Below are 144,179 nucleotides of genomic sequence, written 5' to 3' on the forward strand. Positions count from 1 at the left end.
CCATCGTAAAGAAAACTCCCTTAAAATATGAACGATAACAAACCTGCTAAATTCCTTCCAGAATCTCTGTGTAAAAGAACAGTACCAAAAAAGATGTGTCACAGTTTCTGGATGATCCCCACAGAAAGTACACTTAGTATTTATGTCCCTTTTAAATTTTACCATGTAGTGACTGGCTGGATAACATTTATGTAGAATTTTAAATGAGACTTCTTTCACCTTATTTACAATCAAATATTTATGGGGGATCATCCAGACTGTCTTCCACTTGATATCTGGAACATATCGGTTCCAATAAGATATTATATATGGGAGAGAGACGATATCTTCTTGGAATAAACTACGTATTCTCTTATTGCTGTTACCAAGTTCCTGTGAAAAGCAGATTTTTCCTATTGGTGACTCAGCTGGATCAGGGAGAGTGACTGAGGTAGATATTGAGCTGTCAGTGTTTTTATATAACATTAAAGTCCCTGAGGGTATGGCACCAAGCACCATTGAGAATTCCTGAACACTGATTGGAAAATTATATAGTGCAATAAAGTCGTTGTAAGTAAGTAGTTGTCCCTCTTTATTAACCAGCTGAGCCACCAATAGGATCCCATTTTGGACCCAAGTTTCCAGGAAAAGTGATTTATTTTTATATAAAATATCTCTGTTGTTCCAGATAAGGTATTTGTGAGGTGAGAAGTTGTGTTTATAAATGAGGGTCCACGCTAAGAGGACCTGCTTATGGAAGGATGAAAGCTTTACAGGAAGTTTCTCAACATTGTAATTACAATTTAAAATAAAATTAAAGCCACCAAAACGAGAGAAAATATGATATGGTATAAAGTTCCAGATAGAGGTAGGGTGATCCTGAGTTTGTTTTGCAAGATCTCGCAAAAGTTTTGCAAGATCCCGAGTTAGTTTTGCGAGATCTCGCAAAAGTCCGTCTTAATTTTTTTTTCTCCCATGTCCCCTGCGGGGCTCCGTAAGACCTACTACAGCCGGTAGGAACACCGCTTTCCCGGCACATCGTGCCTCGACCTCCCGGTCTGCTTTGAGCCAGCGTCCGAAGAATGTGGCTAAAACGTTTGCGAGATCCCGAGTTTGTTTTGCGAGATCCCGCAAAAGTCCGTCTTAATTTTTTTTTCTCCCATGTCCCCTGCGGGGTTCCGTAAAAAACAGATAAGGAAGGTGCCTGTCTAACATGTAAAGGCAACTCATTCCTCAATTTTGGTGCTGCCACAGCAAACGCCCGATCCCCTCTGAGCTTACGATTAGTCCCGGGCACACTCAGGAGGAGCTGGTCTGCCGACCTGAGGGACCGGGAAGGTATGTATGGATGAAGAAGCTCAGAGAGGTGCAGAGGGGCAGCATTGGACAAACATTTAAAAACAAATAAAAGCAGCTTAAAATGGATCCTAAAATGCACAGGCAGCCAATGAAGTGAATATAAAACTGGGGTGATATGCTCGTATCTACGAGTGCCAGTTAAAAGACGTGCAGCAGCATTCTGGACTAACTGCAGTCGAAAAACAGAAAATCGACCCCAAAATAAAGAGAATTACAGTAATCCAGCCGAACGGTTACAAAAGCGTGGATTACTGTTTCAAATTGCTGTCTCGTAAGAAAGTGCTTAATTTTGGCCAGTTGCCTCAGATGAAAGAAACTGCATGGTGCACAGGTGAGTCTAATGCATCTCATTAGACTCACCTGTGGCTGAATGCCTGTTAATTCGAATTTTGTAGTCTTAATTGCGGCTTTTCTCCTAAGACTATAATTGGGGTGTACTCATTTTTGCGGCATGGGCTTGAATGAATTTGTTAGGAAAATCACTTTTTTGTGTGCGCAAATTAACAAATCTTATTTGCAATCAATGGCCCACGTTTGTGGGAGTATTTTGTGGTATAGTATCTCATAGAAAATGTTGATTCTGACAAATGAAGTGGGGTGTACTCATTTATGCTGAGCACTGTATGTACATTTGTATATACAAACCATGGTTTTATGTCCTGTCTCTTTAGTTCAAATTCTTTGTGTTTTTCTTTCCATCTTAACTTCCTGTATTGTTCATTTCGATTTCTGCATTGATGCACTTTGTAGGTTTAACCATTACCTGGTAATTTGCTTCACTCTATTTATTCTCAGCACCCTAAATACTGTGTGATTAGTGTTGATGTGCAACAATGAACATAATAATATAACATTTCCATTACCTCAACCCCCCCCCCAAAAAAAAAAAAAAAAAATCAATAATGTATCAAGGAAATGAATCTCAGTTGCTTCCTAGTTAAATAAACGTTAAAGTAAATTAAAATGAGATTAAAGGACGAGTTGGGAGGCGATCAGTAGAAACCGCCTTCCTGTGGAACAACGCTGACCCCAGCTGGTGGGGAGTATCCTCTGTTTAAAGGTCTCAGACGCCAGCAGTTACTGAATCGTCTGTGTATCCACAACACGATGTAGCGCTGTCGTCCCTCTAATCAAAAATTACTACATATATTTCCCTGAGCCATGATTCATTGTGAAAAATCCAGTTAGAGGCGATCTGAGCACCAGTTGCCACAGAGCGAGCATTATCACTGGAACTGTAACTACATTCATCTGATTCCCATTGTAGCCCGGTTAGTGTTTTAACAGATAAACAAGCTTAAAGATAAAAAAATTAATAAATTATTTTATTAAATGTGGGACTTTGCACTTTGCACCTCAGACCATCTGGTATTTTATATTAGATGGTTCACAGGTGGAACTCATAATGTTAACAGTGGGGTTGTTCAGTATGACAACGACAGTGAGTTTCTAAACATATCAGGGGCTGAAACTGGTTCATCTCCAGTAAGCAGAGAGTAGTTATCTTTATTTGTATTCACTGATATCTGTGTGTTAAAAAAGCCTGTGTATTAAAACGAATGATGTTTTTAAAATAATGGCTGCGCCGCCCACCATGATTAAATAAGAGCCACGTTATAAAGAGTATTTCCTCACATCAAATAATTTATTTCACTCCTGTTGCAAAAGGTATCAGCTTTTTTGAAGCAGTTTGAGGTAAACGAGATCTTCATTTTTAATTCCTCTGTCTGAAACTATAATTATTCAGAATTTAGTAAAAAGTAGTAAAAATTCACGAGCGACTCGGCTCCCACACAGTCATGTGAAAACCTGGCTAAGCAGTCCACGATGTTTTTATTTTTACATGTTTGTTTCTTAAACTTGGAAAACTAATAAACTTTTGGTAAACTCCACAAGGTTTACAAGAAACTACTGATGGGTCATAATCAGTGTTGGGGAGTAATGGAATACATGTACCGCCGTTATGTATTTAAAATACAAAATATGAGTAACTGTATTTAATTTGTATTTGTTTAAAAAGGTGGTATTTAGAATACAGTTACTTTGTTGAAATAAATGGATTACACGGCGGTACTTCCCTGTTTCATATTGTGGCGGGTCAGGACTGTTTGGGTTTTGTTTGACAGCTACGTTCTGTTGTTCCAGGCGGCAGCGTTAGGTTGCCATGGTTACAGGGTGACGCTCTCTCTCTGCGTGTTTCCTGGGTGAGAGAGGCCTTTTTGTTGTTGTTGTGCTAAGCTAACAGGCAGAATGCTACAGGTATAGCTCTAAAGAATGTAGCATCATAGGCAGTGTAGTCCGTGCTGCAGGGAGAATGGACTGCCATACACGTTATGTGTCTGTGAGCGAGGGAGGGAGAAAAAGGAAAAGTAGGAGCTGTCATCGAGCAAAAACGGGAGCTGGAAGCATGTAAATATAATAATAACCACTGCAGCCAAGAAGAGAGCCTGACGAGCCCAGTTGTAAGTAAGCTATTAAGACTCGACTGTACACCGTGTTTCTGTTTTCCTCCAAAAACAATAAGTCCCGTTGGAGCAGCCTTTCAACGCCTCTCTCTGTCTCTGCTAGCAAAGTTGACCCAGACAACAAAGTAAAGCTAGTTTTCGGCTACGAGCCGACACAGAACCCACCGTATTAGCCAGAGGTCCCTTTACTACGGTTCGGAGCCGCGGACCTTCAGTAACAGTAATAAATCACAGCAATAGTACATTCATGTAGTTGTAAACAGCATGATAATATATTAAGTAATCCAAAGTATTCAGAATATGTTACTGTCATTGAGTAACGTAACGGAATACGTTACAGAATACATTTTGGGGCATGTATTCTGTATTCTGTAATGAAATACATTTTAAAAGTAACATTCCCAACACTGGTCATAATCTACGCTATGTTATCACCACAGGTTAAAGGTGGGAAAGTCACCAGCATCACTAAGAGATCAAATTTGATTGGCTGACTGTCCAGGTTGAAAATGTTGATAACTTGCCAAGAATCGTGCTCTTCTGGTGTGACGTTTCTGCATTCTTGAGAGATTTTGCAGAAATTCTTGAGGAAATTTCTGCAAAATCTGAATTTTGCCCCAAAAGCCTGGCAGAGTGAGAATAGTTAAAACTTCCTTCACTGAACAATGAGAAAGAAGTTGCTGAGAGAAACAATGAGAAACTGGACACTGTCGAAGGAGCTTGGAAAGAAAAGCGTCTGGACTTCTTTAAGTTTCTTGAAGACGTTTCGCCTCTCACCTCTTAGACCAGTGGTTCCCAAACTTTTTTTGCTGGGCCCCCCTTGTTTTACAAGAAAAATGTTCGCGCCCCCCCTCGCGCGCGCACGCACGAACACATCCTCCAACCACACACGCCCATATTTTGCTCCATTGTGGTTTATTTCACACCTCAATCATTTAGTAAACAATTAAGCAAATACAAGTAATCTGCAATAAATGACAGGTAGTAAGAAAATAAACTACTAAGTCTTTTACGCTACGTCCACACCTACACGGGTATTTTTGAAAACGCAGCTGTTTCGTCCACACGTAAACGGCGTTTCGAATCACCGAGAACAGATTTTTTAAAACTCCTTTTTTGCGTTTACGTGTGGACGAGGAATACAGAGTTCGTCACGCAATGTCAAAGGTATGTGCCTTTTTTCACCTCACGCTGTGTGCACGTTATTGTTTACATGAGATGAATTGCAGAATGACAGACAGAGACGAAATACTGTTAATCTGACTGTCTGCAGGTTTTACACGCTTACATACCCACGCAGTTACTGTCCCTCCATTTAGAAAGGCAGTGGTGTAATTATTTTACATGTAGTCAAAGGAGCTTGCAAAGAAAAGCGTCTGGACTTCTTTAGGTTACTTGAAGACGTTTCACCTTCATCCGAGAGGCTTCTTCAGTTCTAAGGTCAAATGGTGGAGAGTCCCAGATATAACCCTGGTGGGAGTGTCCCCCACAGAGGGACAAAAGGACCCCCTGATTATCCTCTAATCGCCTGAGCCAAGGTGTGGAACTGGGTGTGGGTCCCAATCAGCCAGAGTTTCGTGTGAGTTCATTGTGAAACCTGGCCCCACCTTATCATGCGAATTCCTGAGGTCAGATGGCCCAGGGTGTGAGTGGGCGTTAAGGCGTCTTGGAAGGGATCTCAAAACTGGATTATAGATGGCAGAGAGTTGGTGTCGTAAACCACCGCCTCTGTTCAAAGATGGTCGCTCACAGTGGACATAGATGGCTTCTTTCACTCCTCTTTCAAACCATCTGTCCTCTCTGTCCAAAATGTGAACATTGGCATCCTCGAAAGAGTGACCTTTATCCTTAAGATGCAGATGGACAGCTGAATCTTGTCCTGTGGAGGTGGCTCTTCTGTGTTGTGCCATGCGCTTGTGAAGTGGCTGTTTGGTCTCTCCAATGTAGAGGTCTGGGCATTCCTCGCTGCACTGTACGGCATACACCACATTGTTAAGTCTGTGTTTTGGCGTTTTGTCTTTCGGGTGAACCAGTTTTTGTCTGAGTGTGTTGCTGGGTCTGAAGTACACCGGGATGTCATGCTTGGAGAAAACCCTCCTGAGTTTCTCTGATACACCGGCTACATACCGACCGGCCGGTAGCCGGTGTACATCTCTGATACACCGGCTACCGGCTACATATTTTACATGTAGTTGTTTTTTTTTTCCTGTGTAATAATATTCATCATTGCTATCAATACATTTTTAAAAAAATCCCTCTGCAAAATGGGTTCAAAAACATAAACAACTGTTGGATGCTGTTTGTCCGTGATTTGAACCGGGGAACAAATTGTGGCAGGATGAGCCTGTTATTTGTATCCCACTGTAACTTTACTGTATAAAGAGCTAACATCTCCAAAATGTCAGGAGTAGTTAGTCATTACAACAAGTGTTTATGAACTACAAATCAAGAATGTGGGATCCTGTTTGTCCGTGATTTAAACAGCCCAGTGCTGCTCCCAACGAAGGGAAAACCAATCCTGCAGGGAGACCTACCTCGGCACTTGTGCAGGTGAAACCAAAGGGAAGATTTGCTTCACCATAGAATGAAGTTGGTTTGGAAACATATTCAGCGATGCTTCATCTCCTGCTTTGCGTTCGTGTGGGCGCCCGTGCTAGCAGTGTCCAAGCGTTGTTTTGTTTTTTTTTTTCCCTTTTCATGCCGCGCCCCCCCTGCAATGGCTCTGCGCCCCCCCTAGGGGGCGGGCCCCACACTTTGGGAACGTCTGTCTTAGACTATGATGACCTGGATGACTGAGAACCTTCACAGATTAACTGGACACTGCAGTTTGGGCTTTTGAACCTCGAGCTTCAGAAAATGTCCAGGGGCATCTGGGTCCAAATTGTCTGGGAGTGGTTTTTGCGAAAGCCTCGTTAGAGGAACTAGCCCACATATTTTAGCAAATTTTCCCCTGACTTCCTTTTTCAGCCTGGAGGTTGATGCTTGGTGTCCATGTGCTCTACTTTGCCCTCTTAAAGTTACTGCATTTCTCTGCTAATGCAAACTCAACACTTACAGTCATCTCTCCAAATGAAAGATTGTAGTGTTTTAGTAGACAGAAATTCTTTGTCAAACAGTTGGATTAAACTAAAGAAATGATGTGATCTGTACTGGATAGCTGTACTAAAAAGCCAGGCTTTCTTTGAGTTAGCTGGTGTAACAAAAATTAAATCTCAGTCGGAGACAACAGCTATCCTTGGTAGTCCAAGCTTTCTGCTTTAGGTCATTTGATTCCTCTTCTTCACAAACTGAACCTACAAAGACATGTTGAGCAAATTATCACCAAGCATCCATCCATCTTCATCCGCTTTATCCGAGGCCGGGTCGCGGGGGCAGCAGCCTAAGCAGAGAGGCCCAGACCTCCCTCTCCCCAGCCACCTCCTCCAGCTTATCCGGGAGAACACCAAGGCGTTCCCAGGCCAGCCGAGAGATATAATCTCTCCAGCGTGTCCTGGGTCTGCCCCGGGGCCTCCTCCCGGTGGGACATGCCCGGAACATCTCACCCAGGAGGCGCCCAGGAGGCATCCTTGTCAGATGCCCGAACCACCTCAACTGGCTCCTTTCGATGTGGAGCAGCAGCGGCTCTACTCTGAGCCCCTCCCGGATGGCCGAACTTCTCACCCTATCTCTAAGGGAGAGGCCAGCCACCCTTCGGAGGAAGCTCATTTCTGCTGCTTGTATCCGCGATCTTGTTCTTTCGGTCACTACCCACAGCTCGTGGCCATAGGTGAGGGTAGGGACGTAGATCGACCGGTAAATTGAGAGCTTCGCTTTTACACTCAGCTCCCTCTTCACCACGACGGACCGGTGCAGCGTCCGCATTACTGCAGCTGCAGCCCCAATCCGTCTGTCGATCTCCGGCTCCCTTCTCCCATCACTCGCGAGCAAGACCCTGAGATACTTGAACTCCTCCACTTGGGGCAGGAACTCATCCCCGACCCGGAGTGGGCATTCCACCCTTTTCCGCCTGAGAACCATGGCCTCAGATTTGGAGCCCATCATCCACCGGGAACGAGTCCGACTTATTGCCGGCAATGCGAACCAAGCTCTTGCAACGGTTGTATAGGGATCGAATGGCCCGTAGCAATGGGCCAGAAACCCCATACTCCTGCAACACCTCCCACAGGACACCCCGAGGGACACGGTCGAATGCCTTCTCCAAGTCCACAAAACACATGTATACTGATTGGGCAAACTCCCATGCACCCTCAAGTATCCTTGAGAGGATAAAGAGCTGGTCCAGTGTTCTGCGACCAGGACGAAAACCGCATTGTTCCTCCTGTATCCGAGGTTCGACTAGCGGACGAACTCTCCTTTCCAGCACCCTGGTATAGACTTTCCCAGGGAGGCTGAGGAGTGTGATCCCCCTGTAGTTGGAACACACCCTCCGGTCCCCCTTCTTAAAGATGGGGACCACCACATTATCACCAAGCATAAAAACATATTTATGCATTTTCTACATACCCAGGTGAATGCATGCAAATTGACACGACAATGTGACACAGTTTGCACAACTTACTTTACTGCACAACTTCATTAGGTGGCATTATCGACACACAACAGGTTGCAGGTATAAAACGTAATTTAGAACATGTCATCAGGACAGAATGAGTCAGTAGTACGGTGCCTCGAGACACCAAAACTATTTTATATTTTTTATATTCTAGGCTTTTAGCCATTTATATAAAAAAAATAGTAATAATGTATAAACAAATAAATAAAACTACCCAGTGCTTGATTTAAGTAGCAGACTGCATGATACAGATTGTTTTTACTGGATTACTTTGTGCACACAGGTAAAAGTGTGTGTAAGTGAGTATTCAGCAACATCCAGCTGACTACTGTAACCGGTCATGCATCAATTTATGTGAAAAAAAAGATGCATGTGAGCGTGTCCTGGCTGCAGTGCTGCCCTGAAGTGTTAGCCACGGGTCACATAATAGGAGTCAGAAGATAGGTCAGTGCTGATGAAGATATTGACATTGCCTCTGGGCTGTAACTGTTGACCCTGCTGACAGAGAGAGCACTAAACAAAGAGCCTTCACCACATCATTGCTCGATGAACCCGAGGTGATTTGTGTTCAGTGTCTGTTCTATTTTCTCCTGTGACATAACTCGGTTTATGTGGTTGGCCAAACCACTCATTTTGACTGCGTTGATGGCGTTTTCAGACCTGATGCCCTTAGGCTGCAGAAGGCTGGGAAATGAATATAAAAATAGATTCTTAATATGATCTAATTGAGATGAATGATTCTTTCCCGATGTGGGTCAGTCAGTGATGACAGACGCATAATGTGTGACATAAAACCAGAGCATGGAGTCAGATTTAAGCTCTTGCGGAGCTGCTGGTGCAGTGGGGGGGAATGACTCAGCTTAAAATAACTGCTGAATGATTTTGTGCTGTGACCTCCAGGTTTCTCTTTGCACGCTGGTTGCGATCAGCTCACCTGCGTCGCTGCGGCTCTGTGCTTTACTGCTCTTTGTAGAAGTGCGAGTTTTGATATATGAGCAGATGTTAAATGAGCCGTCATGGCTGCTTTCCAACCTTGTGGAGGGGGTGGAGTTTGGTCAGTGCAAATCAAGAGCATCATCAGCTTGAATGTCAGGCTGTACCAGTCCAAAATAGTCCATCACTGTAACCTGAACCACAATAATAACAGCAGCACATCATGTACATTAAGACATGACATTTATTCTCCTTCTTTTAGCTGCTCCTATTAGGGCTGGCCTTGGCAGATTATCACACCATATCCCAGCATGCTCCTCTGTCACACCAAACCTCTGAATTCCCTTCTTCACCACATCTATGAATCTTCTCTGTGGTCTTCCTTTTTTCTTCCTGCCTGGAAGCATGCTTTGTGCAGTTTATCCACCTTTCTCACTCACTATGTGTTAACCTTAAAAACCTCTCTGCATTGAATCGTACCTGCTATTAATCTCCGTCTCTCTTCCACAGCATGTCTTTATCCTGTCTTCCTTCTCTCACCCCAACCGGTCGCAGCAGATGGCCCCGCCCCTCCATGAGCCTGGTTCTGCCGGAGGTTTCTTCCTGTTAAAAGGGAGTTTTTCCTTCCCACTGTCGCCAAAGTGCTTGCTCATAGGGGGTCATTTGATTGTTGGGTTTTTCTCTGTATCTATTATTGTAGGATCTATTGTACAATATAAAGCGCCTTGAGGCGACTATTGTTGTGATTTTTTCACTATATAAATAAAATTAGATTGAATTGAATTGAATCATAGGAGGTCTTACTGCCATCTTGTAAACCTTCCCTTTCATTCTTGCTGCCCTTGCTGATCCCAGGTATTTAAATTTATCTAACTTCGCTACCTCTGATCTTTGCAGGTTTACTGTCACACCTGTCTAGGGATGGGTATCGTTTAGGTTTTATCCGATACCGGTGCCAAACCGGTACTTTTGAAATGGTGCCGGTGCTTAAACGGTGCTCGAACCGGTGCTTAAAGAATGGAGAACACAAACTTTGTCCAAAAACCTCTTATGTTTTTATTTTTAGAAGTCTTTTTTTTCCTGCAAAATGATAACCAAGTTAGTCTTTTCTGTTGATACAACATACCTCCTTTGGTTGGAACCGGTGCTTAAAGAATGGAAAACACAAACTTTGTCCTAAAACCTCTCATGTTTAGCTGTTTTTTTTTGTAAAGAGATAACAATGTTAGCCTTTTTTTTTGCAGCTATAGGGCATGGGACTCTCCTCTTCGGGTTCTTGGGGGATGTTGCTAACTACGGGTCTGATTACAGGCACCACACCCGCAGTAGATGTGCTCGGTGTGAGGTCTTGCAGCAAGCTATCAAATACGGCGCATTTCTCGGCTTTTAAAAAAAACGAAATGCATCGCCAGGTGTTTCATTGGATTCGAGGTGTTACCTCCTTTGCACAGTATCACAGTATCAGCTTAAAGCACTTGTTGCAGCTGCTGAGTTTGCATCTTTTGCTGTGAAGTACAGCCAGACTTTTGACTGCTTCGCCTTGGGCATTTTTAATCTGTAGCTCTGCTCTAAAAGAACGTACGTACCTGGACCCGCCTACTATCCCCGGAAACGTAAAGTGATTGGCTAGAATCTAAAGTGTATCACAGCTCAGGGAAAAAAAGCACCGAAATAAAGCACCGAAATATGCGCTGCTTTTCGGTCTGGTTACTACCGTTTATGTCAGAACCCGGTACCCATCCCTACACCTGTCTCCCTCTCATTCACAAACATCTACTCTGTGTTCCTTCCACTGATTTTCATTCCTCTTCTCCCTAGTGCATACTTCCACTTCTCCACGGTCTTGTCACAAACATGTTGTGTGCAAACATCATAGTCCACAGAGTGACCCACCTGACCTCAGCGCTTTCTCATGTAAACCTTCCCCCAACTTGAACCAATTATCCCAACAAACTGTCTTTATTTTTTTTATTAATCCTTTATTTATCCAGGTAAAAAATCTCATTGAGATTAAAAATCTCATTTCCAAGAGAGACCTGGCATCATGGCAACAAAAGTCACATACCACATAGGTATATAACATTTAAAACAAATACAATATCCCATACCAACATATTTGTTATGACATTAGTTTGTTTGTTGTATTTCAGAACCCCACCCACCCCATTTTTGTTTTTCCTCCACTTGAAAAGCTGGCATATCTGAGCCTTTACCAAGTGTTTTTCTTGTTTCCTCTCCTGAGAAGTGGTTCATAGATTTTAGCCACCCTCTGAGACCACCACAGGAAAGCCTTCTATTCTCAGGATTTTCCCTGATTGGAGTCCTGTGTTCTGCATTTAGTTAACTCTGTGCCTGATGAAGTTGCTATTCTATCTTACAGCAAAACAAAACTGGATGTATTGATCCTCTGTTGATGTCCTTACTTTTGCTCAGCCTGATGGTGCTTTGGGAAAAAGTGACCCAGTTTCCACAGTGCTTTAGAGCGCTATGTACTCCCCCCTTAGCAACCTTCAGTGTAGCCATGATTTGGCAGTGAGAAAAATCCTTTCTCTTTGCTCACTAGGTACACTGCCCACAGTCATTAAAAAAAGGCAGCTTGCTCTTTGGTGATGGATCTGTTATTGGCTCACTTCTGTTAAGCATCTACTTAGTGTTACTAAAACTGCTTCAAAACAACAGAACTCAGAGCCTAAAATCTTCCCTGCATAACATCAAAGAGAATTTTGTTTTAATACTTTCAATAATTTCTCACTTCTTAACCAAATTTCTGCTCCTATTAAAGCACTGAAACTGCACTCAAAAATTTAAAGTGACTGAATAATGATTCATGGATCTAACAGTATTGGTGAGTTACTACTAGATAAATAGGATAATCGGGTCAGCCTCTTGGGAATTGTCATGAGGTGAAGGCTCTGTGGGTTATTTTGAATCCAAACAAACTGTTATGATGTGCGGAGTCCCACAAGGATTAGCCCTTGTGCCCCTCCTGTTCAAAGTTATGTTACCAAAGACTATAGAGCTCCTGCTTTTAACTCTTTCATTGAATTCTAGACCCACCAGTAGGTGAACCCAGGGCTCTATAGCAGTTTTAGCACCTGTCAACTGCTCAGGGAGGTGAGTTATAGTTGCACCTAATGAAGCGGAATTTTCTGGACAAAAGTTTTACAGTAAGTCTAATAAACTTCCACAAAGCTTATTTTCAACATGGCTTCCCTTCATTGGCTTCCTGTTAAATTGAATTGAATTCAAAATCCTGGTCCTCACATACAAGGTCTTAAATAATCAGGCCCCATCTTATCTTAATGACCTTGTAGTACCATATCACCCTATTAGAGCACTTCGCTCTCACACTGCAGGCCTACTTGTTGTTCCTAGAGTATTTAAAAGTAGAATGGGAGGCAGAGCCTTCAGTTTTCAGGCCCCTCTTCTGTTGAACCAGCTTCCAGTTTGGATTCAGGAGACAGACACTATCTCTACTTTTAAGATTAGGCTTAAAACTTTCCTTTTTGCTAAAGCATATAGTTAGGGCTGGACCAGGTGACCCTGAATCCTCCCTTAGTTATGCTGATATAGGTGTAGGCTGCCGGGGGATTCCCATGATGCATTGAGTATTTCTTCTTCATTCACTATGTGTTAATAGACCTCTCTGCATTGAATCATACTTGTTATTAACCTCTGTCTCTCTTCCACAGCATGTCTTTATCCTGTCTTCCTTCTTCCACCCTAACCGGTCGCAGCAGATGGCCCCGCCCCTCCCTGAGCCTGGTTCTGCTGGAGGTTTCTTCCTGTTAAAAGGGAGTTTTTCCTTCCCACTGTCGCCAAAGTGCTTGTTCATAGGGGGTCATATGATTGTTGGGTTTTTCTCTGTATGTTTATTGTAGGGTCTACCTTACAATATAAAGCACCTTGAGGCGACTGTTGTTGTGATTTGGTGCTGTGTAAATAAAACTGACTTGATTTGAATCTAAATGCTCATTGAAAAACCCCCCTCACCAGGGCTGGACTACGACAAAAAGTCAGCCCTGGAATTTTTGGTCCAGCATGCCCACCGTGATCACTAAAATACATATGTATACATATTTTGTATGTATACCATTTATTTGACCTGAATCTTTGAATCGCTCCCTCCCTAAATATGTCCTGCCATCTAAGCACAGAATTCTTTATGTTGATGCATGTGGCTCTTGTGGTTCTCCATATCTATACTTTAATTTCATCCTTTTCTACAGTTATCACTTCACAATCACAAAACTTTTTCTGCAAGCTGCGTTAGTAGACATCGAAGGTAAGGGAGGGGCTGGACGCCTTAAGAGATTTTATTGGGTAATCCAGTGTTAGTAATGAAAATGAAAGAATGAGTTGCTGTCAGAGCTTTTATGGCCAGTATGCCAGATTACCAGTCCAGCTCTGCCACTCAAGTTCTGTTTAGAGAATCAGACCAGTGCTAACTTCTGGATGGTCCCTCTGGTTTGCCAAGCTCCAACCTTATGTTTTAATTTATCTGAATGAATCATTATGATACTGACTGCCACTACCTCTATTGATAATGCCATGTTGTTTTTAGGCAGCAAATGAAGACGTTGGCAGGTTAGCTTAAGAGGGAATAACTATCCCATTCTAAATTTTTGCCAATGCAAATGATAAGTGTGTGAAATAAGTGTGACCACAGCCACCTGAAACCCCTCCACTCAGTTAATTTGAAACATCTAAATTCCCATTAATTAATTAATCACCAGCACATAAAAACTGCATGTGCAGACTCAGTCTGCTATCATAAAAATCACAGTTTCGGTAACTTTTTCAGTCTAAAGTTCGTGATGAGAAATGCAAGCAGGCTTACTGTCTGATTGATTTTGTGTGAAATTAGATCCATCACAAGCCTTTCAATACATCTGTCTGTGCATCCTGTTGGGCAGTCTCAGCCAAAGATTTGGCTGAAGCAAAGGACAGACTGAATGGGAGCGTCCAGCAAGCTGACATACAAGACACTAATGCTGCCTCTGGCCTCTGTCTAAGTTAAGGGCCTCTGACATTTGGTATTTGTTGGAAAGCTATTTCTATAAAATGCTGAGAGGAGCCCAAGGCTTAATCTCTCTCTCTCTGTGTCGTGACCTCTCTCACTCTGCTTGTCTCTTATTTTCTACACATGAGTACATAAATTGTTGTGGCATCACTATTCTATTGTCATTTTACCACTGTCACTTCGATCAGACTTACAAGTAATATAATCACATAATACATATCACAGGTTGTATTACAATTATCCATCCATCCGTCCATCCATCCATCCATCCATCCATTATCTTCTTTGGCTTATCTAATTCACAACTTATGAACATAACTCCTGTGATTTTACTCTAGCTGTGATTCTCTGTAGCTCACATGAAAACATTGTAAAGCTGCTGATTCCTGATCAGCCACTGATTTCTGGTTCCTGCTGTAAAGAGCTTCCAGAGGGACACGTCTCTGGGATCTGTGGTTTCTTTGCTCGTTAAAAAGAAAAAGTCCATTTTATTTTGTCTATTAGCCAGATCAGTTTCTGCCATTGTGAAGTGACAAGATAGTGTATAACCATGGAGACATCAACTTACGTAATAGATCCAGCCCCCAAGGAAGTGCTGGACAGTGAGGCCGAGAGTCTACAATTACAGCTGCAGGTGGTCAGTTACCCGCCTCTCATCCATCCAGCTGTCCATCCATCCGTCCGTCCGTTCATCCATCCATCCGTCCGTCCGTCCGTCCGTCCGTCCGTCCGTCCATCCATCCGTCCATCCGTCCGTCCATCTGTCCGTCCGTCCATCCATCCATCCGTCCGTCCATCCGTCAGTCCGTCCGTCCATCCATCCGTCCATCCATCCGTCCGTCCATCCATCCGTCCGTCCGTCCGTCCGTCCGTCCGTCCATCCATCCGTCCATCCATCCGTCCGTCCATCCGTTCGTCCATCCATCCGTCCATCCGTCCGTCCATCCATCCGTCAGTCCGTCCATCCATCCGTCCATCCATCCGTCCGTCCGTCCATCCATTCATCCGTCCATCCATCCGTCCGTCCATCCGTTCGTCCATCTGTCCGTCCGTCCATCCATCCATCCATCCATCCATCCATCCATCCATCCATTTTCTCAACTGCTTTTCCAGCAGTTGATTTTGGAAATAAGTTGATTTTTATGATTTTTTATGATTACTTTTTAGTGCTCCTTATTACTGCAGCCATCAGTCACCAGCTTACTGGGATCGATCTGATTTTTATCTTTACCTAAAAGAGCCCTGAGATAACTGTCCTTGTGAATCGCTGCTGCATAAATAAAACCAACTGAACTGAAATGTAAGTAAACCAAAGTGAATGCATGAATATAAAACAGACCTGTTCCACCCCTGAGTTTGCCTGAGCTGACTTTTTTATTTATGCATTCCAACACAACACATTTACACCTGCTGTTGCCATTTCTTTCTGTAAAGTCTGGTCTTCACCTTTTGCAAAACAGATAATGCAGATTCACATAGTCAGACACATACGTATATCAGCAGCTACCAAATAGCTTCCTATTTTTTCCCCTCGGCTGCTGGCCACCTGCTACAGATAATGAAATGAGGCCTACAGTGTGCTGGACTCCCTTCCACTCCCAGCCCGGACAACATGGCATTGTATGAGCTGTTGCTCTTGTGCCAGCTTGGGATGGGGGGTGGGCGGGTGAGGAGGATATAATACTCATTTGGAGAGCATTGCTAGGGCGTTGCTTCAGATACAGCTAATCCTCACACCTCATCACAGGGATGTGGGGGGCTGCTGCAGCATTTCTTTACCCTTGGCTTTTTTTCCTCCTCTCTTCACACATAAGCCCTCTCCCACTGTGTTTTTTCATCTCTAAGCCCTTTTCACATTTTCCCTTTCCTCTCCTGCATCATTTATCCTCTTTTCTGAGGCATAAGGGGTAAAAAGGCAGTAGAAAGAAGGAGGTAATAGAGGATTTAGTACTAGACAAGACTGGCTGAAAAGAGCTGAGGACAGAGCACAGCAGGGATCAAAGCATAAAGTAGACTCTGCATTTGGTTCTGAGCTCCATTAAATGTTAAAAGTGTAATCATAAAATCCCAAGAATCTACCATAGTTTTAGTGCTCATAATAAATCTTATAATAAACAACCTTTCAAGCTGTTTAAGCATGCCCACAGTTACTACACATATACAAGCCACTTTGCAACCCACCTCCACCACAGCTATTCCTTTCATGCGTTACCTAATTTAACCACTGTTGTGTTGTAGTCATTCACAACTGCTCTGTTCTGTGCTGACATTTTTCTCTATCTAATCACATGCTCACAGAAAGTTGTCTGTGACGAGGCAGAACACAACTATGCCACTAAACATAAACCTGGCCAACTTCCCACAGCTTCATAAATATATTCAATATGCACAAAATGTTGGTCCACACCTCTTAATCTTTGAATTCATGTTTTTTCAGTCCCATTGCCATGGGTTTATAAACTAGCCGAGGCATGGTGTCTGTCTGTTTCCCTCTGTGATATTCAGCTGTAAGTGGTATTACTGCAAAGGGAAAGTGTGTAGGAACCACAGCAAATCAGCCCCAAAGTAGCAGACCATATAAAGTCACAGAGGGAAAAGTCACCAACAATCTGCCGACTCAAAAACTCCAATAGTTCCAAACCTCCTCTGGCAATAACATCAGCACAGAAACTGTGTGCTGGAAGCTTCATGACATGGAGCACTATTTTTGGTAGCGCATGCTAGCGGGCCGTCGTTATTACCGTGTATTTTGGAAAATACGGCACACTTAAAATCAATCCTTTGATTTTTCTGAAAATCGACAGTGCCCCTTATAATCAGGGGTGCACATAAGTGGTCCGCAGGTGCGCATTCTTTAACGTGCGGCGGAGATGAAGCCAGCCGCGGAGGTGTGCAGGTGGATAGCGAATGAGCAACAGCTTCTGACTTTCCAAAAAGTACTCATTTATTTACAATATCAAAAATAAAAGTGCTACCTCTACCACACATTACTAAAGAGCACACTAGTCCGCGTACACACGGGAGCATCCATTACAGGAGGAGTGCGAAGAAGAACAAAAAAGGGGGTGACACACCAGTCATGAGACAGGAGGCGCCACCATGTGGTGATACACTGCATTACAATAGCAACTGTGGCAATTCGCTGTCAAAATAAAAAACGTGCACCAGATAAGAAGTTGCAACGCGCGTTACACTAGTAGTAGCACAGCAACAGAGCCGGAGGGAAAGAGAGAGAAAGAGACACAACAGACAACAAATACATTGATTTTTTTTTTGCACTAATAAAGTTGTGGAGTTGTAAAGTATTTTGTCTAGTGTCAATTATATCGTCAGTTATATCGTTATCACAAATTTTCAAATGTACATCATGATAAATATTTTTGGTCATATCGCCCTGCTCTACTGCCCACACCCGCTTCTGATTGTTTAAATGAAATTAAAGTCATTCCTTCCCTTCAGGTTTAGACTCTGGGTGTCATCCTCGACAGCGCTCTTGTCCTTCATGGCAGAATTCAGCTGACAACATTATATCCAGAACCAGAACGTATAACACCTGGAGTAAAGTGGCTCCATTGGGTTCCAGTTCACCTAAGCATTAACTTCAAGACCCTCCTTCACATTTTCAAACCTCTTTATAACCTTGATTCTCCACACTGTCTGTTCTCCTGCATACATGCTCGCCCTCTTTGACACTTCAGTCCTCTTCAGCTTCTCTTTTCTTTACTGCAGCTGCTCACACGACTACAGTGTCAGAGCGTTTAGTCCATCTTTTGACCTCTCTCTCTCTCTCTCTCTCTCTCTCTTTAGCAAAATTGGTAGAGCGTATTTAAACTCTTTCGCACAAACCAGGCTTTATAAGTAATGTCCACTAATTTTTAATATTGTTGAGGGCTTTAGGCAATTTTATACCTTTTATTTTAAAGGTATAAACGATGAGCTTCACACAGCTGAGATATTCAAATCACAGTGGTAAGGTAAATCTACAAACTGCGAGTTTGTATTCATACATTGTTTTGGTTAATCAAGATAATCAGCTGATGATAAAACTTTCTGCCCATCACTGTTTCTGTGTGTTAAAAAAGTATATCATCTTTTCAGGTTGCCTTGTTTATTAATTAAAAAAAGGAACTAAATTTGAAGTATGTAATGACCATCTGAGATCATTAAACACAGCAGTAATAGGTTATAACACAATAATTTATGTTGCAGTTGTACCTAACACCATCACTTTAAAATAATCCTCTGAAAGGATGTCTCGGGTTGTTAAATGTTCTCAGCTCGTCTCTCCTCGTGTCCCGAACTCGCCTCCTTGGCTCACATTTCTGCTGGGAATCAGAAGAAATTAGAAAGGTGTGATATGTGCACGCAGAGCAGATGAACAATCGAACAGGTGAACCTACTGAAAGCAGCACAGATAGCATGAAAGGAGGGAAAACACCAGACATGCACAAGTTAACTTTACAAACTAGACCAGAAAGCAAGTGGAAAATCAAAGAAAAGCACAAAAGGCACGAAACAAATAATGCCGGATAAAATGAAAGTTACAAAAGAGACAGTTGTACAAAGTACCACAACCTTGTTGGGTGGTTGTTATAGTTGGTTGTGACCCAAATTAAAAACTGAATAAATAATAAGAAAAGAACACATTTATGTTATATGCCATGGGCATTCAAAGCCATTTCCTGCATCTGTGGCTGACTACAGAACGCCTGGCTCTTTCTCTTTTGTAAACTTCACAACAGTTACTAGAAGCAGTTGATGCCTGTAATGACCCCATACTGCACAGAAACACGTTGGCATACATATCTTTGGAGGCCAATTTGCAGCATAACAGGCAGATGAGTCACAATAATTAAAACAGCAGCTCACTTCTCTCAGAGGTCGGTCAGTCTGTTGGCAGCAGACGCTGTTTGGGCTTCTGTGACGTTCGTGCACAGAAAAAGTGCTTTTTAGACTGGATCAATAAGACCGGACATCTGGGACAGGCATGCCAGGGGATTAGCTTTGGGACTCATGCTTCGTTTTAATTTCCTGTCTGTGTTTGAACAGTTGTGCTTCCTAACTGTATGTCTTAAAGAGCAATTTAAAGGCAGTTTAAAGGCACTGGGAAGTAGAGATGGCACGATACCACTTTTTTATGTCCGATACCGATTCCGATATCATACATTTGGATATCTGTCGATACCAATATGGATCCGATATAGCGTATTTTGTAATCAACAAAACTGTTTTTTTTTAAATATCTTGCATTTTGTATAAGTTCATACTCAAGTTTTAAAAAAACAAGAGACTGAAGCTGTTCAGTTATACCTGTATGCAAAAAATACACTCCACCCAAAACATTTTATAGTTCAGCAACACTGATCAATCTAATAAATTTAAACCTACATCATCCTCCCGTTTCTGGTATTTTAAAGAGTACTAACTAATATGGTTGCCAACTCCCAGCAAAAATATTAGGGAACCACCCCCCGCCCTTAATCGATGTAATCAACTTTAATTTAATGCAAGTGTAAAACAAATGCACAGAAATCAATTATTTTTCTACAATAATTAAATAGATTCAACATCTTTCTTCAACAGAAATACTCTGCAAACATTCAGGTATGAACTTACACACTTGCTTTACTTCTCTGGGATAGTTTTCGCTGAGATGAAACGCCGCGGTTAGGAAGCATGTAGCGAGGCTCCAAATGCCCCAACAGACCACCGACAGCTCTCGCAGACAACAGCCTCACTATCACGTGACACATACTGCTCCGATGCGCCGAGCTAGGTTACACCAAGTAACGCATTTTGTGAGGTGATTTTGTGATACTCGGATTACATTTTTTTATTTCTCTCCGATATCCGATCCAGTAATTTAGGTCAGTATCGGACCGATACCGATACTAATATCGGATCGGTCCATCTCTACTGGGAAGGTGGGTGAAACAAAGATTTTGGTGTTTCCGTTCATATATTTGGCAAGAGAAGAAAAAGCTAATTTAACAGACCCGGTACAAACAATCTGTAACAGATTGACAGCCATGCCCACCACAGCTCTGTGAAGCTGTGATGCACTTCAGTACTAATATCAGCTTTCATGTTTTTGACATGTGTTAAATGATGATGAAGGAACTAGATAAGCAGTTTTTTTGATTAGAAATGTCATAATTTATATTGTTTCATTTTATAGCAATCCATCCAACAGTTGCGGAGACATTCAAAACCACAAGCCAAACCTCATCATAGAAATAAAGGAAAATTTAAATGAAATGAGGACTGACTGTATGGGAAAAACTGTGTAATAATTAATAGCAGATCAAGGTGCTAGTTTAAGGTCACCAAAACCATGTAAATGACTCTTCTGGAGAGGTTGCTGGCTATCACTGACTCCACACACCAAGTTTCACCAGGATCAGACCAAAATTCACTGAATGAGCCGGAAAAGAAGACCACAAAAACACACAGCGGCGCAAATGCGCTAAGACAGAAATTGGCTTACTGTCCCGATTTCCTCCTGGTAGCCGGTAGCCACGTGACTAACAGTAGTTACCATGCCTACCTAGCCGCATCAGAGCAGTTTTCCGTCAACAACCTCCATTTTAGACCCACCTACAGACACGTGACTGAACAGACGCCACATGCAGTATATTTGGGCCCACGTGGGTTTTGGCATCACAACGTCTGATTGGTTGAAGTGACGTGAACGTGGCATCATTACTATGAATCTATTGGCTCAAACGATTAAAAAGAGGTGTCAATCACGCAAATTGACCAAAAGAAACCAAAGTTACAGCCCCTCGGAGTTTAAAGGGCCAGAGGCCAATCAAACGCTCTATGCGCAAAGGCCATTACCATGTAAATGTGTGGTTAATTCTTCAACCATATATTTAAAAAAAAGCATGTTTAGGCCTGTTAATAAAATTAATTAATTTCTGCTCTTTAATACCTAAAAAAATCAACTGGCATGGTGTCCAATTGTGTGCCAAAATTGGACATTTTTGTACAACGTCTGGATATTCATGTATTGACAGGGCTGTAATTTTTCACTGTCTCACTTTAGAAACATGAGTCTTTGCACAGATGATGTTTATATGTTGGTTACTGAATTTCTGGAACCAAATGTGATCTGAGGCATATTTTTCAGGGTTATATGCTAAAAATTAAAAAAAATAATTAGGCGATGATAAAAATCTACTTACTTTTTCTGTGTTCCAGTCTCAGTAACTTTGACACAGTAATATCTGATTGAATATTTACACCTCTGATGAAATTTCCCAAGTGTTAGCTTTATTTTGATACCAAGATTGTAAGGACAGAGTTTGTAGTTGCAGAGAAATAATCAATTAAATTTGGGCATTACATTTTCGAGCAGGAAGCTCAGAAACCCCCTTGGGGCTTAAGAGGTTAATTATCGACACACAATCGAGTCCCAGTTTATGTATATGTATATACATAGTTTCTTGGCTGCAGGTTCCAGCTACTGATGTCCGACTATGTTCATAGTCAGACATAGAAGTATAGTTTATTTATAGCTATAGTTACAACTAACACTTCTCATTATTGCTGGAAATTCCACCGTTGTGTGACAAGCTCATTGTCAGGTTAATATCACAAAGCCTTGATATTTGTGTATGTGTTGATTATAGAGGATTCGTTTTCCCAGTGGATTCACTGATGCAGCTTATATTCTTTTGCTCCCCATAAGAGGGAAAAACCAGCAATGCAAGCACCTTCTATAAAAGGTCCTCCAAAAGTGCCACCAGGTGCATTTCTGTTCATCTGTTGTTGTTTTTTTTCTTTTTCAGCACATTTTGAAAAGATGAAAAATTAAAACTGGAATCCTAAAGATATTAATGTGGGCAATAAACCACAGGCAGAATCATTAAACACAATATATATGCTGTTACTTTCAAACAAAGATGAATGTAAGGGTTAGAGGAAATGATTAATTCCAGCTCTACAGTGTGGGAACGGTTCCCTAATACATGAAAGCATCAGCCTGTATTGCTCTATTAATCTGTTATTAACCTCTGTCTCTCTTCCACAGCATGTCTTTTATCCTGTCTTCCTTCTCTCACCCCAACCAATCACAGCAGATGGCCCCGCCCCTCCCTGAGCCTGGTTCTGCCGGAGGTTTCTTCCTGTTAAAAGGGAGTTTTTCCTTCCCACTGTCGCCAAAGTGCTGCTCATAGGGGGTCATATGATTGTTGGGTTTTTCTCTGTATCTATGAAGCGCCTTGAGGCGACATTTGTTGTGATTTGGCGCTATATAAATAAAATTGAATTGAAATGAATTGAATATTATTATGAGATTATTAAAGTCAGTATTAAAAAAAAAAATTCAAATACACAGATGTTACCATTATATTGCTAGCGTACTGTTACCAAACTACAGGTTTACTAACTGGTTTTGCTTTGGCACATTTCTACCTCCAGTTTCTGGCCCTTATTCCCCAGTTACATACATTTCAGCGTAACATTACTCAGATATAACATTGTTGATATAAAGATATAACTTGGCCATTACTTGGATATTACTTTGGTTATTTAGAGGTAATAGCTTCCATATTATTACATTCTTGTTTTCATATTATTACCTCAGTATTACAGCATTATTACCAAGCTGGAATAGACACTTACACTGATGAGCTCTTTGAAAGGTTATTCCTCCATCCTCACTGTTTGTGTGCTTCTAAATAAGATTTTGTAAACTAATGCATCTATTTTCTATTTTAATAAGAATGGCAAATGGCCTGTATTTATATAGCACTTTACTTAGTCCCTATGGATCCCAAAGCACTTTACACTACATTCAGTCATCCACACATTCACACACTGGTGCTACAAGCTACATTGTAGCCACAGCTGCCCTGGGGCGCACTGACAGAGGCGCCACTGTGTCTCGCCCAAGGACACAACGGCCGAGACTGTCGGAGCCGGGGCTTGAACCGGCAACCTTCCGATTACAAGACAAACAGCCAACTCTTGAGCCACGTTAGCCCAAAACCTCTTAATAAAATGGAAAATAGAGTTAAATTGAAAAATCTAAATTTAAAAGAACAGCAATGAACATCCCAAAAAAAACACTTAAGCACTTAATTAATTAGCCATAAGAACATAAAATTAGTGAATATTGTGACCTGTTATAAAAATGTGTCATTTATTTCATGCCTTTAACGGCTCTTTCAGTGTCATTCTGTTTATCTTCATGATTCTGAAACTGTGAACACAAACATGATAAAAAAAAATGCTGCACAGACCAACTGAACAGATGAAATTCAATTTAAAAAAAAACCTTTAACTATTAAGACAGCGCTATTTCTTTGGTGTGCTCTCCACACAATCCATGCATAGTTTTAACCCTGTGATGCCAAATTGCACAGTACAAAAAATGCCAGATGTAAACAAAAAGAGTGCAAATAAAAACTCATATATGCAAATTTCTATTTAATTTCCTTTAAAAAAAAAATGACAACACACTCAAACACTCAAAAAATTACAATCACACTTAGACTGAACATGTTACATACCTCAGTAAATTGCAGTGTTATGTATTCAGCGGTGTGTTAATGATCTTCAAATTGATGTTATGCAACTGTCACATTTAATCCCCGGGACTGACTCTGACTGCAGTGGCAAAGTCGGCTGCAGTTCGACGTGTGGTTAAAACAACCTTCGAAGGGAAGTCTGAGTTTGCTCGGCAGCGAACGGAACAATTTTCAGGTTGCAGTCTAAAAGCTTCCGACACGTGTCAACAGATATCAAGTAACTCCACATGACACAAATGTGTCAGGAAAAGCTGCTGCTGGCTGTCACAGGCTTGATGAAGAAATCTCATCTGTTCTTTACATTTCCTTTTTTCCTCCTGAGGAAAGTTGTCACATAGCGGTGCTCAACTCTCTTTTACTAAAAAACATTGAATCTTTAATTTTAAAGTTCGTGCACTCGGCTGGCATCTCAGCGCCGAGGGATTTGGAGTAAGCTGATGGGATCTAAGTTTTTTTGCTCTAGGATGTTTTTGCTGGATTCATGACTGTTGATGGACACACTGGGAGATTGCAGAGATTGAGCCTGTGGCGGTCTAGTTAGAGAACAGTGAAGGTCTCCAGCCTTGCTGTAGGGTGCTGACTGGTGTTGTGGTTGCTAGAGTCGTAATGAGATTAGCCTTTTGGCTTATGCCTCAAAATCGTTATGCAGCATTCAGTCAGTGAATACAAATTATGTAAATATATATAGAAAAATTGCTAAAGTATTCAAATATTTATCACCATTTTCCATTACATCACTGACTAAAATGTTTCTTTGTTCTTCAGCAGTAAGTAAGACTGCAAATACACTTATTTGTCAGCTGCTGATAAGCTGTGGTTTTTATAATAAACAGTTTCTTAATGTAAATACTTCAAGGGCTACACTGAAAACAGCACTGTTCTCGTGATAGGAGAAAAAAAGGACAGTTACTGGTTAATAAGCCTACTTATTAACCAGTATTTATATTTATATAAAGGTGTATTTATATTTATACACCACATTTATACACATATATTTATACACCACAAGCGACAACCTCCAAAGCTAAAAGATGACGGCAGAGCGGAAATCTTCAAAAAGTTGTGAACCACAATGAAATTATGTTCACAGCTGGTACAAAACTGGCCTATATGAACAGTTTCTCCCTTAAAAACAACTTGGTGATTTTTTTTTAGTGGTTTACTCAAAACCAATGATGTCATATGAACTGGGTACACCTTTTAAACGTCGTCTATAACCCAAAGTGTTTCCACTCTACAGCTGGTGCCAGAAAAACAACCAAAGAAATTATGATTACTAAAGATTTGTGTTGATAAAGGAACACAGTTTGTGGACAAAGTACATTTAAAACTTAAAGTCATCTGATGATAATTGTGATTAATATCATAGAGTCTAATGCCCAAACACATTTGCAGACATATCAACTATCTAATAACAAAATATATCTGATCTGTAAGGCAGTGGGATAAAGTGATCACATAACAAACTGTTGTGCATTTTGTTATTGCTGTGAACTCTGTATGAGAGGGCAGGCCGATTATTAATACAGTAATTACTCCCATTTGCAAAACCTTCTTTATACTGTCCTGCCAAATAGATGTTTTTTGAAAAACAGGCCTGAGTTGCCCACCCCCCTCCTCGCTCCCTCCTCCTCCTCAAATATGACTCATCTGTGTGAAATCTTAATTCATCCTCAGGTGGCACTAAAACGAATGAAGGTAACTTGGTGGGGGTAATTTGTTGAAGTGTATTGTTGATGAATTGTGCAATGTATCAAATAGTGCAGAAAGGCTGTATTTACCTTACAACTTAATAATAATAACCGCTTATATGATGCTGAATTGTTCCATCTCTTTGATTTGTGATTCTGGGCTATTAAAATAAAACTGAGCTGACTTTTGTGGCAAATAAAATCACTGCAATTAAAATGTCTCAACTTATTAGCGGCATTATTGTAAATGCTCTGCACTGCAGCAGCACTAAAGGAAGCAGGTATGAGAGAAAAGTGGCTTCTATCGCTGTCTGAGGTCTGCAAGAAAGGAGAATCTCATCACAAGCATCATATGGATGCCAAATCGGCCAAATGCTCTAAATTTGCATGTGATGACGTAAATTGTAAACTTTACTGAATGGCACAGCATAGCGTTACATAATGACGGTCTGAGTCATGCATCCCTTTAAACTGAATACATTAAATTTAAATTGGACTCAGAGGAATTCTTAAATGCTGCTCGATCAAGATGAGTTGCGAGCGTGCGTTGGCAAGCTCGCCATCAGTTTGGACGTGCTGTGCAATGGGTCAGCTCAGGCTCTGCTACATAGGTTAGACTGTCTGTGACAACAATACGATTCTCATCTTGCCCCGATACATCAGATGATCCTTATCCTTTAGTTGCTTCCTTTTTAAATTTTCTAACCAGTTATTTACAATCCAACAGTGAAGACGACGATCCTACAGCCTAGTAACAACAAACATTTGATGACAGCGCTCTGACAGCAAGGTTATGGGAGCTGCCTGGAGACACAGATGCTTGTGATTAGATCATAAATGTCAAGTGTTTCAAGCAAAATGTGATATGTTCGTATTTTCTGTTATTATCTAATGTTTTCTATTAAGAATGATATCATGTTAAGCAGCCACACGGTTTTGGTAACAAGACCAGACCACTCATTTTATCATCTAATATATGTGTACATGGAGTATGATGATATTAATGTTACGTTTTATGGTACTGTCAGTATTTATAAATATACATTCATTATGTGTCTTATTATGTCTTTCAGCAAATTGATACATTCTCATAGATACTAAAAATGAACAAAAATAATAAATCATAATTCTATTAATTAAAAACTACACAAGATAAGGCTGGTTTGTTGAATTCAGTGGTCGAATACAGTCGTATGCACGTGGCCAGACACAAATGCAGAACACTGGAAGAAGCTGGAGAAGAAGGGGACTCGTAGGCATGTGTGTGCCGTGGAGACATATTTTATTTTGTGTCTGCACCTTCAGATTCAAGTTATGCAGGACCATACCTATATTTTATCATCTGAGATAAAACGCGAGGAAAGAGACGACGCCACCAGCACCCGAATACCACGTGATCCTCTTCCTCCTCACCTCATCTTCTGAACTGAAGTCAGGGCTTTATCAAAAACATTATTTATTAATTGTTCCCAGTGTTGGGGAGTAACGGAATACATGTACCGCCGTTACGTATTTAAAATACAAAATATGAGTAACTGTATTCCGTTACACTTACAGTTTAAAAAGGTGGTATTTAGAATACAGTTACTTTGTTGAAATAAATGGATTACACGGCGGTACTTCCCTGTTTCATATTGTGGCGGGTCAGGACTGTTTGGGTTTTGTTTGACAGCTACGTTCTGTTGTTGCAGGCGGCAGCGTTATGGTTGCCATGGTTACAGGGTTACGCTCTCTCTCTGTGTGTTTCCTGGGCGAGAGAGGCCTTTTTGTTGTTGTTGTGCTAAGCTAACAGGCAGAATGCTACAGGTATAGCTCTAAAGAATGTAGCATCATGGGCAGTGTAGTCCGTGCTGCAGGGAGAATGGACTGCCATACACGTTATGTGTCTGTGAGCGAGGGAGGGAGAAAAAGGAAAAGTACGAGCTGTCATCGAGCAGAAACGGGAGCTGGAAGCATGTAAATATAATAATAACCACTGCAGCCAAGAAGAGAGCCTGACGAGCCCAGTTGTAAGTAAGCTATTAAGACTCGACTGTACACCGTGTTCGTGTTTTCCTCCAAAAACAATAAGTTCTGTTGGAGCAGCCTTTCAACGCCTCTCTCTGTCTCTCGCAAGCAAAGTTGACCCAGACAACAAAGTAAAGCTAGTTTTTAGCTACGAGCCCGACACAGAACCCACCGTATTAGTCAGAGGTCCCTTTACTACGGTTCGGAGTCGCGGACCTTCAGTAACAGTAATAAATCACAGCAATAGTACATTCATGTAGTTGTAAACAGCATGATAATATATTAAGTAATCCAAAGTATTCAGAATACGTTACTCTCATTGAGTAACGGAATACGTTACAGAATACATTTTGGGGCATGTATTCTGTATTCTGTAATGGAATACATTTTAAAAGTAACCTTCTCAACACTGATTATTCCTGATCTTGTCGCAATTACTTATTGTCAGCAAATTAGCCATACAACCGTCCTGTAAGAAAACAGGATTCCCTTGACTGAAATCTGTAATGCACTGACATCTAGTGGTGAGATTTTATGCACTGTAACTTTAACAGATTAATCCTAATAAAGTATGAGAAGAGACTCTACCTTTAAGTGTAACGATTTAGTGCATATCAAGTTGATATTTGCAGCATTTCCTTTATCATGCAACCAGCAGCAGGCATGTTAATTCTCCCACAGAGGGACGGCTTCTGCCAAACTAAAAGTTCAGCCATTGCTGGAACGCTGGCATCATTCTCCTCCTCAGTTTTCTTCAAGTGTTGTGGGCGCTGTGATCCTCGTGCAGGTGCTTCTTCGTAATCTCATTAGGGCTCTTAATGCACACGCCAGACGTACGAGCACTGTGCCTTAAATCTACTTTCTTGCTAATGGCCAACAGATGGTGTTTGGGTGTAAAAGAAAATTACTCGTTGGCTCTAACTTGCTCCGTGACCCGGCGTTTGTCATCTCATTGAATGAAACGTGCTTTTCATTTAGCCTATTACGGTCGGGAACCTCGGGCCACGCCAAATGCCAAAAACATGGAACCAAAAGGAACAGCGAATGGTATCTAAAAGTAAAGAAACAGTAAAAATGAAGTGGGAAACTAATGCTTAATGTTACTAGTTTGAACAAAAAGTAATTGGAGAGCTATGATGAGTTTCTTTTCATTGCCCCATCACTCACACTGCTGCTTGCTTCATCTGTGATTGTCTCTAATGTTTAGGTACATCAGATGTCAGGAAACAGGTCGGAGCTACCCAAATCTTTAAACAATATCAAGCTCTGTTTATTCTCGGGCTGGCAGCGATGTAAGGTGCCCAAAAAAGGGGATTATGTGACCGTCCCATATGCTCTCCAATCCTGTAAACAACACACTCCCATCTCTGGAACACGGGGTTAGAGATGGAAGGTGGACAAGTTTAAATTGCAGGCCTAAACTTCTAATCTTTTCTTATAAACAAGTCTTACTGTATTCAAAGCAGAGCTGAAGTCAGTGCTCTGCCAGAGACACATGGATGATGCCGCTATCAGTGCCCCTATCACTTCATGCCCCAGTTGCCCAAACATGGTAAGCTCCTCTGACGCTTGCTTCGCCCAGACAAAATAGCTCTTCTGTTTGCCTGTGGGCTGTTGGGTTGAGTGTGTGTGCGTTTGTGCGCGTCTGTGGGCGTGAAGACGTCTGAGAGCCGTGTCAGAAAAGATTTGGACGGACGTATTTTCGTTGCCTGGTTTCAAAATCACGAGTAAATTCAAAGCTTGCCAGCTCAGGGCTGCAGAACGGCACCGGTGCAGAGCCTGGCTGGTTTTATAGGTACAACTTACACGTGTGTCACATGTAGGCAAAGAAAAACTAAACAATTACACATTTACAGACTCTTCTCTCGAGAACCACTAATCGAAACAACATGAATTAAATCATTAATCACAGAACATTAAAGCCAGGAAACAGATCGTGTTGAGTAAAGACTTTACAGCTTTATCTTCACGAGGCTGAGATTTACAGTTAGAATAATGTTTGGCACTTATTTAAACTTAATGTCAATGAATGTCCTTCAAACACGCTTGTGTTTATATAAGCCCCTCCCCCTGCACACAGACACTATAGTCATCCTTATGACCTCCGACTCTGCACTGCACCTACTCGTGTGACCTGCAACACACCTGGTGAGTTTGAAGCAGATCAGGTGACCTGTTGTTGAAACTGGCAGAAAAAAAAAAGATTTCTGGATTTTCGTACGACGAACAAGATCGTTCCCACGCTTTCCTTCTAACCAGACTCACTTTGTTATATTTTTACCAGCGTCTTTCTCCTTCATCCGTCGCTGCTGCATCATTGGTGAAGCCACGTGCTCTGTGTTTATCATCAGGAAGGGGAGGGAGATAGAGGGAGGGAGAGAGAGAGCTGTTTCTCTCTCATTTCTAGTGCGACCACAGGAAGACACACACACACATTCACGCACAAACACTCCGAGACGTACGCTCAGCCAGTCTGTAGCAGCCTGAGGGACGGACACAGAAAACACAGCTACACCAGACTTTGCAGCCACAGAAGCTCTGAACAACACCACAGGTACCGTAAAGCTTGTGATATTTATTCAATAGTTTCTACCTGAGTGGCGAACAGTCATTTGCAGGTGAACTCTTTGAGAAGCTTCGTGTTTTGACTCTACTCAGATTTGAGCTCGGATGCAGCGAGCCTGCTTTGTGTTTGAGGACTAGAGGAGGATGTTAAAATGAGGACAGGAATTTTGGCACGGTGTGTGTGAATGCTGCTGCTGGAGCTTTGTGCTTTTTACTTTTCCTCTCTCTCACACACACACACACACACATATATACACACCCCTGTTTCCAGCCTCCGCATTGGCGAGAACAGGATGTCAAGAGGTTGAATTTATTGACCCCACAGGAACAAAAGTGCGACATTTAGAAAACCAGACGGGATTATTATTATGTATTAAACCCAAAGCCTTTGCATTTATATTGTATTTCCCTGGGTTTACAGTTGGATTATAAAGTTGTAGTTTAAAAAAAGTCTTGACGCTTTTAATAATCATCTTATTCTGATGTGTCTGGCTTTGGCAAGGGCAGGGGAGGGATGCGTGCTAAAGAAAACAATGCTGGATTTGAAGGAGACTGAGTCAGCTGGATGATGAATCGACAGTAGGTGGAAGTCATAAAAGTTGATTGAATTTGGTGCAGGCTTGTGTTAGTGGTGCCCTGAATGTGCCTGCTTTTGTCTCAGTGGTCTTGGCAGGACCAGACAGATTAGAAGCATCAAGCGTCGGGGCATCGTGGTCAAAATGAAGTGGCTGGGTGATCGCGTTTAAAAACTAAAGAACCATATAAGACAACATTAATGTATATGCAGATTTTATCAGAACTCGGTGAGGTTTGTAGCGTCACAATGAACAGACGAACAGATTAAAGTGCATTTTTCATATCCTTGAAAAAGCAACAGTGTTGATGTCTCATTTTTATTTGGACCTCTTACATAATTTCTCTATCAGATCAGCAAATGCACTTCCCTTATCATTTTCTTGCAGTGCATGTTCAGATTTCAAGCTACCACGAAACTTATTGACTCGTATTCTTCCTGCCGCTTCCTGAGAACACGAAACAGCCGCCGAAGCCGAGCCGGCCTCCCCTTCGGGAGCGGGTCTGTTTCTCAGCTCGCGGTTTATAAATAGATTTACAAAGAGCAATACGCTCCTGCTCTTGTTCATCACGAGCCACACAGCAATGCTAGCTCACACCTTATCGCCAATCCAGTTAGTCCATATTTGGCCAGAGGGGATTTTTGGGGATATAGATTTATCACATTATTCCACAATTTTCTACAAGTATGAACAACATGAGTTAAAATCTTGCTTAATTTCCAGTGGAAGAGATGCAGTTTTGGGTTTTTCTTATAAATCATGTCACCTCCTGCTACTATGCGCCGATTAACAGCTCATAATTATCCGCAATTTTACTGCTCCCTACATCCAACTCACTATGTATTGCACTACAACTCAAAGTAAAAAGGTCACCAACCCTTATAAAAAGCACAATAAGGGTTACTTTGTGTCCAAAATGGCAATAAGATACGAGCGATCCTGCTTCCATGTTTCACCTGCTGGTTCTAACCAAGTTCAAGCTCTGACTTTACATCTTATGGACTTCATGAAAATCAAAGGTATTGGGAAATTTCACAGCCATGGATCTGTGCAGATGAAAAATTTGAGACAACCTGTCAGATCAACAAAGCATATGAAGTAGTAGGAAGGTCCCAATACCAAGCCCCAAGTCAGAGTTAAAAGCTAGCAAGGAGCTACTGCTTAGGAAGCTAAATGTAATTAGCACAGTTCTGACAGTTACATAGCAAACATACAACTGCACATGCATAAAGCACAGATATGAATCATTAAGGACTTAACACTGACCAGCCCATCCAGGGTTAGACTTAGTGTTGTTGATGTTATTTTTTACTTACATGCTAAATGGGAAAAATCCTTTATAAACTACAAGATGATAAATAGATAGAAGTCAGATAAAAAATGGACATTGCAGTCACATGACTCTTAATCTTTTCTATTTCTTCACCTTGAATTCACGATCAAGGTAGGAGGTGAAGTTTTCTGCACGATCTGATATCCTCATGTTGGTGTTGTTCCCAGATCATCATACTAAAGGTTGTTCCAGGATCAACATTGCAAGTGACCAATCAGAATGTTGTGATGTCATACTTTTGCGACTTTGGGAAAAACCGGCGTAAAACAAAAATCTGTACTTAAGCTGCGAGAAACTGCCTTTGTCCGCCGATCAACGGACCCTAACCCTGACCCTTTAATAAACGCTAAGCAGAATTGATATTGTCCTTGCAACATTGGAATTTCATAAATGCACGAATGGGTTGGTGCGCAAAAGAATAACGTCACAATAATGTGATTGGTCACTTGCAATGTTGAACCTGGAACAACATTTTCATGATGATCTGGGAACAACACCAACACGACGATATCAGATCATCCGAAGTTTTCTAACAATCTTATGAAAACCCTAAATAGGAAAAGATCTCACGTAGAATTTTCCAATTTATTTCAAACGTGCATCTACTGGGAGGCACGTTTGAAATAGCACTGGTGATATTTTTGCTATTGTCAGCATAAACTTCAAGAGTTTTCACACCTTAAAGACCTTTTAGCCACAAGTTGATCTTCATAAAGCTCCGACTAGTTCAAATCACTTTAGTTTGGTCACAAGTAAATTGCTTGAAACAAAGCAAAGAGAAAAGTTTGACTTTTGGATGGGGATTACTTTATTACTTTGAATTAACAGATAAGAAATAGAGAGCTGAAGTCAGAGGCTACATGTTGTGAGATTTGACAGTGTGGTTACGTGGTGATCTCCTCTCTAAAATACAAGACAAACATGAAATCACTGTACTGTTGAAATGATGCTTCTAGAACATTCAACTATGTAGTAAGGAAGGCTGAATGGCTAATTCCCCAACTTTAACCTCTGAGCAGAACTTAAGCTGACTGTGAGGTGCTTAGCAGTCACATCAGCCTTGAAACCTAAATTTCAGATGGGGGTAACAAAACTGTGCCTTAGAAGAGATGTCGGGTATGTGAAGCTTTCATTGCTCGCTTTCTCGTTCCTTCTGTTTGGAAACAACTCTTCTTGCTCTTTGGCTTCTTTGCACCACTCCACAGCCCCCATCTCCCTCCCCCCAGTGGCATTTTCAATAGCTAGACAATGAGGCTGGCACTGAGAGCGAGCCACTGCCAAAGCAAAACTGTTATTACCGTGTTTTGCATGCTGATACATTTCCCCTTTGCTAGACATTTGTGTTGGATCTTTGCTCTAACCCAGTAGCATCCTCGTGTCTCCTGGAAACTATATTTATAGAAATTATAAAGGGTTGTTGCATGTCTTTCTGGCCACTATTAGAGGCCAGTAAAAGTCAGTTGATGTTTTATTAGAAACCCCATGGCTTTTTTATTGATTTGAAAATCTTACTAATTAAATATCACTCACCTAATAACAGAAAAGTCCTTTTCTATAATTTAACCTTTACATTTTTCTCCCTAATTTTTTTATGACCTCTGTCGCCTGTCTTATTATTCCTTCTGTCTGTTCTCTGTAGCTTTGCTGCATGATCTTTCCTCTTATAACCTGTGAATTTTATTATTGCCTTTGCACCTGCAATGCACCAACGCTAGTACAGTAGTTCTTGTCTCTTGTATTTTTATACCTGCTGCTAGATGGGGCCTGGATTGTTTTGGAACTTCCCTCCCAAGGCTGGCTGCACGGTTCCACAAAGCCTCCTGCAGACCATGTACGTAGGATCGTAAAGCCACTGTACCTACCTACCTACATAACCTACCATACTGTACCACATAGGTCTCTCCTTTATCCAACCCGAGTGGATATATATCTATGGCATTCTCTGTCCATTCGCCCCATTCTGTCAATCAGTCAGACCAGTCAAGCATTCATTCTGCAGCAGCCAGCAAATGCCCATAAATCCAATCAAAAATCATAATTCTGTTGTTAAACAAACATGCATTTGACAGGAGCAGTCCATCTGCCATTCTATATATATACATATATATTTTTTTTTTAAAAAAGGAAAAAAACACACAACAGATCCTGGAACAGATACTAGGAATTAGGCCGGGAATAGCGCCAGACTCTTGAATTGAAAATTCTCTCTACAACCATTGGCAAAAACCTCATCCAGGTGACACGCCACGTGGTATGAGCCTATTGCAGCGTGTGCAGTTTGCTCATCCTTCAGACTCTTCATCGCTTTAATATGCATATTTTTAAATGCATCACTCTATTTAATTCTGACTGTACAGAAAACACCTGAAGAGTTTAAATTCAACCTGTACAGCTGGGCTTTTCCTAAGCTTACAGGATGCTAATACTACTGTTTTAAATGACAGTGAATGATTTCATATATACCATTATTTGTTATCTTACCACTGAATTCCCATACTGTTTTACATCCCATATTATTGTATCCTAGTTCTTATATGTAGGCTTGATATTTGGATTATATCATCAATTATTATAAATAAAAAATCATAAATCAGTACAGAGATGTACGCAGGAATGCACTAATAGTTATGAACTTATTCTTAAAGGCAGGGCTGGACTGGGACAAAAAATCGGCCCGGGCATTTTGACTAGAGACCGGCCCACCAAAAATGTGACGTCATTCAGGGGTAAAACCGCAAAGGATTGGCAAGCGGTACTAGCTCATGCAGGCTTTCAATTGAACTCAGTTACACAGCGATAAAAAGAAACACAAAAAATGGCAAGAAGCTGTTGTATTATTAACTGCAATAGTGCCAAAAAGTGATTGTCTGCCAAAAACTGATTGCTCGTATTTAAATTGCTATAAGTAACTTGTTGGGCTATAATATGTGAAACATATGTCAAATGCATCCCTCGTGGATGACATAAAGTCATATTGAGCTACAAACAACATTAGTGTAACAAGATAGAAGCCGCAATCAGTCTTTGGCAGTGACTTTTATATAACCTTTATTTATGCCTTAAAAAAAAAGTCTAATTAATGTTAAAAATGTCTTTTGTAAGAAGTAGTTGGACAGCAGAAATGGCTCAAATATTACAATAGTTCTGTAAAAATATTTAAAGTGGGGATAAAGGACCGGATTGGTTATAATGTAAGTACAATAACACAGAGCTGTAAAGATACTTGAAAAAACAGATAATTTTTTAATCCCATATATAGCCCCTTTGTAAACGCCGAAGTCTATTTACCAACATAGATATTACACATAAAAAATACACGCAAACATTGGAAATCACTTTTTGGCAGGCAATCACTTTTTGGCACAACACCTGTTGCATGACAGCCACGGGAAGCCGACGGGTAAAGAGATCGGTTGTTATCGGATTACGTCGTGGAAATTGTTTAAGCCATGTTTCCAAAGTAACAAAGAGCTGATGGATGGCCTATAAGATTGCTAAACAAGGGGGAGGGTGCATCCGACCTCCTCGGCTGTAATTGGTCCAGCCCAGAGTCGATCATGACCAATTGGCCAATCCAACACCTTTCATTATTTATACCCTTCAAAAAAAAAAAAAAAAATCGATCGGCCCATAAAAACAAAAAATCGCCAGCGGCCCACCGGGCAAATGCCTGGTATGCCCGATGGCCAGTCCAGCTATGCTTAAAGGATGCTGTTGTTTAAGGATTGTAGTTTAACAGATTAGCAACTTTTAGAAAACTTGGGTTGTACGTATTAACATTTATTTATTTTGATGCTTGATAAGGAATCTTGGCTCTAAATAAATACACAAAATGTGGTGAAAAAACAATCAAACACACAAACAAAATGCTGGATTTCACCTTTCATAACATCAGCTGAAACGTTGCTTGTACAGCTGATCCCGGCCTGGTCACTTTTATCTTGTGTTTGGGCCTAACTGATTCAGTTTAATGTGTTTAAATCCTCCCGTCAGTTTTGTTGGTTCACACAACAATCCTTTGCACATTCATATTTCTGTAAAGTTTCAGTTCCATGTTGGAGTCTATGAGGCCTGACTGGAGATGAATCTTTCTCCAAACTGCTAATGTTACTAAAGCATATCAGCATGCCCCGTCATCGCACACATTGTTTTGTTTTTTCCCCTCGGCGTGTGCGTTATGTATTGCTGTCACCCATTAATTTTGAAATGCCAGCCTTGGTGCTGACTATCCTGTGTGACTGACTCATTGTTGATGGAACTGCATGTTCCACACATCTCTGCATGCATATTAATGCCTCTTTGTTGCAGAGCTTCACCGTGCGCTCAAAATATAGTTTGCAAACAAAACCGAGTATGCTTCTAAGGAATGTCCCTTTAATGTCAAATGATTCAAAGCTGTATCACCTCACGGTAACTGCAGGATTAGTTGAGTATTCTGTCTTGTGAACAACTGAAAAACTTTTTATTGAGAATATAGTACAAGGAGAAGCTCCATACAGTGAAAGTAAGAACGTCTACATACAGCTAGAAACCTGTGGACTTGAATGAAGTACACTTGTAGGAACAATAATAGCACTTTTTCAACATAACAATCAGAATAAAATGAGTAAATGTTATGATTTATCTTTTTTTTAAATCTATTTTGCTGATATTTTTTATTCAAGAGCTACAATCATTAACCTCCTAAGACCCGAACTCTTCCACAGCATGCATTTTTAATTTCTCTTTGATATTTGGGCTGATTGGGACCCGATGAATGTAAAAACAAAGATTTACCAGATTTTCTTTTTTTTTTTTACCTGATTTTTGTTTCTAAGAAAAATGCGAGCCACATGTGAGGATATTCGTTTAAAATTTCGATAGAACAGCAGCAGTATAATGTCCTCGTAAGTGGATATCAGGCCCCTGTAGAGCAAAATTGAGTATTTTGGTCTAAATAACGAGCCCGTTCTCACTCCCGAGGCGTAACATGCCGACGTTTTGTCACGTCCCCCGGCGTTCCTGAGGAACGCAAAAGGAGGCCTTCGGCGTTCTTATGGTACGCGGCGGGTTATGGGCGAAATCCAGTGCAATGACGCTCCCGCGGTAATAGACGTTCCAGCCCTGTATTCCAGCCCTAAACCTAACCTTATCCCTAGCCCTAACCATAACCTTTTTCCTGACCTTATCCATGACTGTAATGATATTAAATAGCGTGTTTCTAAGCTATTTGAAGAAAAAGAGCGAACATGTGTAGATAGAGTCCATACGGTTCTCATATTTCCTCATTTTTCCAAGGTCGTCATTTAGAAACGTGGTGGGTAGCCGAAAACGTAATATGTTGACGATTTGTCACCTAGCCTAAAATGTTACACTTTGGGAGTGAGAACGTGTTGAAATAACCCAAAATGTGATGTCCACATATGGTCCTAGGAGGTTAAATTAGCTAATGTATCTCATCGAACTATACTTCTCATTAATAGATTTTATTAGCTCAAAAATACATACGGATGAACACTGGTGGACTAAAAATGAATGGAAAAACAGCAGATGTATAGAATATGTTTTCATCTTTTAAGCCCTGAAAATTTGATGCATGTCCTTAAGATGTTAAGAGGGCTCAAGCATGTTCGTAAAGTATCTAATTTCCCATGTATTTCTGGAAAATATTGGAAAATATTTATAGAACGGTACAATTTTCAGTTGAATTTATTAAATATACCAGAAGTATTATACAAAAAAAATAAAAAATCAGCTGATTCCGAGAAGTGCAGGAGGAGGCACTGACGAGTGCTTTTCATGGAGTGTAAGAGTGATAATATGAGGCTGCATTGCTGGAAATGGTGCTAACCATTTATAGACTGTGTCAAAAGTGCCTGTGGCTATATTGAAAAACTGGCTGACAAGATGAATCCCAGCGTCCAGAAGCTTGACAGCAGAGGAATATTCCAGCATGAGAGGAAACCCAAGAAAAAAGAGTTTTCTAAAGAAGCAAAAGTGACGACTGTGAGCTGTCTGAGCGTGTTTTATTTACCGAAGAAAGGAAGAATTCCTACTGTGTGACCTTTAATGTCACATAAGAACAAACACCAGAGACATTAAATTAGACAGACATGCCTCTCAATGCACCATGAATTCAAATCTATGGCAGAACTCTGTAACAGCAAACATGTTGTTAGAAAAATAAGTTCCGGAGGAAAAATGTGCCTTTTTAATGCCATGATTCATGATTCTATGCATGTAGTCTTTATGTTCCTTTGAAATGAATTAAAATAATTGTCATTTATTTTATTTGTAATCACTGCCCAAATACTCAAAGAGATCCTTCAAAATAGAGCTGAGATTTGCTTCTAGAAGGATTTCTTCTTGGAGGCAAGCAGTTACTGTGACAAGTTTGAAACATTTGATACCAAAGCAACATCACTCACGTTTCCTCCTGACTGTAAGTCATCTTTTGTAAAGAGCAAAATTTGTGGTGTTTACGCTGCAGTATAAAACACAGAATGTTCATGGTGTATTAGAGTAAAAGTGATCCGATCGATAAGAGAATGCCGCCGCTTACATACTGGTTATTGAATGCCAGCTCTGTGCTACTCTGTGGTCACTAATGGAGGGCATATATTAAAAATGGAGGCTGGCACAGCACAAGCAACAGCTTCATATAATATGCAGAAACATGACTTTGCCCTCAGGTTCAGATGTAAATCAGTAGAAAACTGGACACACTGTCCGGAAATAGCGATGTGATCATTTCTTGATTACTGATTAAGCGTTAAGTGTTGGGTTATTTGTCTAGAATAAAAATAGCATCCTGACATATCAGGAAAATAATCCATCAAGCTAAAAATAAAACGTGCCGTGTTTCTCTTGCACCTCCTCATATTTCCCTCAAATGGCTGTCAAGCAGCAACAAGAGGACAATTCAGTCTTCAGTTATTAACGCTACGATGTTACAGAACGAAAACGTGAGTGTAGAAATATATTATTGAAGATGCAACCTTTTTGTCATTAAAAATATGAGAAATGCATTGTTTAAATATATTTCTGTGAATCTGGACCAGAGCATCACTGAGCTCCTGAACACTTTCAGGTGCAACCTGGAATGATTGGATCAAAAGATGGACTGAACCATAATGTCCCACTGGTGTTCGACTGGCTTTAGGTCAGGCGAGCGTCGGGGGAGGTCAGTGGTATCAGTTCCTTCACCCTCCAGGAGCTGCCTCATACTCTGGCAACATGAGGCTGGGATTGTCATGCACCCAGAGTAACTCAGCACCCTCTGTGCCAGCGTAGGGTCTGACACTGGCTCCAGTGATTTCATCTTGATATCTACCTGGCCTCTAGGGGCCTGTGCGTCCCTCTGTGGACTGTCTACAGGAATCTCCTCTGTGCTCTCGAAACTCTGCAGACCTGAATCAAATGATTAGTTCATTACCAGGCCTCGAGGGCCGGTGTCCTGCAGGTTTTAGATGTGTCCTTGATCCAACACAGCTGATTTAAATGGCTCAACATGTCTTGAAGTTCTCCAGAGGCCTGGTAATGAACTAATTGGACAGCCCTGCCCTAACTAAATACAAGACCAGTGAAACAACAGTCAGACAAGATGAGGAGGTAAACATGTTAGTGGCCTCCACCTGTAAATTTCATGTTTTTGCTGGTTGTCTCGTTGCTGCCCCTCAGTTCACCTGTTTTTATTTCATTTAAGATCAAAACAGCTGAACATGATTAACAACCCTCTCTGTTATGTAACTGATAGGATCAATACCTCAGAGGCTTCACTGACTTGATGCTGTAGCCTAAAAAGTATTCGTTTAATTTTTTGAGCAGTGTATTTAGTCCAGTATCAGTGGGCGTATGGTTCTACAATCGGTCTAAAGCAGGACCGGTCAGCTTAATGAGCGACAAATCGACACAACACAGACAAATGACGACACATCAGAGCATTAAGTCCACACAACAACACGTGCATTAGGGCAATCGTGGCTTAAAGAGTTGGCAGTTCATCTTGTAACCGGAAGGTTGCCGATTCGAGCCCCGGCTCGGTCAGTCTCGGTCATTGCGTTCTTGGGCAAGACACTTCACCTACTGGTGATGGCGGTAGGCCGATGGCACGATATGGCAGCCTCGCTTCTGTCAATCTGCCCCAGGGCAGCTGTGGCTACAACTGTAGCTGCCTCCACCAGTGTGTGAGAGTGAATGAATAGTGGCATTGTAAAGCGCTATATAAATGCAACCCATTAAATTGTTAGTGTTACCCAAGTCTTTAAATAATAGGAAAGTACATCACTTCTAAGACTTTTATGTTTATGTAACTCTAAAATGATCTAAAAATCAGAACATTAAATCGATTTAAATGTGACAAATATTGACAATTTAGCTCAAAATTTCCATCTCAATGCCTGTTTGGTTTAAGGATGATCTTCATCATGAAAATGTTGTTCCAGGTTCAACATTGCAAGTGACCAATCACATTATTGTGACGTTATTCTTTTGCGCACCAACCCATTCGTGCATTTATGAAATTCCAATGTTGCAAGGACAATATCAATTCTGCTTAGCGTTTATTAAAGGGTCAGGGTTAGGGTCCGTTGATCGGCGGACAAAGGCGGTTTCTCGCAGCTTAAGTACAGTTTTTTGTTTTACGCCGGTTTTTCCCGAAGTCGCAAAAGTATGACATCACAACATTCTGATTGGTCACTTGCAATGTTGATCCTGGAACAACCTTTAGTTTGATGATCTGGGAACAACACCAACACGAGGATATCAGATCGTGCTTGGTTTAACACCTCCAGTCTCAGTGAGGTATAAAATGCAGGGTCAGTCCCTGCTGTTGGGGTTGTGGGTTGTGGCCTGTCTTGCAGTGGTAGTGGCATTAAACCCACGCGTCTGTGGAGGAAGTGACTGCGGCTTGCTCAGGAAACCATTCATCCCTTCGCCGTGGGTCACTGGGCTTCGCTTCTTGACATCTGGTTCTCCGTTCGGTTCAGGAAAGAATCCACCGACCGCTCCCCTCCCCCATCAGTGTACTGCTGGTGACCACACGCTGTCTCCCCGTCTGTCCTGCTGGCGCTCGTCCTACAGCGCCGTGGGCGGACCATAGAAACACAATCACTAGAAGGGACATTTGGTTGCATTTTTCAGCGCCGCTGCCGGACGATCCAACTGTGCCATTCAGCATGAGCCAAATAAATTCAAGTCATGACGCGTGAATGTCGGTGACTAAAATACAGTGGACGATGATAGTGCTGGGCTGTTAGCAGGTTCTAAAAGTTCAGTTCTGCAGCATCATGACATAACTGCGAGGAGGATGAGACGCTTGCAATGTGAAGGAAATATTTTTTAGAAGAAGCCCAAGAAGACAAACGATGACTGAAAACCTTGAATCACTTCAGTCTCTTCATATAAGTTACACAAACAACTCTGGCAGCATTTTACAAGTCCTAGAACCTTTCTGTTTGGGGGAATTGTCACGCTGGAAAAGGAGAGGATTTTTTTTATCCAACACCGAAAGAACACAATGAAAAACAGCCCGGGGCCTTTATTCCTCATTCACCGTGAACACCTGCCGCTGTGCATTCACGTAAAACTCTCGAGGCAGTGTCCCATCATCAGTGTCCATCAAAGTTTGCAGGGAAAGAAAGCAACGCATCACTGTCTGGGGAAATGTTTCCATAGCCTGCAGCGGATGGCTCAGCAGTAACGCAGAAAACTCTCGTCTTGATGCATGCTGAGTCATCCCGGTATGAAAATCCCAGAAAGCTCCCTTCATCACACTGTAGCATTTTTATTGGGAGAAATAAAAAGTGACCAAATGTTCCTCCCACTGAAAATGCCACGTCCAGGTGAACAGAGAAGGTAATTATAGACCACAGGACAAATTATTAAATCTAGGAAGTTCACAGATGTTCTACTGATGTTTTTCCTTTTTAATTCAATTTTATTTATATAAAAACACAGTCCTTCATGCATGTTCTCCTCAGCCTCTGACTTTGCAAAGACATGAAAACAGCAAAATCAGCAAACACTGAGAAGCGAGCTGTAAGACTTTAGCATTCAACGCCTACGAGTTTTGGCTCAGTGTGAAGAGCTGCTCGCCCTGGGCTGTTGTCCCATTGGGAGTCTTTGTTTAAAACTTGTAGCAGTATAATGTTATTATTTAGGTCATGATTTTACACAGTGGTGGAGAATAACAGCTACAGGCGGCCGTATGTGTTGCCTCAGCTTTTCTTTTTATTGCAGCTGTTCGACATCAGTTCAAGTTATCTTATTCAACTTTCTGCAAACTTGCTGAGTAAAGTTGCAGCTGTGAACGCACCCCTGTGTGTGTGAAACAAGGTGATGATCAAAAAGAAAATGTTTACTCAGCCAAAACTGCTGGAAGGAAAAGCTGAAGAGGACCCGGTACAGTGCCTCTGAACATGTCGTCGGTTCCATTAAAGGGGAATTAATGAGGTGAATAACTGTATGTGCTTTGGGACTCAAGTGGGCTTCACTTTAATCACTTATCACACCAGTGCCAACTCCTCATCCACCCAAGAAACTCCTTCAAAGCTGGGATCACATCAGAATGTACATCAGTGTGGCATTTACTTAAGTTATGCGTAAAAATGATGGCATGCAGACAAAGTCAAAGTCTATGAATAATAATGTCAGCTCTTAGATTGAGATGAATCAGAGATAAAGCTCATTCTCCTTCCCAGGCTGTGAAATCTCATCACTTTCAATTCAATTCAATTCAATTCAATTTTATTTATATAGCGCCAAATCACAACAAAAGTCGCCTCAAGGCGCTTCATAGATACAGAGAAAAACCCAACAATCATATGACCCCCTATGAGCAAGCACTTTGGCGACAGTGGGAAGGAAAAACTCCCTTTTAACAGGAAGAAACCTCCGGCAGAACCAGGCTCAGGGAAGGGCGGAGCCATCTGCTGTGATTGGTTGGGGTGAGAGAAGGAAGACAAGATAAAAGACATGCTGTGGAAGAGAGACAGAGGTTAATAACAGATATGATTCAATGCAGAGAGGTCTGTTAATACATAGTGAGTGAGAAAGGTGACTGGAAAGGAAAAACTCAATGCATCATGGGAATCCCCCGGCAGCCTACGTCTATTGCAGCATAACTAAGGGAGGATTCAGGGTCACCTGGTCCAGCCCTAACTATACGCTTTAGCAAAAAGGAAAGTTTGAAGCCTAATCTTAAAAGTAGAGATAGTGTCTGTCTCCTGAATCCAAACTGGAAGCTGGTTCCACAGAAGAGGGGCCTCTTCCTGCAAATAGAAACTGAGAATTAATGGGTAAACATCCTGAATGGTGATTGCTGGAGGAGTTGAAACAGCAGGCAGGGATGCAGGGCAGCAACAGCGCAGACATGTCACAGGGACGTGGTCACCAAAGTAGGAGGCTGAGTTCAGTATATGACCTGAAAAGAGTGAAGCATGACGCGGTGCAGCTTGAGTTGCCCGTGCAAATGTACTGAGACATTCACCAGGGGGAAAAACAACTCTGGTGTGAGCTGAAGATACTTTAAAGACGCTTAAATTTGTCTTCAGAAACCTGCCAATAACCGGAGTGTTTCGTCCTCTTTGCAAATCTAAACTAATGTCACTGCTGCGGTAAGTCCAGCTCTCGGGAGCATGACCCTCTCACACCCTGACTCTGACGTTCCCGCTGAGAGATGAGGTGAAAATAGCGAATGCGCTGTCAAACGTGTGAGCTCGCCACTGTGCGACCAGACCCTCCTTACATCCTCTATGCTGGTTTTCCATTTTAAACTCACCCTGTCTGATTCAGGTCACATTACGTTCTGAATATCCTGAGTATGAATGCACTTTACTTATTGTCTCTAAGCTGCCTTTCTGTCTCCAGAGTGAAGCATTTTTCACAGACACAAAGCTTTCATCAGATTTCTCTGACGGGGAAACTTTTTCTGCCAGAACAGAAAGTGCCGCTGGGTGTTTGTCTGGAGCCGATAGCTGATATTTAATATTTAATCTTCCACTCCTACATTGATATCTTGGCTCTGAGGTAGCTTCTCAGCCATCTCCAGACATTCAGCAGCTATAAATATTTAAAAGTCTCATTTCAAATAGTGGAAATAGCTCTGTTACTAATTGTCAGTTAAAAACAGTTTTAAGAAGTGTTGAGATATTTTTTTTCTTTGCATTAAAAAGGAAGAACATGCATGTGAAGGTGTGTTTGTCCACCCACAAGCCAACAGCATAGGTAATGGAGATGAAAGAGATGTTGTGAGTTGTAGGAGTGAATGCTGGGTTGTGTCAGCCAGCATTAACATCTGCTGGAAGCTCCTTTAGGAATTGCATCTACTTAGCTCAATATCACAAAAAAGACAAGATCAAGTGAACAAGGCAGCAGATAAAGGACGAGATAGATGGCTGTTCGGGGACTGGGCTGCTGTTTAACATTTTAAGTGGCTTTATTTCAAAATCTGAGACATGTTTAAGCATTTTGATAAATGACATACCAGTTAATCTGCCCCAGAGAGGTTTTTGGAATCAGGTAGTGAAGCAGTCGACAGTGTACTAAGGCTCACATTCACTGAAGAACAAGGGATGCAAGATCCGGTGGAGCAAAGCTCAGTGAAGGTGACTTAAAGCAGAACACCAGGAACGAGACTTTTATTGATTCTAAGCTTAAAACAACTTGTTTTGTATCAGGACTGAAACACAGCTATACCATCTTTTTCTTCTTAAGCAGGCTGCCATGCTCGATGCTCCCACAGGCTCCTGATAGCTAGTTCATGCAAAAGTGTACACAAGCCTGTTTTATATCAGGCTTTAAAATGCTTTTTAATGTTTTCATTTTAACATTTTAACAAACTGAACTGCAAATTAATCTACTGACATATGAAAAATTATTTTCTCCTAACTTTTTTCTGCAAAAATGGACCACAAAGCCTCGTTTTTAGCACTGCTAGCAAAATCTCCAGTCCTCATTACTTTTAAAATGTTCAGTATAGAATATAAAACAGATGAAAATCCAGAGAATTTCATTAAATTCAAGCATAAATGGCTAACCAGCAATGTTCAGTAACACCCTGTGACTTCTTATATCCTCAAAAAGTTTAAATATGCCACAAAACCCAAATTTAAACCTTGGCTGACATGGTTTAAACTAGGGATGCACCGATACCGATACTGGTATCGGGTATCGGGGCCGATACTGTAAAATGTGTGTGTACTCATACTCGTAAAAGTTAACCAATACCATGAACCGATACTAACTTATTTCATTAATCAGAGGGTGGCTTGTCATTTCTGTTGTAGTTTTTTAGATTGGCCACTAGGGGGACATCCCGCGCTAAACAGAAAGCTCGAGACAGTGCCAATAGTTCAGTGATATTTTGTTAAATTACAATGTGGAGACTCTGCAATAATTTAACAGAAGTGCTTATTTTTCACTTGAAATTTTTTTGTGGTCATTTTTATTAAGATTTTATTTTTTATCGGCAGGGAATAAAATAAAACCTGTCTTCCAATTCATTGCATATGTGTGTGTGTGTGTGGTAGAAGTATCGGTTTTTGTACTCGGTATCGGCAAGTACTCAGATCCAAGCATCGGTTTGAAAAAATTGGTATCGTTGCATCCCTAGTTTAAATTTAAGGCAGTCAAAGTTAAACTGACTGTGTTTTAAACTGTGTTTGAGAGCAAGGAAGCTAAAGTCTATTCAGTTCATCATTAATTCCAGAGATACTTGTCAAATGTAAATAAATTCATAAATATTGGGCAGATTTGAAGTTTTACAGATCTAAAAGTGAATAAATTCATCCTTGAGTCTAAGTGAAAGTTTGTGCCAATCGAAGTCCTTTGGGAGTCCTAGAGATATTTCTTTCACAAGAATGGGATATTTGGCAGAGTCAAAATGCAGCAGCTAGTTATGAAGCTCAGTGTGCTCATATTGAGGCTCGACAGGAAGCGGAACATCAGTTCTGTGAGGGTTCTTGTTGGCAGTTACAGAATCACAGCAGAGCTTTTGGACATATTTCATCCCTGACTTCCACCTTTGTGACTGAGCGTCCTTATTTATAAGCAAACATTTTTTCTTCAAACTATTTAAATTTTTCCTCCTATATCTATCTGTCTATAGATAGATGTGTGAGATCACAGTGAAAAAGGAGAAGGGTTAGAGACAGAGAAAAAACCCACATCCATATCCTTTGGTGGGCTGTTGTCGTCTTTCAATTCAATTCAATTTTATTTATATAGCGCCAAATCACAACAAAAGTCGCCTCAAGGCGCTTCATAGATACAGAGAAAAACCCAACAATCATATGACCCCCTATGAGCAGCACTTTGGCGACAGTGGGAAGGAAAAACTCCCTTTTAACAGGAAGAAACCTCCGGCAGAACCAGGCTCAGGGAGGGGCGGGGCCATCTGCTGTGATTGGTTGGGGTGAGAGAAGGAAGACAGGATAAAGACATGCTGTGGAAGAGAGACAGAGGTTAATAACAGATATGATTCAATGCAGAGAGGTCTGTTAATACATAGTGAGTGAGAAAGGTGACTGGAAAGGACTTTAAAGTGTGGCAGCCATGTGTCTAACTAATACACTCGAGCAGAGTCGGTAACCTTGTATCCTGCGTGCAGGAGAGGAAGCCAAGCCTCAGCACTTTTGCTCAAAGTGTTGGAATCAGTGACCGAAAAGCCTTTCGGGCACGTTGAGCAAAATATAGCAATACAAGGCGGGAAGTACATATAATGTGACACTTGCACATCACACCAGTGTTTCTGCCTCAGTGCTTTTTATTAAAGTTGCTTCTGCTGGTTTATGTTGGCCTTGTAAACATTTAAACATGGTTTTTGTGACACTATGTCGTCATATTTGTCCCTCTGCTGTCCCACTTTCCAAGCATTGATTGAGCGAGTGTCCATCAGATCAGATGGTTCCCCTCCACATGGCAGTGCAATTGATTTCCTGACAGGAAGCGTCACTCTTAGCCTCTATACTGTAACTGCATCCACCTAAAGTGCTTCACTGTCACTGAATGACTGGACCTGCGACACGGTTTCCAACCTTCCCCTCAGAGTCGCATAACTAACACAGATACAGGAAATCCGTGTATAGCTTTACTCTCATGACGGTTTGTTCCAACTGTAGCAGCAAAATGTCCAGTACCTGACAAACTTAAACTTAAACTGAGTTTTTAGCTGCCTCAGGCCTCATTCAGATGAGATTCACAAGGGTTTTATTGTTATGTTCTCTGATCACTTTCTATAAATATCAACGGCCAAGATTGACTCCTGGTTTTCTGTTCATGTAGTTTTTATCCCACCTATTTTCTGTCTTTTACCTACATTATATTAGTGTATCAATGCAGACAGTTTTCTCCAAGTTGAAAAACCACTATTACCACTGACGTCCAGTGTTGGGAAGGTTACTTTTAAAATGTATTCCATTACAGAATACATGCCCCAAAATGTATTCTGTAACGTATTCCGTTACGTTACTCAATGAGAGTAACGTATTCTGAATACTTTGGATTACTTAATATATTTTCATGCTGTTTACAACTACATGAATGTACTATTGCTGTGATTTATTACTATTACTGAACGTCCGCGGCTCCGAACCGTAGTAAGGGGACCTCTGGCTAATACGGTGGGTTCTGTGTCGGCTCGTAGCCGAAAACTAGCTTTACTTTGTTGTCTGGGTCAACTTTGCTAGCGAGAGACAGAGAGAGGCGTTGAAAGGCTGCTCCAACAGAACTTATTGTTTTTGGAGGAAAACACGAACACGGTGTACAGTCGAGTCTTAATAGCTTACTTACAACTGGGCTCGTCAGGCTCTCTTCTTGGCTGCAGTGGTTATTATTATATTTACATGCTTCCAGCTCCTGTTTTTGCTCGATGACAGCTCGTACTTTTCCTTTTTCTCCCTCCCTCGCTCACAGACACATAACGAGTATGGCAGTCCATTCTCCCTGCAGCACGGACTACACTGCCTATGATGCTACATTCTTTAGAGCTATACCTGTAGCATTCTGCCTATTAGCTTAGCACAACAACAACAAAAAGGCCTCTCTCACCCAGGAAACACGCAGAGAGAGAGACTGTTGCCCTGTAACCATGGCAACCGTAACGCTGCCGCCTGGAGCAACAGAACGTAGCTGTCAAACAAAACCCAAACAGTCCTGACCCGCCACAATATGAAACAGGGAAGTACCGCCGTGTAATCCATTTATTTCAACAAAGTAACTGTATTCTAAATACCACCTTTTTAAACGGTAACTGTAACGGAATACAGTTACTCATATTTTGTATTTTAAATACGTAACAGCGGTACATGTACTCCGTTACTCCCCAACACTGCTGACGTCTAACCCAGACTTAGGAAATGATATGACAGGCGAAAGAAATAAAAGTTATCAAGAGAGCAAAAATAATTCCGAATGTTTGAAAATTAACAAAGTTAATTCATATACAAAATATCGGGGAAATGCTGTACTTTGTGTAATACAAATTTGTACCAAAAGGTGTTGCAATAAATCATTGTAGCCTGTATTTGAATTATGGATTAACAACACATTTTAATTACAACGGAGGCCTTCGCCTCGAGGAAATGTTGTAGAGGTAAAAAGAAGCAAAAAAACCCCATCAGAGCATAAAGGTACAGCAGCACACAGCATTGCATGTGGACTGTGCGTACTTCTGATGTGCACCAATATTTCCTATAATTCATAGAACATCTTATTTTATAAAGACTTATTAAAATCCTTCCACTAGTTCTCTAATCTGCCCTGAGTTCACCTGAACAGACACACAGCAACAATCCAAAGTGATACAAATGGTTTCATAACCCTACACAAATGAGCAGGGACAAGAAAGCAGTGTGAGAAAGGGTTACCATGGTGCGACACTGAGATGTGTAATTTGGCAAGAGGTCCTCGTGAATGAAGAACAAAAGAGGGCATTATGTGTAATTTTAAAGCAGGGCTAGGAGTGAGAGTGATAATAGAGTTAATACGATGATGGAATTCGTGCCACTATTTGCCTTCCTGGGAATCGTTCTGTCAGTAATATTTAATTCAGGTCAGCTTTATTTATATCATACCAAATCACAACAACAGTGCTTTTGATTATAAGGTAAAAACCCTACAATAATAGAGACAAATATGTGTAACATTACTCATGAAGTCGTGTGCAGATTGCAAGGAAAGTGACAGTTTCCTGTCACACCTGTATAATGTAAAATGATACCAGTTTTTAACCAAAGTCTTCCAGCTTTTCACTCACTGTTTCGTGTTGTTTTGTGTGTCAGGTTTTCCCTTCCAGCACATATTTTCCATAGAAAACACCCGACCATAATTCCACCGAATATTTTTGCACCGACCAGATTTTGTACAAAAAAGTTTCACTTTCACCTTTGAACTTTAGCATATTTTGTTCCTGTTTCCTGTTTCTAGGTCGATGACTACACTAATTCAAATTAGAGTCCTAATTCAGCTCTGCGACTGATTAATAAAGCAGTGAGGTGAAGTAAACAAACAAATATAAAGAAAAAAAGAGAAGTCAAAAGAACAAAGACGAAGCTTTCATCAAAGCAGTAAACATTTAAAACGTAGAAAATGTGCAAATTTGCTTGTTTAGGATTCATTAAAATAAGAAAATAAATGTTTAAAAGCAAAAAAGGTGAGCCATGCCTGGTGGGACTGAGCTTGGTTGTCATGGCAACCATTCCTAGGCAGCACTAAAGAGAGAAAGAGAAGCATCGGAGGCAGAGAAAAGAAAGGAGGACAGGTCCATTTTGTTCTCAACAAACTGCTGTAGAGACTGACTGTTTCTCCCCAAACTCGAAAAGCTCACAGAAGGAAAAAAAAGCTCTTTTTTTGTTGCTGTTTTCTGGGCAGCATTCCTCAGTGAAAGGGAACACTGAAAACAGGTCTGTAAATAACTTCTCACCCACTGACACTTTGGCTGCCTGACCACAGTTAGTTAAGAGGATGAAGAGAGGCTTTGAAGTTGGGCCCTCCTCTGTGGCGAGTTGACTGTGATACCCACATGCCTCACTGGTCATCTCAGTAGCTTTGCCGACAGCGCTGTTTACCAGATACTTCACACTGCTGAAGGAGAACTCAGCAGATACGCGAGGGGTGGGGAAACAGGAATTTATTGCGTAGTAGAAAACCTGTACCAACTACAGTGATAATTATGAATTGGGTAGAGGTTCTCTGTGAAGACACAAAACAGCAGCAATAAGAAATAATACAAAAGACAAAAGAGGCGCAACTACAACACCAAGACACAAAAACACAAAGAGACTCGAACTTACAAGAACAGAGATTAAAAATAGAACAGACTCAGATCAACGCCAAAACAACCGCAAAGAGATGCACAACATTCACAGAGAGGGCCAAAGCAATGACACATACACAAAATATCTACGGAGACGCAAAGCAAGCAAAAAAAAAAAAAAGATACTAAACTAGCACAAAGAAATTCAACCACAAAACGAGCTCAAAGAATATATCATGCGAAAGATTAAAAACCCTGGCTCTTTCGCATGACATTTGAGAAATTGTTGTTAATATAAGGACCTAACAGTGTTTTACAAAAGCCCTGGTACATCTTTAATAAGCTAATAATTCATTCTAGAAGATCCTAAAGCTTCCACGTTGCAGAGGAAATATGCTGACCTAATAACTTGCTTATGGGTTACGTCCAACTGTGTCCTAAACAGAGATGTAACGCGTTACTGTAATCTGATTACTTTTTTAAAGTAACGAGTAAAGTAAGGGATTACTATTGCAAAAACGTAATTAGATTACTGTTACTTTCCCGTAGGAACGCTGCGTTACTGCGTTACTAAAACCGTGATTTTTTTGCGAGAATGTCTCATGACAGTGACGTAAGCGAGTGCGACATTCGTGACAACAGCTGTGTGCAGATCAACAATGGATCATATATCGAGTGCAGAGAGAGTATGAGCGTGCAGCGTTTAAAGCGTGGAAGTACTGACCTTACTTTGAGTTTGATTCCATAAAAAGTGACAAAAACATTAGTGTCCGTTGTGCGTGGGAAGAAAACTTCTTTTTACAGCGAAAAAAACCCCTAAACTTCCGAGCAAGCACCGAGTAGCTACGACGTAATGGGAAATTCACAGAGAAACTCGCGGATTCTTCCACTGACCGCGGCACACCTGCACCAGGGTAAACCTCCGCCTACCCCACTCCTGCTTTACAGGTGAAAATAGAGCAACAGCACCGCTAGTCTTTGACTTTATTTATTTTCTGCTGTGTTTTACTTGCATCTATTTGAAAGAGTGAGTGTAAACACAAAAAATATTTTATTTTATGTGCTGGAATGTGCAGAAAATAGGTTTAAATGTTAAACTAATTTCTTCAAGTCAGAGAATGTTGCATATAATTTAATTTTTACTTGATGCATAAAGTTAAAAGATTAAAACTAATAAAACAAGTTTTAAAAAGAGACTTTTCCATTTGATTACATTTTGTATGATGATTATGTAGAAAAAGTAGAATTGGGCTGAAAGATCTATCACTTTATCACCTATTCAGGTTGTAAATCGTGTTTTTAAAAAGTAACTAAGTAATTAATTACTTTTGAAAATAAGTAATCAGTAAAGTAACGGGATTACTTTTGGGGGAAGCTATCAGTAATTAGTTACTGATTACTTTTTTCAAGTAACTTGACCAACACTGGTCCTAAACTATCTTAGAAAACATTTCTTGGGGCAATGTCGACACCAAATCCTACACACATCTAATGGAAAAAACCTTCTCAATAGAAATTTAAAAATCATCCACAGATGATCCACAGTTACACACCACACAGACTTCATAGCAGACGATAATGGTATCTTTCCACTAGTAGCAATGGCGTCACGAGGACAAATATAGCCGATGTAATGCAACGGTAATTGATTTCACAACCAGCTGTCTTACATAAGCACGACAAAGTGAATAATAGAGGTGGTGAGAAAGAGCCTGGAAAAAGGCAGAGACGAGGGGATGAGACAACGGCGTGAAAGAAAGAAAAAAGGTTAAAGAGATGGGGGAGGGGTTCAACCACAGACATATGCAAGAGTGGCAAGAAGAGAATGAATGTGTCAAGTCTGTTTAGAAGAATGGACGGAAAACTAAGAGACAGAAAACTGTCAAACAGCTGTGACAAATCTTAAATTCAGAGAAACAAAAATATGCAGAGACAAAGAACACCACACAGACAGCTGCAGCCAGTGCTGGGAACATCACATTTATACTCAGACCCACAACAAACAACAAACTGTTAACTAAAACCAAATATTCAAAGTTTAAAAGTCCACAATGTTTAACTCTTTTTAAGTTGAGCTAACACGTCTGAAAAAGGGATTCCTCTTTATGATTCTAGTCTACTTGAATGAAAGAGATTGTTTAAGTTATTTCAAATACATTACATTACACGTTACATTAATTTAAATGCAACTAAAATCAAAAAACTCTACATTTCTGGAAATGTCTGAAAGAAAGACGATACTCTGCTAAGCCACACTATTTGTTGCAGTTATTTTCCCCCTGTAAGATTTTATTTTTCAATTATCAGTGGGCCAAAAATATAAAATTAGCTTTAACCAAAGCTAAGATCTAACCTTAATGAGCCTCATATGACTGGCTTTAGGTTTTTTTTTCTCTGTATTCTGGGTCCAGTTAAACTTGAATTTGAATCTCCATAATGATACATTTTTAAGCTAAGTTTTTGCCATCTTGACATTTTCAAATCAATAGTAACCATATTTAGATGAAAGAGTGAAGATGGTGAGTGACACTTGCTCACACCTACTTTGAATGCTCTGTTCTACTCATGTTGGACCTCACATCAGCTTTCGACACAGTTGAGCATCACATTCTCATTGAAAGGCTGAAAAATTGGGTTGGTGTATCTGGAACTGCATTAGAGTGGTTCTCCTCTTATCTCCATCACCGATCTTTTTCTGTGGCAGTCTCCGATTTTAGGTCATCCTCTACCTCCCTTACTTATGGTGTCCCTCAAGGGTCAGTTTTGGGGCCTTTAATGTTTTTAATATATCTTCTCCCCCTCCAGCATATAATAGGCTCTTTTGAGGACATTTCTTATCACTGTTATGCTGATGATATTCAGTTGTACGTTTCTTTTATGCTCGAGGATTTCTCTAAGCTTCAGCGTCTGAATGATTGCTTAGATTTGATCAAACGTTGGATGGCTGCAAATTTCCTCCAACTCAACGAGGGGAAAACCGAAGTCCTCGTATGCGTCCCTGATAGGTTCCTATCGCAGATAGTGAAAGCCCTTGGTCCTCTCTCACTTTATGTTAAATCCTCTATCAGGAATTTAGGTGTCACCTTTGACTCGAGTCTCACATTGGATGGGCATGTGAAATCTCTGGTTCGGTCTTGTTTTTACCATTTAAGAGATGTGGCTAGGCTAAGCCCGGTTTTATCTCGCTCTGAACTGGAGATTGCTACATGCTTTTATTTTGTCACGCTTGGATTATTGTAATTCGCTGTTTATGTGTCTAAGCAAAGGTTCTCTGGATCGTCTGCAGGTTGTGCAAAACGCTGCAGCTAGGCTTTTGACAAAATCCTCCAAGTACTCACATGTGACACCGTTATTATCTCAGTTACACTGGCTTCCTGTTAAATTTAGAGTTGATTTTAAGATTCTGGTCTTGACCTACAGAGCTGTGCACGGACTGGCACCAGCCTACATCTTTGATCTGCTACAGCCTGATGTCCCTAGCAGGTCTTTGAGGTCATCTGATCAGGGCTTACTTGCTATAAAAAATACTAAGAGGAGGACTAAGGGTGACAGAGCTTTTGCCACTGTGGCCCCGAGACTGAGGACTCTCTCCCCCAAGCATTAAGAACTGTGGACTCAGTAGCTGTTTTTAAAAAACAACTCAAAACTCACCTTTTTAAAACTGCTTTTGGTTAATTTTATGCCTGTTTTATTTTCTCTTTTTAAATCTTTTTATTAGGGATGCACCAATACCGATACTGGTATCGGGTATCGGGGCCGATACTGTAAAATGTGTGTGTACTCATACTCAGAAAAGTTAACCGATACCATGAACCGATACCAACTTATTTCATTAATCAGAGGGTGGCTTGCCATTTCTGTTGTAGGTTTTAGATTGGCCACTAGGGGGACATCCCGCGCTAAACAGAAAGCTCGAGACAGTGCCAATAGTTCAGTGATATTTTGTTAAATTACAATGTGGAGACTCTGCAATAATTAGCAGAAGTGCTTATTTTTCACTTGAAATTTTTTTGTGGTCATTTTTATTAAGATATTATTTATTATTGGCAGAGAATAAAATAAAACCTGTCTTCCAATTCATTGTATTTGTGTGTGTGTGTGTGTGGTAGAAGTATCGGTTTTTGTACTCGGTATCGGCAAGTACTCAGATCCAAGTATCGGTATCGTATCGGTTTGAAAAAATTGGTATCGTTGCATCCCTACTTTTTATGACTTGTAATCTTATGTGCAGCACTTTGTGATTCTGTCTTGGAAGGTGTTATATTAATAAAAATGTATTTATTTATTTATTTATATCAACTAGGGGTGCCAGTAATCTCAAAATAAAGAGTGACTTTAGCTACCTGAGAAAATAACATAGATTTTTCAATCAGAGCCCAGCAAACAGAAATATTTTGGATATTGGACTATAAGCTATCCTTATATCTCATATAGATGATTGTCAGTTTGTGAAGATTTGTCAGTTTTATAGATAATATATTTTAAAAAAAATAAAGCAAATATATTATGATGGCCCTGGAGGCAGGACTGCAACACTTTCTATGCAGACAAATGAGAAATCCATTGCAAGGATTTATTGAGGTGAAATCAGGATAAAGTGCTAATCCTTGAAGATTTCTTTTTATCCGTTACATCTTTAAGGCTCAGAGCTCACAGATACTCTAAACACGTGCATAGTGTGGGTAAAGTTGTCATTTTCACTGGATTATTGGTCAGTGATGTTCGTGTCTCTGTATTAGGGTTTGTCTGTTCAGACATTGGACGGCTCACACATTCTGCGCGATACGAGTTGATCTCCACCAGACTGTGTTGGAGTCTGAAGACCCACAAAAGTGCATTCCCAGTTGACATAAGAATTTATAGTTTTATTCTTAGATTACATTGAGCTGCAGTATCTGTGTCACATCCAAGCAGCTCTGCTATCGTCTGTGACTCAATGCAATCTCTCAAGCATTTCTTAACCAGTCACTTCCTTTGTTACTTTAATATGAAGGTAACATAAAGTAATCTATTACATATTACTGGTTATTTACTTAATGATACATTGTTTCCATGTTACTCCATAACATGGGTAAACTGTTGCATAATTACCAATTAAAAATATAAACAAACTACAGCAGTGCTTCTCAATTATTTTCTCTTACGTCCCCTTTAGGAAGAAGAAAACATTTTGCACCCCCCTCTCCCCTACAAACAGTATCATTTGTCTATAAAATTGTTATTATAAATACATCTTTAGATAAAATAACAAGAAAACAAAACACACCGGTCTTTCCTCGTCTCCCACCGTAGTCACACATATCTCCCCGTCTTAAAATGCTGTTATGGACACTTTCCAGTCTGGTTTTTGTAAATTGCATTCCACTGAAGCGGCCTTACTTAGAGTATCTAGTGATATCTTGATGGTAGCAGACTCTGGAGAGTACACAGTGCTGGTCCTGTTGGATCTCAGCTCTACTTTTGACACTGTAGATCACAGGATCATGATAAACAGACTCAAGACCTTGTTTGGGATTACTGGTGTTGTTTTAAAATGGTTTATATCATATCTGTCTGAGAGATCTTTTACTGTTTGCATGAATCATGTCACATCAGAATCAACAGTTTTGCCGTGTGGGCAGAGATGGGCAGTAATGCGTTACTGTAATCCGATTACTTTTTTCAAGTAACGAGTAAAGTAAGGGATTACTATTGCAAAAACGGTAATTAGATTACCGTTACTTTCCCGTAGGAACGCTGCGTTACTGCGTTACTAAAACCGTAATTTTTTTGCGAGAATGTCTCATGACAGTGACGTAAGCGAGTGCGACGTTCGTGACAACAGCTGTGTGCAGATCAACAATGGATAATATATCAAGTGCGGAGAGAGTATGAGCGTGCAGTGTTTAAAGCGTGGAAGTACTGACCTTACTTTGAGTTTGATTCCATAAAAAGTGACAAAAACATTAGTGTCCGTTGTGCGTGGGAAGAAAACTTCTTTTTACAGCGAAAAAACCCTAAACTTCCAAGCAAGCTCCGAGTAGCTATGACGTAATGGGAAACTCACAGAGAAACTCGCGGATTCTTCCACTGACCGCTGCGGCACACCTGCACCAGGGTAAACCTCCGCCTACCCCACTCCTGCTTTACAGGTGAAAATAGAGCAAAAGGACCACTAGTCTTTGACTTTATTTATTTTCTGCTGTGTTTTACTTGCATCTATTTGAAAGACTGAGTGTAAACACACACACAAAAAAAGAAAATTATGTGCTGGAATGTGCAGAAAATAGGTTTAAATATTAAACAAATTTCTTCCAGTCAGACAATGTTGCTTGATGCATAAAGTTAAAAGATTAAAAATAATAAAACAAGTTTTAAAAAGAGACTTTTCCATTTGATTACATTTTGTATGATGGATTATGCAGAAAAAGTATAATTGGGCTAAAAGATCGATTGTTTTATCACCTATTCAGGTTGTAAATCGTGTTTTTAAAAAGTAACTAAGTAACTAATTACTTTTGAAAATAAGTAATCAGTAAAGTATCTGGATTACTTTTTTGGGGAAGTAATCAGTAATTAGTAACTGATTACTTTTTTCAAGTAACTTGACCAACACTGTGTGTGGGGTACCTCAGGGATCTGTCCTGGGTCCAATTCTCTTTTTACTTTATGTATTTTCCCTATTCCAAATTATTAAGCGCTATAAATATATCTCCTATCATCTCTATGCTGACGACATCCAACTATACTGTTCCTTCAAAATGTCTAAGTTTTATAAATTGTCTAATTTAAGTAATTGCCTGACAGAAATCAACAAATGGTTATATGACAATTTTCTCCAACTAAACTCTGATAAAACAGAAACTCTAATTATTGCTCCAGACCACATGGTCCCAGAAATTAGAAAGCATATCAGCTTCTTAGACCCTTATGTAAAATCAAGCCTTAGAAACCTCGGTGTCATATTTGACAGCTCGATGTCGCTCGAGCAGCAGGTCCGAAACTGTTTTTATCATTTACGGAATATCTCTAAACTCAGACTAATGGTGTCAAAGCTTGAACTTGAGATGATTATTCATGCTTTTATTTCTTCTCGTTTAGACTATTGTAATGGCCTTTTTACTTGTTTTAACAAATCAGCCTTAAATCGTCTTTAGACTGTGCAGAATGCTGCAGCACGTCTCTTAACATTTTAGTTCTAACCTTTAGGGCCCTACGTGGTCAGGCTCCTCAATATTTATCTGACCTGCTGAAACCACATACATCTTCTCGGGCTTTAAGGTCATTAGATCAGAGACTGCTGGTGGTACCGCGCACTCGTTTTAAAACTCGTGGTGATCGGGCCTTTCAGATGGTGGCACCACGGTTGTGGTGTCTCTTCGCTGCACGGACTCCATTGATTCTTTTAAGAAACAGCTGAAGACATTTTTATTTAGAAAAGCATTTGATTAATTTCTTCTTATGCTGTTTTTATAGTTTTATTGTTTTACATTGTTTTATTTACTGTTATATTGTTTTTATATTCCCATTTCCTGTGTTGTAAAGCACTTTGTGATTTTTATCTGTGAAAAGCGCTATATAAATAAATTTTACTTACTTACTTACTTTTACTTATCTTTCCAGAGACTTTCGTTTGTCTCATTATTTCCATTTCTCTCCGCCTTTGTTTTTGTCACTGTCAAATATTTTTTCGATTTTTCTTGAGGGTTTGTTTACTGCACTTCATGTCTCCTGCTGTGTGCTGTGTGTGTGCACATGCTCAGTGCAAAAAAAAAAAACCCTGCCACCTACTGTAGTGGATGTGCAATTGCACTTTATTCTAGTATTTATTCTAGCACGGCAGAAAAAGCATGTTCCCTGGGGTCACATTATTACATTAGTCCAAGAAGGACTAGACTACAGTCCATGGTGGAACAAATCCCGGTCCTATGAGGACAAACATGTGACCTTTCTGTTAGTGTTTATGTTCAAATGCAAAGCCCACTACACGACAATTAATTGGATATCATATAACTACTGAGATTACGTTTTTTTTTTTTTTTTTTTTTGCTTGTCCCATTTGGTTCTTTAGCCGTCAGAATTGTTGTCTGAAGACCAATAAGGATACCCAGTGGATTTATTTTGCCAAATGGATCATCATGGCATTGCCGTATTGGTCCATTTGATCGACCTTTGTTTTTATTATTTATTTTATTTTATTTTCAGTTGTTACAGACGGGACAGACATGAGTGAGGGATAGGAAAGGGAGAAAGAAAGAGGAAGGAAAAGAAAAACAGAAGGGGAGAGGGACAGTGAGAAAGGGGGGGAAAAAATATCTCCGGGATCACCTGTTGAGAGAAAAAGAATAGAAAACAAGCAAAAAAAACCAAAACAAAGCAACATACTAAACAACACCATCGCATTAATCTAGCTAAGTGTAAACAGCAGTAAATACTAAATATTGAATGTTTTTGTGCAGCACGCAGGACAGACAGCGCACAATGTGCTTTGAAGTAGCAGCCAAGAAAGGTGTGATTTAAGTCTACGAACAGTGAACACCCGTGTGCACCTGTGTGGATCGGTGCGCTTGTATTCAAATGGTTTCCCCATGTAACGGTCTGCTAGAGGATGTAGAGAGCCATAGCCCTGCCCCCCAGGGCATGAAGCAGGCATGGAGGAGATCCAGGCCCCAGACATCCAGAGGCCCCAGAGTGCAAGAGCCCAAGGAGGACCACCGGAGGGGCATCCGTGCCACCTTCGTGGGAAGGGCTGAGGATCCCCAGACGAGGGGTCACCCAGTAGCCACCGGGCAGAAGTTAGAGGGGGCTGCACCGGCGTGCCCGCCGGCTCCGCCGGCAGCCAGCTGTGCTAGAGTGAACCGAGCCGCAGGCACAGAGGCCGGAGGCCCGAGGGCCCTCCGCGCCCCGGAAGAGGCCTGACCGAGCAACAGGCGCCAGGCCCCGCCAAGTAGCCACCGGGAGTGAGCTGGTACATACCTGAGCGCCCAGCCCCAGACACCAAGAACCAACAATGCACCGACCCCTGAGGACATCAGTCACCGGCAGGGAGTGTGGTGAGGGGAGATAGGCCTCAGATTGAGATTACGCTTTTCAACAGGCAAACAAAAGCCTTCATATGAAACGGACAAAAAAGGCATAAAAAATACTGGATTCCTTTGAAAAAAAGAGACCCTGAAATGTAGAAACAGATGAATAGTTTTAACAGCTTTCAAAACATCCAGTTTGATGTTATTGAGTGGTCATACAGGGGTTTCCAGTGAGCGATCTAAAAAGAAAGCATTAAAGGGGAGATTAGCTAAATTTAAACAGTTTTCGTTTCTATGGACTTCGCTTTAATCACACCCTGTACAGCAAAACAATTTTCATGATTTTTTAACTTCACTTCACAATTTATATAAACAAAAACACCTCGGTCATGGTCAGTGTTTGTTATACTATGAGCTCTGACATTTTATCAGCAAGACAGCTTAAGTACCTCTGAAGTGCAGCATTGATGAAAAATAACTACGATTACAGTTTTTGTCTAATTCTGGTATTCATAGTGACAAATATGCCACCATTATTGTATTAACTGCATATAGCTCAAACCCATTTTGACATATTTCCTCTTAGTTTAACAAACTGGAAAACTAAGTGTTGCTTTTCTATAAAGATGAAGGATGATGAAGATGAAATGGTGATAATGAGGCAAAGTGATTACGGAGAAAAAAGGAAGACAGGCAGCTATTCGGTGAGGAAGCAGGACGAAGGGAGGTGTTGTTGTCTGGTCTCTGTTCTCATATTAATGCCCCTCATGGCTCTGTTCCAGTGGCTCCAGAAAGGTCACATTCAGCCATTTAATAAACTAGACAGGAGGGGAAGGAGACAGGGAGGGAAGAGGTAAACAGACATGTGGTCTGGAAGAAGGCTTGACTGACGGTTGTGTGAATGTTGTTTTAAAAGAACTCAGTTTTAATGTGAAGACAAGTAGTCAGAGATTCTTCTTCTGTTTTCTTTCCTCAGCGCTAATAACACCAAGCAACATGTAACTTTAATGAGCATAAACTCTTCGATATTGCTATTAAAGCCCAAGCTAACGAAACAAAGAAGAGTCTGGGTCTGTGTCCACTAAGGGGACGTTTTATTCTTTTGCCTTTAAGCACTAATGACCTAATTTTCAAAGTGTTCCTCTCGAGCACTTGCTAATGCTAGGTTACAAAAGACTTTCCTTCAGGACGCGACGAGTGTAGCTATGATCGAAAAGTTTAACTTCAGCTGAGAGTCCTGTGGCACAGTGGAAAATAACCTCATTCTGATTTGTCCTTGTCTTCCTCTTTAACTCATATTAGTTGGACTGAGGGCAAGTGAAAAACCGTCCTGTGCCCTGACCCTTCTAAAAGCTGAAATTGGATGCCGTGTCCTACAGCCTAAAGAGACAGTGCACACACACTCTAGCTAGCTCAGAATACAGCACCTTAGCATCTTATTGGTTTTAGCAGATACAATCACTGTCTTTGTCACTCATTTCTTGAAAAAAACTATAGGCTATATGTTTTATTCTCAATTCCAAACTTTATAATGAAGTGATATTTTTTTACTGCTGGTTTTGTTTCTATTGATCTAAACTAAAGAAAACATTGGGGTGAACTATGCTGCACATTTTGTAGTCCGCCTTAGTGATATTGTAGTTTCAATGCGGGACTATCACATTGTTAAGGTGTCCACTGTTAGTGCAGTCGTGGATCATGAGTTTATTATCTACACCTGCTTTCAGTTTGAGGTTCATGTTAAATCTTTTTCCATTGTGATTTTTTTTAAAAATTTCAGCCTTTTACTAATTAACTTATATTTGAGCTTTCTATTTGAATAGTCATCGATTGAATATGACGGCTTGCAAGTTTGGCGTAGAACGTGTTGGGAATGCTCTGTTTAAACCCCTTTGAATGCTGGTGGTCTGAGTACACCTACAGACCGAAGTCTGTTGAGCGGCAGCTGCCTGAAGCCCGGCTTGTCTGTCTGTGGTCCCCTCCGTTCCCTGCTTTTGGTCGCACTGGAGGGCCAGAGTCTCTGTACCAAGAGTGATAGCCAGCTTCACGGTGTCAACGCAGGCCCCCCAACGGGTCAGCAGATCAAGGCTGATGATGCACTGGTCTTGGATGTCAGTAAGCCAGAAGTCATGCACCAGCTCCAGATCCTTCACTCGGATCCGCAATGGTTTCTTCCCCCGCATGTCAGTCCTCTCCCCCGTCACCGTCATCAGCTGGGTGTCGGTGGGTGACCAACCCATCACAAGCGGCCCGGACGTCCCAGGTAGCACTCCAGGTCGTATTAGGGAAATAGTAGACCCCATATCCACCGGGGCCCGGCAGGGCTGGTCCTCAACACAGCAGCTCAGGTAGAATCCCTTGATATGCCCGACTCGGCCCACCACCGTGCATTGTTCTTGGAGGGGGGCAGGAAGCTGGAGCGGTGGTCCCCTCACTACACTGCTCCCCCTCTTGTTTCCCTGAGGCCGCATAGTTCTGGTCTTCGGGGCGGGCGCAAGGCAGTCGCGTGCCACATGGCCAGGCTCATCGCACCGGTAGCAACGGTCGGTCCGTTAACAGGGACGCCCGAGTTCAAGGCATGGCCAGGCGGACGTGTTGGCGCAGTCGCTCTGGAAAGAGTCCTCGCAGAAAAGCATGCAGGCTAAGCTCCTCACGGGCTGCTGCTGGGAAATCCGGGTAGCCACGACGAGCATACAGCTCCTTCCAATGCTAGCGCTAGGTGCGTAGCAGCCTCTTTGTCGCTACAGCCACTATGCCTCGCTGCTAGCTGGACTTGTGAGAGGTAGGGCTCCAGTGGGGTTAGCCCGTTGTATTTCGGTACCTTAGCTGGCGTTGTAGGCATTACTGCTGGCTGTTGGGGGCTCGGCGTGTTGGTCGACAGAGGCAGCCCATGAAGCATTGTCCTAGCGTCTGTCGCGACAGGCCGCTGCCACGGTGCAGTCGTGCCGTCGGGACCTGTCAGGGACTTACATGGCCAGTCACTTCCTCTCTCTTCAATCGCCAGCTCCGCAAGCAGTGAATGCTCTCCTCGACGGCTTGCTCCAGCCTCTGAATGTCTCTCTCCATTCCGGCGAGGGTGAGCTATCCCACTTCTGACATCAATGTGGCGAGCTCAGACAAGGAGGAGACAGAGGTGTCCTTTGGTCTTGCTTCCCGCAAGTTAGCCAGGGAGCAACAACAAAAAGGCCCTCTCTCCACACAGAAACACCAGGGAACACAGCTGTAACTAATCAGGAAAACTAGACAGGGAAGGTAAAACTAAATACCAAACATACAAGAAAGGGCTTACCAAAATAAAACAGGAAATAAGTAAACTGGGGAAATCACTGATCGAGACTTTTACAATGGAAGGGTGACAGAAGGGAGGAAGGGTAAACTGAAAGAAGGAATACCAAAAACATAAACCAGCAATCAGCAGGACTTAGAAGTTCAGCACACAAAATACAAATACAAATACAAAATAGACGTAGGCATTCAGCTCTGGAGAATTTAGTTGAGCACCAGACACAAAGGCTGCAGTCTACTCTGTGCTCAGAAAGTCACCTTCTGTCACTGCCACTAGCACAGACAGAGCAAGTCATATATTTGTTTTGACTGGTGAGGCTTTGCTTAAAAAAACGCTGCTGCGATGATGTGTTTTATTTCCTAGGGTGGAAGATTCTTTCCATGTTAAGTAGTAGTTCTGACATTGTAAGGTCACACACACCCACACAAACACACACTTCATCAGCATCCGGGAGCAAGTGTAAGTGGCATCTGGGCTTTGTCTCTTTAAGGGTGTTGGATAAAACGCAGAGATTATGCTGCATGACTGCCAGAGAGAGGGGAGAGGCTGCAGTAGAGGACAAAAGAGGCTGGAGAGAACGAAAAATGAGACAGATCAGATCAGACGCAGAGATGATGATGTCACGGTCAGGGTGGTGCTGAAGGGGATTTATCCAAATCTCATTAAACATTTTGGATATTTCATATAGTTTTGGTTTTATGTTATATTTTCAGTATCTATTGCTTTGATATTTAATCGATTCATGTAACTGAAATTTGAGAAAATTTGAAAAGGAAAATGTCAGATAACACCTGCTGCACATTTATTACTTAAATATTAGGAGTTGGTTTGACAAGGCAGTTAGCTGGTGACCAATACCTGCAGCTTTGTAGGGTCATATACAGAATCCATACATGCTTCACCAAAGCCTGAAAGTGGTTAGCATTTATAGATAGCAACACAGTGACAATGTAATTACAGTGATCAAATCCTGGCTGGGGCCTTTCCTTTTTTGCTCTTTGCCTGCGTGGGCTTCCTCCGGGTGCTCTGGCTTTCTACTGCAGTCCAAAGATGAGCATGTTAGCCTAATTGGTGATGAAACTGGCCATAAATGTGAGGCAGAGAAAGTCCTTAAAGTGTATAGAGTGAAGTACTTTTTTGAAATCAAACTCTGTAACACAATTCTGTCAGCCGTGCATGCAGCTGATTTGGGCTGATGGTTACCAGTGAAGGGCATTGCATCTCCTCAGTTTGTCTTGATAGTGCAATTTAATGTAAAATAAATGCAACAAAGCCTGCCAGTGCTGAGGCCTGCAGTCTCAGCTAAATTAGCCCTGAGCCCTTTGAGCGTGGGCATGTTCATGCTCCTCTGTGTTTCACTGTTGGTGGACTGATGTCAACATCTAGCACTGTTAATCTTCTGATGCTGGCTGAGCCCACTCGCAGGGTGTGTTCAAGTGTCAGTGTCTGTTGGCTTCCTTGTAACTATGTGCTGTGGCCGTGTTGTAAAGCACAATAAGCCTGCTTGATCAGACCTTCACGTAGCCCCGTTTTTCTTGCAGCGTGTGCACTCCCAAGCTCCACTTTTAAAAGAGGAATCGCGGTCAGTAAGCATCCATGTCCACTCCAATTGTGAATGCGTTTTTGTTACTTTGCAAAGTATGATCATTACAGTGATGATCATACTTTTCCTCTTTATTCCTCTCCACTTTGGTTTACTCCTCGGGGACTGACATATAGAGTTTAGAATTGTGCAGAACCACACACTATGTAAAAGATGGACACAGTGTCTGTGCTTTCGCCCATATTTTTATAGTGTGTGCATTTTAAGCCTCAGTGTTAGTATTTTGGCTACAGCCACGTTTTTGGAGCCAGCATTAGCCATATTTGAACAAGAGCATGGAGCGCTATCATACCTGCTAACTAGCTCATTTGCTAATTCTTGGATGGTCTGTACCACAAAGGGAAATCAAACTGAAAGATAATCTCATTAAAAATCTAGTGAAAGCACCAAACTTGTTAGAGACCAGTTGGCATGTGTTTGGCTGCTGCAACATTTTCTAGTATTTACATGTTTACAGTAGCGTTTAAATACAGCATGTTTTTTTTATATAAAAAGTGGGCGTAATCATAGCAACATCACTCACGGGTTTTGAAGAAAGAAGCTTTAACATTAGCATTTTGGTTGCTAGCATATTGTGCTTTCGAAGCCAGAAGTCACATTATATGGATGGAAGGGTGAAGTTATAAGTTACCAGCTAACGATAGCTAGCTTGGTTAGCTGGCTGCATTCAGAAAACATACATGTAAATTGCAGAGACACACATATTGTGTAATCAGTGCTAAATAAAGAGCTAACAAAATACTAGAATTAAACTCAAAATTGGAGCATAAGGGTTTTGAACAAGAAGCTTTAACATTAGCATTTTGGTTGCTAGCATATTGTGCTTTCGAAGCCAGAAATCACATTATATGGATGGAAGGGTGAAGTTATAAGTTACCAGCTAATGATAGCTAGCTTGGTTAGCTAGCTGCATTCAGAAAACATACATGTAAATTGCAGAGACACACATATTGTGTAATCAGTGCTAAATAAAGAGCTAACAAAATACTAGAATTAAACTCAAAATTGGAGCACAAGCTTTTTGGACAGTATGTACTGCATAACAGACCATAATATTAGTAGCTAGTCCAGCGGTCTCCAACCCCCGGGCCGAGTCGTTTGGTACTGAGCCACGAGGGTTGAGGGCTCGGGTGTGAAATTTATGGATAAAGTCACGGCAGAATACCCCGAGATTGCCACAACAGCACTAAAAACCCTGTTGCCATTTCTGACATCATGTGTGGAGCGGGGCTTTCTGCAGTTACAGCTACCAAAACAAAATTGCGGAGTCATTGTCCCCCATTACGCCCAGGTGGGACCATCTCGTTGCAGAGAAACAAGCACAGGGCACTCATTGATTTAGCGTTATGGTGAATTACATATTTTCCTGTACTTTATATTCGTTTTGTAGTTGTGTGTCTTATTTTGAAAGAAATATTTATGCGTTCAGAGAGCATGAAGGGGCAGAGAGGAGGATGTTACTCTCAGTGTTGTTGGTGCATTTCAGGAGGACGCTGCTAATAAAGTTACACAATTACACAGTGAATTTGCGTTTATTATTTTATTTAAAAAATACCACAGTTTTTGTCTTGGTCGTATCATTTTATTTTATTGTATTTATCCGCGACACCTTAAAGGCCGTGGAAATATTGTCTGACATTAAACCAAACAAGGTTGGGGACCGCTAAGCTAGTCTATGAAACATGCTCCAAAAGCTACCAAGAAGCATTTACAGAAGTGTACAATGATGTTTAAGAAAAAGCATCACTTTAAATTTAGGGCTCAGGTTTAACATGAAATGCATTCATGGAGTCATTTTTTGTTTAATTGTGCTCTTGAATTAATTTTTGGATAAAACTGCCATGTTTTACTCTTTTGTTACAACCAATATCACAAAAAGAGAAGGCAAAAATATGCATGTACAAATGTCCTAAATGCCTCCAGTGGATCGACTGACTCACTGTGGGGGATTTCACATGTCCTTACCTTTGCTCTTAGACATTTCTCCCAGGCTTTTTAAAATTCTGGTCATTACTGTGCTCTAGATTCTCTCCCCCACTGTATATGTAAATTTTGTCTCTATTTCCAAAAAGTGATAGAAATACATTTTCATTGCTGTTAAATTTTTCAAAGGATGGCAGCAGGTTTGTAGCAAAGCTGTTTTGCATCATGACTCCGTCTCTGTTTCCAATCAGCTCCTCATCTGTGAGCAGCTCTGTTTATTCCAGGTCAGCAGAAACATTTTCAGCGATCCGATTCCTCCCAGATTTCTGAAATCATCCGGTGAAGGACGTCACCGCTGCCGTCATCTCACAGAGATGCGAATGATTCTTTTATTTTAACTGTTGTTTTAAGGTCAGCTCCACAGCGTGCTCTGTGTGATGAAATGCGAGCGTAACCTTAGATGTGTCTTTTTCTGCGTGTTGCCATGGTGATTGCAGGTTGCTGTCCAGGATGGCGGGGATGAAGGAGCAGCAGTTCACGGAGGAGAAGCCCCTGCTGCCGGAGCAGAGAGGAGTGGACTCAGACATGGTTAGTCGACCTGTTTATTTTACCGTGCGTTCTCTTTGTTGCCATTAACCTTCCTGTCATGTAGCTGATTAGCGCTCGCAGGACGACGTCCTCAGAAACTCTTGGCATTTTATAACGGAGATGTTTGTGCTCATTAGCTGTGATGACTTATAATTAGACGATGAGCTTGTTTACCAGTGGAGGAGGAAATTAATGATCTCCATCCAACCATGACTCTTTGATAGCAGCACCGTGAGAAGATGAAAGCTCATTTAAGAGGAGGGAAAGCGACAGAGAGGGAGCGGTGCAGGACATAGAGGGAAAAACAGCGAATAGACAGTAGGCGGTTACATAAGAGCCACTTATTCCAGTCCACTTATCCATTAAATAAGCAACAGGTACAAGTTGTGGCTGAGTCAGGGGCTCTTGAATGCCTCTCATTGCAGTAATGATAAAAATGGTATAGACGATACCAAATGGAAAAGGGACGTGAAGAGGCCAGATATGAGCAATTTCCTGGTGAAGTGACTTTGTGTTAATGGAGAAGAAAGAAAAGAGATGAAGGATGCTTGAGCCAATACAGCAGGACAGGCAAGTTCAGAGAAAGGAAATTGATTGCGAACCCTGATTGGCCAATTGTGACAAAGCTGTTGTGATCATAATAGAAACAAATTGGCAACAACAACATCAATCAAACCCAGAAGAACACGAAAACAAGCATAAATACATGCGGACAAGTCCTGTGCTTCAGACAGGCCTCTTATTTGTGCTGGAGGAATCAGAGAGGCGGCAAATAAAACCACATTAGGCGTGACTCACTTTACCAGTGCGTCAGAAATAAGACATCCAGTATATAGAGTAGGTCTTTTATTTGTCTCAGTAGCTTATTTAAAGGAGCACAACATGCCACGCATCAATATGAACGACTAATTCTGCCATTGATCAGCTAAAGGTCGTTAGCCCTGCTCATTACGACTCTCTGCTTGTAAATAACTGAGCCATCGATCAAGCTACGTGTCTGCACGACTCGAGTTATCGTTCAGTCGAAGAGCACTTCAGCCCAGACACACTCGCTCTTTTATTCCCCTCCCAGCTCTTTCGAAGTCTGTTGCTCCGGTGTTGTGCAGTAGCATGTTAGTGACCTTTAAGAGCGGTTACTGAGTGATTACCTTCTGGAACGAAACACTGGTAAACTCGTCGTAAGGCATGTCGGACTAATGCTGCATTCAGTTCATATGGGGACAGCGGAGACGTTCTAAAGATTTTCATGTGTCTCAGCTTTTAAAACTAGAAATAAACTAACAGTGGTGCATTTAAATGGTAGAAAACGTCCCTACGTCCCTATAGTGAAGCGCGGTGGTGGCAGCATTATGCTATGCGGGTGCTTTCTTTTTCTCAGTTTAATATAATATTGCTGCAACATGAATAACTACAAGCCAAGGAAAAAACAACAACAGCTGTTGTTTCACAGTAAAAGCCTCATAACAAATAAAAGATTTTTGTACACTAACTTACTAGTGCTTAAAATTTGAATTAGTTTAGATTTTAGGGGTACTAAGGCTAAAAGGACATCACACAAAATGTTACTTATGTCTTATTGTATCATATAACCTGTAATAATAATTCATTCTAACATGACATCTGGTATGTCTAAAAGCTGAGACACACTTTTCCACTCTGAAGCTTCCCTTGTGATATGAATCCAGCATGGTCCTGGTTTTGAGTTGCATGTGGACAGTCTACTCCAGCAGGTCTCTGCCCACAACTTGTTCCTCAATAAAAGGAAGGCCACAGATCTTCAGCCTGACCTTTTGTGATGACACTGGAACAGAAACGAAGCAATTAAGTTACGCAAGAAATCTCCTTCCTTGGACTTTTAAAGGCTTCGAGCAGGCGTGTCAAACTCATTATTTTTCACTGGCCTGATTTACAGCCCAGTAGTGCTTTGTTGGTAAGTCACAATATAAATGCCGGTTCATTCTAATTTGATTTAAAGTAAGTAATATTAATAAACTCAGTCTTAGTAGAGAAGTAAAAGATCCTTCTGAAAATGTCCAAAACGCATAGATAGTCAGAGTTGTGGGATTTTTTTCCCACATTCACTTTAATGTTTACAGTTTTTACCCATCGAGGGACAAAAACATGCAGCGTATATGAATTTAGATCAGGCCTGTGAACCTTATGTTTGATGTTTGACACGCCTGGAGCTCATTTCTAAGCGTATTAGAAATAAACCATGAATGATTAGCATGTTTTTATGTTGACTGTATGTTGCTGCTATGTCTTCCCCAGATGTTTCCCAGTAACCACCTTGTTATGCTTGTTTCACAACACAGCAGGATAAAGGAGAGGAGGCATCAGGGGGGCTCCAGGGCCCCACCGCCCCCGCGCCTCTTAACAACCCCCCTCCCCCCAGTCGCTCCACTCACCGCTGGCATGTCTTCGCACGGCACTGGCTCCGCCAGACCCGCCGTCGGACCAGCGGGGTCCTCCCGGTAACTACCATAACAAGTAGAAACATCTGATCACTAGTACACTGATTCAAACACACACTAGACTAGACACTAAAGTAGATGTTTAATATTCTAAGGTGGATGACAAAGTCGGGAGCAATTATGGTAAAAATAACAAAACAAACAGTTCCTGTGTAGAAAATCTCACTTAAGTAATAAGATCAGTAAATTGTTCATAATATTTCGTTTTAAATTCAAAAATCTCAACACAAGTAAAGGTATATGTAAAGATATTTGCCATTTTTGGCACCGGTAATTATAGTTATGATATTTTTTTAAACATAAATTGTGTTAAATTGTCATTGTCACTATAGAAGAATGTAGCATTTAGTATCAGTGTTAGCATGACAGCAGCTAGCATGACAGTTGTAGTGACACATTGTAAACTTCTTGTCAGATTCAGAGTCAAACTCTATAAACAAACAAAAACTAGGTCCAATGACCGAGCATCAGCTTTTTCTCTTTCACCAAAGGAATAAACAATAAATCTGAAGCTTTGTTACATACGTAGTTTGTTATATCACATAAAAATATTATATCATATATAGGGATGCACCGATACCGATACTGGTATCGGGTATCGGGGCCGATACTGTAAAATGTGTGTGTACTCATACTCGTAAAAGTTAACCGATACCATGAACCGATACTAACTTATTTCATTAATCAGAGGGTGGCTTGTCATTTCTGTTGTCGTTTTTTAGATTGGCCACTAGGGGGACATCCCGCGCTAAACAGGCACAGGGTTAGACGAGTGAGACTGGCGGCTCCAGATAAAAAAAGAGAAACTGGAGGCTGCTGTAGCTAGGCTAAACAAAATGTCAACAGTGTGGACCGGAACAGCCAACTTTAACTCAGGTTTTGGAAAAGCGATGAAAAATGTCAAGAGAAAATCCACGGGCAGTTAAAATAACAGAGGCTCTGACTCATTTTATCGCTCTGGATGACCAGCCAATGCCGGTCGTGGAAAACATAGGATTGAACCGTCTTCTCAGCATACTCGAGCCGCGATATGAAATTGGACACTCTGCAATAATTTAAAAGTTTATTTTATTCTCAAACCTAATTTGTATTTATTTTATTCCAAACAGAAGTGTTTATTTATTATTCTGAAAGCTCAGACAGTGCCAATAGTTCAGTGATATTTTGTTAAATTACAATGTGGAGACTCTGCAATAATTTAACAGAAGTGCTTATTTTTCACTTGAAATTTTTTTTGTGGTCATTTTTATTACGATTTTATTTTTTTATCGGCAGAGAATAAAATAAAACCTGTCTTCCAATTCATTGCAATTGTGTGTGTGTGGTAGAAGTATCGGTTTTTGTACTCAGTATCGGCAAGTACTCAGATCCAAGTATCGGTATCGTATCGGTTTGAAAAAATTGGTATCGTTGCATCCCTAATCATATATCAATATAATCATATTACAAGAAAAAAGTTAAAAAATGTGTCAAAAAAACAACCGACCTGGAAACTACCACAGCTTAGCAAATTAGCCTTTAACTCTGATCAAATGTAATTTTTTAGACTTCCAATTTTAATTTTCAGTGTTTTATTCTTAAATGTTAAATATTTTAAATGTCTTAACAGCTGCAGAAGAAACATGTTTGGTTTGCAGTGCATATTTTCCTTTATACGTCAAATACTTTCACAATAAAATCCCCATATCTGACTCTTATATATAATCTATAAAACCACTTGAGCAGCATTGCAACACACAAACCTGTGACTAGGCCTACTATCTTGCAGAGTATTATTTATGCTGCTTTATACTTGCCTCAATGACAACATTGTTTCCCCTCTCCGTTCTTTGTAGAACCTCTAAGATCAGACTTTATCACATCATTCCCCAGATTTTTCTCTACCTGATTAATTATACGTAGTCCTGCATTTCAACAAAAATATCTGACAGGGAAGAAAAGAAAACCCCTAAAAAGTAAGGCAAACATTCACTAAACCAGCTACTGACATTCAGAGATGGCGGCAAAGAACCACAACATCTCCACAACAGCGTCACTATGCAGCCTTACAGAGTACACAGTCTGTGGGGATCACCTGCAGTAAAGGAAGCCTTACACCATCTCTAAGAGTTCATCCCTATTGGTTTCCATGAGCAGTGTGTTTGTGGTCTTCCTTTTCCCTGAACTGAGATGCAGCACATCCCCTACTCTGCTGGGGATGGGAGTAATAAGAAAGAGAAGAGTGCCACCTGCTGGTCCGACCACCGTACTATCATCACTAACATTTTCCATCTGAGAACAATGCATGAAATCTGCGGGGACTGAAGTTGCCCTTTACGCTGCACATTTCTATGTCACCCTCACACCTTCACCTTCTCTACCCAGCACACAGTTAGCTCATTCTGTTCTGCTGGGCAGCTTCAGATCCCGCTGTTTTTAGTGACATCTTTCTTTCTTTTTAGGTGTGTCCCCGATCTGACTCTGAGTGCCACTCCTTTCCTTTTTTTCAGTATTCATTACTAATTACTTAAACTTCTATCATCCCTTATTCCAGCACTTTTCCTTTTGACTATGCATATGTGCAGATTCCATTTTTAATGTTGTCATATTTTCTTTCAGAAATGTTTCCAGAATCCCTCATTTAAACTCACAAACAAAGACTCAAACTGTGCATGTTTAACAATGAAGCAGTGTGAAGACCATCTGTGTGATGTTCTGATTGGTGTCTAACCTCATGTGCATGCACTCATTTTTTTTTTTTACCGGATTTCCAGATGTTCCTGCTCTGCTTTAAGCTTTGCAAAAGCAGCAGAGCAAGAATAAGTGATACATTCCAAAATAACACAGGTTAGGATGGGTGATGTCACCGTTGCCATGACAAATGGCAACAAAATCATTTTAAATGTATCTCCTAATCATGTGTTATTTTATTACACATTAGGATGGATTTATTTATGACAGAAAAGAAATAAGCTTTTTATAAATACATCTGCTCTCAAACGATGGGCTCACTGCGTTTATTTGTGTCTTAAAACAAACATCAGTTTAGCTGAGCATCGAAACGTGATGAACTGTGTGATACTGTGGGACATAAATCAAGTGTCTGCCTGTATTTAAAACTGTTATCGGTGCACGTGTGTGATACTAATTACATCATTATGAATTTGATTTAAAAATGTAAAAATTCCTTAATAAATGGCTAAAAATGTACATTTAAAGAGGTATTCCCTTTCTGATATAGCATGCTTTCCAGTTAATATGTATGTCTCTAGACTAGACGCTGCCACTGGAGGTAGGTCAGAGGATGATCTGATATCCTCGTGTTGGTGTTGTTCCCAGATCATCATGAAAATGTTGTTCCAGGTTCAACATTGCAAGTGACCAATCACATTATTGTGACGTTATTCTTTTGCGCACCAACCCATTCGTGCATTTATGAAATTCCAATGTTGCAAGGACAATATCAATTCTGCTTAGCGTTTATTAAAGGGTTAGGGTTAGGGTCCGTTGATCGGCGGACAAAGGCGGTTTCTCGCAGCTTAAGTACAGTTTTTTGTTTTACGCCGGTTTTTCCCGAAGTCGCAAAAGTATGACATCACAACATTCTGATTGGTCACTTGCAATGTTGATCCTGGAACAACCTTTAGTATGATGATTTGGGAACAACACCAACACGAGGATATCAGATCGTGCGTAGGTCAGACATGACTAGGACCCCACCTGGATGCTTCCTTGGTGAGGTGTTTAGGGAATGGGAGGAGATCCCGGGGCAGACCTAACATGCTGAGGTGGGACAATCTCTGCTTAGGTCGCTGCCTCTTTGGCCCAGACCCCAATAAACACCAAAAAAAAATTGATTTTCTTATTTTAGTTTTATGGAGCAGTATCAGTAGTTGTTGGGTTGTCCATTAAAACGGTGGTTTCACTGTAATTATGGGTGGCTGTAGCTCAGGCAGAGCAGGTCAGACACTAATCAGAAGGTCGGTGGTTCGATCCCAGGCTGCCTCCTGGCTGCATGACAAATATCCTTGGGCAAGATACTAACCCCATGTTTGCCTACTGGTGGTGGTCAGAGGGCCCGGTGGCGCCAGTGTCCGGCAACCTCGCCTCTGTCAGTGCGCCCCAGGGCAGCTGTGGCTACAATGTAGCTGCCATCACCAGTGTGTCAATGGGTGAATGACTTTATCCTGTCTTCCTTCTCTCACCCCAACCGGTCGCAGCAGATGGCCCCGCCCCTCCCTGAGCCTGGTTCTTCCAGAGGTTTCTTCCTGTTAAAAGGGAGTTTTTCCTTCCCACTGTCGCCAAAGTGCTTGCTCATAGGAGGTCATATGATTGTTGGGTTTTTCTCTGTATCTATGAAGCGCCTTGAGGCGACTTTTGTTGTGATTTGGCGCTATATAAATAAAATTGAATTGAATTGAATGTAGTGTAAAGCGCTTTGGGGTCCTTAGGGACTAGAAAAGCGCTATACAAATACAGGCCATTTACCAATATCAAAAAATAATGTCTGTTTTTATGGACATATTTACTTACTTTAATCAGTTCATATACCATCATAATAGCATTTTAAAGTTTTCTACCATTAACATAATGTTAATTAACATACCACTAACAGTATGTTTTATGATACTCGCCATTTTTTGAGCTTGAAATGTCATTTTAACTTGTTACCATCAGGAATATAAAAAATATCACTTTAATATCAAAAGTGTTTTTTTTTTTAAAGTAGCATCATATTCTGGGATGATTTTTTTAATGGATATTAATATTATATTCTGCTTAATATTTTGTATTGTTGACCTGTACATGTGTTAGCATAACTTCAACAGCAAGTACTTTGTTAAAATTTTACTCTGGATGAGAGTCACTTGATTGAAATCTCAAACCGTGTCTCAGTGCACGTGTGAGCGTTGTTTTAAGACTTTAGAAAAGGTGAGCCCATCCTTTCAACTGTCATTCGAGACCAGGTTCCCTAAAAAGTGAGCCCCTCGTGCAAGATTAAAAAAGATCGACTGTCTGATTAATAATTTGTCCGGCAGAGCTGGAACGCTTTGACTGTCACAGCTGTCACGTTGACTCAAACCAGCTTGTCAGTCTCTGAATTTGATTTGATTTTTTATTTTATTTTTGGCAGTGAAGGTGTCAGACTGGCCCAGAGGACGTGACTCATTTCACCGCTGAGGCCAGACGACAAAAGTGTTATTTTTATGCCTCGATCATTTACCTCAGCGTTACAGCTGCACACGCTGCTGAAGTGGCTCCTGCGAAGGGGATCTGTTTACTGTTTACTTCTTTTTTTTAAAAAAATCACCATTCTCCATCACTTTTTCGTTTCTTACTGCGGATTTGTTCCCAGTTTCCCACATGCGCTTTAATAAATCATCTTTGTCGAATGGGAATGCACATTACAGCACTAACCGCACACGCAGACGTCTGATAGACTTCAAACTAGGGATGCAACGATGCCAATTTTTTCAAACCGATACGATACCGATACTTGGATCTGAGTATTTGCCGATACAGAGTACAAAAAACGATACTTCTACCACACACACACACACACAAATACAATTAATTGGAAGACAGGTTTTATTATATTCCCTGCCGATAAAAAATAAAATCTTAATAAAAATGACCACAAAAAAATTTCAAGTGAAAAATAAGCACTTCTGTTAAATTATTGCAGAGTCTCCACATTGTAATTTTACAAAATATCACTGAACTATTGGCACTGTCTCGAGCTTTCAGAATAATAAATAAACACTTCTGTTTGGAATAAAATAAATACAAATTAGGTTTGAGAATAAAATAAACTTTTAAATTATTGCAGTTATTGCGGTCCACACTGCTGACATTTTGTTTAGCCTAGCTACAGCAGCCTCCAGTTTCTCTTTTTTATCTGGAGCCGCCAGTCTCACTCGCCTAACCCTGCGCCTGTTTAGCGCGGGATGTCCCCCTAGTGGCCAATCTAAAAAACTACAACAGAAATGACAAGCCACCCTCTGATTAATGAAATAAGTTGGTATCGGTTCATGGTATCGGTTAACTTTTACGAGTATGAGTACACACACATTTTACAGTATCGGCCCCGATACCCGATACCAGTATCGGTATCGGTGCATCCCTACTTCAAACTATTAACTAGATGTAAAGTAAGAACACTTTTTTATCAGTATTTATCTAGTATTGCATTTTATCAAGTATACTGTGGCTCAGGAATCAAAATGAAAAATAGTCAGCCTGCATTTCAGATTTTGCAGATTTTTACTGCTCTCTGCAGCACTGTCCTGTGTGTGTGGACGCAGGCGTCTTCAGTTTATTGTTTCCCCTCTTTATTTCTCAATAAGCAACATTTACGTTGTATGTAAAGTATCAAATTGGGCATCCAAAGTGGTACATTCATAAAGAAGAAGCACGATAACCACGAAATCAAAGCTGTGGTTTTATCCGGTTCTGTAATTTTACACAGATTAATTCAGTTATTTCCGCATACAGTTTTAATGATATAATAATTCTATCTATCAAGAAGTTATTAAGCAATAACCAGATGAATGCAGAAACAGGTGACTGCAGAGAGGAGTTAAACACTTGCCCTCTGTCGAATCCATTCGGACTGTTCTGTAAAAACATGTATATTTAGAGTCACAGAAATTACCGTAATGACTGTAAAAGTCGCAGACAGTGCAGTGCATTTTGTGTGCTGTACTGCTGACGCGCCTCTGGGAAACTGTGTTGTTGTGTGTCTGTGGTTTGGACCTACAGTGCACAGTCTGTGCTGCTCTTCAGTTCCAACAGTGCATGTGTGAGGAATATTTCTGTGTGTGACTTCAGACTACTTCTTCTTCCAGTTTTAATTCTCTCTCTCTCTCTCCGTCTGTTATGTCTGCTTGTCTCTCTCTGCAGGATAGCTGTGAACAGCTGATGCCACCAGGTGACTGGAAGGTATGAGTAGATGTGTGAGAGAGGAAGCTCGACTTTCTCTCTCCGTTACCTTTTTTTATCACGTGTTTTGTGGCCTTTTCATCTTTCTTTGTTATTACTTTGTGTCAGCTTACTTGGGTAAACAGTGATGCCTGCCTGAACAAATGATCCCTTCAAGAGGGAGATGACAATGAAGTATGGAAGTGCCTTCTGAACACTGGCACCAATATATTGCTAAATATTAAAAAAAATCACATGTATATTGAGCAGTATTGGAACTACTTAGAAGCTAGCATACATCTGGCGATGTAGTGTGCTTCTTGCTTGGACTGATTTTTTTCTCCTAATCCTGCTAAGTACTGTAAATCCACACTCAGACACACTGCTGCTTGTAAAACTTTTCGAAGCTAACCCTCTCTGTCCTTATGGCCAGTGCAATAGCTCAGTAGTTAGCACTAGGTTTGAATGCAGGCCAGAGTGGGACCCTTCTGTGTGCATGTTCTCTTTATACTGGCACTGATTAATTCTCCCTGGACCAAGGCTTGCAGGTTGGAGTTGGTCCCCTGACACCTTATGATGGCTGCTAATTGCTCCTAATTCAGTAAATGAGTTTCCATATGGGGATCAGCAAAGAATATCTTATCCTCCTTCAACTCAGCCTGCTTTCTTGTGCAACCTTTGCTCCTAAATATTTGTGTCATTGGTGCTGACTTAGTTTAGCCGAGTAGTTTAGCTCTTAAAATGTGGCCTTGAATATATAAGTTACATTTTGGCTACTTGGTACATAGAACACAGGGCTGACCATAAAGAGGCATCACAGTGTCACAAACATCAAGTAAACAAATGTCTTTTATTTGCAACATATAGAATAACTGCTGTTATCTAAATTTGCACATTTTAGAATAGAATAGAATAGAATTCAACTTTATTGTCATTGCACATGCACAGGTACAGGGCAACGAAATGCAGTTTGCATCCATCCAGAAGTGCTTTAGTGATATAGATATATTACAATATATATTAGCAATAATATAGATATGTAAGTATATTACAGAAATGGGTCTATTATGGTATGTTATAATGTACACGGTATGAAGTATGTTGTGAATATTCTATAACTATAAGTATGTACAGGCTGTAGTGAGTACAGGCTATGAACAGGCTATGAACAGGATATAAATATGAAATAAAAAAACTAAACAGAATCTGAGATATACAGTTAAACAGAAATGTGAACTACGCAAGTTATAAACAGTTGTAGGATTAAAAATTATCGTATGTACAGAATGATTATTTACACAGAGCTATACAGTAGTGCAGTTAAGATAAGTGAGATATGTGGATAATTTCTACAGAGGCTATAAAGTGCTGGTGGTTGTGAGTGGTGGTTCAGTCCATGTTATTATTGTATGTTTGAGGGTCAGCAACGCACAGCAATTCTGGATGAATAATCCGGTTAAAAGTAGATAAAAAACCGCTAAATAGCAGATTCTGGAGAGACACTGAGCCTCGCGTTGTTCACGCGCTGCCATCTTGGCGGCCTGCATCACATTTGAAGTATTATCATTCCCGGAACGTTTAATTACACTTTTATTTATACATGTAGTCCCATTGAGACTCAGAGAATACACATTAAAACACAGGAGGGAAGCAAAAGCTAGAATTACAACAGAGCCAACAATAAATCAATAAAACAAACTCACAACAGGATCTTTTCACAGCAAAAACGACTTTGTCATCAACTTGACTATGAGTTGCTGGGCCATGATTTTTAACTGGACCCAGCTAATTAGCTAATAACACCTGAATAAACCTTCATGAACTGTTACATAAGCCTTGAGTGGAGCTTCACACTTCACCTCTGCTGGTTTATTTTAATCAAACGTGTGCTGAGTGTCAGACGTTTCACAGAACACGTCTGCTTTACACTTCAACCTGATGCTTCTGATGATAACGCTGCATTTTAAAGGATTCTGCCTCACTTAGAAAAGTCGTTCTTTTCCACGCGATGAGCGATTTCTGTGAAAGTCTATGTACGATGGGTAGGGTAGGGAAAGTTTTTACTACTTCCTCCATGATCCATCGTGATTGCTCAACTGACGAAGGAGCTCTCACACAGCTTTCTAGTGGAGACACAAAGTACGTCATTTTTTAAAGGACTTTACAGTTTGTTGTGAAACAGTTTGACTTCAACAAAAATCTGAGTGACAGAATTCAGCATCTAAGATCAAAAGGAAAGCCCCGAGGTAGAGCAAGCCAGGAAAGGCCTCGACCCACTACACGCAGTAGATGTGGGGCAGAAAAACTTGTTGCACTTCTTTGGTATCTCGTTTTGTGGTTTAGTGTTTTTGTGGTCTGTTTGGACGTGTGGGTTCACGTCTTAACTGTTTAAAGTCGTTTTATGGCTGCTTTTGTGCTGTTGTTGGGTGTCTTTTTGTGTCTTTTTGTAGTAATTTTGCATCCCTTTGCGATTTGTTTGCATAAACGATCTGCATTATATTGTTTAATTGCGGCGCTCATTAACGTAATGGAGGCACATAGTGGCAGCTGATAGGCTGACTCTAATTACAAAACCCTAAGTCTTTCACATTCACAGCTCTGACTGCAGAAACACTGCTCATACACATGTTGTTTTAAATAAGCTTAGTTAACCCTTTAAAACCAAATACAAATACAGTTGTTCACCTTCTTAGTTGTGGATTTTTTTCTAAACAAGCATTAACCCTTTAAAACCGGTCAGAGCAGCACGCTCTGTTTTGCATAACTATTTTTAAATCCCGGTAGCTCTGCAACCACATAAGCTAGCGCAATAATTTTTTTTGCATATGAAACCGGAGGAGTTGTACTTACATCTTATGCCATCAGCTTGATCTAGGTCACAGTTTCCTTCCACATATAGCTTTGCAAAAACTGCATAAAAAGCACTAAAAAACATAATATTCCAGAAACACGCTTTGCCGATCCGATCATCCGATCAGATCTATGTTGGAATAGACGTTAGCATGAACTATCGCATGTCCGCCATGACCTGCCCGAAACTGGAAGTGTCATTTTCGTGGAAATGTAGTTTTTTACCATCAGGGCCTCATAAGCCTATACTGGTGTTTTTAAAAGTTATGTTTGACTTTATGACTTTCTGTGTGGTTTCTGGGATGCTTAGGACTCATATTGCACTGCTGGAAATAGTTTATTTTGATGCATATGCTGCTTTTTTGCAAATTTGCATTATAATATTTATTTTCGTTTTTCCTGCAGTATATAAAAATTGGTGTATTTCAAAAATAAATCTATGAAGACACTCAAAATAAATTTCCTGTGGTGGGAAACTATTTTGTGCAACTTTTTTGTATTTACAGTTTTGAGGGATAAGCCTCTTAAATTTCTCTAACTAGAAATATATGTTAAAAAAACAAAAACGATTTTCAAATTTTTTTGTAGTTTATTGCACTTTTTTGCAATTTATGTAATTACTATGCACTTAATGCAGACATATTATTAAAATCTAGGCTGTAATGGTTGTATTGATGTATAGTAACTTGAAATGCTCCCAAAAATGGCTCCACAGCATGTAAACATATAATATAAGCTCTGGCGGACTTGGTTCTATGGTAGGTCTTAAAGGGTTAATTATTCCCTGAGTAAAAGGAGCTTAAAACCTTTATTTAAACAGGCTGTGGCAGTGAGATCTTTTGTTCTCAAGCGATAACTGTGCACGGTTTCACAAAAGACAAAATATACAGATGTTCAGAACTTCTTGCGCCTCTTCTTGTTCTTCGTGCTGCTCCCTTTAGGGCAGCGGTCCCCAACCCCCGGGCCTCGGACCGGTACCGGTCCGTGAGTCGTTTGGTACCGGGCCGCGAGAGTTGAGGCTCATGTGTGAAATGTATCGTTTTCAGGGTTTTTATCGGAGTTATTTTGTTATCGTTTTTATCGTTAACTTGGTTTTCCTGGGTCTTTTCACGTGTGTTATGAGTAAATTTTCTTTTTTTCGGTACCGGTACTAGTTTTATTTTGTTGTATTTATCCGCGACACCTTAAAGGCCGGTCCATGAAAATATTGTCGGGCATAAACCGGTCCGTGGCGCAAAAAAGGTTGGAGACCGCTGCTTTAGGGGACAGGACTGTCTCACCAACCCTCTGCTTCTCACTACATTTATCAATCTTATCTGTCATCTTCCTCTTTTCCTCCTGCCTGGCAGCTCTATATTCACTGTCCAATATATCCACTATCCCTCCACTGCAAACGCCCAAAACAATTTAAAGCATCTAATATCCGAGTGAAATAAAATAATGTTGCTTCAATCTGTTTATACGCTGCAAACATTTGAACTCCGTTTCTCCAGTTTCAGGGTGAACATGTTAAGAGGTACAGCTAGTATTACTGAATCCTTAGAGATAGCTGTAACTTTTGATAGAAGACTCAGAGACGCATATTTGTGGCTTTGGCTTATAGAAGTCAGCATCTCCATGCTGGGGAAATAGGTTTTGCAGCTGTTTGAGCTACTGTATTTTAATATAACCAGTGATCAGCTGTAACCCAGGAATCTACAACCATAAATAAACACCATCTCTTCATCAACAGTTCTAATTTTACGATCGTAAGGTGTTTGGAGATGGACAATGAGCTAAAAAAAATGTGCAGTTGGTTTGATCAGAGTATCGAACAAAGCTTTGCTGGATGAGAAATTCCTGAAATGTGCCAAAAGCAGACTTTAGATTTGTAGGGAAGAGTCACCGGGATTTAAATTACTGTAATTTATGTACAAATGCAGATTATGGTTTTAATAGTAAACAAAATATCAGCGGGCATCTACTGCTTTTTGTCCAAGAAACAATTACAGTGCGTAGGCTGCTGTGAAATCACAATGTGCCTTTTTTATTGTTGCACACAAACTGACAGTGGACACTGCGTCTGTAGTCACACAGTAAAGCTGCTCGTATTAAAGGGACGCTGTGAATAAGCTGTTGTTCTCTTTACAAATAAAAGATTGCGTCATAAAAATTCTTCTAGCTGTTGGTAAAAAGAACATTTTCTTCCAGAGGACTGAGGTTTAATCCCAATTGGTAACATTTTCTTTCTGTTCCACTCTTTGGTTGGGTCGAGGTACTAAAAGTAAGTGTACAAAAACATCATGATTTATATGTTTTGTATTAAAAAAATATTTTTCTTTTCCTCTAAAGCTGGCAGACTGATTGAATGTAGACCTAATATAGGCGTATAAGCAGTGTTGGGAAGGTTACTTTTAAAATGTATTCCATTACAGATTACAGAATACATGCTCCAAAATGTATTCTGTAACGTATTCCGTTACGTTACTCAATGAGAGTAACGTATTCTGAATACTTTGGATTACTTAATATATTATCATGCTGTTTACAACTACGTGAATGTACTATTGCTGTGATTTATTACTGTTACTGAAGGTCCGCGGCTCCGAACCGTAGTAAAGGGACCTCTGGCTAATACGGTGGGTTCTGTGTCGGCTCGTAGCTGAAAACTAGCTTTACTTTGTTGTCTGGGTCAACTTTGAGAGACAGAGAGAGGCGTTGAAAGGCTGCTTCAATGGAACTTATTGTTTTTGGAGGAAAACACGAACACGGTGTACAGTCGAGTCTTAATAGCTTACTTACAACTGGGCTCATCAGGCTCTCTTCTTGGCTGCAGTGGTTATTATTATATTTACATGCTTCCAGCTCCCGTTTTTGCTCGATGACAACTCGTACTTTTCCTTTTTCTCCCTCCCTCGCTCACAGACACATAACGGGTAAGGCAGTCCATTCTCCCTGCAGCACGGACTACACTGCCCATGATGCTACATTCTTTAGAGCTATACCTGTAGCATTCTGCCTGTTAGCTTAGCACAACAACAACAAAAAGGCCTCTCTCACCCAGGAAACACGCAGAGAGAGAGCGTCACCCTGTAACCATGGCAACCGTAACGCTGCCGCCTGGAACAACAGAACGTAGCTGTCAAACAAAACCCAAACAGTCCTGACCCGCCACAATATGAAACAGGGAAGTACCGCCGTGTAATCCATTTATTTCAACAAAGTAACTGTATTCTAAATACCACCTTTTTAAACGGTAACTGTAACGGAATACAGTTACTCATATTTTGTATTTTAAATACGTAACGGCGGTACATGTATTCCGTTACTCCCCAACACTGCGTATAAGAACTCGGTGGTGACTGGGTTAAAATTTACATTCATCACATGATGTGAAAACGTCAGTTTATTGTGAACTTTTTGGTAGAAATGCTCATAGACATTAAGATGATTATAGATCAGCACCAAATTTAAATTATGATCTGAGAAAAGACGTGAGGGATCAGAATAGTTGTGCCTGCGAATTGCTGCCGAGATAAAAATGTTTGACGTTTAATGAGCAACATATTGTATTTCATTCCTGCATTTGAAGCCGTTTCTACGTTGATTTCCCCATCGCTGCTCCTCAAAAGCTTGCTGCCAGAGACTGTGTTTAACGCAGACAGCATGATGCAGACTCAGCAGGGAGAGAGTTAATCTCCAGCGGGAAGGGAAAGGGGGGGGACAAAAGAAGACAAGAGAAAGGATGGGAAAGCAAAGAGTGGTGTTTACAGTTACTAAGTCAGCATGTCGAGCGCTCTCTCAACAGGAAAGGGGGATAGAGTGGGAAAGAAAAGAAGGCAGAAAGGGAGAGGAAAGAGGGAGCACTGAGAGACAGGACTAAATGCAGGGCTGCTAAATGAGAGCTCAGAGAGAAGAGGGGGAGGGCCTGCAGCCAGCTTGATAGTCACTCAGACACCATCCCAGCCATGAGAACATGCACGTATCCCTCGCTCTCTGCACCTTAGCATGCTTCCCTCAAAATGGAGAAATACAGCAACCCTAAAGATGAAGATTGATAACACCGACTATCCTGTTACAGAGCAGGGAAACATCAGATACTGACATTCACGTGGCTGTGACTTCGACACGTACCACACGTACTTCAGCAGTGTTGCTGAGCATGCACGATTCCATCTATGACAAAAGCTACTCTGAGCTCCGGCAAGCTCTCGCAGCAGGACACCACCCTTCATCCACAGAGACCTAAAACTGCAGCTCGCAGGATCCAAATATTCTGCTGACAGCGTCCCGGGGCCAGACAGCACAGGACACCCTCAGAGAGTCTTTGTCCCTGACCCAAATCTGCCACGCCATGCTGGGCAGATGGCTGTATTAATGTAGCTGAGTTTTATGACACACAAGCACACGATTACAGTATCAAAACTGTTGTGCATTGAGTTTAAACTCAGTGTAGCTTAATTTATTGTGCTTAAAAACAACCCAGGCCTATGTCTCTGCCCTCAGATCATCACCGTGTCCCAGCTGTATGCCCCATCATAAAGTGAGGGAAATAATTATTTTGTTCTCTGCTGAATTTGTAAATTTGCTCACTTACAAATATTTTTTATTGTAGTTTCAGTTTAATGGACAGAGAGAGAAGAGAAAGTCCAGAAAAACACATCAAATAACTGATTTGTTTACAATTAAATGAGTATTTGATCCCCAAGGAAAACATGACTTAGTACTTGGTGAAGAAACCCTTGTTGGCGAGCAGAGCAGCCACCAGGTCTGCACACGTCTCCTTCCTTGGCTGCCGCTTGCCAACTTGAAGCTTCAGCTGCCTCCACAGATTTTCTCTCACCCCAACCGGTCGCAGCAGATGGCCCCGCCCCTCCCTGAGCGGGTTCTGCTGGAGGTTTCTTCCTGTTAAAAGGGAGTTTTTCCTTCCCACTGTCGCCAAAGTGCTGCTCATAGGGGGTCATATGATTGTTGGGTTTTTCTCTGTATCTATGAAGCGCCTTGAGGCGACTTTTGTTGTGATTTGGCGCTATATAAATAAAATTGAATTGAATTGAATTTTCTATAGCAAAATGCAATGACCATGAAAATCAGAGTCTCTTTATTTCTTAGTGGTGAGCAAGCTTACAAATTCAGCAGGGCATTAAATAAATATTTCTCCTGCTGTAGCTGCACGGTGTCTGATAGTGATGGCGAGTCTTGCTTGACCCCCACAGAAAAATGTTGTTGTTGACCAGAGAAATGGTCACCTTACTTTTTGCTGCCAGCTTTGAGTGAGGACGTCTTATAGTCTTTTAGATGTTAAGCAAGCTTTGTATGTGGCGCCCTCTCTTGGGATACTTTAATTTTCTTATCTACTCCCATCATGTTGCTTTTTTGTGCTATGCTACTTTATCCTGCTGATGTATATCATCTGCAACACACGCTGAGGTGTTGCCACTGATTGCTCGCTGTACTCTGTGTGCATTGTCTTTACCAGTTCAGTACCTAAATGTCTGACCTCTTTGGCTTCATGTGGCTCACTCACCCCTCATTCTTTGGCCCATGTGACTCCTTTGCTGTAAACCTCTGTCTAGTTAAATGCTCCTTGCTGGTACTTAACTTCCAGGAATGCAAACATGCACTGAGTTTCCTTTGTATGAGTGTTGCTTGCCCCAAAGGTTGGTGTTTGAAGCTCAGATTAAACATGAACAAAGTCTCACATACTCAGCTCAATCAGGTAACAACAACAATCCTTAAACTGCATAATAGTCAGTGTTGGGAAGGTTACTTTTAAAATGTATTCCATTACAGAATACAGAATACATGCCCCAAAATGTATTCTGTAACGTATTCTGTTACGTTACTCAGTGAGAGTAACGTATTCTGAATACTTTGGATTACTTAATATATTATCATGCTGTTTACAACTACATGAATGTACTATTGCTGTGATTTATTACTGTTACTGAAGGTCCGCGGCTCCGAACCGTAGTAAAGGGACCTCTGGCTAATACGAGGAGTTCGTGTCGGGCTCGTAGCCGAAAACTAGCTTTACTTTGTTGTCTGGGTCAAGTTTGCTTGCGAGAGACAGAGAGAGGCGTTGAAAGGCTGCTCCAACGGAACTTATTGTTTTTGGAGGAAACCACGAACACAGTGTACAGTCGAGTCTTAATAGCTTACTTACAACTGGGCTCGTCAGGCTCTCTTCTTGGCTGCAGTGGTTATTATTATATTTACATGCTTCCAGCTCCCGTTTTTGCTCGATGACAGCTCATACTTTTCATTTTTCTCCCTCCCTCGCTCACAGACACATAACGGGTATGGCAGTCCATTCTCCCTGCAGCACAGACTACACTGCCTATGATGCTACATTCTTTAGAGCTATACCTGTAGCATTCTGCCTATTAGCTTAGCACAACAAGAACAGGCGCTCTCTCACCCAGGAAACACACACAGAGAGAGCGTCACCCTGTAACCATGGCAACCGCAACGCTGCCTGGAACAACAGAACGTAGCTGTCAAACAAAACCCAAACAGTCCTGACCCGCCACAATATGAAACAGGGAAGTACCGCCGTGGAATCCATTTATTTCAACAAAGTAACTGTATTCTAAATACCACCTTTTTAAACGGTAACTGTAACGGAATACAGTTACTCATATTTTGTATTTTAAATATGTAACGGCGGTACATGTATTCCGTTACTCCCCAACACTGGTAATAATCAATCTCATTGCCACATTAAATGCCACGTCCAGTCTGGCACACAGTAAAGGCTTTTAACAAAACGTTTTCTATAATTCATGAAGAGGAAAAGGCTCAAAGGTAACCGGTTGCTGAGAAAAACAGCAAAGCAAAACAAGATCAAAAGTAGAGCAGTGGTGCTGATGCGAGAGCCACGGAAGACTCACAGGCCAGCGGACCAATCCAGGGGAGGGGAGGCAGCACGGTGAGCCAATCGTCTCCGGCCTGCCTCGGGTGCCTGCAGAATGTCAGAGAGAGTGGGAGTGGGGAGGGCGGCTCCAGCTCCTTGTTTAAGAGCGCGGCTGGCAGCGCAGCAAAGCAGACAAAGCCTCTGCAGCATCCACTAGCCAACCCTCTGTCCCGCAGACCACCCTCACCAGGACCTAGTCCCGTAACACAGGAGAGGTCTGGCTGCTCGCTTGCCTGTCTGCACCCTCCTCTTCTTCTTCATCAGCCGAGCGTAGACTTGAGAGGGAGCCATGCCTGAGTGTTGGGACGGGGTGAGTGACTGATCAGGACCGATCCTGAGTGTCATCAACACCACAAACACTGCGTTTCCTGCTCTTTGCCAGTTCATTTTGTGATGCTTCTGTTTATGCTGAATCATATAGAACGCAGGTGTTACTGCAGGAGATAAAAGCAGCGTGTTTTCTGTGTGCTGCTGTTTTGTATTCAGCTGAAACTGCAGCGTCAGTGTCAGTTGATGGGCTGCTCTGACTCTGGCCCACTGACACACTTAAGCGCACTAACACAGATTCTGTGCAATGCTCCGATGCGCATACCTCTGCAGACGAGGGCGTGTGGGGCAAGTGTTAATCCTTCTGCGGTGTCGTTTATGCAACCTTGAAGCAGACGAGTAAGGCTGGCGATGATGAGATGAGATAGCCTTTATTTGTCAGTTGCAGGTCTTTTGCCCACAACACACAACCATCACATTGGGGAGACAGGTCAGGCTAGGTAGCCTTCGCTTTTGCAATAAAAACGAAATAACATAATTCGCTTTTGTCATGTTGCTGCACAGGTTATTGTTGGAAGCTTGGATTCTCTCTTGAAGACATCGCAATTATCTGAGGAGCTCATGTGTCTGTGTAATGTCACTACAACAGACTGCAAACAAAGCCTCTGATGCAGTAACTGCCTCAAATTAGAATGCTGATTGCAGATAACACTGATGTTAACGCTGAAATAATAGAGAGATAATCCGGCCGGATTAACTCCTAGCTGTTGGCTGCATGACTATTCGCTGCTAGAAGAGAGGATTATGTGGAATTTTGTCACTTGGCTGCATCCGTGGCACTGCTGTATTTCTGCACTGTGAGTCATTTGGGAGTTATTTAAATAAGTCCACAATGATTGTGTGTTATTTTTGAAGAAGCGGGCTGCGCGTCGGGGATGCTGCAGATTGACAGCAGCAGGCTGACGGAGAATTTAAGGCAGTTGTTTCTCTGCATCGGAACAGTTTAAGGTGTGAACGGATGCTGAGGGGAGGACAATAATGACAGCCTGTCGGCGTGTGTTTGCTTCAGAGTGGAAAATATAGACCAGAGTGGGAGCAGCATCAATAAAGGCTTCAGTGCAGTTTACCGCCTGAACCTGGCATAATAATCCCAAAGCATCACTCTGCTGTGTGTGTGTCTATGTGTGTGTGTGTCTCAGTTGCGCAGTTGATGGTTTCTCATATTTCCTGCCTCCATTTTGAGTTTGGCTTTTTGTGGTCAGCAGATGCTGACAAAATGTGGGTCATAACTCGACACATTTGCACACATATGTTATTTGATGATGTCATATCAGTAAAAACACAGGACTCATATTCTCTGAAATATGATTTTTTTTTCCATATTTGCATATTTGGAGCTTTTAAATTGCCATAGTTTTATACTAATCATTCATGCGAGTCTTTTTGCATACAAATAACAATTATTGTTTATTATTAATAACAACAATAATAAAAGAGCATCTCTGGTAGATTCTGTATTATTTCGATGTAAGTCGGGATGCGCAGATATACATCAGCATCGGCTCAAGACGTTTATTTACATACATATTATTTTTCCCTCGAGGCAAACATATCAACATTCCAACAAAGATATAAATATCCTGTTTTTCTTCTCTCGCCCCAACCGGTCGCAGCAGATGGCCCCGCCCCTCCCTGAGCCCGGTTCTGCCGGAGGTTTCTTCCTGTTAAAAGGGAGTTTTTCCTTCCCACTGTCGCCAAAGTGCTGCTCATAGGGGGTCATATGATTGTTGGGTTTTTCTCTGTATCTATGAAGCGCCTTGAGGCGACTTTTGTTGTGATTTGGCGCTATATAAATAAAATTGAATTGAATTGAATTACAAACAATAAAGCTAACATAGATCAGCCCAAATCACAGATATGGATCGCTAATATTCGTCTGTCATGTTTGTTATTCTGAATGTGAAACAGAGAGTTTGACAGTTTATTTTTAAACATTGTTTTCTGCCAAAATAAAATAAACATATAGAAAAATTGACTTTTTTTAAGCATCAGTTTCTGTACTAGCAGTGGTTTTATTTTAAAGTGTTACCAAAGGTATGCAAAGGTTATGAAGATTAGCTTAACCCTCATCAGAAGGGACAGTTTCCAGTTTAGAGACCGTTGAGCTGTTTTCAGAGTTGGAGCCTCAAACTCACAAGAAGCACACATGGCGTCTCCCACTGGTGTAAGACTGGATGACAGTTTGTCAGTCAGTCCAAAGGCTGTCGTGACTTTTACTGAAAGTCTCCACACAATTTGCAGCTGAATTATTTTAGTTGTTTTTGCAATTTCTAAACAGCAGTTAGCCACTAATACTTTAAATTGTTTTCATATTTAATTCTTCCTGCTTTTTAAAATATTCCATCAGACTCTAGACCTTGAAAGCCACTGACTGTTGAATTATTTAAAACGCGACCTTCTAAGTAAATTAACGTCCAATAGATCATCCGTAGGATTATCCACTAATTATCGCTGCACTTGCCTCTGCCATGGAAGATTAATGAGGAGCGAAGTTCAACAAAAAGCAGGTGAAATTATGAGTGTTTAATGTGTGCTGGCGCACAAAGGGAAACTCTTGCGTCGACGGATTAATGAGGACATCTGTTCATCCTCGAAGGAGTTGTTTGGCGACTATGTGCGAACCACCAGGTAAATGTCTGTTTTTGTGTATTTCACAGGAACATGATGTTGAGACCCCTTATGGGATGCTGCATGTGGTGATCCGAGGGGCGCCGAAGGGAAACAAGCCCGCTATCCTCACCTACCACGATGTGGGACTGAACCGTGAGTATTGTGTTGGTGTCTTAACAGATGCTCCTGTTTCTGCACTTATCAAAGGTGATAATTGGCTTCCTACCTTCACTTTGCACACTTATACACACACAAACACACACGTTTTCAGCCTGAGTCACATTTAAAAGATGCACGTGTATTGGATTGGATTTTTATTAATTAATTTCTTAAAAAATAATAATTATTAAAGAAATCAGCTTGATATAAACTGAATGTGTCCCATTCAAGAAAATGTCTTTTGACCAGATTACATGAAATGAACATTTTACGTTGTAATCAAATGACTGAGAGTCAGCAGTTTGGGGCATGTATAGTATTTCAGTGGTGGACGGTCATCGTAACCATGGTCAAATATTTGTGAATCATTCTGACAGTTTTTTATAGTCTTGGCTCTCCATGATGTCAGCTCTCGCCACGAACACAGGAGAAGCCCACAACTAATGTTCAAACCTGCTGTTTACAAGAGCCAGCCAATCAGAAGAAACTTGGCACGAACATGAAAGTGTCTCTGTGTTTCTGACAGACGATGCACTGAGTCACTGCACCAGAGTCCAGTACAACATAATTAAGGATCAATTTGAAGAGGGACTCATTCAGAGCTCCTTCAGTCGTTTCCAATCACCAGTATAAAGGTTTCCTCTAAAACTAGCACAGCAAAGACTTCATCATCTCACAGAGACAAATCAAAACCATTACATTACTTAACCCTTTAAAGCCGGTCGGAGTGGGCACGCTCCGTTTTGCATAACTATTTTTAAATCCCGGTAGCTCTGCAACCACGTGAGCTAGCGCAATAATTTGTTTTGCATATGAAACCGGAGGAGTTGTACTTACATCTTATGCCATCAGCTTGTCCTCGGTCACAGTTTCCTTCCACATATAAAAACTGCATAAAAAGCGCTTGCAGCAATAAAAACATAATATTCCAGAAACACGCTTTGCTGATACGATCAGCTGTTTGTAACACTTCCTACTCCATCAGCGTGAACTATCGCATGTCCACCATGACCTGCCCGGAACCGGAAGTGACGTCATTTTCGCGGAAATGTAGTTTTTTACCATCAGGGCCTCATGAGCTTATACTGGTGTTTTTAAAAGTTATCTTTGACTTCTGGGATGCTTAGGACTCATATTGCACTGCTGGAAATAGTTTATTTTGATGCATATGCTGCTTTCTTGCAAATTTTCATTATAATATTTATTTTCATTTTTCCTGCAGTATATAAAAATTGGTGTATTTTAAAAATAAAACTATGAAGACACTTAAAATAAATTTCCTGTGGTGGGAAACTATTTTGTGCAACTTTTTTGTATTTACAGTTTTGAGGGATAAGCCTCTTAAATTTCTCTAACTAGAAATATATGTTAAAAAAACAAAAACAATTTTCAATTTTTTTGTAGTTTATTGCACTTTTTTGCAATTTATGTAATTACTATGCACTTAATGCAGACATATTATTAAAATTTAGGCTGTGATGGTTGTATTGATGTATAGCAACTTGAAATGCTCCCAAAAATGGCTCCACAGCATGTAAAAATATAATATAAGCTCTTGCGGACTTGGTTCTACGGTAGGTCTTAAAGGGTTAAAAAGCTGCGTGCATTTGGCGCTTGACAAGATGAATTATCTTTGACAAGAAAACATGTTGTCATCATTAGATAACACATCATCGCGACTTGATTTTCATTCCATGCACCAAGAGCTGGATGCTGTCATGACGCTCCCATCATTGTGCAAAGTCACCGAGTGCACTTAATTTAATTTAATGAGGCATATACATAGGTGGGGTAAAAATAAAAACAATGAAAAAAAACCAAAGCATTTGTCTTAAATTGAGATGCTGAGAGGCATCGATGAAATGTAGGTCAGAAAAACATGGACATCCTGCAGAGGGAGGCGAGGCAGGGCCAGCGGCACTGCGGTGCTGCTTTGATGGGTGGAGGTGGGATAAGGAGGGTGGGGTGAATTAGGATGGTATGAGAGGAAGCGGAGGTGATATATGTATGACTGCAAATATCTGACTACATTTTTCTGCATCAGTCTGTCTCAGGTGGGGAAAAAACCACTCGCTCCAGAAAAAAAAAAATATTATTATGCATATAGAAAATGTTCTGCTGCTGCAGCAGAACCACAGGGCTATTAGTATTCACAGCTAGTCACTAAATCAGTTGACTGCAGCACACAATCACACAGGATGGAGCAAGAGCGAGGGATGAAAGGAGTCACAGTAAAAAATAGAAAGCATAAAGAAAAATTGGTGGGGGGCTTATTGTTCCATTAAAATGACTCCCAATCAGCAGATGGCACAGCAATCTGCCAGTTCCCTCTATTAAAAACACAGATCATGAGAGAACAAGAGAACAGGAGGGGGGCTGGGAAAAAACAGAAAGTGAAATAAAGATAAAGAGATTAGGAGTGCAGCAAAAAGAGAGAGAGGCCGAGGGAGAGGAGAAGGGCTCATTTAAGAAGTAGAAATCGGGACACGGAGTAGAAATTGTTAGGAAAGAAAATAAAGTGTGCATCTAATTGTACAGGATGCTGAGGAAGAACGAGAGGCAGATAAAGAAAGTACAGAGGGAGAAAGTAGGTCACGGAGTCAGTAGGAGTATAATGTGAAAGAGCTTCGCTGTGATTCAGCGTGTTGGCGATGAGAAACTTCTCACGTCAGTGGTCACGTAGCATTCGTATTATTGCCCGCGAGCCGGCACTGCGGCAAAGTCAGAGCGTCCAGCTCCCCTCCCCTGCTTTTCATCTCTAACCTAGTTGTCTTGTTAATTGGTCCGTTTAATTAACATTGCTCAGGCAGAGCCCAAGGAGGAAACAATGTTGCTGCATGGCTTCGCCGAGTCTGACACACATGAGCAGAAAATAGGCCAACTGCAGAGGCGGTGGGAGGAGGAGGGCATAAGAGAACTGACATCTTTTATACATGAAGCTTTTTCAGAATTTAATGTTCTCTGTGGTGGTTCGGGAAATAGAGCTCTACAGTGAAGGAAATCCTCCGTGACACACTGGAAATAAATCTGACATTCCTTCCAAGAAGAGAATATGGATCCTCTCTTTTTTGTGCAATGAATGTCCCACTACTGCATATGCAGCATCTGCACGCAGCCCTTGGCTATTCTCACTGTTTTCTCATCACCGAGCATTAAGCAGTAAAGTGTAAAAACCACATTAAAATAAAGAAATTCATCAGTTCAGTTAGAAACAAAGGTGAAGAAAAGCTGTGTGTCAGATTTGCTAGAAGGAGACTTTGCCTTTCCTTGCTGGCAGAGGATGAGCTGCACAGATGGCCACCTTCAAGATCCTCTCGGAGTGTGGTGCACATTCGATGTGATCCCGTTCCTCTGCTCCCAGCCCTCCGTCCTCTCACCCCGTGCTACCTCTGCTTATTTCCTCACTCTCCTACAGACAAGCTGTGCTTCAACGCTTTCTTCAGTAATGAAGACATGCAGGAGATCACCAAGCATTTTGTGGTGTGCCACGTCGATGCCCCGGGACAGCAGACTGGAGCATCACAGTTCCCACAAGGGTACAAAAAAAATCTAATAAATGGAGAATTATTTATTCTTCCCTGATTAATTATCTCGTAGTGGAGTCATTTACAAACTGAGAAGTTTTATAGGTTTTTATGCCTTAAATCATCAATTGAATTAATATCTTAAATTGTGATGTTCCCTTTATTGATTATATTATAGAATTATTTTATTATCTAGTTTTATTGTATTTATTTATGGGGGTGTAATGGTTTTACATTTGAAAAGTCTTATTATGAGCTGGTCAGTCCAAAAATTATTATTATTCAAGCTTGTGATTCCTATTAAGCAGTTTCCTTAATAGGAATCACAACAAACAGAAAGACAAAAAGGGTAATTTCATTCATCGATGGTCATCAATGATAGTGCATAATATGTTTAAACATGAGTGCAGATAGTGCCATTATCTAAAACCGTTAACTGAGATCCTGCACATAGAACTCTATATAATTACTTTCACTTTAAAAAGCATCCATTTATACAGCATAACGGGTGGTTGACATGTGAAAGAAATACGTTGGGAATAACTCATCTGAGTTCTGAATCTGATAGATTTTTAAATTGTTTCGTGTGAAATGAGCCATTACTTTCTCTCCATAGGTACCAGTACCCCACCATGGACCAGCTGGCTGGCATGCTGCCCACTGTTGTGGAGCACTTTGGGTGGGTGCTCTGTGCTTTGAATTTACAAAACATTCTGTATTTTTCTTGTATTTTGGAGCCCGTTCTCACTCCCGAGGCGTAACATGCCAACGTTTTGTCACGTCCCGCGGCGTTCCTGAGGAACGCGAAAGGAGACCTTCGGCGTTCTTATGGTACGTGGCGGGTTATGGCCGAAATCCAGTGCAATGACGCTCCCGCGGTAATAGACGTTCCAGCCCTGTATTCCAGCCCTAAACCTAACCTTATCCCTAGCCCTAAACATAACCTTTTTCCTGACCTTAACCATGACTTTAATGATGTTAAATAGCGTGTTTCTAAGCGATTTGAAGAAAAAGAGCGAACATGTGTAGATTGAGTCCATACGGTTCTCATACTTCCTCATTTTCCGAGGTCGTCATTTAGGAACGTGGTGGGTAGCCAAAAATGTAATATGTTGACAATTTGTCACCTAGCCTAAAATGTGACGCTTTGGGAGTGAGAACGTGTTGTATTTTCATGTTAAATTGTTCAAAATCAGAGAAAAATGTCTCTGCTCCCATTTGTGTTCTACACAAAATCACCTCACATGAAAACGAGTGTCATGCATTTTCAGTTCATTTAATGACAACTGTAGAAAATTTATTTATAGGACTAGAAAATATCAGATGTTGCCAGCTGGATATAATTTTAGTCTGAGCCTACAGTACCTTTCATGTCTGAGATAAAGAACACTTTGCACGTATAAATTTCCCATCTGTGTGTCCTACAGTAGATTTCCGTGATGTAGGCACTGCAGCAATACATGTGGTATCCACACATATGAATTATTTAAACCATCGCATCCTTATTTGTCTGGCAAACATTTGTCTTGATGGATCGTTGATCTTGTTTAGATTCAAGAGCATCGTTGGAATCGGTGTTGGAGCTGGAGCTTATATTCTGGCCAAATTTGCTGTAAGTCAAAAGTTATTCATTGTTATTTATGAAACAACAATAGCATTTCCATTTCGGTGTGCAAAAAGCTTCTATTGTCTTTTACGCTCAGCTGATCTTCCCTGAGCTGGTAGAGGGTTTGGTTCTGCTCAACATCGACCCCAATGGCAAGGGATGGATTGACTGGGCTGCTACCAAGGTACCTCTCCTATACTGTATCCATCCATTAATCCATCCATTTTCACATTTATCAGCCTACATATGCCTTTTATATTTCTCATTGCGATAACTCTGTTTCCCTTAGCTGTCAGGTCTGACCAGCACTCTGCCGGATACGGTGCTGCCACATCTTTTCAGCCAGGTAAACTCACCTTTAAACATAATGTTGTTTAATTTCCAGTGTGCTTAAGTTTCTGAGGTCAAAGTCATTGCAGGTGAAAACCATAGAAACCTAACGCTAATCCAAACCCCATTAGAATATGAGATTTTTGCTCTCTTCAAAAACTGTTTATGTTAGGGGAAAAACATTGTAATTGTCCAAAAAATTACAGTTACAGTTATTGTTCAAGCATGACGGGAAAACAGGAAAAAAATATGTTTACTGTAACTCTTTGAAGTTTAATAACAGGTTCCTCATTCTAAGAAGCAATTATGATTTTCTTTGTTCCCTGATTGACAAAACTTTGGGGAACAATTTCATCAAAACAATGAAAACAAACATCAAGTATTCAGATTACCAAAGGGGCAGGTACGGTTAGGGTTTGCATTCAGCACCAGTTCAGTGGGGGCTAAACCTCACAGAGCAGCACAAAAATAAAAAAAAAAATACAATTTTAATAAAGTAATTTTGTCATCGTCCAACTCGACTGATTATTTATTCTTGTATAACTGCGAGTACTACTGACCACGGCTGTATTTCTGTGCAGGAGGAGCTGGTGAGCAACACAGAGCTGGTGCAGAGCTACAGGCAGCAGATCAACAACAACATCAACCACTTCAACCTGCAGCTTTTCTGGAACATGTACAACAGGTGGAAGCTCAAACTCAGTGTATTTTTAAGTCATATAAATATATGTAATATGAATAATAAACGTAACAACAAACATAAACCCGTCTATCTTGTCTTGCCCCTTTCAGTCGGAGGGACCTGGAGATGAACCGCAGTGGGACAGTGCTTAACGCCAAGACCCTGAAGTAAGTCTTCAGATGTGCCATCACAGCGCAGTGTTATATAAGGTTTAGTGGAGGTTAAAGCTTTTATCTTTGTTAATTTTGGACAGACTGACACACCACTGGAATCAGCTGACCAGCTGTTAGAATAATGAGTTTCTTGTGTTGAGTAAATACAGTCACATGATATTATAAACAGCTATAAAAGATTAGATAATATAATGTAAAAGATCCTCTTGTAAAAGGCATCTTCAAACATGTAGTCTGGACCCGACAGCAGAACAACAGACATATATTTAATCTGAGAGAGTTACGTGTGCTGTAAGTGATAATTAGCAAAATCATGTCAATGCTTAAAATTTTTAAGATGTTCACAAAGAATACTGATGGCCTCTAGGTGTCCTGTGATGTTGGTTGTTGGAGACAATGCGCCTGCAGAGGAAGGAGTGGTGAGTCATTGTTCTTTTTCTTGCTGTTTGTCTACAGCCAGTTAAGACAAACAAAAAATCTTTCAGTTGGATTCATATTTTATATTCATTACTTGGATAGCTACACTGATCAAAATCTTCTCTTCCTACTCGCAAAACATCAAAACTTTACATTTATTCCGACCAGTGTTTCTGGCAATGTGACAAACATTAGTCTAGTTTACGCTCTTTTAGCTTCGCTTTTGGTCTCCACCAGCTCCTTAGAGAAAGATCTGGTTCTTTAGTTGCTAAATGCTCACGTGTTAATCACTAACTGTGTCTGTCTGATGTAGGGAATCAAGTATAAAGGGAAATTTAACACTTTTAAGCCGGTCGGAGCGGACACGCTCCGTTTTGCGTAACTATTTTTAAATCCTGGTAGCTCTGCAACCACGTAAGCTAGCGCAATAAATTTTTTTGCATATGAAACCAGAGGAGTTGTACTTACATCTTATGCCATCAGCTTGTCCTCGGTCACAGTTTCCTTCCACATAAAGCTTTGCAAAAACTGCATAAAAAGCGCTTGCAGCAACAACAACATAATATTCCAGAAACACACTTTGCCGATCCAATCAGCTGTTCGTAACACTTCCTATGTCCATCAGCGTGAACTATCGCATGTCCGCCATGACCTGCCCGAAACTGGAAGTGATGTCATTTGCGGAAATGTAGTTTTTTTTTTTTTTACCATCGGGGCCTCATGAGCCTATACTGGTGTTTTTAAAAGTTATGTTTGACTTTATGACTTTCTGTGTGGTTTCTGGGATGCTTAGGACTCATATTGCACTGCTGGAAATAGTTTATTTTGATGCATATGCTGTTATTTTGCAAATTTGCATTATAATATTTATTTCCCTGCAGTGTATAAAAATTGGTGTATTTCAAAAATAAAACTATGAAGACACTCAAAATAAATTTCCTGTGGTGGGAAACTATTTTGTGCAACTTTTTTGTATTTACAGGTTTGAGGGATAAGCCTCTTAAATCTCTCTAACTAGAAATATATGTTAAAAAAAACAAAAACGATTTTCAATTTTGTTGTAGTTTATTGCACTTTTTTTAAATTTATGTAATTACTATGCACTTAATGCAGACATATTATTAAAATTTGGGCTATAATGGTTGTATTGATGTATAGCAACTTGAAATGCTCCCAAAAATGGCTCCACAGCATGTAAAAATATAATATAAGCTCTGGCAGACTTGGTTCTATGGTAGGTCTTAAAGGGTTAAGATGTGTTGCCACCAATAAGGACACCATGAATGCACTAAAGCTCCATAAAAACAATTGTAATGCTTGACCAATGCATTCATTGGGGTATTTAACAAAAAAATACACTCTCCCTGTTTAGGTACCAAACATGATCCCGCACAGGTTTTATATTGGTCATTAGTAGCAGAACCTCTACTCTGTTACCATTAAAGCACTTTAATAACAGCTGAATAAGTAGCTGAAACCCTTTATCAGGGACCAAGCAGTAAAGCATAAAGGACACAGGTGTTGTAATTCAAAAGGGGGGTTTTATTGACCCAAAAATATGAAAATATATTTAACAAAGCCAAAACTTAAACAGGCAGACCAATAAAAGAGGTCAACTCAAGATAATAATTAACAAAACCTCAAACAAACATAAGATAAACTGACCTGCTGAAATGACACACGGGGGAACTTAAATACTGGTTTAGCTAAACCACATGACACACACGGGGGAAAACAGAATGGCTGCCATATAAGCAACTAATACAAAACCATTAAACAAACATGAAACACCCCCCAGGCAATGAAGCATGTGGTGCTATCCAATTAGGCTGTCAGTGGTACTTCAGCTCTCCCAGCCCTTTGCCACACCTTTTGCCAGACAGGAGGAGAAGCCAACCCCCCGGTAACTCAAACAAAGATGTATTAATATAACATAAAACAGAACTTTGACCTTGCAAGGTTAATATGTGTGCACGCCATATAAACATTGGAAGGTGTGATGGAAAAATAAATACATTTAATAAAGAAACAATATTGAACAATAAGTAGAATATTTTAAAGTAGTGACTGTAAATTAAACTAAAGTGAATCAACGGGTGGTGAGGTGTGGAGCTTACCATGTGTGGCATGCCATCACACGCCTAAACACACATTAAAGCTGAAGATTCAGTGGATAAGTCTCTGCAGGTTTTAAACATTCCTCACTTGATGAACTTATCTTTGATAAAATGTGCAGAGTGGGATCACTTAGGCTTGTATGACTATTTTGAGGGGACTTGGAATTAGTCTGTGACCTTTGTGTCTCATCCTGTAGTAGCCGTGCTTCATCAGTTTCTTCTCGTCTTTATGTTGCTTCTATAAATTCCCCACAGAGCTGACTCAGTTTGTCAGAGTAAATAAAAATTAGCTTACCAGCAGACCCTCCCCTCCTTCTTCCTCCACCTGTTCTCACTCTGTTCAGTATTTTGTTCTCACTCTGTGCTCATTCATGAATAAAGAAACAGGTCAGCAAGCAGAGACATCTCTACAAGCCTCCTTCTCCCCTGCCTGTCTGCATTACTATAGGCGTACTATAGGTGTGTGTCTATTTGTGTACGTGTTCTCCAGAGGCCAGATGGCCTCGCTCTCGCTCTGGGGCTGTCTGAAGTGGCCCAGATATGTGTGCTTCTGCACCAGTTAATCTGCCGCCTGTTCAAATTGATATCAAATCACTCTGTGAGATGGAGAACGAAATGCAGGGAGAGTGATGTTGTTGTTGTAAAACCTCTTGAAAAGACAGAAGGATGGAGAGATGGAAGCAGGGATGGAGGGAAGGGAAGCGAGGAAGTGAGAGATGCGAACAGAGGTTAATTTATTGGATGTGACAGATGGAGGTCATATTAATATTTCATGTCTGCTGATATGACCAGCTGAGGCTGCTGAGTATGCTCCACTTACTTGACGCTTTTCTTTCTTGTTTTTTTGTACATTTTGTACATATTCTTATACATATTTCCCTTTACTTATTAATTTGCATGCTCCATCTGCCTGGCAATTTTGCAATAAAGGCAATAAAGGCTATTTCTATTCCATTCTATTCTGTTAATGCAGAGTGAGTGGAATATGGAGAGATGCATATTTATCAGAGTCACATTTGCATTTCCTGCAACTAATTTGCAACTGTTTTGTTGTAGCTATGCAAATAATTTGTAATTGATATGCAGTTTTGTATCAGCAGATGAAGCTCGTCTAAAAATGTTTTTAAGAAAAACACTTATTTTATTCAAAAAAAGCGCAGACGTGCATTCATCTCACAGTTATACGTGTTTATTTTGTCACGATTACCAAAAATGTATTTTTGGAATCTGTGTGAAGGATTAAAGATTAAATGCAGCAGAGAGCAAAAGCATGTTCTCGTTGGTTTGTGTGCGATGCCCTGAATGTCCACATGTGAGCAGTTAGGCATCGTTTGTGTTTCTGTGCACATCTGTGTGTGCGCACACTGCGGATGAATCTTATCCTGCTGGAGTGAGTCATCTCTGCAGCATACTGCAGTATCTGGGTCATCTCCATATATGGACTATACATTCACCGTCTCTGATAAAGTCCTCACACTGTTTATCTTGGAGTTGAACGTTTTCCATCTATAGCAAGTGTTTCAGTGTGTGTTGAAAGCACGCCAGCACTCTATATGGGTTTGTAGTTTAAGGTGTGTCGTGTCTTTTTTAATTATAGCAAGTAGTTTCATTTGGCTTTATAGCTGTTGCTTGCTCACTGCAATTTGCATTTTCAGATCTTAGACTTGATTCTTGCACTGAAGTCTAAAATCAATAGAATTAGAATATCTTCGTTAAGATAGGCCAACGGTGGATGTTAGTTATGAACTCACTGTCAGCTCACATTTCCCCAATCAACCTATGAGTGTGTTCATCAGGGTTTTAATAGTTTTGCAATTTTCATTAGTGTTTATTTTTATTTAGTTTTAACTTCAGATTTTCAATTTTATATCAGTTTTAATTAGTTTTTACCAATTGTTTGCTAGTTTAGTTTAGTTTTTATTTTTTTGAAAATCCTTAGTTTCAGTTTAGTTTTGATTAGTTTCAGTTATAGTTTTAGTCGTGTTTGCAATAATTAAGTGTAACAAAATCCCAGTTTCATCATATCAGTCATTCTGCTCATCCTTGGGTATGTTGCTATTCCAGCTACCATACTGCACCCTGGACAGGTCGCCTGTCTGTCGCAGGGCTAACACACAGAGACAGACAACTCACATTCCCACCATGGGTTCTTTAAATAAATAAATAAAGGCAGATGAACAACCATTGATACCAGGCAACTATAAAATGTATATCTTGGCCCCAATGAGACTATTAACTCTCGCAGCACCGGGTGTTCGTAATTTTGGTTCAAGTGAATTGATAAACTTTTTGAAGGTAATTGACTCACACAGTTGTGTAGATATCCCCGTCCTGTTGTCTCGGGATGCATCACGCTGCCTTGCCTGGGGTTAGCTTCTGTTTTCTGGGGATGAGGGTTGAGTGTGCTCCCTTACCTTCTCAAGGTAAGCTAGGTTAGCCTTCTTGTGTGAGCTTTTCAAGTGCACTTTAAGGTTTGTGGGATTTTTTCCCTTTAGAAATGTCCCTCATAATTTGTCTGTTTCCACTACAAGACACTTGCTTTATCCAAAACACAGTCATATTCAAAGTAATCCCAAATTGGACTCTGGCGCTTTCTTCCGACTTTTCCTGACATGATTCTGCGCGTGGACGGAGCAGCGACACAGACGACTCGACTAACGTGCTGCCACCTGCTGGCATAATGAGACACAGCAAGAAAAAAATCTGGAAACTAAACTTCATTTTCACCCTTGACTATTGTATGACACGCACACATCAATGAAAACTAAACACATTTTTGCTATAAATTAAGTTAATTTTAGTTAGTTTTGTGAACACTCATTACAGTTTTAGTTAGTTTTCCTTTTTTTGTTTTTATTTTTATTTCCGTTAACGAAAATGTTTTTTCACTTCTAGTTTTCGTTATTTCGTTAACGATAATAACCTTGGTGTTCATATGTAAGGTTTGGCACAATATGGCCAATCACATGGACATGAACAACAGCAGAGCCCCAAAAAGAAAACCAAGCAATATAGCCAAACAGATCTGAGGAATTAAAAAATATAATCCAAGTTAAAAGTGACACAGTAAAACCCGGATGGAAGTCTCTGCAGTATATTAGGCATAACTGGTTAAATGGTACATGACATGTACCCTTGTAAGAGATGAAAAGTTTAACTCTTTTCCCTTTGGATTAAGGGTAAGTTTGGTAATATCTGTGTCACGGTTCGCGAGGCGAGCTGTATGGAATTATTAAAGGACCCAAGATGTGGCACAACTGAGGTGAGGAAGCTTTATTAAAGGAGCGTGCTCAAACAAAGGCGAGGGTGGCGAAAAACAGAACTGAGTAAAACCTAAACTGGGAAAACTAAGCTTAGAAAACAAACCTGAAACCTGGAGACGCAGGGAGACATGGAGAGACAACCAGAGATGATAGAGGAAGATACGCAGATGAACCAGCAACTAACAGAGGCAGACAGGTTTAAATACAGAGAAGGATAACGAGGGAATGAGACACAGAAGGCGGGAACAGCTGGGAGTAATCAGACATGACAGGACAGGGGAAACGTAAACTGAACATACTGAGATCAGACACGGACCTTCAAAGTAAAACAGGAAACACACACACACGCAAAGACAGACTCAGTGTCACAATCAGCCAAACGCAGACGAAAACAAAATGTGAAACATGACTTGAATAACAGAAAATGAGCCATTTATTGAGGCTGGCAAAATTACTGTAAACAAAAGGCAAAGCTAACAATAAACTAAACTGGGTGAGCTAAATTAACTAAAAACCTACAACAGGAACATGGACTTGACATGAGGAAACTTGACACAACTTCTTGGCTTGAAAACAAAGCAGACGAGCTGACAATGACACACTGAAAACAGAGGACTTAAATACACAGGAGGTGATTAGGGGAAGTGGGAACACATGGAAGAACAGCTGATTGACATGAGCCTAATGACAAGACAGGGGAAGTGAAACTAAATACAATGAACAAAGAACACACGGCTCCTTCAAAATAAAACAGGAAACACTGAAACTAGACATGACAACAAGCTTAACAGACCTAACACGTGATGAATGATACAAGAACTCAAACATAGAAACCAAGGAAACAATAAATAATAACAGCCTTTCCTTAACTAAAGCTAAATAGGACACAAACTAATCACAAATCTAAAATGAGACGAATACAAAATGAACTCAGAGCGCTGGGTCAGTGACACTCACAGACTTGGGCTAAACACAGAGACCTGACTACACTAGAGGGAATACACAGAAGGGATGACACCAAACAGAGGGCGCGCAAACTAAACACTGGGAAACCAAAACACAACAGTCATAATACATAAAACTATCAAAAGTAAAAGTACAAAAAGTCACCGACCCAGGACCATGACAGTCTGTCATATTTGCTCAGTCAGAAGAGGGTGAGCTCTGCCTATACAGCTTACCTGTACAGGAAACATCCAGAATCTGTTCTAATGGTCATCAAACCATGTTTTTATTGATTTATACTGAGGTTTCAAAACTCATCATAAAGGTACAGTGGAGGTCATCAAATGTCAACTTTATGGGGGAAACTCTAAGAAGCCAGTGTTATCTTGTGTTATCTTGTTAATCTCTTTTAAGTTTTACTGTATGTGTGCAGAAAATTTCAAAGTTTGGGAAACATACTGATCATGGTGTCACCAATCTTGCTAGTGTGATTTTTGGCCCCCGGCTCTGTATTCTGCAACAATTTTTGACGTAAACAGTGAGGCCATGCCAAAGGAACGCCTTTCAACAATATATTTTTGTGTGTTATTACGTTTTTTAAAAATTGTATATACCTCAGTAAAACACTCTGAATTTCCCTGTATCTAAATAAATGTGATTGTACTTGAATGTTATCTGTAAATGTGCGGACATTTATGTTATGTTGCATGCAAAAAGACATGTGATTGTTCTTGTTGTCGCATCTGATCTGGCTTAGTCAGCTCAACCTGCTGTTTTGTCTTTAAGGTCGAGTGTAACTCCAAACTGGACCCGACCAACACCACCTTCCTGAAGGTAAACGTTTGCCCTCGTTTCACCTACTGCTGCTGTAGATTCACCGAAGCAACATTTTAAAGTCAGACACACAAAGGAAAAGTAGACGTGTGTTCAGCAATAAAACAACTTGTTTCAGTTTTGAGTAATTTTCTAAAAAAGCGATTTTGACCCTTTTTACTTTAGTGTTGTGTTGTTCAAAGAAATATGTTTAATTTTGATAAACATCCTAAATAGCTATTTCTTAATTACTCTACATTGGAAGTAATTCAGTGTGTAGAAGTTGAATAATAAATCTGAACACATTTATGAACATATTCACAAACAGTAATAGTTTTAGAAATACTTGGGTCGATATATTCTGACAGAATGTTTCATAAAGAAGAAAATACAAGAAAAATAATAACATAGACATTATTTACCTTGATGATAGACCACCAAAGACACCAAACTTGAACAAATAAGAGAGATAGACAGTAGGGGTGCAACGATACACAAAATTCTCGGTTCGGTTCGATACTTTGGTGTCACGGTTCGATATTTTTTCGATACAAAAAAGTGTTCATGCCTTTTTAATTTGTCATTTATTAAAATTATAAATATATATTTTAAATCAAAAATACAGTTTTTAAATTTAATGTTGCTGAAACAACAAAGTAATAAAAAACAAATCTATCTGATTGAGGAATCCCTCATCTTTGGAAAAGAGAGTTTATTACAGAGAAATGTCTCTTTCCAAAATAAAAGCTATACTATATGCTTCTTCTGGGCTATATTCTCAGCAGCATAGTAAACATATCAGGTCCCCATAAGGAGAATCATGTGCTAACGGCTGTCTAAATGACTCGGGTAAAGTTTGTAGCATGCGTGCTTGTTGTTTTTGTCTGCTTCCACTGGTCTTTGCACTAGGATGATGTCGGAGTAAATGTGCAGTCATATTCGTTGTGTTCCCACTAGTGCTGTCAGCGTTAATATGAAATGACGTTAACGCCACAACACGGCAAATCTCCATTAACGAGCTACCACGGATCGCCCCGTGCGTGGGGCTGGACGGCCAACACGTTAACGAGCTAACTGCGCTAACACACTAGTTCCCACCAATGTAATTGAGCATTGCGTGGCACATCCGACATACTGTTTTACTTTAGTCCATGACGCGCTTACCTTCAGGGTCATACGTCACATGAAAACCAAAATAGTTCCAAACGCCAGATCTGAATGAGGGTGGGGGAGGTTCAATTTGCCATGTTGCAACGAGAGCTTAGCTTCTGTCTTGCTAGCTTGTCCTGCGCTCAGTGAATCTGCGTTCGACTACTCCGCCTAGGCTGCACTGTCAAGCGCAGATCCACTGAGCGCTCAACACAGACAGCACCGTCAGAAGGAAAGTTGATAAAATAAATTAAAAATTTTGTATTGTTCGATACATATGTGTACCGAACCGAAAGCACTGTATCGAACAGTTCAATGTCGATACGAGTATCGTTGCACCCCTAATAGATAGATAGATAGATCTGTCATATTCTATGGGGAAGGACTGACAGAAGAAGAGCTGTCAGTCACCACAGATAGCAGACAGAGGTGGTTGATTGATCATATGCTGGTTGGCTGATGGCTGCTGTCTCTTCCCGTGGCAGATGGCTGACTCTGGTGGACTGCCCCAGCTCACACAGGTAACACAAACAAACCACTTTGCATCATGAAGATGCTGCTACACAAACAAATCAAATAAAAACACCACAGAGCACGAACACCATCCACATTTAAGACACTGTTTGCTCAGAATTCAGTGGAATAAAAACTCTGTGTGTTTTTTTCCAGCCCGGCAAACTGACAGAAGCCTTCAAGTATTTCCTGCAGGGGATGGGCTACAGTAAGTCTCCAAACCGCCATAGTTAGTGAGAGTGGGATTTAATGTTTTTTGTTTTATTTTTAAAATTTACTTTCAGGTGTATTTTTGTAGTGTCGAGTGAGTGTGCTATGATGTATTTTATGCAGAGGGTTATGACCAATATTAATCTTGCCCTCTGTCTTCCTTGCCCCGTTCTTTCAGTCGCTAATGTGAAGGATCGGAGGTTGAGTGGAGGGCCAGGTACTTCCTCCTCCCCGTTCACCTCTGACCTGTTATTGCCCTATTCAATGACTGTGGCATTTTAGAATTTCTTTTGAATTTCATTTGGTTGTGAATATAATATTTTGGGCTGCAATTATTATTATTATGGTTATTTTTTTTTTTTACTTTTGCTCTCATTTTTGGAGTTTCTTTTATCCTAAGGACATTAACCCCCCATCTTTGTTTTATCAAATATAATTTTTCCTCCAATGGAAAAATATACTGCCCTTACTTCCACTCCCCCCATTCCTTTACCATTGCATCTCCAGTCCTGCTCTTTGCATGGCGTTCAGCTAGCTTTGAGCAAAGACTTTCAGACTAAGTTAACAATAATTCACCATGTCTTTAAAAAACTTAAATAAACTGTTGACAAAAACAAGTTGTTTTTAGTTACACTGGTTAAAAATTTATTTTCCCTTGTATCACAGAAAGATGGAATGAAATGAACTGAACTTTGTTTAGAAGATTTTAAAAAGCATAGCTTACCTGATAGGAGAATCCAGAAAGTCCAGAGCTTTGAGTGTTTTTCTGCAAAGAGCCATGATTTTCTGACCTTATTTAAAACTCAGCTTTAACATTCAAATATCCCAGGGTTACCTTTGCATTCCAATTTATTACAAATGATGGCTTTTTGCTCATTTTTCCTATCAGCAAATTTTAGTTTTATTTTCAGTGAGAAGCAAAACAAGATACTCAGGTAATAATGGAGATCAAAGAAGAAATATTAAACTGAAAACAGGCTCCTGAGGTTGGTCTTTGTCTACTGACTGTGTAAGTGAAAACCTGTAGGCTAACATGTGTGGTGTTAAAACTGTCAGGGATGCTTTTCTGGGTTGTTTCACCTTCCTGAAGGAGCCATAATAAGTCAGTGTGAATACAGGTTAACTTAATCCTGATTACTCGAAGGAAATCCAAAACTGTCTTTGCTCAACTTGTTATCTTTCTTCAGTACAGTCATTTAATAATGACTAAACAAACCCAGTTCCACACTAATCATAGTCTGTTCCCATGAGAACAACTGAGCTTATTATACCACAGACTGAGTACATGGTGCTGCCAATGTGTCTCCAGGTAGACACATTAACAGCTTTAATTAACAAGCCTAACAATTCATGACTGTTGTATGAGCCAGTCAGCTGCCTTTTCTCACCTGCTATGAAGAAACATATTCTTCAGTTACCCACACTAGCATGTGCTCCCTACATCCCCCCCAACATCTACTGATTGCACTTTTTTATTTATCTTTTCGAAAATGTAAGAAATTTGACATGTTGAAATTTCTCCCAGTGCCCTCAGCCAGTATGACCCGCCTAGCTCGCTCCAGGACGGCTTCCCTGACCAGCGGCGGCTCCGTGGAGGGATCCCGCTCACGAGCCTGCACCCACTCGGACAGCACCGAGGGAGTCGGCGCAGTCACCCATACCATGGAGGTGTCCTGCTGAGAAACCACAGGAAGAAAGAGGGAGGGAGGAAGTAGAGGGATGGAGAGAGAAACAGTGAGGCGGGCTGTGCAAACAAGAGGTGGAGTTGAGAGGTAGTCAGGCTTGATGGAGAGGGATAGTAATATTTGAAGACAGCTCTCTTTGTCTTCATCTACGTCCTCCGGATCCCCGTGTCTGCCACTTTCTTCCCTCCCCCACTGTAAAATTGCATATGTAATGCTACTTTAACACCCTAAACACATTTAAATATCCACCTAAATTTAATTCTCCCACCACTCAATGATTTAGCATTTACTCTTGAAGTGTCATTCTTGTGTTTGCTGAGTGTGGTCTCATTCTTTGCGTGCACCCTTTCTAACCTCCCACCCCCCAAACACACGAAACAGTAATTCTGTCAACAGTCCATACAGAAATATGCTGTAAAGAGCTGGTGATGAAATCTGAGTACGAGCTGGTAAAAGTGCAGGACATAGCAATGAGAGCAGTACTTTTATGGGGTGTTTTCTGTTTTTATGTGACAGATTGTGAGCATCTCTCTCTGTGAAGTTTGAGGGGGGGTGTCCAGAATTAGGCAGACGGCAGAACACAGCGTGTCGTAGCCGAGTGCACCTGTAGCGCTAGAGAGGATTTGTAAGCATAGTTAGAGCTCGCAACGCTGTTTTAAAGCTGCACTTGGTAAGACCTTATTTCAAATGGGTGAACTATAACTAGATTGAAACAGTGCGATATCGTCAGCATATGCGCCGACTTATCTCCATTGATGCATTTACATTAAAATATTAATAGTCCAGGTTTATAACAGCTCAAACTTTGATATAATAAGCTATCTTTCAGGCTGTCTGTGCTTCTGCATGTGTAGTATCTGAGACATATTCTGAGGCTCATTACCTCAAAACAGGAAATTACACGCGGGCCGCCAGTCACAAGCGCACCAAAACCTATCCACTACACCACCAGGGAGCTTTATCAGTTTATCTGCTTTACCTTCTTCTTTTTGCCACAATAATATTTACATTAACGTCTTTGAGTCATCTTGATTTTGCGTGAGAAGACAATCTGGAGCTGTTTGGTATCAAATGAGCCAAAAATGATTTAAAAACGTCAAATCCAACGTAGCCAATGTAGCAGCAAAGTTGTTGTGAAGCACTTGAAAAACACCTTCTGTGAAATCAAGTGAGCCTGACCCTATTAATATCTTACACTGCAAAACATGTAAATGCTTAATAAAGACGGTGGAAAATGCACCCATATGAGCAAAATACTTATATATAGTTTGCAAAGTGAGGAATATTAATGTAGCTATATGAGCTTGAAGTGCAGATTAAACCTGTTTGTGTTAACGAGGAACTTGTCAGAAAGCTAGCATTTAAATTTCAATTGCATTTAAAAAATCGTTTATTCACAGAAAGCCCCTTTACACTCCCATCATGAGCAGGGCCGGCAAGGGAACATGATGTTACAATGCATCAGCTCCAAAATTTCGCTTGGAGCTACATTAGCGTAATACACCAGAGTGCAGCTTTAAGCCGCGTGTCATCTCACATTTCTCAGACAATCCACTGCATAATACTAGAATAGAAGAAGTATTTATTAACATGTATATGCATGTGAATGTGAAAGTAATCTTAGGGCATTCTAGTATGTAATTAGTTTCTAGCATTAGGGCATTCTTCATTAGCACCTTACATGTGGCTAGATAAATAGAGCCATGGATGCAAACACCTTCATCAGCCTGCAGCTGTAGTGCATGGATGTGGTTCTCGCCATAGGCAGCTCTTTGTGGTCTCTTAAGATGACAATCACAGCCTGACTCAAACCAAACTTGACCAGGGAGGGGAGCTGAGGCAGGACCAGGCCAGCCCGACAAGCTCTCGTTTCTGGGTCGACGTCACAGAAACTTGCCTTCCCTTACAGCATCCAGCCCCTCTTTGTGGATATACCAAAGCTACCCACCCACACAAACACACACACACACACATTTTCGCACATCTACTGAAGTGAAAGCTGCGTGGGCTGGATTTTGTAATGGAAAAAAAGGAATACACAAAATTCACATGCAAGATGGAATCCATTGCTATGTGGTTAGTGGGTGTTTTGATGTGCCGTGAAGCCACGATCTCACTGGTGTAGTGCAACATAGTGAGTATCTATGTGTAGTTTTAGACTAGTGCAACTGTGTGCTGCAATCTGCAGTAATCCTGGACCACCTTAATAGCGATCAGGGATGGGCTCCCTTGGATTTTAGCTCATTAATGTACAGTATTCATGTACCATAGTCACCTTCGTCTGCTTTCAGTTTTACAGGAAAACCCTTTGGTCCCCTGTCAGAAGGGGCGTAGCTACCAATTGCTGAGGTGTGCACTTCCCAGAGGCAGCCTGTAAGGGGCGGGGCTTTTTTGGCGCCATTTGGGCTCCAAGCTCGGAATGTAGGGCAACCCCCAGCCACTTAAAAAAAACAAAAAAAAAAAACCCTCCCTCTAAAAAAAATAAAATAAAATAAAACAAAAAAAATCACAAGGTGCCCCGGCTCTCACAGGCAAACCCAGCTGCACCCTAAAGGGCTATCAGCTGAAGTCACTTTTTAAGATGTCGGTAGTGTTTTAGTCATAGTTGTGAGCACCAGGGGGCCCTAAAAAGCAACAGGCTGGGAATGAAAATGAGAAAATGCTATATTTGTGTAAAGAGGAAGGGAAAAGATCATTACCAAAACACAGAGAGAGATTCTGACCTGAAACATGGCTGAATGAATGTTAAAGGAAAAGAATGTGAATTCGTTTAAGCTGGAGAGATTGTTGAACTGCTTGAAATATTCAGTAATGGTCTCAAAACGCAGGAAACGGGGATCAGATCAAAGACGTTCTTATAGAACCTCATCGGCCAACTTCACAAAAACTCAAGGTTGCATGTAGCAGATTTTGTGATCATTTTCACTGTTTCTTCTGTTCACTAAGCTATTTCCTGCCATCCTCCTACATGACTCAAACTGCCTGGGGGGGCTCCTGAATGTATCTTGTCCCTTTTTGAAGTGCTGTACAGTATTGTCGACCCACACCTCATCCTCACCATGTTTTCCATTTCTTTTATCTTTGACATTTAACCGTATACATGAAAACCCATCTCCTATCTGCTCCTTCCTCTTCGAGGTCTTTAAATAGTGAAGTTGAATTGTGAAAGTCCACAGGTCCTGTAAGCTAGCGCTGGATCAGTTTGTATAGACCTTGGTCCTCCTTGCACTTGTAGATACTTCTTATTTATAGAGCAGGTTACCCCAACCGAGCACTCTAACATTACCGTATTGTGAGAAAATGTATTTCTTTTCCTCTTGTCTTGGAGATTTTTTTAAAGACAACAATAGGGTGTAACCTCTTCTTGGTATTTTATTGGTTCATGTGCTAACACTATTTCTCTTCTTACTGCCATTATGACCAATTTGTATTAAGCAATAAGTTCTTTTTTCTCATTTGGATCATTTCATATTGTGGGAGTCTTCCCTCTGAGCTTGTTTCTATTCACAACAGTAGGACTCTTACCGACTTCGTTGTCATCCAGATGTGTACTGTAAAGTTTAAATATATTATATAAATACATATACAAAGTAAACTGTCTCTGTCAATGTACTGATCAAGTAACAAGTGAGAAATAAAGACTTTACGTCAGAATTTGACGACTCAGGTGTTTTCTGTCACGTTTTGGGTGCACGGGAGGCCTAATAGAGATACGCTCTTAGACACCAAAAATGTGGTTAATATAGAGCAGCTCAAGGTTCGAGGTTCTCTTCATAACCAGCGCGCAATGTTGCGTCTATGATGCCAGTTTGAGGCCTGTTCTCATACAAGCTTGCTCTCTGTGCGCAAGCTAGCTTTGGCTAGCAGTCTATGTACTGTACACCTGAGTAATGGGAACATATACCAGATACATACAATGTAGGCAAGTACTAAAATATTCAAAGTAGATTAAAACATTTGAAAATAATGTGAACATACATTTGGAAACTGTTGGGTCTGTCTAGCGCACGATCTGATATCCTCGTGTTGGTGTTGTTCCCAGATCATCATACTAAAGGTTGTTCCAGGATCAACATTGCAAGTGACCAATCAGAATGTTGTGATGTCATACTTTTGCGACTTCGGGAAAAACCGGCGTAAAACAAAAAACTGTACTTAAGCTGCGAGAAACCGCCTTTGTCCGCCGATCAACGGACCCTAACCCTGACCCTAACCCTTTAATAAACGCTAAGCAGAATTGATATTGTCCTTGCAACATTGGAATTTCATAAATGCACGAATGGGTTGGTGCGCAAAAGAATAACGTCACAATAATGTGATTGGTCACTTGCAATGTTGAACCTGGAACAACATTTTCATGATGATCTGGGAACAACACCAACACGAGGATATCAGATCATCCCTGTCTAGCACAGGCCCGCCGCTGGAACGAGACAATTTAACTACACAGCAAAAGCATTGAACACCAAGTAGGCAAAGTTCTTCGTGTTACTCATGCATGAGGGAGACCTGGAGCCAAGTGTCGTTCCACCCACTTGACCTCCGTCAGACTCTCAGCCAGGTTCCCCATAGCACTCCTTTTATTGAGCTCACATGAATATACATAGGTTCATTAACATGTGACGTCTACATACACACAAAGAGTACCTTGCCTGTGCGTTGTGTAAGATGTGATGTGACCCTGTGAAGACTCCCCAAAGCTGGTGCCAGGAGTCTAGCGGTCCATCTAAACAAAAGACACTTAGCCTAAAACTGACATAGCTACGTTTATCCTACCATAAAACAATAAGAGAAGGTATGCCGCTCCTAGAATGTAGGTGTGAATGCCAGAACACTCTGGAATGCACACCAAGCCTTTGCAGACTATTGAGGATCAAACCTCTACCAACATGACATTGATTATAACACTCTAAGTATATATGAGTAGATATTTCTAAGCATAAATGACAATCAACAATACAAATCTAACAGAAACTTGTAGTTTGTAAACTTGTAAATCAAATATTTTGAAGGTGGAGAGAAGAAGGGTCAACTGATGTTGGAGATATTAGGCAAAATATCAGAAGTTATTTCTGCTACAGAAGGCAATACCCAGCACTGAGGCCTTGTCTGCTGAAGGATATTGCATCTTTTTATAATATTGTGGAAATACCATACCTTGTCGTCTTTAAATATTTCTAATTTTCAGAAGTGAGATGTGTTTGACTGTTGAACTGACTTCCTGATGGAGTCGTATAATATACCCATGATGTGGATTTGCTCAAGCTTTCCACAGCTGTCCACATCTCTCTTTACGTCTGAGTTTCTCTTTACTCTTTTTGTAAAGCTGATGTCAGTTAAATTCTACACTTCCTATACAATTATTTGATCTAAATTTATACCAGTAGCTCCATGTTGACTTTTGAAATAGCCTGAATATAACACTGAATAAAAACACACCAGAAGTGAATTCTGGTGAATTGAAGGAAAACAGTAAAAAGAAAGAGACAACAGTAAATTGGTTTAGTATATAAATTGATAATGCATATTATGTATAGTATGTGTCATTTTTCAGAAATTCAATGCTTGCTTTTATTCTTTAGTAACTATTACTGGAGTCAGTATTTAGCTTCAGGACTGATTATCCAGTAACTCAAACTGCACCTTGTAAGAGACCATGTAGGAGTCACAGTAGGCATGAAGCATCTGGTCCACAGGGCTGTAGTTCAGGGCTTGAATGTTAGGAGCCAACTTCTTCATGAAGATGCCGACGTTGAACCTCTCCTGTCGCGTCACGGGGTTGAAGGAGTAAAAGATCTCCTCGACCTCTCGGTTGACGTAACGTGTGGCGTAGAGGATGCCGCAGGCCATGAAGGTGTTGGTCACTGCCTGCTTGTAGACTGAAGTGTGCCAGGTTTGTCCGAGCTTTGGTGGTTCACCCTCTTCTAGCTTGGACAGAACCAAGTTGCCAAAGTCCTGGGTGGTGGTGTAGACCACCCAGACGCCAGACTCATCTGTTGCCAGGTCCAGGTCAGTGCATTGGTAGCATTCCTCAAGGTTGCAGAAGTTACCCTTTGCATTGTACCTGATTAACAGAGGACAGAAATGAATGTTTTACACCAAAAAATGTCATGTTTGCTTATATCTTAAAGACCTGTACTTTATGGTTTCTCCTTTTTAAAAGAATATATTTCCCATGAGAGTGTTTGCAAAACTAATATTTATACTGAGTCAAAAATGAGTAAAAAGAGTATTTGCTATTCTTGTTATAAAAATAAAAACTGTATTTATTATCTTTATTACAAAATAACCATTTTTAAAAACAGAGTTACGTGAATCAACCTGGTTCCTTTGGGTAGATCTAAGGTGGTAACAATTTTGGAAGTGAGGTTGAAACAACAAACAGCATCCTTGTTGTAACAGTTGTAGTACAAAGCGCCTCCATACAGAACATTATTTGGACCTTGGATGGTGTTGGTAGTTGGATTCGAGGGGTGGATCTCGACGTTACCTGAAAAAGGAAGAAAAAGCTAAAAACTGACAATCTTGATTAAAAAACAAAACCTATTACATTTTATGATACTGTTTTTCTATTATCCACAAAAAATAATTGTGCTTCTTTGGTGCGTACATCTTTTCATTGGTCTTTGATTATTGTTTAATTTATTTTCAGCATCACAAACATTCTCTTGTGTGTCAATTCTTTGCTGAAATTAGCTTCCAACAAATTTGAAGTGTATTTTCGTCTGACCCAATGTTGCTAAAACCAGCAGTGCCTAGCTTTTTAAAAAGTTAAAGGATTGACGGAATTTTCTTTAAAATTAGTTACACCTTCACGGTGAACCTTTAGATTCGGTGCTGAGATTGTCAGGAAGAGAGCAGGATTTTGAAAGTATCGGAAGATTTCACACGACTCATCCTGTGTTTAAAAAAAAAAAAAAAACTACTGAGAGACTGGAGGAGTTTACTGGAGTCACTATCTACAAGTTACTTTTAGACTGGCAGTATAGACAGAGCAACGTGATTAGGGATGGGTATTGATAAGATTTTCACGATTGTGATTCCATTTTCGATTCTGTTTAACGATTCGATTCTTTATCAATTCTCTTATCGATTCTTTTTAAAAAAGGAGAACACTAAGGTCGATTAGCTTAGAACTTTGTTTTATATCTTCTCTTTGAACAAGATAGAAATTTAGGAGTAACATGGCCTTACAAACCCAACAGTGAGATCTTAAGAGATCCACAGCCTACGGCTCTTCAATGGGGTGTCACTGGGTCCCCAGGAAAAAATTGTAAATGTAAAATAGTAAAATAAATATTTTTCTGTAGCAATAACAAAGTATAACATAAATTATTCAGTAGCAATTACACAAGAATATCCAGTAATGTCCCTGCCTACAATTAAACACATTCACTTAGCGAAAGTCGGGGCATCTGCTGTGGCAAATGGGTGCAAGCCTTTGACCACAAACTGAGTCACTGCTCGGTGACATTCGTCTATCCTGGCCTGAAAGGAGACGCTACCGGTAGACTGCAGTGAGAACTGCCAGCATCTGAGCCAGACTCTGTCTGTCTCATCATGGTCCCCTAAATGCACAGTAATGGCAGGTTTTGTAATGAGGCAGATCGCGCTAACATAATCTGCACTGTTAGTTGATTATTTACCTGCCGCATTAACGGGAGAGGACGAGCAAACGTTACCGCTGCTGCTGGGTTGAGATTCACGAGTCCGGAGCGGAATTAAAAACACGACATTCATTTAAGGTTATCGCGTGTTTTGTGAGCAAATGCTTTTGTATATTCGTAGTGTTTCCTCCCTTAAATGAAATATCGACTTTTCAAGTATTGCAAGTTGCCCTGTTGTCATCCGTTCTCGTAAAGTATAACCAAACTTTTGAGTGTTTGAGCCGCCGTGTTTCCTGCCAGGTAAATGATGCTCCGCAACCTGGTGACGTCATTCGGGGCGACTGGAATCAATAAGGGAATCGTTTGCAAAAATGGCAAACAATTCCAAGGAATTGAAACAGTGGGAACCGGTTCTCAACAAGAACCGGGTTTCGATACCCATCCCTAAACGTGATGCTGTTATAGAGCCAGTTCTGCTTTTGTGCCTTTGTGAAACAACTTACCTTTCCACAATTTTGGGAACTGACTCTGTAGTGTGACTAGCAAAAGTGTTTAGTTCTAACTTACGTTTTTTTATTGGAAGAAAGTCAGTCTGCACCTTGCCTTCCGTACTGTAAATAGTTTACACTTAAATGTTCCCCAGTATGCCACAAAAAATATTACAAAAGGATAGGTTCTTACCAGGGACGCTCACCCCAATGATGAGAGAGCTCAAGGTGGAATAGAAACGGACGTAGTGGGCATATCTGTTGCTGGAAGTCAATATTACCCGCCAATACCAACTCTCCTTCCCCGCTTCTGGTTTAGGATCCCGACCCCAGGCACCATACTTGTATGAACCAGGATACTCTCCAGCTGTGTAGACCCTTGGTTCACTTATATTCAGAAACTGACCATAGGGACAATTACCTGAGGATAAAATGTTAAAGGAAACAACGCGAGAGTGTTAATTTACATGGCCGATTTCTTCCCATATATGGCAGCAGGATTATAGTCAAGGTAAGACTACTATTTATATCTGCAAGAGTTAATGTTTGGTTGCATTGCTCTGCTCCAGGCCTTTCATGGAAAGTGGAGAGCAGCAGCAAAACTCTAGTACAGAACACAGCAGGCATCATTGTCAACAATGATTAATCAACATACAGAATGCAAGAAAGCTCTGTGCTGGAAGTTGGTTGCAAAGTTGTTGGTTACAAATGGAGAGTCTTCTTCTCACACTAAGGTTAATTTTGGAGTTTCACAGGGTTCAGTGCTAGGACCAATTCTGTTTACATTATACATGCTTCCTTTAGGCAGCATCATTAGAAGACATAGCATACATTTTCACTGCTATGCTGATGACACCCAGCTCTATCTGTCCATGAAGCCAGATAACACACACCAATTAGTTAAACTGCAGGAATGTCTTAAAGACATAAAGACTTGGATGGCCGCTAACTTTCTGCTTCTTAACTCAGATAAAACTGAGGTCATTGTACTCGGCCCTGAAAATCTTAGAAATATGGTATCTAACCAGATTCTTACTCTGGATGGCATTACCTTGGCCTCCAGTAACGCTGTGAGGAACCTTGGAGTCATTTTTGACCAGGACATGTCCTTTGATGTTCATATTAAACAAATATGTAAGACTGCGTTCTTCCATTTGCACAACATCTCTAAAATTAGAAATATTCTGTCTCAGAGTGACGCTGAAACACTAGTTCATGCATTTATTACTTCCAGGCTGGACGACTGTAATTCATTATTATAAGGAAGTCCTAAAAACTCCCTGAAAAACCTTCAGTTAATCCAAAATGCTGCAGCAAGAGTACTGACAGGGACTAGAAAGAGAGAGCATATTTCTCCTGTTTTGGCTTCCCTTCATTGGCTTCCTGTTAAATCCAGATTTCAAAATCCTGCTCCTCACATACAAGGTCTTAAATAATCAGGCCCCATCTTATCTTAATGACCTTGTAGTACCATATCACCCTATTAGAGCACTTCGCTCTCGCTCTGCAGGCCTACTTGTTGTTCCTAGAGTATTTAAAAGTAGAATGGGAGGAACCTTGGAGTCATTTTTGACCAGGATATGTCCTTCAACGCACATATTAAACAAATATGTAAGACTGCGTTCTTCCATTTGCGCAACATCTCTAAAATTAGAAATATCCTGTCTCAGAGTGACGCTGAAAAACTAGTTCATGCATTTATTACTTCCAGGCTGGACTACTGCAAATCATTATTATCAGGATGTCCAAAAAACTCACTGAAAAGCCTTCAGTTAATCCAAAATGCTGCAGCAAGAGTCCTGACAGGGACTAGAAAGAGAGAGCATATTTCTCCTGTTTTGGCTTCCCTTCATTGGCTTCCTGTTAAATCTAGAATTGAATTCAAAATCCTGCTCCTCACATACAAGGTCTTAAATAATCAGGCCCCATCTTATCTTAATGACCTTGTAGTACCATATCACCCTATTAGAGCACTTCGCTCTCGCTCTGCAGGCCTACTTGTTGTTCCTAGAGTATTTAAAAGTAGAATGGGAGGCAGAGCCTTCAGTTTTCAGGCCCCTCTTCTGTGGAACCAGCTTCCAGTTTGGATTCAGGAGACAGACACTATCTCTACTTTTAAGATTAGGCTTAAAACTTTCCTTTTTGCTAAAGCATATAGTTAGGGCTGGACCAGGTGACCCTGAATCCTCCCTTAGTTATGCTGCAATAGGTGTAGGCTGCCGGGGGATTCCCATGATGCATTGAGTTTTTCCTTTCCAGTCACCTTTCTCACTCACTATGTATTAATAGACTTCTCTGCATTAAATCGTACTTATGGGTGGCTGTAGCTCAGGAGGTAGAGCAGGTCACCTACTGATTGGAAGGTTGGAGGTTCGATCCCAGGCTCCTCCAGTCTGCATGCCAAGTATCCTTGGGCAAGATACTAACCCCAAGTTGCTCTCCGATGCGTCCATCGGAGTATGAATGTGTGTGATGAATGTGTGTGAATGTAGTTAGAAAAAGCACTAAGTATAGATAAAGTGCTTGTGAGAATGGGTGTGACTGGGTGAATGTGGCATGTTGTATAGAGCGCTTTGAGTACTCCGGGAGAGTAGAAAAGCGCTATATAAGAATCAGTCCATTTACCACTTATTATTAATTTCTGTCTCTCTTCCACAGCATGTCTTTATCCTGTTTCCTTCTCTCACCCCGACTGGTCGCAGCAGATGGCCCCGCCCCTCCCTGAGCCTGGTTCTGCTGGAGGTTTCTTCCTGTTAAAAGGGAGTTTTTCCTTCCCACTGTCGCCAAAGTGCTTGCTCATAGGGGGTCATATGATTGTTGGGTTTTTCTTTGTATGTATTATTGTAGGGTCTACCTTACAATATAAAGCACCTTGAGACGACTGTTTGGCGCTATATAACTAAAACTGAAAACTGAAAATTGAATTCAATTTAAAGTGGCTTGCAGAAATGTGGACATGCTAAAGCAGCTTAAATAGCATGCTTTTTGATATCTGCCAAATTAATGTTGGGTATCTGTGCAGGTGTGGAGATATGCAAATGCTATGCTATAGTCAGATCGCTTTGAGCTGCATAAAGGAAGCTTTTGGGGATTACCATGTGGAGGCTCAGTGGGTTGGTGGGTGGGATGAAGCCCGTTCTTGCAATGTTCCAGGTCCCTCTTCAGGCGTTGGTTGGCTTGTTGTCTTTTCACCACTTGCATTGTGTCAAATGTCTCTAGCTCCTGCATCTCTTCTCTCAGGTCCTGAAGCTGACATCAGCACAGATCTCTGATCAAAAACTCATTTTATTTGCACTTAAAATATGGTTAGAGTTTTTTTTTTGGTTTTTTTTTGCCTGTCCCATTTGGTTCTTTAGCCGTCAGAATTGTTGTCTGAAGACCAACAAGGATACCCAATGGATTTATTTTGCCAAATGGATCATCATGGCATTGCCGTATTGGTCCATTTGATCGACCTTTGTTTTTATTATTTATTTTATTTTCAGTTGTTACAGATGGGACAGACATGAGTGAGGGATAGGAAAGGGAGAAAGAAAGAGGAAGGAAAAGAAAAACAGAAGGGGAGAGGGACAGTGAGAAAGGGGGGAAGAAAAAATATCTCCGGGATCACCTGTTGAGAGAAAAAGAATAGAAAACATGCAAAAAAAACAAAACAATGCAACATACTATACACAACACCATCGCATTAATCTAGCTAAGTGTAAACAGCAGTAAATACTAAATATTGAATGTTGTTGTGCAGCACGCAGGACAGACAGCGCACAATGTGCTTTGAAGTAGCAGCCAAGAAAGGTGTGATTTAAGTCTACGAACAGTGAACACCCGTGTGCACACCTGTGTGGATCGGCGCGCTTGTATTCAAATGGTTTCCCCATGTAATGGTCTGCTAGAGGATGTAGAGAGCCATAGCCCCGTCCCCCAGGGCATGAAGCAGGCATGGAGGAGATCCAGGCCCCAGACATCCAGAGGCCCCAGAGTGCAAGAGCCCAAGGAGGACCACCGGAGGGGCATCCGTGCCACCTTCATGGGAAGGGCTGAGGATCCCCAGATGAGGGGTCACCCAGTAGCCACCGGGCAGAAGCTAGAGGGGGCTGCACCGGTGTGCCCGCCGGCTCCGCTGGCAGCCAGCTGCGCCAGAGTGAACCGAGCCGCAGGCACAGAGGCCGGAGGCCCGAGGGCCCCCCACGCCCCGGAAGAGTTTTGAATGAGCATTTACTCAAAATACAAGCTGACACATGAAAATGGTGCATTAAGTAAGGCTGGGTTTATGCCTGACTGAAGACCTTGCCATGGATAAAAATTAGACAAAGCATTTATTCTACAGGTAGAAACAATATTTTGTGTTGAGCCTTTAATTAGGAGCAGTTTTTGAGGAAAACAAGAGCAACCACTGAGCAGTCTGTGAATTAGAGAAGCAGACTACTTTTTGAGAAGGCTGCCAGGCTCGGCACATACAGTGAGAAGGCCAAGTCGTAGCAGTACTGTGACTAAGCAGACTATAGTGCTGTTATGATGTATTTCTGTCATTGCAGAATTTATAGAATTCAATATCTTCAAAAACATCAATTTCAGTAACTCATTTTGAAAAGGTTCTTATGGGAATATAAATTATTTTAGATGTGTGTTAGTCAGAGTGACCATTTTCTTTGTCTACCAAGACTTCAGCGATCAAGTGAAAAAAGCATTCTAAGTTAAAACGTTAAAACGCGATCGAGACTAGAAAAGCAAGTTCTTAATATAATGCCTCATCTGTTTGTGAATTTACCTGCTGAGTTGTCGTAGCAGTAACACGCTCCTGTTCCAGACTGGTGCTGTTGACCTTATCAATCAGCTGCTTGATCTCAATCATTTCATTCTCTATGACGTAGAGGCTGAGAACGCCGTAGAGCTCTCCATCATCTTCTTTCTCCAGCATCGATACATCCTTCTCCAGTACAGGCAGACGGCGATCCAAACCAAGGAGCAAACTCTCCAGCTCTATAGTCTGCAGGCAGAGCAGTGACTATAAACTACTTAGCATGAATGCACACATATATATATATATACACACACACGCACACACATACCTTCTGTGGCATAAGGTTGCTGTTGCAGTCTAAGGCAGCACCTTGAACTCTTTCCAGTTTGTCATTAGGGAAAGTTTTCTCAGATTGTGCAAATTCACAGACACAATTCTCAGACAAAGATATCTGAAATTTAAAATGTTAAACAAAGCAAAAATCAATTAATAAAAAGCAGTTAATTGAATTAAAATATCACAATGTCTTCTGTGTTTTCTTACCTGCTGGGTGACGGTAAACAGCACACACAGTGGAACAATCACATACAGCTTCATGTTGGATCGCTCGGCAGAACTGCATGAAAGTGTCTTGGTGTGATTTTGGCATGTGTGTGACTGCAGCAGCTAACTTGTGTACACTCCCATTAAGCTCTACTGTGAGCGTGTGTTGAGTTTCACTTCCCCTCTTGTGGTTGGGATTGCAGCAACACATGAAATTTTCTACCTGATGAGGAAAAATTGAAACAGTGACAGATGAGCGTCGAGTAAGTTCTGCCACTCCATTATTGATGAGGAGAACAAACCCTTTGTTTGGAGAAGCACAACAATTACTTTTTGGAAAAGGTCTGTCACCCACCGAACAGTTATTACTCATATTCCCAAAGCACCAAAATGTTAGCACCAGATCCTTTAACTTCAGCATCCACCAGGCTATCAGCCAGTGGCTTAGGAGTACTGCTAGGGTTGGGTTGCATTTGAGCTACATGCTGAACAAGCATATTTTCAGAAACTAGAAGATGTTGACTTTAAAATGAACTCTTATCTGTTGTACTTCGTCTTACAGACTTTGCATACATTTCCATTTATGTATTCCACATAGATTACTGCTCCGTCTTCAATACTGTCATCCCAAAAAAAACTCACTCACAAGTTGGCAACACTCGGCATACACCCCACCCTATATGACTACCTACAGGGCTTTTTTGGCTGGCAGGCCCCAGTCCGTCAGGATCGGCAACAGGACTTCAGACAGCATTTTTACTAACACTGGCATTCCACAGAGTTGCATCCTCGGTGCCATCCTCTACACCCTGTGCACCCATGACTGTGTTGCCTCCAACAGGGATAACACCATGCTGAAATTCGCAGACGACACTACAGTGATTGGTCGCATCACTGGAGGGGACGAAGCAGCTTATAGGACAGAGGTGGCCGGTCTGGTGTCATGGTGTGAGGACAACAACTTCACCTTCAACACTGATAAGACAAAAGAGATGATAGTGGACACGAGAAAGAAGAGGACACCTCACCAGCCACTGTTTATCCGGCAGCTTGAAGTGGAGGGGGTGAACAGCTTTAGATACCTGGGGGTCCACATCACTGAGGACCTCACCTGGACACCAAACACCACACAGCTGGTCAAGAAAGCTCAGCAGCCTTTTTTTTAAGACCTGAAAGAAAAAGTCTCAAAAGCCAAAAATATCACATAGCACTGGATTGGACTTATGTACTACTTTGTCTTTTAAATACATTAGCACATTTAGACCGAGTGAAACATCAAACCTTGTGAGGTCCAAGCGATTGTTGGTGATGACTCCAACCATGACACTAACTCTTGTTGTTGGGAAATCCTGTGAGGAAGGAGTGATTGTACCTTTCAAATTTCCAGAGATGTTGTACAGGCAGATTTTTTTTCTTATGTATTGATAATTTTAGTAATTGTAGATTCACACTATCACCAGTTGTATGCATGCCCACCACAAATGGGCCTTATCACACATATATGCACACACAGGGGGCATTGTAAGTTTGTGGAAGACGTTAAACTGATAGCGAGACTTCTTCTGCTTATCAGGGATGTAAATCTCTAGGTGACGCTAAGCAGAAAACAAGGTCATAGGGGGAAGGTTTTAAGGGATTAAGTTATGCTAGAGTCCAAGGAGCATCAGAATGAGCACAAACAGTAGGGGTAATTTATGTCTAGTGGTGCAGTGGTCAGTGCAGATATATCAGTTCAAATTACTTTTGTGCAAGTTTAGTTGAGTATGTTGAGTTTGGGGAAGGAGCTATCCCTGAGTCTGTTTTTTCTGGCCCATATGATCTGAAGGTTAAAAAAGTGGTAGCCGGGGCGGATAACGTCCTTTAGGATGTTTCTGGCCCTGCTGAGACAACTGGAATTATAGATGGCAGACAAGGAGGGCAGGGGTCAGCCGATGATTCTTTGTGCTGTGTCTACCACCCTCTGCAGTCTCTTCATGTCCACCTCCGTGCAACTAGTGTGCCACACTGTCACTGCATAGGTCAGCAGGCTCTCTATGGTGGATCTGTAGAAGGTGGCGGAGTGTTTCGTTGCTCCTTCCCCAGCACCCTTAGGAAGTGTAGCCACTGGTGGGCCTTCTTAACTAGCACTGTGGTGTTGACTGACCAGGAGACGTCTGCAGAGATGTGGACACCCAGGAATTTGAAGAATTCCACGTGCTCTTGTCAGGGCTCTGTATGGGCAGGCAGGGATGAGGACCCAAATGCAGGACTCGTGGAGACAAAGTGGCAAACTCAAAAACCTCAGCTTTATTGCTGGCATGAAGCTGAAACATAAACCAAACTGTGAAAGCTATAACTGGACCACACAGGCAAATCTGAGGGCATGATGCGACCCTGAGACAGAGAAACACGGGGCTTAAATACACTGAGGCGTAATCAGGGAATGGGGAACAGGAGGGAAACATAGCTGGGAGAGATTAGGGCTAAAGAGACAGGGGAAGCAAAACAGAATACACTCACATGAGACATGGACCTTCACAATAAAACAGGAAGCAAGAAATGAAGACGCAGACTTGACACAGGACTAAAGCTATACTAAACACAAGAACAAAACCCTTAACTGAAACATAGACTAAGAATAATACTAATCAACAAAGCACAACAAGAGATTAAGAACATAACCCATAATACAAAATCAAACCAAAATATAAGAAACTCAAAATGCTGGGTCAAAATGACCCAGAACCGTGACAGCTCTACACATGATGCGTGGGGGGGCAGGGGCAGTGCGAGGTTGTTTAATGCACACCATTCTCCCAGTTTCAGGACTTCATCTCTTTAGGCCGAGTCATTTCCCCCTATGTTCAGCCCAAATACCGTTGTGTCATCAGCAAATTTGACAATGATATTCTCTGGGTGGGCAGGACTTCAGGCAGCTGTGTAGAGGGAGTAGAGTACTGGGCTTATTACACAGCCCTGGGGAGAACCGGTGCTGAGAGTGCGGGGGAAAGAGAGGAAGAGAGGTGAGGACCCAGTTTCACCCGCTGGTGTCGGTTGACCAAAAAGGCCTTTATCCAAGAGCAGGTGAATTGTGGGAGTCCCAGGTTGGCTAACTTGGTGATCAAAATGTCTGGTATTATTGTGTTAAAGGCTGAGCTGAAGTCAATGAAGAGTATTCAGACACAGCTCTCCAGTTGCTCCGGGGCGTGGGGGGGGGGCACCTCTCACCAGGGGCTACAGCTTGGTCACCTACAGGTAGCAAGCTGTAGGTTGGGGATCACACTCCTCAGCCTCCCTGGGAAAGTCTATGCCAGGGTGCTGGAAAGGAGAGCCCGTCCGTTAGTCGAACCTCAGATACAGGAGGAACAATGCGGTTTTCATCCTGGTCGGGGAACAGTGGACCAGCTCTTTATCCTCTCAAGGGTACTTGAGGGGGCATGGGAGTTTGCCCAACCAGTCGACATGTGTTTTTTGGACTTGGAGAAGGCATTAAACCGTGTCAGAAGTGGATGAGTTTAAGTATCTCGGGGTCTTGTTCACGAGTGATGGGAGAAGGGAGCGGGAGATCGACAGACGGATTGGTGCTTTGGCTGCAGTGATGCGGACTCTGTACCAGTCCATTGTGGTGAAGAGGGAGCTGAGTGTAAAAGTGAAGCTCTCACTTTACTGGTCAATCTACGTCCCTAACCTCACCTATGGCCAAGAGCTGTGGGTAGTGTTAGATTTGTATTGTTTATTGTCATTTATGCTTAGAAATATTTACTCATATATGCTTAGAAGTATATAATCATTTGTAGATTGAAAGAATGTCTCATCCTAGGAGGTCTGTAACAACTCTGTGTAGCATGAAGAGGGGGTGCGTTCACTCCTCTACAGAGTGTTCTGGCATAGATCACACACCTCCTAGGAGAGGTCGTATCTTCTCTTGCTGATATATGGTATAGCAAACACACGTATATCTGTTTGAGTGTAAGAGCCTTTTGTTTAGATGGACCGCTAGATTCCTGGCACCAGCTTTGGGGAGTCTTCACAGGGTCACATCTTGACCCCCCCCACACACACACACACACTTACACAACGCACAGGCACTCTTTGTGTGTATGTAGACGTCTTATGTTAATGAACCTATGTATATTCATGTGAGCTCAATAAAAGAACAATGTTATGGTGGAGTGGACGAGAAAGACTGGGGTCAAGCGAAGGAATGGCGCTTGTCGTGGTTCTCTCCCTCATGCATGAGTAACACGAAGAACTTTGCCTACTTGTGTCTTGCTTTTGCTGTGTAATTAAATTGTCTTGAACGTTCCAGCGAATAGGTTCAAATTACAAACCTATCAGGTAGTGACCGAAAGAGGAAACAGGAACTAGTCTGGTCTTGACAGGACAAACATTATCCAAAATAGAACGACAAGAATTTTTAAAAAGATTTGTTAGTAAATGAACATCGGTATAAGGACGGAAAACTAAATTAAAAGCATCAGAAAATTTAACAGCAGTAGCGGAATTTAAGATGCGAGAGCTAATCACATGATGAACAGGAGAGAGGGGCAGATGGAAAGACAAGTTAAAAAGAATAAAATGATGGTCCGAAATAAAAATGTCCTCAGAACAAATACAATCAATGTTTAAAGCTAAAGTAAAAACAAGGTCCAGTGTGTGTCCTTTGGTGTTTAAAATGGAGAGAGTCCATGGCGCTAAGGAAACCTCTGGCAAAGAGCTTCGAGTCATTGTCAATGTGTATATTAAAATCCCCAACTATAACCAGTCTGGACGGCTTCAAGGTTGAGGACAAAAAGTGACATAACTCCGTTAAAAACATGCTTTTTAGGCCAGGTGAACGATACACTACAGCACAGTAAAACAGATCTTTATTTCCAACTCTAACTGGCTGTACTTCAAACGATGAAAAATGAAACTGGCTTTCAAACACCACAGCGAGACCTCCTCCTTGACCGGACGTCTGAGGCTGGCTGATGAAGGAGTACCCACCTGGGCAAAGTTCGATGAAGGATGAATAGTCACCATCACACTGTGTTTTATTAGTCATTGATCTGGTGTTAAAAAGTGCCATGCTCAGCGAGGTAGAAGTCATATTATTAACAGAAGCAGCCTGATTTAGGGGACATATAAACTGAGGGTTTGATCTGCAACGCTCATAAATTCCACTTACTGTAGGGTTGGAAGGCCAAACAACTGGAGAGTCTGGATGAACACTCCTAAGGTAGCGCCATCTCATAGAACCGGGCACAGCTAGTCCCTGCTTCCAGAACAGTCTGAGGTTCACCTGGACACATGCTCTCTTCCACTCCTTCTCCTGGATTTGCCTGATTCAGACACTGGTGTCGGCAGCGGAGGATGGAAAATACAACAGCAGGATGAAGTATCTTGACCCAACATAGAGGATAGGATGGATAACAGCGTCAGGCGATCAAAGATTGAGGTAGCCAACACATTTGTGACAAATAGGAAAAGCAAAACGGCTGAAAGAAACAGCACAGAGAAACTACGGGCACAAGCAGCGAAGCTAAACACAGGTGCCATCATACCGGGGCCGGAAAACTTACATGCACCTAGTGCTTCCACCTCTGGGTGGAGTCACCACACCTCCTCGCACTGGCAGCACCTGTGAGTAATTAGACTGCGGGGATTTAAGACCAACGCTCACAATCATTCCTCTCCAAATGCTCTGCTAACCCCAGTTAGTGAAGGCCATCGTAGTCAAAATCTTTTGTCATAGCAGTACTTGTGTTGTGGACTTTCTCCCCGACATCTCACCTGGGCCACCTGCCTCTCTATGCTTCACCTCCACCTGCGATAAGTAAGACTGTTTGTAAATTGCTACTTTCTCACTGGATCTCTGTCTGGAATCCCTGTTAACTCCTGCTTCCCCTTTGACTTTGAGTGACTCTTAGATCCCCGCCTCGTGACTACCCCTTGCCTCGCGCTTCAAGGTTCCTACACTGGATGTTACCCAGTGCTGGGTTCCCCAACCCTTGTCCTCGACAGCCCCAAGGCTCACTCATAGGACTCCCTCAGTGTCCCCTTAGTGACTTTCGAGCTCAAAAGCTCTAGTTTTATGTTGTAATCTTGTGTCTCTCATAGTACTGTTCATAGCATGTCATAGAATTCTTTTAGTTATGCTCGTAGCGCTGTGCAAGTGTCCAGTGCATCATGGTTCATAGTGGATCATAGAATTATTGTGAGTTGTTATTCATAGTCTGTTTCTTGTCTCTTACCTTTAGCATATGGCTAACTTACTCAAGTGTTTATTGATTTTGCTTTCACTTTTTTGATGCCCCTGGCTTTCAGCCTACAACTGAATCCACTGTCCTGTGTTGGCCAAACAGTCAGTCCACAAAATATTTTCCCAGAAGTCTTGAGGATCATCACAATGTTTTTTCAGCAAATTTGTGATATCCATGTTGTTAAGTATTAACAGCCACTTGATCACAAGCAAACCACTTAGAGTGAGGTTGCATTTTAGGCATGTGTCAAACAAGCATGTGGCTAACATAGGTTTCAGTCCTGTTAAAAAAATTTCCCTTTCAGTGATGCCAGATATTTAAGAATTCCCCATAAAAAGGTAAATGTGAACCTAACCCTAAACAAGACACTGTTGGCTGGACAGATGTTATGAGGTTAATAGCATTGCACACTTTTCCCTTGACTTTGTACTCTAGCTCATCCCAACCATGTCAGCTGTGTTTAGGTCAGTGATTGTAATAGATGATCATCTAATGCAGCACTCCACTGCTCTGCTGTTTGGGCAAACACAACATTGCACTGCGCAGAGAAGTGTTGGACTCACTGTCCAAAAAAAGGCCACATTCACAGTCTTCTTCAGATAGCTAATGTTGGGATACGACTGCTGATTGCACATTGAGAAACAGTGATATGGGCTCCATTGATATAATATGGGTGTTTCAAATTATAATTTCTCCGACGGGTTGCTCTGATAAACTCTTGCAACTGAAAACTGCAAAGAAAACTGTTTTTTTTTTTTTTTTTTTTATCGTACTGGCAACATTTCACACCCGATGGAATGATGCTTTTGTTAAACTCAAAAAGGGAAATCTTTGCTCTCACATCTGCATTCATGGATGTGTTGACTTTTTGTACTACTCTATTTATTACCACAACTTCCCCACTGCAACCAGTGTCTGTTCCCCATTCTTAATAATCCTGTGTTCTGTTATTCTGGCTTTCAGGTGGTAATTGTTGCTACCTGGCTTCCATGTTCAAGTCATCCTGGGCGTTTTAGAGCGGCGATCTCAAACTTGAGGTCAATGTCACCCCTACTTGCATGTTGACGTGTAGAAATGGTTTTCGGACCTGATCAGCCCCTAGACCGATCTCACCCAAAAGGGTGCTCCAGCTCTGGTCCAGTGGATAGGGTAGTGCCAGGCGGCATTTGTGCAGGTGAAAAAAGATCTCTGTGGGAAAACGCTGCTCCAAACTCCTAACTTTTCCCTCCCTTTTGTCCTGCAGACTGACACCTCGAACAGAGGGCTGGGGCCGTTTTGTTCCAGCAGATAAGGGGGGTCAACCGGCCCATACTCTACATCAGCTGGAAGCTGACAGAACAGGAGCAGAGGTACAGCACTGTAGAGAAAGGGTCCCTGGTGATCTGGTGGGTGGTTGACTCCCTTCGCTATTACCTCCTGGGGTGCTCATTTACCCTTTGCTCTGACCATGCCCGCTTCAGTGGCTCCACCGCATGAAGGATGCCAACGCCCAGATCACCCGGTGGTATCTGGCTTGGCAGCGCACCTATGTTCAAGGTGGTCCATAGGTTGGGGGGGCAGATGGCGGTGATCAATTTACTCAATCATGTTTCTCACTCCTTTCGCACCCTCATATACTCTGGGGTTGAGCAAAATTTGATAGATTTAGCACTCGCAAAACGCCTTCACCTACCACTTGAAGAACTTGATCCCCCTGTCCTTGTCACTTCCTTAAATAACCAAGTATTTTCCCAGATAACTCATCAGGCTGGTCCTGTAACACTAATGGTGCGTTCACACTGAGCACAATAGAGGCGACCAAAAGGCGCCAGACGTCCCTAGCTGGTCGCGTGCACATTCGCACCTCGACGCGCGTCCAACGCAAACTGGTTGCGTTTCAAAATATGCAGTTTTCACGCACGTGAAACGGAAATGTGGGAGGAAGTAGTGCCAGACGGTATGTTTGCAAGATGGCAGCTGTTGATCTAGCGTTTGAAGAGAGAGTCTCCCTTTTCTATTTACTGTGGAGAGCAGAGCAGCGGCGTAAAGCATGTCCTCACCGTACCTGGGTCCATCAGGTCCTCCAGAAGCATGAGCAGCTTGGTGAGCTTCACCATTTGCTCCAGGAGCTGCGTCTGGATGACGGCCGCTTTCAGCGGTACCACCTTCTTTCCCTCGCCCAGTTTGAGGACCTGCTGTCCTGTGTCGGTCCAAGCATCGCCCGCCTAGACACCAATTACAGGCGCTCAATCCCACCTGCAGAGCACTTGTCCATCTGCCTGAGGTTAGTAAAAGTATTTAATACGGTAGTCCTTTATTGATACCTGTGCGAATATATGCTAAACTATCAGTTTATACACTGAAAACATGGATGTGGTATGCTAACAGTGAATGCCATTGGTGTTTACTGATAGCAAACTGTGGTATGGAGATGACTGTTTATAATATTTCTAGTGATACTCAAAAGGTCTCATCAAGTCCTGATTTAAATCGATTTATGCTGTTATCAGTGTTTGCAATGATTGCATGGCTGTGGTGTCATATCAATGTATGCTCTCGGTGTTTGCTGATACCAAACTGTGGTATGAGGACCACTGTTGGTAATCTTTGTAGTGATACTCATAAGGTCTATCTTATAAAGTCCTTTATTTTTATTTATTTAGACCTGGTTTAATTTTGGTATAGAACCAGTTGAATATTTGTATATCTGTCCCTGTAATGCTCTAAAAGTTAAAACTAGAATTTTAAAATGGAACCTGAATCTGATTGGTAGCCAGTGCAGCGACTTTAAAACAGGGGTCATATGAGCACCCTTGTTCGAGTGGGTCAGTAGCCTCGCTGCAGAGTTTTGAACAACCTGTAGGCGGGCTAGCCCTTTCATGTTTAGACAAGTAAACACAGTAGTTAAGTCTTGTAGAGATAAAAGCATGTATTATCATCTCGAGTTCACTTGTTGACACGATGGATCTAAGTTTAGAAATGTTCCTCAAGTGAAAAAAGCAGGTTCTGATTTAAATGTCTCTCCAAAGAAAAAGCTTCATCAAAAATGACACCCAAGTTTCTAAGGTTATGTGAACAGTTTGGTTCATCTTTAGTTATATGATAATAACAATTCTATCTTGATATGTTATGTCTTATCACAGGTTAATTTTTCAAAAAAGGCCTGGGTTGTGTAGCAGCCAACAACTCCTCCAGAGACGCTGTCCTGGCGAGGGAGAAGTTCATGGCCCACTTCTCGGCGGAGGGAGCAGCGTCTTGGCAGCCAAAAGAATAGCCCATTTGAAGTCCCAGTGACTTCCCCACAATGGCTCTGAGCCACCCACAAACCTCTAAAGAGGGTTCCTGCCTTTTTAAAAAGTTTCTTAATAAATTGAGCTTGCCTCCAAAATAAACTAACCTCTCTTTATTCTCTTAAATAATTGGTCTTCACTATTTCTTCACTATGTGTATAGTAGTATATTTTTCATTAGTATAATATGAAATAAATTCTACATGTGTCAAGTTGTGTGCCAATATTTGCTGTGTAGTAGAACTGAGACATTAGTCATTACAAAAATGTATTTGAAATAATATTAAAATTCTCAAACAGCAAAACATTAAACATAAATATATGAAATATAACTATTTACAGAGAGACAGGAATAAAAAGGACCTAGCTTAAAGTGGAAGAGCCTTAGGGAGAAGGACGAGAAAAATAAGAACATTGTTTCTGCCCTGGAGAGCCTGCTGCCTCATCAGAAAACTAGTGATGTGCGGATCAATTCTGAAATATCGATTCCTTCAATACCAGTCATTTGTGTTCGAGAATTGATTCTCACATTAAAATATCGATATTTTAGTAATTTAGGGTAAATTTGTAGTTTATCATTAACAGGAACACAGTGGAAAGAAACTATAACATTCGGATTGTCTACATTCGAAGGAACTACTTCCTCTTCCGCCTTTCAAAGTCATGTGCGAAATACGGCTTTATAAACGTGTTGCAGCCCCTTGGCGTGCGCACTCACAACAATGGCTGAGCGTAATTTGAGTCATGTGCGGACGTATTTTACTACCACAAACAGCTGAGACGTGGTTTGCGATACATGTGCCAAAAAAGTGGGGAGTTGTGGCAACACCACTAGCCTTGTCCTTACCTCAGAGTAAATCATATCACAGAATATGATGAGCGAAAGGGACAGGTGCTGCTGGAGCGAGACAGACGTCTCTCACGTACAACGTTCCCTCTAATTTTTCATGTGTCTGAGCGAACACACAAACTCCCTGAGCGATCCCTTGGACCACTGTGAGCAACAGCAGACGTGTGCACTGTGGTCACGCCAGCATCGAATCCATCCAAGTTACATGGTTTATTAAAATAAGCAAATTACGGCATTTACATTTATGTTAGACTACTTTTAATTAACTGCTTTAGCCCACTTACAATGAAAATTTTAAAAAAATCTTGTTCATGACCTGTGTAGTATGTTACCACTATTGGAAATAAAATTGGAAATAACTTGAACTCCAATTTTGAAAACAACTTTTTATTTATGTATTTATTATAAAGCTCTGACTTGTATTATGACTATGACTCTATGGTCTGGGAGAGAGTCCTGTAACTCTGGATGCAAAATACAGTAAAGAATGACCAATGTTGGGCAATTAATTATATAGTTACTTCTTCAAAAACAATTTAACTGAGTTATGCAAACAACAAAGTTTTTTGCAGCTGTTTACCTAAAAATGCAGCCAAACAAACATTTCAAACTATTTACAAAACAATCAGCTGTTCTGCATCAAATTTGATGCCACACAAATTATTTGTGCGACTCCAGAAAATAATTTCTGTCCACTATGAGATAAAGGAGAACAACAGCCTGATACCTGCAGGCCTGACAACAGGAGATGTATCACTGCTGTAACACCTGTAACATTCAGCAGTCGCCTCATTGTTCTGACACACACAACAAAACTATTGACTACACTACACATTAACTACACAAGATTTGTGCTAAACGTGGCAAATCACTTACACCTCAAAACACCGCCGTCACTCCTAAAACTTCCTCCCGTTTCTTAACAACTAAATGCCATGTTTTGATTGGTCCACATGGTACTTTTTTCGACCAATAGGAAAGGGTGGGGGGTGGTTTGGTTTGGTTTTTGCTCACAGGCTTTCGAGCGTTTTCCTTATAAAACGCCGTTTGTACAGTTTCTTCCCGCACTAAATATAAACAACGGTAGCATTCAGGAAGAAAACCAAACAACTAAACCAACTCCAATGGTTGTACACGTTGTCATTAACGTGGCTTCGCTCCACATCAGCCACGCCGCTTTGCTAGCTAAAACACCGGTGTCAGCACATAAGGACGCTGTCGTAGCCTGTCAACAACTGTGTCCCAATTTAGGGTCTGCACGCTTGAAGTACGCGCACTACGCGTACTGTGTACGGTGCGTACTATAAGTACGAGAAGTGAGGAAGTGCGAGGCTTGTGAAATGGGACGGTCTACCCTTCGTTGCGCTGTTCAGTCATTTAAGATTAGCTAGTAAATAACAATTAGCTAATGTTGTTCATGAGACTAAAATCATCTCACTGTGGTAATGTAAATATAATATGGACAATATTATACGTATTGTCAGATTATTATGAGATATATATATATATATATATATATATATATATATATATATATATGCTTTACAACTAAGTTAACGCTGAAAGTACAAACATCACTAATGTCACACAACTTTGCCAACATGTGGCCAACAGCAATGTTTTAATGTTCTTCGTTATTAAACATTCGCACATAATTAAGTGACGTCATATTCAGTACTTACTTTTGACAGTTCACTCTTCGGCCGCTCCCTTCTGCCGTATTTTGCGGCAAAATTATCCACACCCACCGCCGCGCTATGAATTGTGGGATATATGGGACCACGAAGCGTGCACCGGACCACGCTTGATATTTGGGGAAATCGACGGCGCATTTGGAGTATGCATTTGAAGTACACTTCGAATTGGGACAGCCGTTGTCACGTGGCGGTGACGTAATCACACTTAAAATGCGTACTTCAAGCGTGCAGACCCTGAATTGGGACACAGCAGTTGATTAGCTGCGTATATACGTGAATGTGAATCGCGTGATTGGCTGGACTATGGGATAAGGTGGCATCGTTCTAATCCCATACGGGAGCAGCCAGTCACTTACTGACTAACACTGCAAAACAGAATTGTTAAAGTATTAATTTTAATTTCAATTCAGGTTAGATTTTTTTTGCGTGCGCAACGCAGATTTTCTGTGTGCAGAGACCGTGCCAGCAGTGCGCAATTGCGCACGCGCGCAGCTTAGTGGGAACATTGAACATGTTCAAATAGCGCAGAACTTCAGTTTTTTTATTTCTATATGATGAACTCTGCATTATTAAGTGATAAGAACAAGTAATCTGATGTCCTGTAAACATTATGACGCTATAATTTGAGATACAATAACTAAAATATGTTTTTGTACAAAGTATCAGTATTGGATCAGTATCGTAGATACCACCCTGAATTTTACTTGGTATCAGATCGGAAAGGAAATCAGTGGTATCGCACATCACTACAGAAAACTACTGATTGCTAGGGTCCAATGTTTCCAAATTTAACACAGCTGTGTTGTTTTCAACAACTAATTTATAAATTTGAAATTTATTTATTTGAGTTTTTTTATTTTATTTTTGAGTTTTCTTTACTTAGAAAAGCTAAGTAAGCTGGAAATGTTGCTTCTCAGGGCAGAAGGATGAAAGATGTGTTTTGAAAATGCCACCTCACTACCGTCCTCCTCCCTCTAGGATCAGTCCACATGTTCATGGCTCCAGCATTTTTTCTGGAATATGTTGAGCAAACCTGGAGAAGTTTCAGCTCAAGAGATTGTTGTCATTGCTGTAGATCTTTATCTGATACACTGACTTGGTGAGTAAATGTTTACTCTTATTCAAACTGATTTTGTAGCTTCTCTTAGTTTAGCACCAGGTTTATAATCTTGCTAGCTGGTTAGTGTTAGCCTAGCGTTGCTGCTGCCGCTGGGCTCATGTTAGTTAAAAATTAACACCACAGCCTTAAAAACCTTATAAAACTATGTCGGTGAAATTTTCTGTTGATTGTTTGAAATAAAAAATGAGATAAGAGCCCAGACAAAAGTTTTCGGGAGGTGCAACCATTAGGGGTGGGGTGTGGGGGGTATTTTCAACCCATAGCCCTAACTAACTATATACATCATGTTTAACCTAAGTAGCAAAAAACCACAGGGGGGTTGAAAACGACATGCCAGGAGTTAGCTGTGCTCGCCCGCTCTATCGAGCCTTGTCCTCCCGGTCAGCTATTGCGCTGGTGGATAACAGCTCTCCGAAAACGTCGAAGCACTTTTGCAAATATGTGATATTTTGTTAAATTAAGTAGATATTTGAGCATTACACAGCTACATTCTCGCCTAAAAAAATCGTAAAAGTTTATTTGGTGACCCAGAAAGGGTAGTCTGGGGAAAAGGAGGATTACATTTGTCGGCTGCGGTTGTCAGAGCCTGTAAGCACGGCTAAAAGACTTATTACTTTTTCTGGGTCACAAAATAAACTTTTAAGATATTTTCAGGCGAGAATGTAGCTGTGTAAAGTTCAAGTATCTGTGATGTCACAAAATAAACTTTTAAGATATTTTCAGGCGAGAATTTAGCTCTGTAAAGTTCAAGTATTTGCTCGATTTATCAAGACACAAATCACATATTTGCAAAAATGCTCAGACATTTTCGGAGACGAAAATGTCTGAGCATTTTATTTTTTTTAATGCTTTGTGGCAGCTTTTGAACATCTGTGGCATCTATTAATGTCAAATCTAGCCTTTCTTTAACAACATAAGCAAACTACTTTTATATTTAACAACTTTTCTGTTTAATTACATTTTAAATAATAATATTAACAATAGTATTTGTTTTGTTAAAACGTGTTTAAAAACAAGTTTTGTTGTGGAAGCTATAATCCAGATAAGGTGCCTGTTAAATGGTTAATGTCTAGGTTGGCTTTATAACTGAGAATCAAGTAATATAGCTTGTCCTTCTAAAGAATTAAGTGAAATTACACAGTTGAATCATAAGAAACATTATGTTACATATAAACCCTTTTTAAAACCTCTTTTTTTAAACACATATCTCTTTAGGCCTAAACTGACAGTGCCAATACTACACATTCAGACACAGTAGTAGATGGTGTTTTTAATACTGTAACGTTCGCAAGAACCAGACGTTTGGATCTCAGTTTGTCCGTTTATTCGGTAACACAGGCAAACGGGCCGTTAACTCCGGGGAGAGTGCCCTCGTAACTTTCACAAGCTCACCTGCTGCGCTGTCATCATTACTGATTTGATCTATGTAATCTCTCTATGTAATCTCTCTCTCTACTCTATGTAATCAGAAGACGTAAATTTTGTTCCTTATCAAAATTGTTCTCCCATATCTTCGCAAAAAAATAAAAAATCTTTTTCACATGCAACAAAAAAATATTCATATCTTCACTCTATCGCTGACTCCAAAACATATGCTTAGGGACACCTCCAATTATGACGTAGACTTCAGAAGGTTAAAATAACATTGTAAAGGTGGCTACATTGAGGAATCTAAAGTATAAAACATGTTTGGGTTTGTTTGCTTTTCTCACTCTAGGGTGTTGAGTTCTTTCCATCTCTCCTCTGGCATTATTGAGAACTGTGTGGCAAGTGCCATAAAGGACTTCTTAAACAGAGATATCAGCGGACAATACTGCAAAAAAACCAAAAAAACACCATACTCCATAAAGGAAGTGAGGAAATGGAAAAGTTGACCATAGGTGTTGTGAAACTCAGGAGTCTGGCCGTTTTAGAGTTTCACATCTGTGCAGATGTTTTGAAGGCTCTGAAGTAGTGACGAAAACCAAACTTGGTAGGTGTGTCCATTCAGATCTGGTGTTTTAGCGAAAAGAGAAGCAGAAAGTTGCTGGTATCAGTTCTGGCTTCATTCCTCTAACTGTAAACATGGTGCTGCTGATTCTGCTGCTGTTCACAGTCACAGTGAGTTGTACCTGACATCCTACACTTAAAAATTGAACATAAAGTTGGAACGTGTACTGCTTTAGGAATATCTATTGTATATTACATCAGTGTTACTGTGTGTGACTGCAGAGTGACGGCCAGGCTCAGCGGGTGCTCGGCCTGAAGAAGAACGACTCGTGTGTGTGTGAGGTAAACTCCACCGTGTGGTCTTTCCCTGTTGTGAAGTATGAGACTGTGTTACAGCAGTTTCATACCTGTGAAGCATCTCTGAACAGCCTGGCGGAACAGGTAGGAATTCATTTATTTTAGAGTCATTGTTACTACTTGCATTTCAGATTTTTGTTGTGGGAATGTAAAGAGGAACATTTCATGAATGTCACCTTGGAAATGTCAATCTATTCCACCCTGACCCTAACTACCAAAAAAAATAAAATAAAACAACTCTATTCTGTCCTTCAGTTGCTGTGTTTGTTTTTCTCCAACTGTTGTATTGTGGATTATCTGTTAAAAGGAAAATGTTACAGAATCTTGTAGTTTATTCAGATTCATCTTTGTAAATCTAAGCCATTCTGCCATGTTCTTTTTATAGAGAAGAGGCTTTCTCCTGGCAACCCTTCCAAAGTGGAAAAGTCGTGCAGTTCAGTCTTTTTCTAATTGTCAGTGTTATTAGAGGAACTGCAGTTAGGCACTTAAGCACTGGCCTCAGTTTTAACCCTGAAATTTGCTGCATGAAGTAACTATTACTGTGAAAATGGTTTTATCGTTGTTGTGCTTAACAGTCTATTTTCTGTTGTTCAAAATGCAACTTAAAACAAGATAAAACACAAACAGCACTTCTTAAACACTTTTCAAGGTACACATCCTGTCATTGTCCGGAGTATGCAGACTCCGTGCTTATGCTTACGTTTATTAATATTCTGCGGTTTTGTTTATTTTGGGTTGTTTGTGATTATCCCTAATGTTTTGTGTCCTCTGTGCTCTCCTGTTCTGTCTCCCCAGTCTGTGTTATGTTTGCGTGTTTAGAGTTTTGTCTGTGTGTTTCCTGTTTTATTTTGAAGGTCTGTTTCTCTTTTCAGTGTTTCTGGTTTTGCTTTCTCTTGTCTCGTTATGTCCAATTAATCCCATTCGTGTCTCCCATTCCCTGATTGCCCTGTGTGTATTTAAGACCTGTGTTTTCTTGTGTGCGTTGCTGTTTTGTCTGTGATCTTTCCTTGCGTCATTTTCTGTATCTCCCTGCGCCTCTGTTTCAGGTATCTTTGGTTAATTTTTCCCAGTTTAGGTTATCCTTAGGTTTTGCTTCATGCCTGTTACGTTCTTGTTTGTTTCACCTACTATATCAATAAAGCTCACTCACATCAGAAGCTGCCTGCATCTTGGGTCCTACTTTCAACCTCCACTGCAGACATGACCCATCCTTAATCTCAATAAACAAGTGAACCAAAGCTGCCAGGCAGGTTGTGAAAACAAATTGTATTTTTATTTCGCTAGTTATGAGAATGTGCAAAATTTTTTGAGTTAAGCCTCTCACATGGTCTTTCTGGTCATTCAGTTATCAAGATGTGGCACAGAAGTTTTTTTTCCTGTGTCTTCCTTTCTTGAAGGTGAACACATCCAGCCAGCGTCTCACTCAGATCCAGGGTCAGGTTACCTCCTTGACAGCCAGGTTGGGGCCTTACAAGTACCTGCACCACCAGGGCCTGTACTCTGCTCTGTCTCTGCGCCTTCTGGGCCAGCAGCTCAGCCAGCTGGAAACAGATGTTGGTGTTGTCCACAGCCAGCTGAACAATGCAGAGACAAAGAAGCTCTCCAAAGAGGTATTGTGAAACTGCAAGTGGAAACACAACGCATTAAAAAAAAAAAAAAAAAAAAAAAAAAAAACCCACACACACACACACACACACACACACACACATCTGTAATACAAGAAATACTGCTACAATATATGTCAAAACAAAGTTCTTTATTTGGAGCACATTTCTACAAGCAAGATAAGTTACTGAAAAAGTGCTTGTGCTTAAAGTGCGTTGGCACTCTTTGGCAATATTGTAGACAATGTTAAACTTAATCATCACATCGACGTTGTTCTGGAATGGCTGTGTGCAGGCAGGAAAAGGACCCAAAGTGCAGACTCCCAAGACAGACATGAACTCAAAAAACAGCTTTAATGCTGAACTCAAAGTAACAAACTTCCAAAGGACAAAGATTAACACAGGCAGGAATACAAAACACACAGCATGAGTAAGGGTAGATAAGAGTAGATCGCGACACGGACACAGAGAAACATAGGGTTTAAATACACAGAGGGAGCAATCAGGGAATGGGTAACAGCTGAGGCAAATCAGGCCTAACAAGACAAAGGAAGCAAAACCAGACGCATTTACATGAGACACAGACTTTCAAAGTAAAACAAGAAACATAACACAGAAGCAAACTTGACAAGGGGATATAGCTGACAGGGGAGACAGAGCAACTAGAGAACACAGAGACATAAACCATAAGACAGAACTCTAACAAAGAAACCAAACAGGTTGAGCCGGTCAGGAGGCCGGCCGCGTGGGAGGCAGCTGCGGTGACGTAGTTCAGGAGGCCGGCCGCGCGGAAGGCAGCGGCGGCAACGGAGCTGGTCCGGAGGCCGGCCACGACAGCAATGATGTCCAGCCAATGACCTGGAAAGTGACCGAAAAGGACGAGCAGGCCGGACAGGACGAGGTGAGGCAGGACCAGACGGTGCGGACACCTCCGGCGCAGATGAAGCAGGATGGGGTGAAGCAGGACCAGATGGCGCCGAGACCTTTGGTGCAGACGAAGCGGAAAAAGCCCGTTCGGAGGCCTCAGGCAGAGATGAAGCAGGACCAGATGGCAGCATGGCAACCGCAGGAGACAAAACAGGAGGTGGCGCTGCAGGCAACGGCGTGGGAGCCGCAGATGGAGGAGCAGGTGGTGGCGCTGCAGGCGACGGCGTGGCAGCCGCAGATGGAGATGCAGGTGGTGCTGCAGGCGACGAAGACTGGACAGGCCTCTTTGACCCTCCAGCGGAGACAGAAGGCTGAACGGGCCCCTTGGGCCCTTCAGCGGAGACAGGAGACAGCTGGAGCGGTTCTCCAGAACTCCCAGCAGGAACAACAGACAAAGGCCGGACGGGCCCCTCAGACTCTCCAGCAGGAACAGGTGGCTGGACAGGCTCCTCGGGCCCTCCAGCGGAGACAGAAGGCTAAACGGGCCCCTCAGACCCTTCAGCGGAGACGGGAGACGGCTGGTGCGGTTCTCCAGAACCCCCAGCGGGAACAGACGGCTGGGCGGGAACCTCGGTCCCTCCAGCACAGACAAACAAAGGCTGGTGCGGTTCTCCAGAACCCCCAGCGGGAACAACAGATGAAGGCCAGACGGGCCCCTTGGACCCTCCAGCAGGAACAGGTGGCTGAGTAAATGACTGAGGTGAGAACTGAGCAGGTGACTGAGCCGATAGGTGACCTAATGTTTGAGCTATGGATAGAAGTTTAAGATGTATTGACTGTTATAACAATGGTAGTAATGGTGCGTGAGGTGGTGGATGAGCAGATGGCTGGGCTAGGTTTTCTGAGCCTACGGAGCCTGAAGAAAACTGCTGGACGGGCTCACCTGAGCCTCCAGCGAGGTCAGAAACAGGTGCAGGAACACAACGGGGCGAAGGAGCAGGCTCAGCAAATACAGACTCCTCTAAAATGTTTTTTTGCTTCCTACCACCACGTCTAACAGTCTTAACAGTCTCAGTTTTAGCAGTGTTCATATGGTTGTCTTTTTCCAGCTCAGAGGAACGAAAGCAGTCATTATAACTCACCACTGGGAGTTGCTCCGCAGAGAGAGAGTGGTGACAGTGTGAGCGCCGCCTCCTCCGGGAAGTGGGGGGTGGCAAACTGGGCTGCAAATCCTCCAACGGACTGGGCTGTGATGAGGAATCAGAGAGTTTATGAAGCTCAGAACGCTGCAGTCCCATAAAGAGAGCAAAAGACTGTAGCGGAGTAAGTCCAATGTCTGCCGTTGCATAATCCTTCTTCCTCCGCTGCTTCAGCCTCTTGTTGGACTGGTAATCCGGGGGTGGAAGCGGAGGTGTAGCGACTGGAGAGAATGAGCATGTGCTCAATCTGATCGTCCGAGGTATAGGCGCTGGCTCGGCCGTAGCCATGGCAGTTTGGAGGCTGCGGGGCCCTCCCCAAGCCAAACGTGACGTATAGAAGGGTGACTGGAGCTCCCGGGCATGCTTAGCCTCCTGCCTCACGTTCTCCTTGAGGAAGGCAGAAACTGCGGGTCGCCAATACCACACGGAGTCTGCTGGATCCATGTTCTGGTCGCGATCTTCTGTTATGGAACGGCTGTGTGCAGGCAGGAAAAGGACCCAAAGTGCAGACTCCCGAGACAGACGTGAACTCAAAAAACAGCTTTAATGCTGAACTCAAAGTGACAAACTTCCAAAGTACAAAAATTAATGCAGGCAGGAAAACAAAACACACAGCATGCGTGAGGGTAGGTAAGAGTAGATCATGACACGGACACAGAGAAACACAGGGCTTAAATACACAGAGGGAGCAATCAGGGAATGGGTAACAGGAGGAAAACACAGCTGGGGCAAATCAGGCCTAACGAGACAAAGGAAGCAAAACCAGACGCATTTACATGAGACACGGACTTGACAAGGGGATACAGCTGACAGGGGAGACAGAGCAACTAGAGAACACAGAGACATAAACCATAAGACAGAACTCTAACAAAGAAACCAAAGACTAGAAATGATAAATAATATAATAAACTAGTGATGGTGAGATGAAGCCTCATGATGAACTGAAGCTTTCCACCCAATTGGTCGACTCATGGTTCAAAGCATTGTGATGATTCATTTGCTCTACTGCGCCATCAAGTGGACAATTCAAGTGAAGGCTCTGTGATTATAATGATGTGTAAACCTCTAAACTGAATAAATAAATTGTTTTCTTGGTTATTTATCCTGAATATTGTCTCAGTATGTGTGATACAAAAGAGAAAGTGGAAACTATCAGGACAGAGTTTTGGTATGTTTGTGTAACTGTTAGCCTCAGACAGTCAGTCAATAGTATAATTCAGATCATAGATCAGTACATTTGCATATTTTTATAACTATAAAAAGAAAGCTGACACTTTCGAGACTTTATCTAATGTGTAAGCATCACAGCAGATGTCTTAGATTAGAATCAGTGAGCTGTCGGCTTTCAGCCCCGACCGTGTCCGTGCTGTCTGGTGAGAAAGGCGACATCTCACTGATTCTGACTCATCAGCGCTTTGTGTTTTTGCACGTCTGCACGTCTTTGTGCAGAATTGGTGTACCTGCTCTCATTTACTGTTTTAGCTGTTTGGTGGTGGTTGAAATGTAGTAATATTTATATTAAAAATCGATTCAGAATTTTAATGAATCGATATCACGTTATCCAAGCTAGAATCGATTTTAATCGATAATCAAAACCCGCTAGTACCTGTGTAATCATGCTTATGTGCATCTGGATAGTGACACAAACTAGTATTTGGCGCTTCACTTTTTAATAAACTAAAAGACAGAAATCAGATTATAGGATCTGTAGTGTTGTTTATTTATATTATGGTGCTTATCATTTGTGATATTTATTACTGTGTGCATACTTTATTAGGAGAGATAAAATAAAATAAAAAATCTCTTCCTTCCTGGTTCCATCGAAGAAGAAATGCTCAAGTAACTATGTAACACGTACGTAATCCAATTCCATAACACAGTGTGATGGAAATCAGCTGTGTTTTTCTGTCCATTTTATTTCGAATCTGGCGCGAACCGGCGAACCAGTCCCTGAATCAGTCACGTGGTACGGACTGCCCGCGAGGCCTCGAACGTCACTACATACGTAATCAAAGCAAGCCTCGATACGCGCTTCACAGACACGCCCCCAAGATTACCCGACACACGATTCGACACTTCGACACACAGGACACATCACTATAATAAACCCAAAACCCTGGGTCAACGACCCAGGCATCCTAACAGACGTCCTCTGACGACCTTTTGCTGCTGCCTGCTGCTGAAAGGCAGTGGGGAGAAGAAACACTTGGGTAGTGCATTTATCGCAACATATAATGTGTTTTCTAGATACACTGTGCTTTTTCAGTGTTTAGCGATTGATGGCTTCTTGTCAGAGCACTGGCTATGAATTTCAGACGGATCAGGCCTTAACTTGACAAAAAAGTTATCAATAGTTCTTTTCATCTTTTCTCATTACCCACAGCTACATCCACTTCTGTCAGGTCTAGGCTACTCAATAGGGCTGGGTAACCTCACTGATTTCTATAATCTATTCGATTTGATTCTGATTCACAAGATTCAATTCGATTTGAATTTGCCTCAGACAGTCAGAAATATTATAATTCTGATCATTTATCAGTACTGATACTTGTGAGACTTCATCGGAGGTGTAAGCATCACAGCAGATGCCTTTGTGTCAAAGTAACTGAGAATAAAACACAGAAAAACAAACAAACATTTGAATTCAATTCAATTTTATTTATATAGCGCCAAATCACAACAAACGTCGCCTCAAGGCGCTTCATGATACAGAGAAAAACCCAACAATCATATGACCCCCTATGAGCAACCACTTTGGCGACAGTGGGAAGGAAAAACTCCCTTTTAACAGGAAGAAACCTCCGACAGAACCAGGCTCAGGGAGGGGTGGGGCCATCTGCTGCGACCGGTTGGGGTGAGAGAAGGAAGACAGGATAAAGACATGCTGTGGAAGAGAGACAGAGGTTAATAACAGATATGATTCAATACAGAGAGGTCTGTTAATACATAGTGAGTGAGAAAGGTGACTGGAAAGGAAAAACTCAATGCATCATGGGAATCCCCCGGCAGCCTACGTCTATTGCAGCATAACTAAGGGAGGATTCAGGGTCACCTGGTCCAGCCCTAACTATATGCTTTAGCAAAAAGGAAAGTTTTAAGCCTAATCTTAAAAGTAGAGATAGTGTCTGTCTCCTGAATCCAAACTGGAAGCTGGTTCCACAGAAGAGGGGCCTGAAAACTGAAGGCTCTGCCTCCCATTCTACTTTTAAATACTCTAGGAACAACAAGTAGGCCTGCAGAGCGAGAGCGGAGTGCTCTAATAGGGTAATATAGTACTACAAGGTCATTAAGATAAGATGGAGCCTGATTATTTAAGACCTTGTATGTGAGGAGCAGGATTTTGAATTCAATTCTGGATTTAACAGGAAGCCAATGAAGGGAAGCCAAAACAGGAGAAATATGCTCTCTCTTTCTAGTCCCTGTCAGTACTCTTGCTGCAGCATTTTGGATTAACTGAAGGCTTTTCAGTGAGTTTTTCGGACATCCTGATAATAATGAATTGCAGTAGTCCAGCCTGGAAGTAATAAATGCATGAACTAGTTTTTCAGCGTCACTGAGACAGGATATTTCTAACTTTAGAGATGTTGCGCAAATGGAAGAACGCAGTCTTACATATTTGTTTAATATGTGCGTTGAAGGACATATCCTGGTCAAAAATGACTCCAAGGTTCCTCACAGTGTTACTGGAGGCCAAGGTAATGCCATCCAGAGTAAGAATCTGGTTACATTTTTTCTAACTAGATTTCTAAGCTTTTCAGGGCCGAGTACAATAACCTCAGTTTTATCTGAGTTAAGAAGCAGAAAGTTAGTGGCCATCCAGGTCTTTATGTCTTTAAGACATTCCTGCAGTTTAACTAATTGGTGTGTGTTATCTGGCTTCATGGACAGATAGATCTGGGTGTCATCTGCATAGCAGTGAAAATGTATGCTATGTCTTCTAATGATGCTGCCTAAGGGAAGCATGTATAATGTAAACAGAATTGGTCCTAGCACTGAACCCTGTGGAACTCCATAATTAACCTCAGTGTGTGAAGAGGACTCTCCATTTACATGTACAAACTGGAGTCTATTAGATAGATATGATACAAACCACTGCAGCACAGTACCTGTAATACCTACAACATGTTCTAATTGCTCTAATAGGATATTATAGTCGACAGTATTGAACGCTAAACTGAGGTCTAGCAGGACAAGCACAGAGATGAGTCCACTGTCAGAGGCCATAAGAAGATCATTTGTAACCTTCAATAAAGCTGTTTCTGTGCTGTGATGAACTCTGAAACCTGACTGAAACTCTTCAAATAAGCCATTCCTCTGCAGATGATCTGTTAGCTGTTTGACAACTACTCTTTCAAGGATTTTTGATATGAAAGGAAGGTTGGAGATTGGCCTATAATTAGCTAAGACTGCTGGGTCTAGAGATGGCTTTTTGAGTAAAGGTTTAACTACGGCCAGCTTGAAGGCCTGTGGTACATAGCCGATTATTAGAGATAGGTTGATCATATTTAAGATCGAAGAATTAATTAATGGCAGTACATCATTTGCTGTTTGGTGGTTTTTGAAATAGTTTTGTGAGCATTAAGCTGAGATTCTGCCGATTCTGGCAAAATACATTTATATTTAAAAGTTGATTCAGGATTAAACGAAATATATCGCTTTATTCAAGCTACTCATCTTTCTCTATCTGCCTGCGCTTTCAAACATACACACGAAGGACTACAGGACACACGGCCAATCAGAGAGGTCCTGCCCCTGACTATCTAAGATTGGTTTAGACCATGATAGGGCGATCGTGGCTCAAGAGTTGTGTGTTCGTCTTGTAATCAGAAGGTTGCCGGTTTGAGCCCCGGCTCGGACAGTCTCGGTCGTTGTGTCCTTGGGCAAGACACTTCACCTACCGCCTACTGGTGTTGGCTAGAAGGGCCGATGGCGCGATATGGCAGCCTCGCCTCTGTCAGTCTGCCCCAGGGCAGCTGTGGCTACAACTGTATCTTGCTTCCACCAGTGTGTGAATGAATAGTGGTATTGTAAAGCGCTTTGAGGGGTCCTGAAAAGCGCTATATAAATGCAATCCATTATTATTATAAAGTGTGTCTGTTGTTGACCACACGGAGACTTTCACAGTTGGGAAGAAGTTTTTTTTTTTTTTTTTTTTTTTTTTTTTTTTACTTGAACAGCTGGTTGCACCGGTGCGACCTAGGATTTTTTATTAGATGCACAATTGAAAAATTTGCTCTAGAGCCCTGAAGTCTGTTTAAAAATTAAATGTAATGAGTGTTCACATGTACTAACCTTCTGACTGTGTGGCAGGTGGTTCAACTGCGGACCCATGTGGCCAGGTTAGAAACAGCTGACATAATTAACATCAAGGCTGTAAAGGAGAAACTGCGC

The 144,179-nt window shown here is 41.3% G+C and overlaps 3 protein-coding genes and 1 long non-coding RNA gene across 9 annotated transcripts in view; 3 read left to right on the forward strand and 1 right to left on the reverse strand.

Moving 5' to 3' along the window:
* The first annotated feature begins 29,937 nt into the window (after positions 1–29,937).
* On the forward strand, positions 29,938–109,951 carry ndrg4 (NDRG family member 4). Of its 6 annotated transcripts, XM_085166821.1 has the most exons (19): positions 29,938–30,099; positions 33,776–33,849; positions 66,565–66,655; positions 68,971–69,129; positions 76,012–76,050; positions 88,759–88,864; positions 92,286–92,406; positions 93,011–93,073; positions 93,946–94,006; positions 94,098–94,184; positions 94,290–94,346; positions 94,912–95,015; positions 95,123–95,179; positions 95,553–95,604; positions 102,714–102,761; positions 104,375–104,410; positions 104,559–104,610; positions 104,791–104,829; positions 106,138–109,951. In XM_085166821.1, the coding sequence occupies exons 2-19, from the start codon at positions 33,776–33,778 to the stop codon at positions 106,290–106,292; spliced, it is 1,401 nt and encodes a 466-aa protein (XP_085022947.1). In that variant the 5' UTR covers positions 29,938–30,099; the 3' UTR covers positions 106,293–109,951. The 6 variants fall into 6 exon arrangements, with proteins under 6 accessions (XP_085022947.1, XP_085022948.1, XP_085022950.1 ...); XM_085166822.1 differs by lacking the exon at positions 104,791–104,829; XM_085166824.1 differs by lacking the exon at positions 68,971–69,129.
* LOC146513536 (uncharacterized) lies at positions 69,136–73,825 on the forward strand. Its single transcript, XR_014875144.1, has 2 exons — positions 69,136–72,404; positions 72,806–73,825. It is a non-coding gene; the product is annotated as an uncharacterized LOC146513536 (long non-coding RNA).
* An 825-nt stretch (positions 109,952–110,776) lies between the features above and the next one.
* On the reverse strand, positions 110,777–119,847 carry LOC146513537 (olfactomedin-4-like). Its single transcript, XM_085166827.1, has 7 exons — positions 119,674–119,847; positions 119,459–119,581; positions 119,158–119,376; positions 117,488–117,641; positions 114,586–114,813; positions 112,619–112,787; positions 110,777–112,361 (listed from the first exon to the last, which is right to left on the reverse strand). Exons 1-7 carry the CDS (start codon positions 119,725–119,727, stop codon positions 111,908–111,910), a joined length of 1,401 nt encoding a protein of 466 aa, XP_085022953.1. The 5' UTR covers positions 119,728–119,847; the 3' UTR covers positions 110,777–111,907.
* Positions 119,848–134,238: 14,391 nt separating this feature from the next.
* LOC146513538 (olfactomedin-like) overlaps positions 134,239–144,179 on the forward strand; it is a 14,305-nt gene continuing 4,364 nt past the window's right edge. Inside the window, exons 1-4 of the mRNA XM_085166828.1 lie at positions 134,239–134,932; positions 135,044–135,202; positions 136,516–136,728; positions 144,099–144,179. The exon at positions 144,099–144,179 is cut by the window's right edge and continues 52 nt beyond it. Of these exons, the coding sequence (XP_085022954.1) occupies positions 134,897–134,932; positions 135,044–135,202; positions 136,516–136,728; positions 144,099–144,179 (489 nt within the window). The 5' untranslated portion in view covers positions 134,239–134,896. The remainder of the gene's footprint in view (positions 134,933–135,043; positions 135,203–136,515; positions 136,729–144,098) is intronic.

The sequence above is a fragment of the Neolamprologus multifasciatus genome, chromosome 7, assembly GCF_963576455.1.
Source record: "Neolamprologus multifasciatus chromosome 7, fNeoMul1.2, whole genome shotgun sequence".
In the NCBI taxonomy this organism is placed as follows: Eukaryota; Metazoa; Chordata; class Actinopteri; order Cichliformes; family Cichlidae; genus Neolamprologus; species Neolamprologus multifasciatus.

Excerpts from the sequence above, each read along its gene's own strand:
- ndrg4 (XM_085166821.1), top strand. The coding sequence starts at position 33,776 with ATGGGGCCTGGATTGTTTTGGAACTTCCCTCCCAAGGCTGGCTGCACG. Across the intron at positions 33,850-66,564 it reads CAAAGCCTCCTGCAGACCAT|GTTGCTGTCCAGGATGGCGG; the intron begins GTACGTAGGATC and ends TGGTGATTGCAG. Across the intron at positions 104,411-104,558 it reads GACTGCCCCAGCTCACACAG|CCCGGCAAACTGACAGAAGC; the intron begins GTAACACAAACA and ends GTTTTTTTCCAG.
- LOC146513537 (XM_085166827.1), bottom strand. The coding sequence starts at position 119,727 with ATGAAGCTGTATGTGATTGTTCCACTGTGTGTGCTGTTTACCGTCACC. Across the intron at positions 119,582-119,673 it reads TGTTTACCGTCACCCAGCAG|ATATCTTTGTCTGAGAATTG; the intron begins GTAAGAAAACAC and ends TTTAAATTTCAG. Across the intron at positions 114,814-117,487 it reads ACCCACTGAGCCTCCACATG|GTAATTGTCCCTATGGTCAG; the intron begins GTAATCCCCAAA and ends TTTTATCCTCAG.